General features: G+C 39.5%; 2 protein-coding genes across 3 annotated transcripts; one reads left to right on the forward strand and one right to left on the reverse strand.

Moving 5' to 3' along the window:
* Positions 1-13,087: 13,087 nt before the first annotated feature.
* Positions 13,088-72,495, reverse strand: B3GLCT (beta 3-glucosyltransferase). Its single transcript, XM_035324940.1, has 15 exons — positions 72,254-72,495; positions 64,753-64,814; positions 63,315-63,354; positions 55,379-55,488; positions 43,004-43,080; positions 39,476-39,587; positions 34,670-34,806; positions 33,262-33,325; positions 28,633-28,764; positions 27,585-27,654; positions 23,644-23,757; positions 21,359-21,458; positions 20,246-20,365; positions 17,837-17,981; positions 13,088-14,723 (listed from the first exon to the last, which is right to left on the reverse strand). The coding sequence occupies exons 1-15, from the start codon at positions 72,339-72,341 to the stop codon at positions 14,556-14,558; spliced, it is 1,539 nt and encodes a 512-aa protein (XP_035180831.1). The 5' UTR covers positions 72,342-72,495; the 3' UTR covers positions 13,088-14,555.
* Positions 72,496-90,398: 17,903 nt separating this feature from the next.
* HSPH1 (heat shock protein family H (Hsp110) member 1) lies at positions 90,399-114,817 on the forward strand. Of its 2 annotated transcripts, XM_035324954.1 has the most exons (18): positions 90,399-90,665; positions 90,897-90,954; positions 94,049-94,189; positions 95,894-96,016; positions 98,144-98,243; positions 101,450-101,583; positions 102,031-102,275; positions 103,158-103,386; positions 104,289-104,395; positions 105,770-105,903; positions 108,090-108,295; positions 109,079-109,210; positions 109,959-110,096; positions 110,520-110,645; positions 111,782-111,889; positions 111,991-112,110; positions 113,255-113,416; positions 113,954-114,817. In XM_035324954.1, exons 1-18 carry the CDS (start codon positions 90,559-90,561, stop codon positions 114,152-114,154), a joined length of 2,571 nt encoding a protein of 856 aa, XP_035180845.1. In that variant the 5' UTR covers positions 90,399-90,558; the 3' UTR covers positions 114,155-114,817. The 2 variants fall into 2 exon arrangements, with proteins under 2 accessions (XP_035180845.1, XP_035180854.1); XM_035324963.1 differs by lacking the exon at positions 109,079-109,210.
* The last annotated feature ends 6,857 nt before the right edge of the window (positions 114,818-121,674 follow it).

A 121,674-nucleotide genomic window follows, 5' to 3' on the forward strand; every position in this document is an offset into this window, starting at 1 on the left:
CCTTCACTTAGAGCAATCAGTTGCTCCATGCATATGCCAAACAGTGTTTAGTTTATCAAACTAAATAATTCAATAATTAAATGGAAAGTTTCCAGATCAATATGTTGGACTTTAGTTATTCCCATCCATTTTTTCCTTATGAAGCTAACACATTAAAACAATCTGCTTGTAGGCAATGTTTCCAAGAAGAGTTTTTTTTCTGAATGTTCTCCCCAGCCAATCCCTCATTGAAAACAAACAGAAACGGAAACGTGTGCCAGTGGTGCTGATAGCAGGGAAGTGGGGGCATTAGCAAGCTGAGGACAGTGTTCAGCACTGCTCTGGTTCAGACGGAGGACAGCATGTGGGTCCTAAACAGCTTCAGGTTCCTTTCCTCAGTGTTTCTTACAGGAGAACAGAGTTAAACTGTGTTCTGAATAACCCTGACTAACCACTTTGAGAGAGCTCCGCATCTTCAAAAGAACCTGATAAAACGCACCAGCTAACATGCATTTTTTAAGAGCAGCTGTTACCATAATGACTGTGTGCAAAGAATAACAGAGCCACAAATCCCAGGCACCACATCCTGCAACAAAACCTGTGCGGATGTAACCTTAGGACCTCATTAGCCTAATGGGACTTACTACAACTAAGAAACATGTTGACAAGGGCCAATGGCTTTAACCTCTTGCCGTCCAAAACTCAGTTTTTCCCCTTACTTCTGTCTGCTTGGTCCAGCCCTGGGAATTTTGCCACTGAGAGCTGGCTTATAATAGCTGGATCGGCTCAGTTTTCCAAGTGCTTAGGGAAACTGTTGATGCTTGCACTGAGTGCTAGGCAGTAGCCAGTGACACTTTGGGATATGTTTGGCCTGACAAGGGAAAAGCACAGTGCAAGTGAGAGCTGGTGCTAATGAAATCTGCCTCCCTGGAATCTATGCAATATTGTCCTGTGCAATTTCAATTCATTCGGGATTTCCTCCTGAGAGCACAATTTTAATGCAGAGACAGCTCATGGCGGTGTATCAGAGCCATAGACACAGCAGACAAACATCAGTAAGACAGAGAAGACAGCAAGGAAGCACCAGGCAAAGCTCCAGAAGCAGCACGTACAATGTCCTAATGAGAGCTACAAAAAAGTAGCTTTTTGGGTGCTGTTTTAAAAAGGCAAAGACTCAATCTTGTTCAGTTTTGCACAACCCAGACACTTAGGTCATTTGCATTTTGGCTAGCTGCTCACTGAAAAGCAGTAAGTAGAGACTGCATAAAAGCTTGAATGATATTCAGAGAGAAAAGGGACCCTGAAAGCACCAGGTCATACATATTCTGCTTTCCATTACTTGATAAAAGAGTTTTTACCAAATAACTCCCAGGACTTTCTGCAAAGGCAGCTCGCAGAGGTATTCACATGCATGAAGGAGGTTTCAAGAGCATTTCCTCAAGTGGATCTGATCACTGTGCTCATTTCCATCGTCTTATGACCTCCACAGAAATTTCCATTTGAGCAAAAGCTCAGTTTGCGTGGCCTTTGAGAGCTGAACAAGGTGCTACCTCTCTATTTGATCCCAAGCACAAGCCCTGGGGTGGGTCTGGGCTTAGGTATGTTTGTGTTGGAGCCCTACCCGCTGTTTCCTCCGAGCAAACCCATCCTCAGAGCCTGCTTTTAGTTTTCCATCAGCCACACGGCAGTCATCGTGCTCACTGTGGCAGACAACCTCCCATTAATCATGCAAGATAAGCAGTCAGGCTGCTCTGCCTTCCACCCAGCTGATGTTGCAGCTCCCATCCGTCTTCCTTCCTTTTCTTTGAAAGCAAACAGTTCACCTTGGCTTTAAATCTGCACATTAAATCAAGAGGAATACCTGTCTTTTTTTAGCCTTTGAAAATATTTTAATCTGTTCCTTTCCGACAGACAGATATAGCTAGAATTACCACTAATGGGTTTCAATACACAAAGTTTTATGACTTGGTGGCTGACACTGCTTATATTATGTGGGTTTTTATTTCCATAATTGTGTTTGTCTTGATTCCCCAAACTGGTATTTATTAGCACAGAAGAACTGGCAGAGCTGATATAAGGAGCAGTATTTAAAATATATTTGTCAGCCAAAATGAATCTATGATAAAATGTGCCTCTCTGTGGGTTTCATAGAAAAAAGCCTTATTGAAGAGCTTTTTTTTGCGGGAGTTGTGCAATTATCCTGCTCTTAAATACAAATATATATGTGTACCAAACCAGTACTGGGTACTCATCTATCAAGTATAACACATGAGCAGAGATAAAATTAAGTGTAACCAAAATACTTAGCTTTCCAGAGATACAGGTTGGTCCTGTAGCCAGAACACCAAGGTAAAACAAAACAGAGAGACACATTTCACTGAAGCTGGTTTAGTTTCAGGTGTTTGGCTTTAGGTATCTGTGGCTTTACAGATTCTCATGGACTTGGCTGCGCTTTAACAGCCACAAGCCTGAGGTACCAGTTGATGTCTGAAGTTATTGCTTCTCACCAGGGTCAAAGTAACTTGCCTGAGGTCACACAAGGTTTTGCAAAGACCCCAAACTTATTTTTCCTGTCCTGTCCTGCCCACTTTAACCAATACGCATCCTATACCCGTTGCCGTGCTGGTGGGCTGCTGCCGCTTCTGCAACACAGCTGCTCTGGCATCTGCTCCGAGCACCCCACTGGTGCTGCTCGCAATGGAGAAGTACCCCAGGAGCTGACAGAGGGAGGGGATTTTAACAGTCCTGCAGAGGCTTCTCACTGCAGTCTCATAGCCTGTAGTGGTCCTCGGGGGGATGATCTGTGTCCTCTCCATGTCTGTAGGTTTTTACCACCTTTGTCATGACAGCAGCACAGAGCAAAGCCCTAGCAGGAGGAGGTGAGCAATAGGTGTATGCAGGGAGAAGCGCTTGGGCCTTGAAGGTGAGCTGGGGAGGGAGTTCATGAATCACCCCAAGTGTACAAGGAGATAGGCACTGCCTGCAAACCTGCAGGTGGGGAGGAGAAGGAATTTTTATGACTGACTGCTATTAATAAACCCTGCCCAAAGGTAAACCATTTCTGAGACCTGGTTTTGAATTAATTTTTGCTTAGCATCATAACTAAATCATCCCAAAAACGGATTTCAGTAGAAAAAGCTTTGATTTAAAAAAAAAAAAAAAAAAAAAAAAAAAAAGATGCCCAAAATCTTTTAAAATTTGAGATTATTTATACCCTTTTTCTTCTTAACGTGGGGGAAGAGGCTTGCTGTGCCCAGAGGAACAAGCCCTCTCACCAGGAGCCTGAGGCTGCTCTGGTGTCACCTCCTGAACCGAAGCAGCATGGACCCAAGCGTACAGTCTGTGCTTTACCTCATTATTACTGCCCTGACAAACACTTAGATGCAGCTCCCAAGGATGCGAAGAACCAGCACCCAGAAAGCTCTCCTCACCACAAACACAGTCAGGAAGCATTTTGAAGTTGTTTAATTAATGCCTTAATATAGCACTGCCTCTTACTTACAGGTTGAGTGCCCACTGTCAAGTCCCACAAGAGTCCACTGACATGCTGAGGGCCACCTTCTGCACTTCTCAACCCCACGGGACACCTTCTGAATGCAGAACCACCAGGGGGTTGTCCAGGTCTTTTGGCACTCCTGGATTAAGACAGCTGCTCAGTGCATTTAGCTGCAGACTCTTGGTCATAGCAGAGAGCAAACCAGCCTGATTTCCTGGGAAAATTATGTTAAAAGGAATCCCACAGGCTATGGAGAATTTTCTCCCAGTTTTGCATAGAAATGATACAACAGCAGTGTTCATAGGCACTGCTGAATTTTGCTGGGTGCAGAGGAATTGATTAATGACAATTTTCTAACTGTGCTTTGGTCTTCTTTGGTCTTTTTGCTTGGCAGCAAAAATCCCCCCTTTTCATTCTTATAACACTGAGCTCTGCTTCCTCCTACAAAGCTATTCCACTTTGACTGTACTCACCAGGCATTTCTAATTCTTCTTTACAATAACACTTTGGCCAAATCCTGAACGCATTCAACAATTACATACAGGAACCTTACCACCAGGTAAGGGGCTGGCTGTTAAAGTGCAGAGAGGAGATTTACCAAGGTGCTGCGAAGTGCATAAGGCAGCTGAGTGCTGTTATGCGAGGAAATGTCAGATTTTATTTTTGCAGACTATTTCTTGCAGCAGGGACTGGAAGAGTGTTGATGCACAGTGGACCTGGGGTGCTTCATTCCTGTCAGCTGATGGCACAAATCTCTCTCCTCTGTGGGAGAAAAGCAAAGTAAATACGCTGCTATGTGAGTGCATAGAAACAAGTGCAAAATGGCAGGTGGGAGGAGGAGGAGAATAAATCTGAGGTGCTCTGGGCATTTCCTACCCATCAGATAGCCTTGGTCTGAACAAGACAGCTGTGATGATGTGAAGGGCACTCCAGATTGCTAAGGTCCCCTCAGCCTCCCTGCTAAATCTCCATGTGGATGATGGGTTCATTATGCCATAAATAAGCCTAGGTAGGAGGAAAAAGAGAGAAATATTTTGGCAGGGAAGCCAAATAATACTGCATGAAAAAGAGCCTCTAAGAGTCTGGTAAGCCATGGGATCTCTGAAGCAGTACTGGGTCTGATAGCCAAGTGGTGGGAAAGTTTGAAGGGTTTTTAGGAGGAACCTTCAGACTTACAATTATCCCTGAAGGACTGATGCAGTCTAGAGCTTTGCAGCACCCTGGGAAGAAGCCCCACCAGGTTAATCCACCTCTCTGTTTTCACAGGACGTTTCTCCCTGCCTGGCTGTCAGGTCAGATCTACACCCCCAAACAAAGAATGAGAGAAACAAAATATATATATATGCTTCTACCCTGTGAGTAAATATTTTTGTAGGTTTTTGTTTGTTTGTTTTTTAATTTCCCATATTCATAAATAAAATTACCCAAGACACCAACCCAGCAAAGATTATAATGTTTGCTGTTCAATAGCTTGCAGTTTAAAAGTCCTGCTTCCCACTGCTAGGAGTGCGGGACAGCCGTGAGGACAGACAGCCCAGTGCTGCCCAGGAAGGATGCTGTCGCTCAGGAGCAGAGGCTGCAAGGAGAGGTTGGAGGCACAAGGTTGCTCAGGAAAGGGCGGTGAGGCAGGGCATTCCAGGGAGTCCACACGTCCCGCTGTAACCATCGGTGATCTCCAATCTCTTTGAATATATCTTGAAAATACTTGAAAGTTTATAAAGGTATTTCAAGCTATTTGTCACACCCTTCATAGATTTTTAAACATTTTTGATAGTTTATCGAGGAAAAGAGCTTTTATGCCACATGGATGTATATTTCTTGAATAATTAATATTACCCTCCAGGGGATGACTCAGTCAACTCAAACATGATTTGTATTTGTGTAATGTGGACTATTTCTGCTCGTGCAATTCCATAAGGTATATATGTATGACTAAAAGTGCATTTAAAGATACATTCTAGGAAGACAGAATTAAGACAGTCTTGCGACATTACTCCCTGTGCCTGAGATGTAGAAGCCCAATATCCACTCACCTCATTATTACTCCACTCACAGTTACCACATTTCTTTCTTTACTTTGGTCTTGCAGTTGCTCTGAGGGGACGGGAATGACTCTGTGCTGCAGAGACGCTCATGTCCACAGCGATCTGGCTGTAACTTCACCCAACACTGCTCAGTAGGAAGCTGGGTAAGCTCAGCTCAGTACTCACAGGTACGCGGGTGTCTGAACAGCTTAGACAGAAATGGTTGCAGTTGTGAAGTCAAAGCCTTGAAGGGAGCGTATAAACAGGAGGGGGAACACCTGTTTAGATGTGTTGATAGTGATAGGACAAGGGGGAATGGTTTTAAACTAAGGCAATGGAGATTTAGGTTAGGTATTTGGAGGAAGTTTTTCACTCAGAGGGTGGTGAGGCCCTGGCACAGGTTGCCCAGAGAGGCTGTGGATGCCCCATCCCTGGAGGCATTCAAAGCCACGCTGGATGGGGGTCTGGGCAGCCTGCTGTAGTGATTGGCAACCCTGCCCAGAGCAGGGGGGTTGAAACTAGATGATCTTTAAGGTCCTTTTCAACCCAGGCCATTCCATGATTCTATGATTAAATGCTTGGATCCCTTTGGGAAACTTCAGCCTGTGGAATGCAGGCATGACAGGAAGGGTTTTAGCCAACAAAGGCATTAGGCACACCTGAAAAAAAAACTGCACAGAACAGGATAAGTCATTAGCTGTATGCTCACATATATTGTAACATTATTTCCCAGTTCAGATGTAAATAAAGGTGGCCACTAGGTAAAATCAGTTCCCCAGAGCTATTGAACACCGAGGTTTAACAGAAACAGGTGTCTTTGAAATGGGTCTTATGTATGTACAAATGTAGTAAAGAAACACTTCTATATATTCTCTTTGAGCACCTGCTCCATTGAGATTGCCATTGAAATGCGGGGTTTTCTTTCTTTGCAGATGGGAGACGAGAATATGGCATGGATATTTGGAAATCTGCAATTAACGACTATATTTTTCACAATTCAGGGGGACTTAATGGAGAATAGGACAGTTTTTCTGAGGGTTAGAGTCATTACAGAAAACTGTATTCATATCTTACAAGATGAAACAGCTTTAAGATTGTCTTCTCTAAGCTACGACCTGGTTATGTCCTTGAAAGCTGTCTGAAAGACAGGCATAATTACATTATATTTTTAAGTGATCTGAATGAGAAACTTTGTTCTGCACAGCCCAGCCTGCAAATGCCTGTCCCTTCAACCAGCAATCAGTAATTCCTCTGAAGGCTGACACAGGGCTGCGGAAAGCCAACACCAGAGAGCATCTCCTCAGAAGAAGGCAGCAATTCAGTGCTCCCTTGCCAGTCCTGGTGTGCCCTGCACTTAGCAGTGGGGCTGCCAATTAGCTAGTTGGCTGCTCTTGACATGCTTTGAAGATATAAATTGGTTCTTTGGTTCCATCAGGGCAATGAGTGAAGCACTGCTATTTTATTTTTTTTTTTCCACACAGGAAGCAATTGCTTGTGAATATTAAAGGAGATATATGCCTGCACCTGTCTGTATTCTGATTCCCCTTAGCTGCTTTGATGCTCAGCCTCCGCAGCAAGCACTTCTCTTTGCACCCATGCAGAGGCTGTGGTAGGGAGAAGCCTCAATCCAACCAGCGAATAACCAAAGTGTGCACTCTTACAAGCAGCCCACCTGTGTGCTGGTGTGAGCAAGGTATGTCCACACAGGATGCCACGGCAGCCACAGACTCAGCGGGGAGCTGGAGCAGGTCACCAAGCCTCCCCAGTCCCTCCGTGTCACAGCTCCACCTTCCAGGCAGCACAGTCCCTAGGCAACCTCATGACAGATACTGGTAATGAGCCCTGTAAGGGGGCAGAGTTGTAATTGAAAATAGCCTCTCCTTCATGAGCAGAAGATTTAAAACCTGCACATCACTGCAGTAATTGGCCAATTAATTTCCTGCAGGATGAAGGCAGTGGGAGGACCACAGGAAAAAGGGAGAGGGAAAAAAAAGGGAGGCAAAATCAAGGTAACAGGCGAGACGGGCTGAGTTGTGACTTGAAGTAAGAGGTACAGGCAAGCTGAGCTGCTTCCTACGGGGCCGTGAGCTGCAGATAACCCCTCCTGTGGAAAGCTCCTGGGGCATCACTGGCCAAGCAGGGGGAAGGAATGGGCACCTGGGTGGGGGACTTGCCCTGCACAGATGTGTAGGGTGTGTGGACCCAGGGTCGGGGCCCTGGAAAGATCCTGTGCTGGCACTGAAAAAAGTGGGAGTATTTTGTATAAATGTTACGTTTGAATCTCTCTGACATTTTCCCTTCAGTGCTAATTATTCCCAGCAGCTTCCCACCATGCAGCAAATGCCTGGCACTGTGACAATTGCTGAAAATGTGTAAATAGACGCTAGAGGAAAGTGCCTGGAGTCACCTTGCAAAGTTAAAGAGAACCTGTCAACTAAGTAAAAAGAAGTCAGATCTCAACCCATAATCAGAAGCTTCGAAGACCTCTCAGAGGCTCAGAGAGGATCTCATCAATGTGTATCTGATGGGAAGGTGCAGATTAGGTGGAGCCAAAGTCTTCTCAGTGGTACCCAGTGCCAGGACAGGAGGCCACAGCCGGGGGCACCCAGGAGGCTCCCTCTGAGCACCAGGCAGCACTTCTGTGCTGGGCGGGTGATGGAGCCCTGGCACAGGCTGCCCAGAGAGGCTGTGGGGTCTCCTCCTTGGGGATCTCCTGGGCAGCCTGCTCTGGGTGTCCCTGCTTGGGCAGGGCTGGCACCATGGGCCTCCAGGGGTGCCTGGACTATTCTATGATTCTGAATTTCTGTGTAAATGCTGTTCTCTGGGAAGTGACTGTGACAGGTACTCTTAGAGAGAACTAAAACATGAAGGATCTGCTCACCCAGAAACAGCTAGTACAGCATTGCCTCCAGTCCTGTCAGCAGCATGATTAATACTGACTGGAGTCAATGAAATACTCAGCAGGAGCTGAGCTCCATCTTCTTCACCTTCTCACACCAGAATAAATGGCCTGGCTCTGTTCACAGCTCCAGCATTAAAGAGACTTTGTAGGATTTAAAAAGCTAGAGTTCCTGCCATGTACAAGTGGAAATTACAGACAAAGCCAAGCAACTTCGCCGCTTGGAGCTTCAGCTTTCAGGAAGCAAGTGCCTCAGAGCAGGGTCTGGACAATGGCGGCACTGTACAGGCCCAGGGCTGTGTCTCCACACAGCTCCCTCCCTCATCTCTCTGCCAGTTTCCTGGGGTTTTAGCAATAAATTACCGTCTTTAGAGACAAATTGTGGCAGGAACTGCAATGTGTCAGAGGACACCACAAGCCCTGGGGAGAAGATCTCAGTCCTGAACTACTAGAGTTTTCTGATTGCTAGTTCTCATGTAAACTGAGGCCTGATGGGCCTGTGCAGACCTGGAGCCAGTGGCAGTACTGCTCCGTGGGTTGTCACAGTTCCCTTCATGCCTGTTTGTCAGGGCTGTGCCAAAAGAGCTGCTTGTGCAAAGGTGTTCAAGAACATTTGATCTCAACTGGGCATGTAAAATGTGCCTTGTGTCCATTCCTTTCAACCTGAGAAGCCAGAAAGTCAGGGTGTGGAAAAGCACTGGAAAGAAAAAGCAGAGAGTGGGGAGAGTGGGATGTGTCCTCTGGCTTCAGATGGCCCTCCAAACTACTCCAAATGAGGCCTGGCAGTGCCTACCAGAGTGTCAGCAACCTAAAAGGAAGCTGTGCCGTCCTTCTGGTGAAGTTCAGCACAATTTGCCAAGCCAAACCCCATTCCCGGATACTTGTGGGCTTGAGGGAGCAGCAGTTCCAAGGACATCTGGAAGGAAGCTGTGGCCTCACAGGGCTGTCAAAGTGAATGCTGGAGCACGTCCAAGAAGTTTAGACTTGTGCATCTGAAAGGACAGAGCTCTCTTGGGATCCAGGGCATGCAGCCCTTATGGTGTGATGTCAAGGGACACAAAAGAGGTCATCTGAACACCTAGTTTGAAGGGAATTGTGTTAAGCACAGGAAAATCTTCAGATACCTGAAGGTGCATCCTACTGACGAAGAAGCTTACTTCTAAGGATAATCTGTCATTTTTTTTAGTAACTTTTAATATATGTCCAGCAGAAAGAGTGGCTATTAGGAGGTTACCTTCATGAATAGCTGTGACAGTTAATAGGATGTCCAGAAATCTAACGGAAGCTACTCTGACAGATGTCAGCCCTGCAGAGGTGGGGCACCCTTCAAGAAAAACCTTAACTAGGCCCTGCCAAAATATAAGAACTGTGAGATGTAGAAACCTTTACAGTTTTTATTGGAGGGTGATCAGTGGAAATCACCCACAAAGAACTGAGTCCCTCAGCTCTAACAGAAGGCACAAAAAAACGGAAGTGTAAGTCCCTTAAAGGAGACCTGGACTTCCTTAGCACTCGGAAGAGAATGCAGAGTCTGCTAGGTAGAAGTGGGTGGCCATCAGGCCAAAAGATGAGTGTATTTCACCCAGCACCTCAGCTGTGAGGGATGACAGGGTTGGATAGCAGCTTTCCCCAGGCACTTTGTGAGCAAATGTGGCAGGAAACAGAAGGGGCCTTGGGTTTCTCTCTGCCACATTAGGAAAGCTGGTGAAGAGAGTTGTTTCATCCAGCATGAGGTTTACCGAGTTATGATGCCTTGTCTGATGAAACTGGAAGTCAGCCAAATGAGGGAGAGACATAAATTATTCCTATGAAACACAGGATTTAGAAAGAACACAGGTTCAGCCCTGCCTTGCAGCAGGCAATCTGTCATTTCTAGTTAGACTTTGGTGCAGATTGACCTTAAAGCACTTTGTATTCAAATATGATCCCTAGGAGATCAAACCATAACTCACACTTGTAATGAAAGTTTTTTTGAGACTCTCTCCCAGAGCGATCAGCCCACCTGATAAAGAAACTACTGACAGACAGATCTGATGCTGTTGATGCATCAACTCCAAAGCTTGTTCACTTCCTGGCATGAAAAGTTTCTCGGTTTCTCTGGGATCCTAAAACCATATTCAGCAAGGGGAGCTTGGCTGACTGCCCTGCAGAGCCTGGGCTCTGGGATCCTTGTCTTCAGCATGTCCCTTGGCCCATAAATTGTGGTGAATCAGCACTTAAGGTTGAATGTATGCATGGCCCATCATCCAAGCCTTGGCAACAGTTTTCTTGTCTGGGCTCCTCAGGCACTGACAGAGCAGAGGAAAGCAGGGATTTGACAGATGCTCTGTTTTGACTCTTCAGCTCAGAGGTTGCTCCGGACTTATACAACCACGGGATGCTCTGGTGCTCTGTGTACACAGGGACTGAAGCACTACCCATAACCACCAGCAGTCCAAACCAAAAACCCAAAGTCTCCACTTCAAACTAGACTGTATGCATACAAGTATCACATGGAAAGAGTCACAGTGAGGACACAGGTCTATTTAGCCCGGTGTATCTGCCCAGTTTTACGTATTAGTAGTTCAGAGCCTTAGCTTGAAGATGTTTTTTGAAACCGTTGTGTTTATTGGGCCATTTATGGACTTTTGTTCTGTGATTTTGTACAAGTCCTTTTGCAGTTTTCAGCCTCTGCCACAGCCTGTGCTGTCAGGTCCTGCAGCTTAGTTTTGTGCTGTGGGAAGAGTCCTTGCGTGTGTTGAAACTACTCCAAGTTTATTATCAGAGAGTGAAAAATCACTCCCTGCTCACCCTTTCTGTATCACTCATAATTAGGGGGACCTCTACTCCACTCGTGCCTTTTCGAATGGATAATTCTCCACTGTTTAGTCTTCCCCTGAACAAATTCCCCACGTTCTTACAGATCCCTGTCACCCTTTGCATTGTTTCTTGTTGTCTTCAAAAACAAAAATGAGCAATGGAATATGTTACTTTTTAATCCAAATGTATGATGTTTCCTACTTAAATGAGTGTTGACAAGTAAAGAGCTCAAGGGGACATAAGAATCTGACTCATCTTGTTGCATTTAAAGTTTCTGTTCAATCTCTCTTCACATCTCATACAGGCAATGACAATTCAACAAGCCTGACCATCACGTCACTTGTTGGGATCTATTCAGTCCCTCAGCTGGATGGTTCTGCAGTACAATCTCGTGTTCTTCAGTGCATCCAGTAGAGTGCTGTGGCGCTTGAATAATGCTTGCCAAGAAGAACAGTGTTTTTGTTACATTTGCCCATGGAGCTGTAAGTTGCATTAGCTGTGGTGTTTAAAATTGATTGTAACTTCTGCTATTTTGGGACCTTGCCCGTGGGCAGGTGGATGTAAAGGCAGAAGTTAACCCACCTCCACTAGGAGCCGGAGCTCTGCAGAGGCTGGAGAATGGTGCTAGATTTACACACAAGGATCCAAAGCAATGGAGGTGCAGCAGGAGGCTGACCATAATTAATATAAATCCACAATCCTTCATGCTGGCAGGGACACAAATGATAAAATTCCTCAGAAAGGCTCATGACTAACATGATCTAAAACCTCTGAGCATACATGTGCATGCACCAATGTGAAGACACAAAAGCTGCAGAGACTGTGGTACGTTTTTACAGCTTCACCTCAGTATCTCTTTCCTTTGCTCTCTGCATTTCTACAACCCCTCTGCCCTGTTCATTGCAACCCATCTGACATTCCAGGACACTCTTTCAATAAACCAGAAATATCTTAAGAATGCAGCAGCTGAATTGCTAGCAAAGGTCACGAGAACACTCATAGGCAGTGGCTATGAGGATGCTGGAAGGGCAGCAAATGTTTTATCAGATTTTGTAAGACCGTCAGGACAATTAAAGGCTTCTAAGAGGAGCATTTGTTGAAGAGTTAATTATACCACTTAGATGAACAAGTGGCAAGACATGATGGAGGGGAGCCAGCTCTTGTAAAACAAAATCGTGTCTTATTCTGATAGGACTTTTAATCTTTTTTCAGACATTCAAACTGCACTTGACAGAGTTCTTCACAAGCAGATAATAACTCGATAATTATGGGATGATTGTCCACATTTTATTGAGTTGAAAATGTATTTCAGTGTTTATTAAGTGTCAAGTAATTCCACAGCCAGTTTTTTTTAAGATCAGAAGCATTTTAGTTCTTATAATCCATTAACAGGAAAATTCCAGTATAAACAAACCATAATGGCAAGAAAAAGAACAAATGATTAACTTGGTTTGTCAGGACAAGAGTCACACCACAAACCTCTCACCAGAGCTACATGAATGGGCAGCTTTATCTGACCTATTCTGCCTCCACGAGGCCCAAGGAGATGTGAAATGTCACCAGTCTGAAGTTGGAAGTGAATGGACTATGCAATTAGACCTTTGAAGAACGTGATAGTATCATTATAGATGGAATTTTGTGATAGCATCAAGATTCCCAAACACTTCAAGAGTCCACTGCAAAAGCATTTTTCATTTGCACAAAAATAAAGACTTGAAAATTAACCTAATCTGGGGAAATATGTAAGAACAGAATATGAAATCAAACAAAAATCTTTAAACACGTTTTTAGTAGAACTGACCATTGAATATTATTCAGCTGATAGAATTATGATGCAGGTGCTGAAAGAATCCTGTACTCTCTTTGCAAAAAGAAAGAAGGCACAAAAGGTTAAATAAGAATGCTTTTATTCAGCTCTCACAGTTCTAAACAGTAAACATAATTAACGATACATCCATGGTACCAGACAGCATACTCCTGGTATCAGTAAAATGTCTACTGTTTAAGGCACTGATAGTGGGAAGGAAAAAAAATACATAACATGGATTGCTCCTATTTAATCAGTACTTGAATCTATTATGAATATGTGCTTGCTATTCAAATGCTTCTAATTCCACAAGCTACATTCACAAACAAGTGTTTATACAACTTCAGTAATTACTGAAACAGGAATCAGTGGCTCCCCTGTTTAGGCATAAGAACAAGTATTGCATCACTCTGAATGGAATCAGTTTCTAACCTACCAAAAAATAAAATAAATCCAGAAACAGACCCACAAATGAATTCAGCAGTATGGCTTTAAGACCCTGTATTTGGTTACGATATAGCAAGCGAAGTTAAATAACAGCATACAATTGCCATAGTCTGTTCTCTTGAAGTAACAGTTTTACAGTATAAAAATTAGTTCAGAACATACTAATGCTGGTTTTTGTACAAACATCTTTACAAAACTGAATTGCTCAAAGAAAAAAAATCAAGAACATTTAAATATGAATCACTTTTTACATGTTTGAAGCATAAAATTACTTATCTTTGTGATATAAATTAGAAATCCTACGAACTTTTTAAAGCTGGCATCCATATACTACTGCAATGCACACGTCAGAAATACTGAAGTGTTAGTTCGTCGAAAATCCTTAAGAGTCACATTTATACTTGCCAAATAGATACACAGCGATTTAGGTTTCTAAAGGAGCCACAGTGACCTCCCGTGGCCACTTAAGAAATCCCAGTCCTTAACCTTTTCGTGAATTTTGAACATGACATTCCTCAGAAATGCTAATCAACTTAAAGGCAAAACAGTAGTTCACGCTTGATCCACCTATCCAAGGGAACTAAAATATTTCTGTTTGAAAGGAGCATGAAGGAACATGGCCTTCACACAATCCAGCTCCTGGTCACAGAAACAAAGTCATGTCTCCTCTCTATCAGGAACCTGTTCCAGAATGGTTTAGAGAACTGTTTTCTGCAGGTCAAGCAGACACAAAGTTCAATAGATGTTTAACAGATGTTTGGTATCAGGCTCCCAAATAAAGAACTTCAGTTTTTGCAAGAACAAAGGAAGGAAATGTGAACTGATGCTGACTCAAAGTCCAAAACAGAACACAGATAAAGTTGTAGGAGACATTTTAAACGTGTGGCAAGTTCATTGGTATATAAAGCCCTAAAAGAGAAACCAAACTAACAAAAGAATCCAAATGTCAATTACATGCCTTCTTCCATCGCTCTGAAGGAATGTAACAACCAGGAACAAAACAACAACATCTATATTACAAACAGATGATCAATGTAAGAACAGCACAGAAATCACAGTAGTGTCAGCCTCTCATCTGCAGTACATTCATCAACAACCTACTGCTTATAAATCCTCCCTGATGTAACCAACTTTCTTTCCATTGAGTACCTCTTCTGCATTTGGTGCCAGCCACGTAAAATATACCTTCACTGGATCAATATTCCAATGCTTGTGAAATGATACTGGAATCTGGTGAGAAAGGTAGTCTTTTGGGTAGTCCATTGGCCGTGCCTAAGAAGGAAGAACAAACCAAAAGCGCCAGTAATCAGTTATGAAGGACAATTTTGTAATCACGAGGTATCACCACTCGATGGCCTCTGTTTCATAACAAAGCAACGTGACATTGACAAAATACACAGGGCGACAACAAAGGTTATTTTACATCATCCTGTTAAATTACAGGCGTTAGTTTAGATCTTAAACTCATGCTGCAGTCATCATGCTATGAAGTACATTGACAATAACTCTGCCCTGTTTCTTGAAATGGAATGGCCGCTATCTAGGCGTGTGCAAGCAGCAAGCAGTATTGTTTGTGTCACATCTGTTTAAACATTCAGTTTGGACTCAACAGTGAGAAAATGATTTCAGGTAACGTTCTCTTTGTTCCTCCTCTTACTGAGTGATGTCAGCACTGCCAATGGGATTGTAGGATCCTAAATGTAGCAACTGAAAGGTACCAAGTTTTGTGATGGCAAAAGATCACCAAATGCAGGTGAAATTGTGGTGCCAGGAAACTGCATCATTTTCCTTTATCACATCACATGAGACAGAATTACAGCAAATGTACATAATGCAGCTGACTTCCTAATGTGCCAAGCATGTTTTATTTATTTATTTAAGGGCAGGTAAGTGCATCATTATACAAACAAGCCCAATCTGTAGTGGTCTCTGTAAACTAACTAGTTATTTTTTTCCTGTTTTAAATAAAAACTTTGCATAGAGAAACACAAGAAAGGCATACAAAAACTTACTCAGAGAGCACTTTGTTTCAACATTTGAAGATGATTTAATCAAAGATGCATTCTTTTTTTTTAGAAGTAAAACAAAATTGAAACAATGAGTTGATGCCGAAGCTCGTAACTGATTTAATACTGTACATTTCACCTACTTATGGTTGCATTCATGAATTCTACGTGCTGCATTCTTCATGCTCTTTCATGTATACCCAGTCATAAAACCAGGCAAGGGAATTTGACATTAAGAAATCTGAGCTGTTTTTTCTTTTTCCTCTTATGTTTAAACCACGGACCACTTATTTAAAGAATTAAAATAATTCAGTGCAATCAAGAGGGAGCCCCAAAATAATTTTCTGGTTAACAGAAAATCCAATTTTGATTTTAAAAATATTTGTTTAATAATAGTGAAATTCAGAGAATAAGCACACTCCATTTTTATTCGGTATTTTCCCCCTCAGGCTTAGCTTTTGTTTAAGGTATGCAGAATTAGAATTTGTTATAAGTGACAGTAAAGATGTATCACAATTCAACTGTAATTTTCTACGTGAAAAATCTAACTGCTAGGATTTCACTTTTAAAGTGATCCAGTATCAAATGTATACTATTAAGGATTACAAAGAAGTGCTTTGTTTGGTTGTGTAAGTGCCACTCCTACAAATCTGTAAAATGAGTTCTATTCTTTCCAACACTCATTTAAAAAACCTCCACCCTCAGCCTCTACAAGCAAATTATTCAATAATTCTGTTGATAAAGATGCGTTCTTGCTTTCTTTCATACTTATACTGAAAGAAGTGATGATAAACCAGGAAAGAAAATTCTGTATTTTTTTAATATGCACAAAGAATTCAAATTCTTAATAGTGTGTTCTCAGTCATCCCATTTCCCTAAATAGTAAATGTAATCAGAAAGAAAATCTCAATACAGGAAAAGCTGATAATTTAATTAGCAAACTTCTTCCTCCCTCCCTAACAGCTGCTTTGAATTACTTGGTAATTTACTAATTTTTCAAGCAGCCTATTATCTAATTTCAGTTTATATTCAGCTACACAGATCGTCCCAGTTTTTAACCTAGATTAACATCTGAAAAACATCCAACATTTCAGTGATTTAAATGCTAGTTTTTAAAAAAGTTTTGCACTGTTTGGAAAAATCACAAGTGCTTCTTCTCTTTACTACCATGGGAGGAAGGCAAAGTGTTTATTTGGTTTACGATGCAACAAATCTCTCTGGGACTCAGTGCGTTATGTTTTCCACTATGATATCACAGTTAGATTATGAAAAATTCTGGAAAACAGAAAGAAAAAAGATTCCAATCTATTCCAATCCTCTTCTCCCAGACTGGAGAATATGCTCACAAGGAAATTATGTTTGCGACCTTTTTCCCTTGTGCTAGCACAGGCCAATTTATTGAAAGATATTTGTATGATTGATTCTTCAGAACCCACCATCAAAACGACAGTTACAGGAACACTTTAACATTATATTCATATACACTCAGTAATAAGATGTTTCAGAATACTAAATTCTGAATCGCTAGAAAAAAATGGCTAAGTAGATGTATTGGGTTTACATGGCAGGGATTACATGGTAGAGAGGAGCTGCAGGGGTGAGGAGCTGCCCCATGATAGGTAAGAGCCAGCTCCAGCTGATGGCCAGAGGCAAGCCAGGGAGCAACACTGGGTGTGCTTCTGGGAGAACAGATTGAAGGAAGAGAAAGTCAGCTGCACAACAGCAGCTGGGAGAGAGGAATGCGAACTGAGAGAGAAGCGAGAACTGAGAAAGAAGCAGCCCTGCAGCCCCCAAGGCGAGTGTAGAAGGAAGACAGGAGGTGCTCCAGGCACACAGCACAAGTTCCCCTGCAGCCTGTGGAGAGGCCCCTGGTGGAGCAGGCTGTCCCCCTGCAGCCCGTGGGTCCCCCATGGAGCAGATCTCCACGCTGCAGCCCGTGGAGGAGCCCCCGGGGGAGCAGGTGGATGTGGCCTGGAGGAGGCTGCGGCCCATGGAGAGCTCCTGCAGGAGCAGGCCCCGGGCCGGAGCTGCAGCCCGTGGAGAGGAGCCCACGCAGGAGCAGGGGGTCTGTGGGAGCTGCCGCCCATGGGGGACCCGTGCTGGAGCAGTTTGCTCCTGGGGGATGGACCCCGTGGTATGGAGCTGTGTGGGAGCAGTGCTTGGAGAGCTGCTGCCTGTGGGCAGCCCCCGCAGGCTCAGTTGGGGAAGGACGGCATCCTGTGGGAGGAGATGTTCTGGAGAGAAGTAAGCTACAGCAATAGCATCTTGGTTATAGTTATTACACATGGCTCTGTTTTGTAATATTCATGAGTCACCTTTTATGTGTATACTTAAAAGTACAAAATGTATTATAAACGCTAGTAAAAATAACTCTCTGACCTGATGGAAGAGTGGACTATGTGTTATAGGGATTCCTAAGCCACTGAAACACATCCCAAGAACCATATCATCAGGAGCATCCATGCTGTAACACCGGCATTTGCTAGCAAGTAGTTTCTGAACGGCTGTTCTGCTGAAAACCATCCTGAGTTTAAAAAAAAAAAAGTGTATTACACAATAAGTACTAGAGAAGCAAAATGACTGTAAATGATTAAATATTAATTATAATTATTAATCATACGTATTATAAAATTGAAAGACAACAAGTAGCCCTCTGGTGCAGCTTATCAGAAATTTCAGAATTTGAGAAGTCAGTGCTGACAAGTAATGCAAGAAGCAATGGCTGAAAGATAATTACTTCTCAAAGAAAATGAATTATGCTGTTATTCCAACAGTTGCTTATCAGCAGTAAAAACAGTGGCTAGCTAATTACTCTTGCATTTTGCCAGGACTTTCTCTTCTATCTTACTCAAATATACTGTCTAGTTACTTCTCATGTTACCATTAAAAGGAAAAGAACTCAATCTGAATTGTCATTCCTTGAATCCTCTGCTGTACAGAGTTCTCTTTATAAGTGAAAAATGTTCCTTGAAGCTATTTACAAGGCTTTTCTGCTCACCCTCTCTTGCTTCTCTAAATACCAACAAGAGCCCCACAGCTGTTAGATCATTATCACTAAAATAAGCCTCCAATAGACCAGAAACACGATGTCTTAAATTCAACAGCTGAGGGAATATACTCTTGTCTAGTATTCCATAGCTGTCTTTTCTGAAGTTCAATGCATGGTACTCCAGCTACTAGAAGTTACACTAATTAGATTCACACTCCAAAATTGCTACACAGCTTCATGAGTTTGTTCACAACATGACAATCCTTCGCTCGATACAGGGACACAGCAAAACTTGTAGAAATACTGAGGCTAAGGCAAAAAGCCTGGCCTGAGAATATTGTCAGACTGGAGTTGTAAAATACTTCACATTAGCATTGCAACTTTGAAGACAGATCAACTGCTTGTATCATAAAAAGACAAAAAATGGTGAGCACAACAGGAAGTCATATTTCACTATTCAGATCAGAGGAGGAAAAGTCAGCTAAAGCTTGAAAAAAAGTCAGGTCTTGTGACCAGCACATGTTGCTATGCAGGTGTGATGTAAATTGCCCACATCTGGGGAAGATGCTTGCTAGTTGATTATCTGGATTGTGACCCTACATTTATATAGATTTCTTCACTTTAGAAAAAACTCAAAATTAGGGTATGAAGCAAGACGTGTGATCTGTGCCTTCATCTGCTCAAACCCAAGAATAAAAATAATCCCCAAACTTCTACATCTAGATGACAGAACAGAATCTCAGACATAAATGCTAAAGATACAGACATACAGGACTGGTAACTAACAAACAGCAAGGTCTTTTTCTCAACTCTAGCATAAACCCTACTTGAGCAAGATCTTCTGCAACCATGCAAAACAATGAGAAGGTGAGTCAGTGGATCTTTATTTACTCGTGGCTGAATAAGAGAACTGGCAAGTTATTATAGTCATTACTTTTCACAAAGAATGACGCTAAGGCTATTTGGATGTCCACACTACTTGCTTTAGACACAAATGGTCAGATCAGAATCTTAAGGTGGTTCTCATTGTAATAAGAGCCAAACCAAAAGATCACGTACACGTTAGTTTAAACCAAATTCTATATACAATCACAGCAGCCCATCTCTCTCATGCATGAGATCAACCCACAACGTCTTCTTTCTATGAGAAACTGTTTTCCAGGACATAAATACCAAGCTCCTTGCCCTGCTACCTCTCCATAAATCATTGCATAAAGTTCAAAAACAGAAACTGAATCATCATCGTTTTCATCCATGCTTGGACGCAGAAAAATAAAAAAAGAAACAGGAAGGAATGTTTTCATTGCAGCAATTTGTATCACTACATGTGCTTCTTTAGGTTCTCCTGCAAACTCCACCACAGTTCAGTTCAGGAGTGTTTTTTGTTTTTTTTTTAAGGCAAGTATCCCAATTGTCTCTGCTACAACACTGAATCAGATTGTGAGATGGTCTGAGTGTGCAGAATTAATTCTATCAAATGAAACCGAGCTCTATGATCTGCTTCAAGAGAACATGCAGTGCTGATAACTGGTAACTGCTCACAGGAACGCTCCAGCTATAATGAACCCCCTTAAACATGCATGGTCCTCAGCACCAACTCCTTTGTTCTACAAACCTGTTCCTACTGGGCTGCACAGCTTCTTACTAGCTGCAATATTTAGGTCTTTGAGCATCGCTACATTTTAGTTGTACTGAGCAACATCACTGTTTCTGTTGCAACTGATTTGTATTGTAATTCAAAACATTTGCATTCAAACTAGGAACTGATGTAAATCTCAACAGGAATTTAAGTAAGTTACCCTCCTCCTCCAGTGATGTAACTATATCCTCCTGTTCCCAAGCCATAACCATAACGCTCTCCAAGAAATACTGGTTCATTTGGGTCATAGCAGCTGAGCAATTTTCGGAGCCTGAATATACTGTAAGAGGAAAATCAATTGAAAAGAAAAAATAAACCATACAGATATTTATTTTGAAAAAGACATTGTTAGCCTAAGTGGTATTCTAGTAAATAGCACAAAAAATGATAGGAGCAATCCAGAAATTCTACAGAAAACATAGACAGAAACTTTTTAACATAAATTTATGATGGATTATTTACTAATATATGATTGTTTGATTTGCTCAAATGATGAATCAGTTAGCCTAGGAATATTTTTCTGAAGAAGCAGGCCACGTTTCTCAGCAAAACAGACTGGTCTCAGAGAGCATACAAAATTATTTTTTCCAAACAATGGTAAGAACTTTGCAAAGGATCATATTGGCTCGGAACTGAAAGACAAAGAACTTGATTTAATTTTATGCATACTGCTTTATCTACATTTACAGCTTCTTCCAAATTCTTCTTCTGGCATAATTTGACATGAAGTATTATCTTGAACCACATATTCTCATCTTCATGACTCTGTGCTCCTGATGGTTGATTACTGTACCTTATTCTTCTTGTACTGCAGCATTGGTTTTCATGCAAATGGGGTCTGATTTTCTACAAAGGCAAGTCCCTGAATATAGTTCTGGATGGCCATGACAACTGTACATGACAACATGACAACATCATCCAGTAATCTTTCTCCTGGTCAGTTATGCGAGCAACACAAGTTAAAAAGTGTATTAGCAAATTACTAAAAACCATCAGCTCATACATGCCTACAATAAAGGATCACACCGTGCAACCTTCACATTTCAAGGCTATAGGATTACGTAGTAACACTACGTGCATAGTTATCAAGTTCAAAGACTACATTGTTTTAATATCAATGAAGGAAGAGGGGCAATTTTCTTCCTTGAAGGAATGAATACAAAGCTACATAACTAAAAATACAGTTATATCTTAAATACAGAAGAAGAGATGAATACTGCAAAAACTGCTATCAACATGAACAGTGGTGATTCCTGAACTATTTCAACTATACCTTATCAGTGTGTCATCATCCACTATGACTAACCAAGGAGTTCTGGAAGAGCTATGATTCAAAAACCTTTCCAAAATGGCAAAAGTTTTCCCACAGTGACCTAAAGGAAGAGGAATACCAGAAAATATGATTTAAATATGGTGAGATTTTGTAATAAGCAATTATTTATGAATTAAAAGAATATTTTACAGCACTATGCAAAACATTTTGGAAATGACAGGCAAAATATTCGAGATGCAAGTTTAATTTATATCCTTTGTTATGCTGAATGGTATCTGTACAAATAGTTCCAACACAATCATTGATTTCTATGCAGGAACATACTTATGAAGGATGCTGAAGTATGAAAGTTCTTTGATTATAAAGACCTAGAAAATAAACCATATTTGAGCTACCCTATTAAACTGTTGGACAATTTGGGGCAAACTACTACTCTTAATTTCTGAAAATATAAAATGAGGAGATTATGACAGAAATATCTTCTGCAAAGTACTCCAAGATATCTTCAGAGTATTTCATGATGAATCTGGTCCATTGCTTGTACATAAATATTTCACAGAATCATAGAATCGTAGAACAGTTTGGGTTGGAAGGGACCTTAAAGACCATTAAGTTCCATGCCCCCTGCCATGGGCAGGAACACCTCCCACCAGACCAGGGTTGCCCAAAGGTTTGCAAAAGCTCACCTCTTGAGCCCATCAGGGTCCCTCTGGTGTGTTGACCGCCACACAGCTTGATGTCAACAGCAAACTTGCTGAGGATGCACTTGAGCCCATGTCACTGACAGTTAAGCACTGCCGGTGCCAGTACTGAGTTCCCTGAGGAACACCACTCATTACTCATCACCACCTGGACACTGAGCCATTGACCACAACTCTCTGAGCGCAACCATCCAGCCAGTTCCTTACCCACAGAGTGATCCATCCGTCAGATCCACGTCTCTCCAATTTACAGACAAGGATATCATACAGGACAGATTCAAATGCTTTGCACAAGTCCAGGTGGATGATGTCAGTTACTCTTCCCCTATCCACCAATGCTGTAACCCCACCACAGAAGGCCACCAGATTTGTCAGGCACGATCTGCCCTTAGTGAAGCCATGTTCACTTAGGTCTGCATCTATCTACTGTACTTATCACCAGCAGCTCAAGTCCCAGCAAATTCCTCAAAGGAGAGGTCTTAACATTTAAGATCAGACTACAATGAAATTGAGACATGAAACACCCTTTACTAGGAGTTGAAAGGTGAGATACCCTACTCTAGAATGAGCAGGACAATAAAAATAAGATGATTCAGACTTCTATAGAATCTTTCTTAAATCTTCGAGAAGTCTAACTGCAAACAGTCTTTATTCATCTAGATTACAGATGACAGCATAAAGCAATTATGGCTATCAATATTATAATTACTAAACAAGAATTTAAAAATAAGGATGGAATACTGTATTTGAAGTTACACCCAGTTAGAATATTTTGAACAAATGTACTAACTCTCTGCTTAAGAAATTAAATAAGCCTTAGCTCTGCTGATTTTGTGAAACCACAAAACATAATTTATTTTAATTACTATTCTCTGTCTGCCTCTGATAAGCTATATAGAAAAAAGGACAGCTGGAAATAATCCAGAGATCAGAACAACTGAATTAGTGGGTCAGATAAAGCTAATAGGCCACAGCTTGGACACCTCTAATTGAGAAGGTAATAACCCATAGTGGAGACTGTTAGAACATTAGACCCTAAAAGGAATAAATTCATTGAAGCCATCATATCCACAGCCTTTTTTTTTTCATATTCAAAGCAAATGAGCACTTTAAAATCACATCATTTATCATAAAAAAAAAATCTCCCAATATTAACATTTAGCTTTTGAATCTAAATTGAGGCATACTAGACAAGTATACAATACTTGAATACCATATGGGAAGTAATTTCTGTTCAGAAAGCAGTTGGTGCTGTCTGAGGCCTTTGGTCATAAATCTAAAGTGAGCCCAGGTTAATTGCACCGTTTTTTGTTTCTTAGAGTATGTCAGCACACCCTCCTTTCATATTCACAGTAGGTTTCTACTCAAAAAAATACAATATTCTATCTAGATGGGTGAACTTTACTCTCCTTCCATTTTCTGTGTGACAAAAGCATTTAGTTTTAGCTGCAGGAATGTGCTAGAGAAACAATTTCTAGATGTCATCCTATGCGTATCATCCTGTGAAATACGCATTTCATCCTGAAACATACCATGTTTACACACCTACTTGTGCAAAAGTGAGAACAACAGCCACCAGCTCACCTCTTTCAGTATTAGGCACGCCTAAATCTATAGTAGGAATGGAGGTGTCTGCATAATCGCTGTAGTATTCAATAAGCGCAGCTTCTCTTTCCCAAGTCTGCTTTACAACTGGTACTGCAAAACAGTTGTTGACATTGAAACGTAAATAACTACTAGATTAAAATGCTGATGTCCTTGTTAACTGATATATTCCTTCACACTGTAAATAATATTTCCAATACACCAATTTCCAGAAAATAGTATTTCCAGTACAGCATCAAGGTTGTAAGCATTCATTTTTTTTTCCTACCATATTTAGGGGAACATTTTTACATTTTTATGTCATCTAGCCAGGACAGTTTTATTTACACCATAATGAATTTCCTTCAAGAAAATGGCTATAGCTTCATTCCTATTACATTGAAAACTGTGATGTTTACATTTGTGCAAACCCAACTACAGAATTCATTACTTTTACACTTCGCATGTTAGACTTCATAGCATACATCAGCAAGAACACTATTAGAGACCAATCATTCTTCCAGTATTGAAACTGTCACATTATAAAACACAGCATATCCAACTGTACAGCATGTAGAATATTCTGAATCATAAGCAGACCAAATGCATCTTTTGAAATATTATATATCTAACATTTGACAGCAACACCATGTTAATGCTCAGAAGCACCTATCTCTGGAGGCAGACTCACAAAAGTACATTGGTCGCCAAAGCCCTAAATCCCAAGCATTTTACCTATGTATAATTTAGGTAATTTTCTACACTAGAAAAACTACTTTCCTACTAGGAGGAAGTATTTATGTAACTTCCCTTTGCCACTATTTAACCGTGATGCTTGTGAGTAACTGATTTCGGCCCCTTGCTGGAACCATCCTTCACCTAAATGTTTGCTGCCTACCTACTTGCTTGCTTCCCTCTATTCTGATCACATAAGGATTAATTAATTGTAGGATTAATTACTGATTGACCAACAGTCAGTTTCATAACATGAAAATGAAATAGAAGGGACTGTTAAGATAAGAGTAGTGAGAACTCAATCCACTAATAGAAATGGCTATAGTATACGCAAAAAAAATGCAATTCCACTTCTGTAGCAATGTGCAATAGAAAATACTGCTTTTAAAAGTTTTAAGCACTTTAAACTGCTCACAATTTTTGCATTAAAACCTAAAGGTTCATGTAACATTATGGTGAAGTTCTGAATTGTGAAGTCAGGAATTTCACAATACATTAACTTTACCTCCTAAACAGCCGTACTAACTAGTAGTACTATTTAGTGTACTAAATAGTAATATTAGATCACATAACACGGCATAATCATGCCCTAATTGGCAGAGAATACCATGTAAACTTACTTATTTCAACTAGAATAAAAAAAAATAAGTAGAGAAAATGATTTTCTTATTTTGCGAAAGTGGTCCACTTCAAAAATGTTCCTCAGAAGAACAAAACTAGAAAGCTTTTGGAAACTAAGGCTCCAAACCAAAAATGTCTCAGATACACAAAACTCTTCCACCCTTCACCTGGTAGCAGAGGCACACCTTTAAAGGTTTTTTTTCCCCACTCTTCTCCAAAGAAGGACCTAAACCTCAGTACACTGCTTTATCATAGAAAACTATTTGCTATTAAGGACTAAGCCTCTCAGTTTCCTTGGTGGACTCCCCTTTCTTTGTATAGATGAAAAAACAGTTCCCTGAAGTGGAGACCTACATGTCACCTTAGTTAAATGTTTTAATAAGGGAGCTACCAGCTAAAGCAACTCTTTTCCTTGCTTGTTTTGATGTGTCACCATCCAGACATGATTATTATAAATTAAATCCTACAAAAAAATCCAATTTCTAACACGTTTTCCAAAGAAAAAACAGCCATTTGAAAATTTCTGACCAACCACTGATGCAAATATTTATCAGTATGTATTAATACCAGTGATCACAAGGAACTTTTAATACCACACTGCAGAGATACTTACAGAAGGTCAGTTCTAAACCCTTAATTTCATTTTTGTTGTGCAATTTCTAGAACCCTGATGTATGTTTGCAGTCTTGAAATCTTCTTATATTACTATATACAGTATGTGTATGGAGAATTATATCTGAAGTAAATACTTAAATTTAGCTACTTTTGTACATCAAACTCCAAGCCTTAGTGTTGCACTTAGTAGATTTTGGTATACAATAAAAAATGACTTACCAGGTAAAAGGAGCTCTCTGAAGCTGGCATCCATTAATCATTCAAAATCTTGAGTAAGATTATCCTCTATTGCATAACACTGGAAACTGTGAGGAAAGTTCAAGAATTTTCCTCAGTCTTCAACAGGTGTTTCTTGAAGGATATTTATTTATGCTACTTTTTTTGAAGTCATATGTTCCTTTGACTTCCTAGAAGGTTTTTGTTTGTTTGTTTTAATTTGGTTCAAGAAATTAAACATGGATCCAGAAAGGAGAACTCTTCAGTGAACTCCAGTTACAGGACAGTCAATTTTGTTTTGTCAAAAGCTATTTGCTAAAGATATCCAAATGACTATCACAAAACAGTGGAAAGAGGCATTCATCAAGTGCGGTAACAACATCAACAAAATTATTAAAACATCTTCAAAGAAAAAAAAAACACCTGGCAAATCATCTAAATTTAAAAGTGACAGAACCTACAGTTTTAGATGCATCAGTATATGGGGACTTAGTTAAGAAAAGAGCTTTTATCTTCATCCTGTCCTCTGACAACAGGTGTGGCAAACACCACACAAGATTTGGTACAAATACTAGCCCTTCATTTTTTTCCCCAATAATCATGACTTTAAGCTTATGAACAAATATGCTGACACTACTACGTGCCTGGAGTATTCAAGGGCATACAAAATTCAAATAAATCCATAAATTAATAATAAATCCTGAATTTCTTTATTAACTTTCTAAAAAGTAAAATAGAATGGACTGGTAAGTGGCATCAAGTAGGTAGAATGTCTACTGTTAATTTGGAATTTTTCCTTCCAAGTTTTGCATACACTGTATCTACCTCAATTTAGCTAAGCCTTATTGTGTATTAGCTGAAGCTGGGTGTCTCTGTGTCTGTATTTTCCTGGTGCCTGAGACAGAAGTTAATACCCACTGTACAGATTTGTTTGGGCTGCGCTATGTTGTTGTCTTTTTTTGTTTTTTTTTAAACCATAGAAATTGTGGTTCATGATCATATTTTCATGGTGACTATTATTACTTGTAGAACACCACAAATTCTAGATGAAATACTACGGTGTTGCACACTTGAGAGATTCTTGATCTGGACCATGGCTTCAACAAAGTACTACAGCTGATAGATTTCTACAAGAGGTAAAATTTCCCATTCCAAGCATTATAAACCACCTGTGCACAACCAATTGCTTAGGGTGACTGACAACAGGTAGAAGCAGTATGACAGCATAAGCCACTCTATCTTCCTTTTATCCCGCTCTCCAGTCCAATAAAAGAACAAGTGGAGAGAGCTTTCATATTACTGAAATTTCTGAAGCAGCCACCATTGAGTTGCCTAAGTGTCATTGCTAGGACAAAGAATAGAACTGAACCTACTGCCAGGGGAACGCACTGAAGGATATTAAAAATGGCAATATTCGTATCAAAAGAGCACCAAGTTACATCAATATAATTATGCATATTTGTAATACAGGTATTCAATTTTAATATTGTCAACCAATATCTAGCTATGAAATACCAAACTAATGTAACTTTGTCTTAAACATTTTGCAGCCTTCCTGAATAAATCTGAATAGAAAAAAAAAATCTACCTGAAGAATAATTCAGTAAGACTTGTGAAGCTTTCATGCTTCCCAGTGAATTTTGCAAATATTTAGACCTAAGAGCAACATGGACAGCATGTATCAGTTTATTTTTACATATTAATTTCATAAAATATATTTACAGACCTACTACCTTGACTAACCAACGACTTACTTCTGTCTCCATGAAATTTCCAACATGTTTTTACAGCAACAAAGACATCTTCCTTTTTCACTGGCTCTTTCTATTTGGACAGAACAGAAACGAATTTTGTAATTGCAGGCTCTGCCTTTAACATTTTATAGGATATGTATGGCCAACATATAATAAAACAAAAGACACCTTTTCACTGTACAGCGTATCAAGTGGAATAGTGTATTAGTAATACAGTAGAACTGTCTCTTGAAAAAAGATCATTAATGTTTTAAAATTCCTAGAATAACATTATTGAAATACTTTTTCTGTTGAGGTGGTATTCTAACACTAACTAAAACATCTATCATTAGGAAAAGAAATGAGTGGTGAACTTTGTTGCACTAAGAATGATTTGTCTGAAAAAAAAAATATTCTTTTAAACTTCTTTGAAATTAACAATCACTGTGAGAAATGCTGAACTATATGATGCTCATAAAAAGAAGCTTAAACAGTACAGATGAGAAATCTCAATTTCCTCAACTCTACAGAAGACAAAAAAAATAATAATTTAACCCCCTTTATTTTCCTTTTTGGCACCTAAAATTTTGCTCTCCTAGAATCATGGAACACTTTTATACCTCTAGCAACAGTTAATGCACAACACCATAAGTGTATTCTCCTAGAGGTAGAAGAGATTGATTGTACATTAATGTACCAAATACTGTATTACATTTTATCTTTAGCCTAAACAAGTTTTAGATTTCCATCTGTGAAAAAAAAAAAAAAAAAAAGAATATCTGTACTCCAGTATCTCACAGAAATACACAGAATTACTTTAAAGATCATGGGCTGCTAAAGCATTACGGTAAAAAGACCCATTAGAGCATATGTGATAATGGTTAGCCAGGAAATATCCCGTGCCATGGAAGGCTGAAAACAAAGATAAATGCTACAACAAACTTATTATTATTATTATTTATTGAATAATATTTTCTTATGGTTTTAGATTTTTTAAAGTAAAATGTTATGCATTTTAGTAAGAGTTTTACCTTAACTAAGCAAGTGGTATTTAAAGTTCAGGACTTACACAAAGTGGCAGAAAATTACTGAATGTTGTAGCACACTGATCAACCTTATACGAGTTCCCATCATCTGTGCAGAACTCAGGCACTGGTGTAAGATGGGGTCCATCCCCTTTCTGCCAAATATACAGGGCAATCTATGAAAACAGAAAGCATTTATATCAGTAAGAAAAACTGGATAAATATTCTCAGGGCTTACAAAGAAACCACATTATAAGTTAAGCTTAAAGAAAATGGAAAATATTAGATGTCAGAGAGGATGTCTTTATTGATTTACTAGCTAGATACTTCACTTCTTGCTTACATTTCTAGAGCCAACATCTATTTTTTTTTGCTTTAACAAATTCTATACATACTCAGGCTTTAAAGGATTAAATTTCATATATTCAAGCATGTCAAAACATCTGATCTCTAACTTTATAAGAGGTAGAATATTTGCACCTTCCTTTAAATTAAACAAAAATCCGTATTTTGTTGCTTCTTTGAAATCACTTTGATAATTTGGAATTGATAGGGCTACTTCTTCCTATGCAGAAGTCTTCAGCTTTTCAAGAGACACGTTCTCTGGTGACAATTTAAAATGCTTGAATTCAGTACTGACACTAAGAAGTTGTAAAATACACCAAAAGAAAATGTAGTAGATATTCTAAACTACAGTAGATTCTCGTCTACTTTAAATGGAACAACAACCCCAAAAAAACAGCAAAAATTTACAGAAAAAAAGAGGCAAACCAGTGATGCCTGAAGCTGACAAAGAAAATACCTTTTGAGTTTACATTATTAATTTTATTACAAATTAAATGAATACTTCAATCTGTATTTTATTAAACATCTAGAACACTCAGACTTGCCCAAAATTTGTATTGCAAACCTTTTACACTGCTTGTAACTTGAAATGCCAGACTAAGTATTCATGCAGAAAATTTCTATGCTGGGTGCCTTCCTCAGATCAGTTAAAAGATTAACTCTAGTTCACCTAAAATTGTTCAAAAATTTGCTAGAACAAAGTGAAGTTTCTCAAAATCTAAAAGGCAGAAAAGAGTATCTCATTCCGTATGTGAATTCAGAGCTTCCCAGCTGCACTGACATACATTCTCAATTCTGAATGCTTAATCTCTCTCAAGGACAGCTCAAAGATGGGAAAGCATCTTCCACTTTGTACAAGAGCTCTTTGAGCACAGACTCAAGATGTAGGAATCCCCAGGTTGCTTCTGCCTGTCAGAAATCACAGTTTCAACTTTTGAAAAGGTTGCTATGCCAACAAACCATGGATATTTTGGGAAAAGACTCTTCAGCTTCATCAATGGTAAGTAAAGGGGAAGGATCATCTCCCTTTAGCTGCTGGCAGTATTTTGCCTAATGCGGTCAAAAACACTGCTAGTCTTCTTAGTGGTAAGGGCACATTGCTGACTCATTGAAGAATCTCAGCATCCTCAATAAAATCCAACTACCTACGCACAGCCACTTCTGGAACTTAGGGGGAATAAAAGGGAAGTACCCGTTTGTTACAGGCACTGCTAGGACTGGAGGCAGCTTTGAGAACAGAACCACATTCTTGAAACTGAAGCTTAGAGATTTCAAAGTTTTTAGACAGCAAACATCTAGTGTGTAGTCACATACTAAAACAACTGACGAGTTTTTAAGAAGTTGCTGGTTTTAAGTGGGCTGTCATATACACCTGCACCCAGACCACTTCATTTGCACAGTGAAGTCTTTAGTTTAATTGCACTGAAAAGAGTTTAAATTACTGCATTTTAATTTGTACTTGATGGGATACAAACGACGGCTGTGAGCGCAAACACAGTTGCCAGCAGTGCCCTGATGGCAGTGACTAGTTAAGGCACTGTAATTAAGCTGCAGGTTCTCCACACACAGTGATGAGGAGTTCTGTAGTTTGCAAATTCTGATTTCTTTAAGCCTCACCTTTGTTAAGTGGCCTGTTTCTTTGCTGTTTTAGCAATGTTTTGGAAACACACATGATCTTAGCATTGAGTGAGTTCAACAAGGTTCTAAAGGGAAGGGCTACTCTGTATAGAAGAAAACGGAGAAGCATGAGAAGCAGTTCAGCCTAATACCATTACTTGTGGTTGGAATAGAGAAGGAATATGGAAAGGACATGGCACATATACATGCTTCTGGTAAGGAGTAGGCAAGGAACACATCCATCTCCAAAGTTTTCTCTTTGCCTTGCTGCTGTAGTCATGTTACAGTACATAAGTGGCTCTTGACCCTGTCTCATAGCTGGGCAGCTACATAACTTTGTAGTCTCCAGTACATTTTAAGGTTGGATTAGCTCAAACTTCAGCTATTCAGAATGAATATTCACCACATGAACCTAAAAAAAAAAAAAAGCAATGCCTGTGCTGCAGAAATAACATTTAAGAATTGTAAGTTAACATTAATTATTTATGAAGGTTTGTGACGTGCTGTGATTTCCCACTAAATAATGAATCTTGAATAAAAATCCTTAGACTAGTGTCTGTCTGTCTAAGGATAGTGACTGTTCTATTTCAGATGCGAAGATGGACTGCCCTTTTGGTTACAGAACAGGATGACAGACTGTTCTTAAAATAATGGAAATAGATATACAATAAAAGATGAAAGACAGCCTTAATCCTAGTTTAAATCTAATGTTAGATATACTATATATATATATAGTATATCTAACGGATATATATATATATATAGTATATCTAACGTATATATATCTATATCTATCTATCTATCTATATATATATATATATATTGTTCACTTCCAGTATAGAGCAGCAGGACATATGCTATATCATGCAATTACAAAAAGTCTAAACAACATCTAAAAATGAACAACAGCATGACCATATTTAAAGATAGGTGTTCCAGATGGGAAGGGAGATGAATGTTATGGATATAAGTGAGAACTTGGGAAAAAAAGAAGGTTAAAAAAACTGATACAGAGCACAGTAAAACACCAAGGACTAGAGGAGCGCGTTATTAGGACTCTGTTAAACTAAAACATTTCTTAAAACATTTATCATCCTTCATAAACTTAAGTATTACGTGCAATCATTAAAGACCACAGATTACATCTTTTCATGTGTTGTCAATCTTGATTCACAGAAGAAGGCTGTAGGAAGATAGAAATGATTTAAGAAGACAGTGATTTATAAAATAAATGAGGAGAAATGGATCTGTCTCCAGGGAGCTGTGAGACTGTGCAGAAAGAATAACCACAGAGCTGAAGCAGGTTATCAATGGCAATAAATTTGAATTGAAACATATGCAAAGAATTTCTAACAGAATAAGGAGATGGAAATAATTTTTCCAGACAAATGATCAATTGCTTTTCATTTATCAGCGTGTGGCACACAAAAGAAAAATCTGCTAACGATTTATTCTGATGACACTATGTTTAGAGGCTTTGTCAGTGCCGAGGTAGACTAGAATATTGTGAATATCCAAATGACTTTGAGGTAAGTTACAGAACCAAGATTAACAGCGTGTAGTGCAAGGTCTTGAATTCAGGAAAATTAACAAGTGGAAAGAAACAGCTTGTTGGCATGTTTCATGTAGCAAAATGGAGGCTGAGAGGGGGTCCAATTGCTTTGGAGAAATACATCAGTCAACGAGGGAAAACCATGTGAAAGAACAGCACTGGCACAAAATCAAACTCAATTAAATATGCTACCAATGCATACTCTATAAATACACTACAGATTTATGTTGGAAATGAGGAGCTTTCTAACCATTACAGCATAAAGATCTGGAACAGCAGCCATAGTTTTAAGATATTTTTTTTTTTCTCCTTTCCATCTGGGCCAGAACCCAAATTTATAGCTGACTTTTAGGAGAGTTTTTTTGTTTTGTTTTGTTTTGTTTTGTTTTATTTTATTTTGTTTTGTTTTTTAAATTCAACATCACTCACTATTTCAGGCCCAAATCAGCATGCTTACTCCATATTCATCCTCCCATTGCCCCATCATTCTGTTCACCTTTGGTGACAATACAAAACCCTGGGCTGCATAAACATTTTGAAGGAAGAAAAAACACAAGAACTTCAGAAAAAGGCAATGCTGATCTTCTTTCAGATCCCCACTCCTTTCTTCTCATGCTCCTTTCAGTCAACTCACCTATTCTCTGAAGACCTAGTAGCTACGCTTTAAAACTGTTGGCAGCCAGAGGCAAAGAAATTTCCAAACTGCCACACTGCAAGTTGATCACACTGACACAAAAGTTTCTATTCCTCAAGCTATTTCATCTGAAGTTCAACATATCTAGCTGTTAGAGTCCAATTTAGAAAGTAAATGAGGCTTGCCAGTGTCTGAGATACTATTCACGCCAGCGTACGTTCCATTAATTAGCAGACTCTCTCCCTCTCTATCGAGCAAGCCTCAGAAGATACCTCACTGTACACAACCATGCATATTAATATGAATATAATTTTATTTCTGAATTCTTCTGCGCTTGAAAGGCAATTTTAAAGTGTTACGTTATAACATTCTAAAGCAAGGGAAAGAAATTAAACATGCTATTGCATTCAGAATTTTTAGCAACCTCAGAAAATACATCATTTTCATTATAAATTTATCAATATTCAAATGTATTTGGGACTTGTTTTTGGCGTACTTACTTCACAGGTACAGCACACTGCTTACCTCATGTTTTAGATCTATAGTAAAGTCTGACTTGAGTGGTTCGCTTTTCAACTTGATTGCAAGCCTATACAATTAAAGATGAACAAATTTACTCACTTCAGGAAGCATATTAGAAAAATAAACATTCACTATTGTAAGCAGTAAAGTGTGGCTGGTGTTTTTGACCATCTTATAAAAAAAATCCCCACTTTTGTATTTATTGCCCCCCAAATCAACTTGTATTTCATTTTTGTATCTTTTTTTTTTTTTTTTTTTGGTCTGCACACAATACGATAATGTTAATATTAGTTTTCAGCACAAACATTTTGACATAATCTTCCTGCCCAAGAAGAAAATTCTCATCTGGAGAGGACTAGAACAATCTGGCATAACATTTTCAACAGATTTAAAGCAGCAGTGTCTTTTAGGCTCCATACATATCAGCATCTCAAACTCCAGACAATATTCTCTTTTTTGTGTATTACAAATTACAATATTTAAGCACCTTCAATTTATGGAAAGATCTTCCTACAGCAAGATGCATTCAACTTCTGAAATACATGAACTTTTAAAATCTAATTTAAAAACAAAGTATCTAAGCTGAATTAACCATCCAGGCTCTCTCTCTATCATGAGAGAAAGATTTCTAGAGGGCAGTGCAGTCAATGGAAGATCCAGGAATAAAACTACTGTCTAGAGGTGCCTACGCTTTTAAAATGACAGAGATGGTATTGAAAATTAGCTGACATGATGTTAACTTTTATATAGGCAGAATTCAGCAAAATAGATCACATGCACAGGCACAACAATGATACAGACATGTTATTTCTGTACATGTATCTATTTAAACATTCTGAAGTGTTTATTTCTAATAGCTACGCATGAATGTGTACAGTAAGGAAGAAAAGGAATTTTGTCAAAGGAGTATTTTCAGGGTAAGTTTATAGTAGGAGTAAAAATCTGTGCATGAATACCCAGAGCTAGTTGTACATTACCATGGCTAGCTGGATATCTCTTTGTACCTTAGATCCTCAAAGTAAAGTAGACTAGCAGGTATTAGAATGGATGCTGATAATAAAAGTAACAACAGCAAGAGCACAATGTAGGCTAGAAAACCAATGCATGAAATCAAATAAACATCTTGCTAGCCTGCAGTGATTGAGTATATCCCAGGCTGTCTGCCCTAGCTAAGCTGCAATCAGTATTCAAAAACAGCTCAAAATTAGAATTTGACTTTGGATATTTACATGATCTGTAGATGTTCAAGTGCACTGCAGGCACGTGTTCATCTTTTATAAAAAATATTAATCCTTATGAATTCATAGCTTGTTAAAATAATATTGATTAGCATCTAGAAAAAAATGTAGAAATTCAAAACTTAATTGCTATCAATAAACAATGAAGAAGTGATTAAAAATCCAATTCTTACTTGTTAACAAGTGGAATGCTAAGTGCCCATCCAGCAGCAAAATCTGGAAATTTAAAGACTGTTGGATTTTCAGCAAAGGCATAGTGGTGAATTATTGTAGATTCTTCATCATATAATGCTTTACCTAAAAACCACTCCTGTAAAGGAATATAGGAAACAATTTTGTTCATCTACAGCATCCTTTTAGAGAAGATGATGACTGCATTCATGCTGAATAAAGCAAACCTGAAAACAAAAACAGGGGAAGCATATTGTTCACAATAATTCAGACAAAAGACAGTAAGAAATGAAAATAAAGGCAGTTCTCTAAGTTCAGGTGCACATTGCCATTTAAAACTTCAGCATATGTCCTGGATTCCACCTGTTCAAAGAGCACTGAATCACAGAACAGTTGAGGTTGGAAGGAACCTCTGGGGGTCACCTGGTCAAGCCCCCCGCTCAAACAGGGTCAGTCAGAGCAAGTTGCCCATGACTGTTCGCAGTCATGTTTTGAATATAGCCATAGGAGACTCCACTGCCTCTCTGGGCAACCTGTTCCTGTCTTTGACCACACAGATTGAACATTGTTTAGACAGAACACTCAAAAGCACTGCACTGCATTTCAGGAACTTTTTATACATCCATTCTGAATTTTCACCCGTCTATACCCTTCTGTACTAGGGAACCTAAAAAGCAAAGACATTTTAAATACCGTCATCTTCAAAATAGTTACGTGTACATTGTCTCAAGTATGCATTTGTAAAGTAAACAAACAATTATTATTATAATTATTACAATTTTTAGAATGCATTTAAGAATTTACCACTGATTCTGCTGTATCTGAAGATATTTAAGTGACTTAAATACTACTTCTTTAACATTACTGTCAGTTATCCTAATATTTCTGTTTAGAATGGATATAAAACAAGAACACCCCCATTTTTTTCACAATAAGGACTACAACATGCATATGTTATTTTTTTATTATATATATTTAAAAATGTTTCTCATGGTTACGTATACAAACAATGAAACGGAATTCTCAATTACCCTAATGGTTGTATTAAATCACTCAAGGGTGGAGTTGTCAGCAAAATGACAGAAACTTAGACTGTCCTTTTTCTTTTTCCTACAATTTACAAGTTCGTCCCTAAAATGGATTCAAATTAGGGCATTTTTTTTCCACTAATCATAGTTCTTCTCCATACTCCCTACCGTATTTCATTTTTCTCCTCTTTTAAAGGGGCAGTTGTCAGCACCAATGAAAAATACCATGCATTAGAATAGTTCACACACTTGATAAAACGTAAATAATTTACACAAAATTGAAAAAAAAGGAAAAATATTCAAGTAAAAGTACTGTGAAAGCATCCACCTCCAAAAATGTCTGCCCCCAAGAGTATCCTCCTCAGTAGCCACCTTCCTACCTCCAAGCAGATGTAGCTATATAGATTGTGCTAAATTTTATACCTGCCCAGAGTAAATGAGGAAGAATGTGTCAGATTTGGCCAAAGCATGGCAAGTCAGCAAATAGGAGAAGCGAGCTCTGCGTGCACAGGACACACCTCCAGCAAAAACCGACTGGCTGAGCCTGGCAGGAGCATGAAAGCATGACTGCCCCACAGGACATTCAGCCTGGCAAGCACCTGGCTGCCCAGAAGGCAATAAAAGGACAGACACCAGGAGCTGCTGGTGATACTTGTTTTCCCACACACACCTGAGTCAAAGCTACGGGCTGCTGCCTGCTTTGAGGGCCTCACCTCTGTAAGGATCCTTCGGTGTGGCCAGCCCACGGCTAGGACCCACATAAGCAACTAAGGTTGAAGTGAATGGATGCCGCCCCTGCCTGGAATCCTGATCCTACAAGGGACTGATGCAGGTGTAACCGGCCTTGCATATGAATGCGTGCGTGTGAGGCGTTGAGTGCTTTCCCCCTGCATTCTGATTTTTCTCCTCTGCTTTGATCAGCTACTCTCAATAAAACTAAATCAAACGAAGCTTGTACTTGACTAGTTACTTCTTCAGGTTAACAAAGGCTGAAAAGTTGTGTGCTCCCAAAATCCCCACGTGCCTCCTGAGGCTGAGTGCTGTTCAGGAATCTGTTGAGGAAACAGCCAAAGTTACACTGACACTATCCATTACACGAAAAAGATAAGGATGAGGAATTTTTCCACCCTTTTTTTAAAATCAACTTCACAGGAGTTGCTACCAAGTACCTACTTACTCAGCCCTCAATTTATATCTTCAATCATAACAGACCCTGTTTTCTCCTTCCTTTATTGGAACAATTCAGTAGTGTTCGGTGGAACAATTTTAAAACAAACAAAATACTGGGAGATGAAAGAAAATGGATAAACACACTAATTTTTAAGCACAGAGATGACTGCCTTGAAAAAAAACTCAAAGTAATTCTTTAGAAGCATTTCTGCAAAATGTTTTTTTTAACACTTTTAGGGCCTCTGAGATATCAAAATGTTCAAAACACAAGTACTCTATTCAGTTTCAGAAACAGGTAATAAATATTAACATTTTCATATGACAGCACCATTACTATCCTAATTACCTTAATTCTGGATGCTAATTTTTACATCAAAACAATCTATTAATTACAAAACTTAAAAAAATATCTCTGTAAAATACATAAAATTAACTCCATAAATACACCGTTCTCTGGCTTTCACAGAGTATTGTTTCTGGCATTATTAAGCCACAAATCAACACTGTGAAGGCATTCCAGTTTACAGCTGATACTCTGCAAGCTGGCTTGTTCGTAACATCGCTTATTTACTGCACTGAGATGTAGGATGAGTTGTTCTGTGCAGGCTGGTTATACAAGATGAAATCAAGTTATGTACTAAGGAACTTACAAAGCACTTTGTATATAGGCATTAAGAGCTATTAAGTCATTGCTGCCCACCAGCTTGGTTTACTCATTCTGCATGTCTTTGAACTACAGTCTATTATCCTATTACGATGATGGCAAGAGGAGTGGCACATACAATTTGGTTTAACCTTGCTGTCTCTCATTATGAAAGCACAGGCTGAATCAATTGGCTATTAAATCATAGTATCACAGAGGGGCTGAGGGACACCCCGAGCAGGCTGCTCAGGACCATGTGCAGGTGGCTTTTGAAGATCTCCAAGGAGGGAGACTCCACAGCCTCTCTGGGCAGCCTGTGCCACGGCTTGGTTATCCTCACATTATAAGAAAAACAAACAAACAAACAAACAAACAAACAACAACAGTGTTTCCTTATGTTCAGACACAACTCATCATCTGAGTGCTGGCCTTGTCATTTTTATATAAATCAGATATTCCTCACTGTTTATTAGTTTTAGTGCAGTCAGTAATATCCCTGGTTAACAACACAGGTCATTCTCTTAACATTCCTCTATGCTGTCCTATAGTGCTTCAACACATCTGTTTTCACTCATATTGCATTCATATCACTCTCCACAGCTCTGTTACTAACCTCTACATATTGAGATTGAAAAGCTGCAGATTCATCAGCTATTCACATGCCCCTTGTAGACCTTTTATTATGATTAATGTATACCAGCTTTTTATTATGCAGACTGCTGACATGATAGAATGAATTTTGAATGAGCTCATTCTGGTCTAGCTCATCTTAAATTATGGAAATGATGGACTACGACTTTATATAAGGAATCGGTTATGGACTGTTACACTAACATGACTATCACTCTATAAAAGCAAAACATTTTGTTTTCTTTTTAAAACAAGTCAGAACATAATTTGTCGTCGTAATAGGATTTACACACCTGCAAAGGAGAGATTTAAAACTAGCATGTAAGCAGCATCTAGAAGAAATGTTATGTTTCTGTTCAGGAAACGTTAAGTAGAAGTCAGTGTTTCTGAAACAGAAATAATTGGATATTCCAAAGGCTTGAAAATGTGCAATGTCTAAATAAATATTGTTATCATTTTAGAAAAGAATTGTGTGAAAATGCAACAAGGCCATGTGTCTGCAACAGAAGTAAATATGCTACAGTGAGATCTGAAGCAGAGTTCAATATTCGGTCAAGGTAACAATAACAAGGCAAAGCATGTATCTCACAGGAGATTTTGGCTTCTTTTACTGAAGGCCAAAGAAGGACATCAAGCTGAGTTTTTTTCCTGAACACTGAGCTGAGTTTTCTGAACTCTAAATATTAGCAGATTTCTTATTAGTTGCACTGCCAAATTCAACTTTGTTCCTCGACAGCTGCTTTTTAATTTAGTTCCGCAGGTCTTTTGGTGTTTTCTTTCTTTTCCAGGGGCTAAAGGTTTTACTTCTCTCTTATCACCAAGACAGTTCAGAAAGAGAATGCAAATAAAATACCCTAACATATTAGATCAGAAACAGTTTGACTAGCATTATTCATTCTGTCTGATGATAATCAGAATAGAGAACAGACAAGAAAAAGGAGAGGGGAAGACACAGCAGATTACATCCATCTTTTTACTGCGGATACATCATTTTTGGGATATCCACTGAAGGACTTCTTTTCTGCTCAATTTTAACAATTATTCAACAGCTAGACCTGTTCTCATGGTAGTTAAATACCTTGCTCACTCTCAGCCTCAGCATCAAAAATCTAATCCTCTATTTTAAGCTGTTTGAAGATATCCTTTCCAATGCTTAAGCTGTAAGCCATACAAACAGTGATATAAAATTGAATTCTTGACAATAGAAACACTTCTATAACATGAAATCCTAAAGTTATGTGTTTATACTTCTGTACTTAAAATGATTCCCCCATTTAATCTAAAAACCTATTCAAGCACATTCAAAAGAAATTTAAATATCTAAATTTTTACTTCACCTTAGAAGAGTCAAATCTTCCAAGAGTTTCTAGCAGCTTTACAACTTGTATTCTCGTATCTTCTTCACAGAAGAAAATCCATGAGGAATTCCTACCATAGGCAACAGAGAAGCTAACAAAAGAAATTATTGTTTTACTACTAAACTGGCTTACAAACAGGATAGATTCAACCTCCCACTCCCCAAATATGAGTACTTGGCAATTAATTATTAATTTACACAGAAACTTTTACTATTAACTTAGAATTACATAATCAGAGCATGACAGTGAATGGATATATTGCCTCTGCTACTACCTATTTTCATAGCAATAATTAGTCCAAACAGAAAGGAACAGACAAACATGAAGAATTTCCACTCAAAAATATCCACGTCCTACAGGTCCATCTATCAATTCAGTTTATAGGTGGCAGTTACCATCCCCTCTGTACCACGACTTTCTTCCAATGAGCCTCATTATCAGGCACCTACTGTTGCAATAATCCTGGAACTGCCTAAAGAGATGTTTTATGATGGCTGTTTGACACTGATAACATCATTGTTCCCAACTTAAACACTTCATTAGCTCTTTTAATATGGTTAAACTATGCAGATTGAAGGGCCTTCCCCACCTTCCTCAAAGCTAACACTAATCTCCATGCAGATTTCCTGACTCCCTCACAAAATTGTCATCTTTAATTTCTCCATTCTTCCCAAATGATTTTTTCCACAACTTAAAGAAAAAAAGAAAACTTAAAATTCATGACATTGATTTTTTTTTTCCTAGCATTACAATCTTTAATTGTCCTTCTCATAGCTTTTATGCTGGTTTAATTAAAGAAATCATCTGAGGAGAGGGATAAGAGATTAGCTTCTGTAGCTACACAGCCTTCTTCCTCTACAGCGCTGTTTACTGACAAAATCAGCAATGAAAACAAACAGCAGAAATTTAAGTCAGCAAAAAATAAGTAAAATAGAGTGGTAGGATTATTTATATTTTAGGAAACTATATTTTCTTTAAAAAACAAAACAAATAGAAAAACAAACAAAAAACTAACCACAACAACAGACAACACTGTCTGAAAAGCATTTCTGCTAGAGCATGAGACATCTGCATCTACAGGTCTTCAAATAATGTGCTAGAAGTACCAGATGGTTGCCTGGTACTAAACTCATTTATTCTTTTTTATTCTGGGATAAGTCACATATTCCTGTAAAGCTGTGTTTCCTCTGTGCCTTGCAATGGTATTTGGTCAGTCACTGCTTTCTGCTTTTGACATTTGATTTGCTGAACTATAACAGCTAGAAGAATTCAAGCTTCATTCATCCTTTCACTTTGTAAAAGCATGTACTTGTCTTCTCAGCACTGAAACCTAGGCACTCTGTCATTCAGGCAACAAACAAAATACAATCAGCTACAAAAAACCTATTTGACATAACACTTCCTAGCTGTTCCTTCTAAAACCTGCCAAATTAGTATCTGAATGGGTACCAGTATTAGTATCTGAATGGATGTACTTCATGTTTTTAAGTACATCCAGTATTTAGTGCCCTAAGTAGGCTGAAGGCTTTCTCTTGTGTTTTAGTGAATAGCTAAAACTTTAGGAGAGAAACATCCTGGAAGCAGGTGAGTGAAGGGCAAGGAGAAAACACTAGAATAATACACACAACAAGAATTACTACAAGAAAAAACAAGATACTTCACAAGAAGTATCTCGTGAATATAGCACATAAAATTTCACTAAAAGAATGACCTGCTCCTCTACCTGCTGATGGATAAATAATGGATAAACGTGCAGAGAGTTCATACCATACAAGTTTGGAATTCAGAGTGCAAGGAACCATTGGAGAAACTCAGGGAAGATACAGTTTCAGGATAAGGGTGCTGTATGTCAACGGATGTCTTATGACTGCATCTGTAGAAAGTAAATCTTCTTCCAAGTTAACCTCTGCCCAAGAACTAAAAATTAAGATTTTTTCTGTAACTGTTTAGAAGCCTCCTTAAAAATGCTGTCAACTACGAAATTGAGGGAAGCCATTTTTGTGAAAGCAGTTTTCAGGTAAGAATGCATCTAACATCTCAATTCCTAGCATTGTCAGCTCCTGCAGAATGGGATCCCTTTAATCTTTCTCTTTTCCTCCTCTTCTTTACATTGAAAAAACCTGAAGTGCAAGCCCCACAGCATGAACTCACTTCTAAATTACTGTAAGCATTTATTCTGCCAAAAATGGTAAAAGAAACAGGCACGAGGAACTTGATATTCCAGAATTCTCTTCAAGATGGAAATCCGAAACGTGATTTTTCTTTTTTGATTCCTGAAAAAATTTCTTCTACTTTATCACATAGACAAGTATCTGTATTTTTTCATCTGAGTTTTGCCATCTTGTAAGAGCTGTATCTGTAAAGCCTTGTCATTGAGACATAAATAATTCAGAAGAGAAGCCGTTAGGTCACTGAAAGGGGAGCTAAGAAGCAAAAACAAAGACAACATAGCTGGAACATCATCTGCCAGTTTTTCAATTGACTTCAATTCTCCTTGTGCATCTTTTTCACAAACATCTTAAAAGATAACCACTACACAATCACCATTTTCATGTTTCCTCTCGTACAGAAAGCAATGGAAAGCAGAAGAGAGAATAGCATGAAAATCCTGTTCTGTAATCAGTCTGATGCAAAACCCCAAAACCAGAACAACAAGTATCTTTTTGAGTACCTCTAGTAATATTATTGTTCTTCTGATGTGCCATTAGCTTAAACTAAACCTCAAGAGGCTGCAGTGCCTCTGGCATCAATTTCAAAGACAAGTTTGAGGCGAAAGACAGCCTTCAGTACCCTAGAGCTTTAGGTCTTTCTCAAACAAGAATTGTTGCTTCCTAACAGTTTGTAACATACTACCACTTAAATGCTGCAACTCTTCCTCAGAGCAATCTGCATAAGCTAAAATGAAAATATATTTGAAATTCCCTGTGTCCTCTGACCACGGTAAGATGAAAATTGGCCATAAAAACTTCTAAAAAGGTGTCAAAACCTACACCTTTCCTCTATGGAGGAGTACTACCTCTTAGCAACACTGTGAGCAATGGAAGATAGAAACCAAATACAGCTATTATTTCTTTTTTTATTTTTCAATGATTTACCTTCTTCATTCAGCCAAGTAATCTGACAAGTCAAAGATTCTCAAATACCTCACTCTTTGCCCTGTGAGCAACTGGAAAATATACCTTTAAAAATGGTATTTCTTTTGACTAGTTTACTTTCCTAATAATTTTAAGACCCATAACTTTTTGAGGCAGGTAGTTGTTCATTTATATTATCACTTCTGTAATTGTTCTTAAATTTAGAATATCCTTCTCTGATTTAACGAAATACAACAGAAAACTGCTTTAGAAAGCTAAAAAAAAAAAAAAGACCAAGAATGTAAAAAGATAAGGTAACAACACTGATCCAAAAGTTGTTGCTTTTGTGGAAAAAAAAAGTCTGAGTAATCAATATTTATATTATTTGATAAAAATAAATAATCTGAAAATAACCAGCATTTATTACACTTACTCTCTCATTAATGGCAATATGGTCCATGCACCTTCATGCCTGTCCATCTGATGAATAAGCAGGACTATAGGTAATTCCTTTAAGAAAAATAAACACACTCTTATTAAACACAAATAATATACTTTTTTTTTTCCCTAAACAACAGCTAATCTTAAAAAAAAAATAATAATAATAATTAATCTAGAATGACTACTTGGTTCTTCGTTGCTTTTACTTGTATGTAGCCCTGCAGAATAGATGACTTAAAATGGTACGAAATAAGGTGACCTACAATTCAGAGAAAGTGCTTCTTACAACTCAGGATTTCTTAATTCTGCATTAGATATAAAGCTAATATACTTTAAGGGAAATATTTTGCATAAATTCCATGTAATCCATGAAGCAACATATCATATTCGTTTCTTTATATTACCATAAAAATCTCATACTGCAAAGAAAGACATAAATAATGTCAGGTATTTTAGAAAGGCTTCCATTGACGGTCTCATTACACAGTTTACAAGATTTTTTATACTCTTAACTTTGCTAAATTCAGCTTTAAACGATCACAGTGAGATCATGACAGAAACTCACAGGTTTAAACAAAAATCAAGATGAAGGTTTAACATTTTTTCATACAGAAAAATTGAAAAAGCATCCTACAAACCAAAATCTTCCTGTAACTTTTTTGTTCTTTTCTTACTTGAAATCTGTTTGCTGTGGCACATCAAGACGTTTAGCAGAAAAGTCTGGCAAAATTTCCCCAGAAAACATCCTTTAAAGGTCGCCCATCGATAAACCAAATAGGGTAATTTACTCAGTTGTTCATACATGTGAAAAGTGGGAAATACATAACCCATGATATCTAGGCAGTATCTTACTCCACTGATTTACTACCTGTTCATTCACAAGTACAGTTCTCTACTGCAGCACCATTAGGGTCACAACAGCTTCACAAATGACCAAAACCTTCCTGTTAGGCAATTGCATTAGTAGTAAAACAAAACTCTTCCTACCAGACATGCCTAACCTCCCAAACAGTTCACCTAAACTTTGCCAGCAGCCAAGTATATTCCATTGCAAAAAGTAACCTAACAAAGAACTGGTGGTGTTAATACATTTCAACAGAAATGCCTTACCACTTGCACATGATCCCAGCCTTCCATTACGCAAACTGTTTGGTAACGTGATCAAAGACTCGTCTCCATAAACACAAAGAAGCACAGAGGAACAGTGACAAGGGAGGAAGGAACCCTACAAACCTTACCAGAGAAAACTGAGCTGCAGCTCTGCCCAGGGCTGTCAGAGGGGAGCCAGCAGCCACACTGTCCAGGTACAGCACCCACCAGGCAGGGGAAGGTTCCCACTCGCCTTACAGCCTGATGGAGGTCCCTGCCTACAGGGGTATGCGGCGGATTTATTACAGGGTTCCGGGTAAGAGCATTATAGGATGGTACAAACGTACTATGAGATGCTTAGAGGAAGAACCAAAGGTTGTAAAGAAGATGGATGGAGTGGTTTGATGAGAAATGAATGTGGGTTAACATAGGGAAGAAGGAAAAAAAAAAAAAGGGGTTGGTTGATTGAAACAGATTGCTTGTCAGGATGCTTGTCAAGCCATGCCCTGTACTGATCATCCCCGGCCTGTCCTGTCTTCTCATTAAACTCCATTTCTAGCTATTTTTCTGGGCACAGGGTATCTGTGTGCATGAGTGGGTTTGGAGGGGAGACCACAAGTCAGAGGGGTCCACGTGTCCATGCAGGAACTGGGCAGCGAGGGGTGCATGTCAGTGCATGAGCAGCAAAAGCTGGGCTAGGGGGAGACAAGACAAGGAGGAGAGGCCTGGGAGCCAAGTACTAGAGCAGCCGTGAACTGGGGCACACACTGGTGAGACCAAGGAGCCTGACAGCAGGTTACTGGAGGGACAGGGAGATCCCAGCTACCGGAGAGCCTCCTGGGTGCAGGCGTCAGCTACTGGAAGGGCTGCAAGTCTGCACCAGCTCCTGGGAAGACCCCTGTGCAAGTGTGTGGCTGGGAGGCTGGGGAGGGTAGGGGTCAACTACTGGATAGCCCGAGCATCCAGAGCTTCTGGGAGGATCCACAAAGGATCCATAGCATGTGTGTGTACAAGAAGTTCTGTGGTTTGTGTCTGTGCATGGGGCTGACCATGACTGAGCATGGAGGTGTGCACATACCTTAGGGGAACGCACGCTCGGCCTCACTACTGGCTGCTCCTGGAGACCCGGGGCTGCAGCAGCATTGCCTTGGCCAGGCTAGCAAAGTCTGCAGCTCCCACCACAGAGGGCCTTCATCTCCCAAGGGTTTAATTCCTTTCCACTTACACCACGCGCGTGCCAGTCATTTTTGACTTGATTAATGCTTCTCATGAGTGTAAGCTGATGCCATTGGCATAAAATTCACATTTAAACACAAAAATATTTTATTCTCTAAGTAACACTGTTAAGATAAAGTTTACGCTTGTTGCTATGTCAGGTTTACATTAAAACCTTTCTAAGGGCAGTTAAACCATAGCAACTAGGCATACATAAAACCTCCAAGTTTCATACACTAAATAAAACATCTCTATCACTCTAGGGAACAATTGTGTCTTGCAGGATTGCATTAACTCTATCAAAAAATAACTACCTACTTCTTTTTTATTATTATTATGTTACCGTGAATGATACAAATTGAAAATGAACTACGCCAAAACCTTAAATTGGACCAGGATATTTAGCTGCATTTAAAACATGAGCTGTTCTGATTTGTGGCTGTTGTTCAAGCCAATCTATCAAAATGCTTCTGGCTGCAGTTTCGATTTATTGCAAAACCTCGAAGACCAGAGCTTTTAGTGGATGTGGCAAATCTTAGTAACAGTATGATCAACGCCTAGTGTTTCCCAACAATCTAAATACACTTTATGGTGAAACAATAACAATGTTCTCTTTTGGGATTGCAGATAGGAAGGTAAAAGGACAAACCTCTGTGTTTACATGCGCGTCTGTTTTTACATGCATACAAACCCTGCAGTTGTGCTACGATTTGTATATGGCCATGCATTTTATTTCACGTGCAATAGGAGTCAGACTGAGATACACACAGTTAATAACAACATATTCAGTGTCTATATTACATTAAAGGCTGAAGTTGTATTCTTTTAAGTTACATTTCCCATGCAAAAGGTATGAAATCATGTGATTTAAGAAGCTCTACCACTTACTCTGGTATCTCCACTTTAACAGAAAAAATTCTTTCCTTTATGGAGATCAAAGGTGTAATGATACACAAAAGGTACTCTTTCCTGAGCTAATCTGATACTTTTAAAAGGTGTCTTTTCTCTTTGACATTTTCATAAGCCTGCTCTCTTTCTGTCCCTACCCAACTCCCTCTAAAACATGAAAATGCACTTGTGGCATATATCACTCTTTCAACTCATCTCTAACAATGCGTCAATTCTGATTTAGTAAGTGAGATGCTTAAAAGAGCTGTACAGATAGAACAGCCTCCTCCTCTCCCCCCTCAATAAAAAAAAATAAAAACCTACTAACCAGGATGACCTTTGTCGCTTTTCCTTTCTTATTTTATGCATTTTCACTCTGAACCTATTCATTTTACTTATTCTCCTTCGGTACAAATATAGAAAAAAGGCAAAAGGTAAGTGATAGAAGCTTTGGGAAGCAAAAGGGCATATACCGACTGGCTTATAGAGGATGGCTAGATAATCAAAGTAGCGATAAGCTTACTGTAAGTTCGATATGGTTTCTGTGCATCTCAAAAACTCTCCTCCAAATTCTCAAGTCCTTACAACATCTATATCCTGTACTGTACTCATTAGTTTTCTTTATCTTGAAAGTGTTATGCTTCCACAATGACAGAGCCCATATGCCGTCACAGAGATTAACACTTAGAATTTCACTTACACCATGTGTAATTTAAATAAGATAATGTAATCGCTTTTAATGACCAAGAAACCATCCTCTCCGCTTTAACAACTGAGCTAGCTTTAAAAAGGCAAAAACCAGAAAATGGAATCTCTCGTGGCCTGAAATAAAGCGTAAACTGCTTTAGCTCCAAATGTCACCTGCTGTGTCAGCACACTGAGCGCAGCAATACCTGCTACATGCTACAGCTCTAAATTTGGCACTCAAAATAAACCCTAAGCAATGTGTGACTAAAGGAGTTTGATCCACATCTTTAAACCAATTCCAAAACATTGACACAGCCTCTTACCTTTAAAATTCTGTGTGATATAAAAATATAAATAAATGGAAAATGTATCTTTAAAATCATTTAGTGTTACTTTTACCAACTGAAGTAGAGGGATGCTAGTGACAAGCTCGGTTTCACAGTAAATCAGCAGCAGAACTGGAATCATAAACTCTGGCTCCTGAATCCAAATGTTACAAGTCATCATTGCCTCTCTGCTCTACTCTCAGATGTCTAGTTATCATTTTGAAAATGTACCAAGTTTCCTGAAAATATTATGTGCAGTTGCAAAGGGTTCAGGGAAAGGCCACAGCAGTACACTGCCTCCATAAATCAAGAGAAGGATGCCGTGTATGCAGCTGGCTGCAGCTGATCTTACATTAAAGGGAAGATGGAAGCATTTACCCAATCACACAGAGACAATACCTACAACTTAAGAAAGTGATGTGAAGTATTCATGACTATAACTTGAAGTAAGAGTCAAAAAGAAGGAATAGTTGTAATGAAGCAGAAGAATTTTAATTATTTTTCCTACTGTACATTATATTGAAATCCTCAGCACACAACTTCACAAAGTGCACGTGAATGCACACCCAAAGCACTGACTGCTGAGTGCCCACACGCTAGATCCAACAACTCAACGCCTGACAAAATAGCTGCAAGAAGTACTTGCATTTGAAAGCACATTTTAGGCAGTGAGTTTATTGCATAAGGATTGATTTTACAACTTGATTTCATCATGAAAATAAAGCTTTCTGCAACAATATATTGTCTCAAAACCCAACAATTATCATTGCTCTAACTTCTTCATGTGGGTAAGACGCTGGTAGCCATTGATTTTTTGATTTTACTAGGCTGCTCCTCAACAATAGCTGAAGTAAATTTCAGCATGCTTATTACAATGCTGTCAATTGCTAACACGCTGCCTAGAGTTCCCACAATTAGAAAATCAGTACAAAAAAATATCTGGTAAGGTTTTTGTTATCCAAAAAGAATTATTTGTTTCAATAGTCATCAGTGTTCATCTGGCTTGCATTATGTTCATGGCTCTGCAGGATTTTCCTCCAACACTGGTACAATCAGGTCTCCTGCAGCAAACTGAGAAACAGTCATTCAACTAGAAATTTTTAAGTGTGCCTGTGTTTTCCACTACCAGGAGCAGAAAATGTGTTGACATCAGCACATTTGCCTTCAATCTTGTAAGTGAAAATGTGAACAGATAATTATTCAGATGACAAGGACATGAGAAGACTCAAGAAACCACTAAACTGAAAAAAAAATCTAATTACTTTCATCAACAAATTAATCACATACCCCCCCAAAAAAGGGGGCTAAAAAAACATAAAATAGTTCTAATTCCATCTATTTTAATCTAGACTGGCTACATGTTTGAAAGACCTAAATGAAGTCTGGAGTCTTCAGTTAGTGCTTGCTAACAGGGTTGTCAACTCCTGATGTTTTGAACTGAACGACATAAAAAGCTAATTAATTTCATTCTTATAACTACTGAGATGTGAACAGCATTCAGAGGTCTTGCCCCACTTCAAAATGAGTATCATAACTGTTAATACTTACCAAAAAAAAGAGAGATATTTACTAACTGAAGTTCAAACCTAATGAGAAGATGGAGACCTAGATCAAAACTAATTCCTACTGTTTGCTAACACTGCTCTATATATATATTCAGACTAGGCTAGTGCAGCATGCATTTTCGTGCATTTTCATGCATTTTTTTCTACTCACTGCATCTTCTTGCACCACAGGGTGCACAAATTATATTCCTCTGGGATGAAACTAAACCAAAAGATGTGTTCCATCTGCAAATGGATCTCCAGTTCACAGAAACAAGTCAGAGCTAATCCGAAGTAAAACCGCTGGAAACATGGTGTAACATGGGTGCTAGCTCCTCAGCAACAACTGCACGGAGCTGTGTATTGTCCTATTGCAACACACTACTTGTTCATAGCTTAAATATGCTACTTAGCACATTTATTATAGTTTCCATTAACTGGGATTTAATAAAATAAAAAATAATTGTATGAATTTTAAGTCAGTCTAACCTGAGCTGCAGTCAGGATTCTAAAAACTAAGACAAGCATTTGAACTTGCTAATTATGAAGTGTAGCTTCAAAAGAAGAAACTTAAAGAGGAAACATATCTCAACAGTTTATTCTGCACCTCATTTTCCTCTCCCTCCCCTAGAATTATCCATCATCTTCCCTGTTCTGTTCTTCTGAGAGCTTATCATCACCAACATCCCAAAGTAAGTTTTATTTTGTATTAAGACAAAAAGGATGTGGAAAAATCCAGAAGAGACTCAAGTGTTTATTACAGTAAATGCTACCAGAGATGTATGTAATGTGACAGTAGCCTAGAATGACAATAAGTTGCACTGAAGCACCATTTGCTTGCTCATCACTTGTGTGGCTAAGTCAGACAAATAAGACAGGCACAAATACTGTCTGCACAGCTCACAGTTTGCAAGAATCCCATATAAAATTGATCATATAGAAGACAGGCACGTGATAGTACACAGCTACTATTCATGAAAGCAAGTATTAATGATAATTATTAATTATATTGCTAACTGATCTGAATAAAATTCTTAATATTAGGGTTTTTGCTTGAAAGCAAAATCTATCATCGAGAGACTTTCTAAATTATCAGCCACAATATTAAAATCCTCTCTCATCCAAAACTAATGCATGAAGGCATTGCAAACAATGAAATTAAGTTATTTCTGGGGGTTTGTTGCTAATTTTTTTTAATTAGAAAATTGACTTTTCAAAACCTATGAAGTCTATTCTAATGTCGGCTGTTTTGCAAAATCCGCATGTACATAGAAATGGGAAACAGTTCACTTCTGCTCTTCTCTGCCTTTAATGAAGTCTTTAGATCACTCTTATTCACTCTTCACTAATAAAGACATATCTTGGCAAGATTGTTTCGTTCAAATTTCATGATTTATGCAGAGATTATTGCAGAAGAGCCTGAGAGGCATCAATGCTTAAATCACTTAAACTGGCCAATTTCATGGATACATTTTGCCCTGACATGATTTAGTCACCTTTGAGGAGACAGAGATTCGAGGAAGCCACTGATGAAAGGCTGTAACTTCTTCCTCCATGCTGCTGCAGTATCTTTACTCCAATTTTTTATTCCCCTTTGAGGGACTTCAATTCTGTCAGATGCTCCAGTGCCCATCAGTATCTCTGCCCTCACCACAGAAGCTCAGGCCTTGTCGCCTCAGTGAGATACCTTCACAAAATCTATTGCCAGGCACGTGCCACATGCATCGTTCTGCTGTGGAAAGAGTGCCGCTGATCAGCCAAAGACAAGCAAGAATCAGGCCAAGCAGACTGGAATATAAGATCCTGTCATGACATCTGTGATACTAATCTTCACAATGAATTTCAGTATAGACTGCCACCTGAGTTTCGTTTTACCTCGAGGGGAAAGCAATGGAAAGCTAACATAGAAGAGCACTGAAGAGCCTTGTTTTTCATAAATGAAGTCAATAAAAACTGTCCACCACCAAGCAAGATAAACCGACATCTTAAGGGATAAACATTTAAAGAACTAAAGGTGACAGAAGCAATTTGTGAGACTGCAGATTTTATTTGGCCTGAATAAATCCTTGCAGCTGAGAAGAAAGCTGTTTGGAGGAAGGAAGCAGACCTGTACACTAACATGTTAACAAAAGTGCTATTTGATTTAGTAACACTGGGAAATAAAATCGTGATGTGTAAAACAGCTCTGTTCTAACAAAAAAAAGGGGGGGGAGGGGGTCATAAAGATGAATCATTCTACACTTGGAGATGGATGGGCAGGACGGAATGTACCTCAACATTTCATTTAAATAATTCATTAAACTTTGTTAAAACTGCAAGATTCAGAAGTGAAACATCTGACCAGTTGCAGATGGAATCAGCTTCCATGGCATGGGAAGCTGTTATCGGATGGAGAGGAAGGAACAAGGTTTTTCAGACTAGAATTTGAGAAGAAATCTGGAAGTTGAAGCCACAGATCCATTATGGATTGCGCTGCACTGATGGTATTCATTTTAAAAGGCCTCCAGCAAATTAAGCCTATGATTAGCTCTTCTAAATATACTCTTCTAAATATACAGGTTAAACAACTCAGTCGCAGTGAGCAAGAAGTCCTACTAAATTTTAAAACCAAAGCTTTATTAACATGCATGTAAGCTTGATAAAATGCAGATCAGTTCAGACCTACTCCAATACTCAGAATCATTGGGAAAATCTAGCTATAGAGTTTTTTTTGTAGAGTTTGTTGGAAATCTATGCCTGTTCATCTGTGGAACACAAAATACAGAAACTATGACTACAGCCCAAGGAAAACATAACTCTAAAAAATGCATCTATTTCCACCACAGCCTAATACAGTATTTTGAAATTCTTTCAGGTGAGATATGGATACCAGAACTCACAGTGGGAACTATGGGCGGAATAGTATCAAACAGCAACAGAAAAATGTTTAATAAAGGTTTCAGACAACAGAACTTCACCTAGAATCTTCCCGAGAATCAGAAAGCAGACGTGGAAGTTAAGCTGGGAAAAACTTTAGAAAACATTAATTCACCCAGAAAAGGAATGCATGTCCCACAGGAAAATTAAGAAACAAGGAAAATACACCCTAGAAATCCCCTGAAAGTAGTCTCTCACAGATGGTCAAAACACAAACAGGAACAGTTTGGAGATCATTTCAGACAGGAATATGGTGAATATATACATTAAAATTCAAGCGAGCTCTTTAGACTTTTTTCCTCTCAATGCTTTAACAAGGAAATCTGTCATTTTGTTGGAACAGTGCAATGCTGCTGCCAGTACTGCCTAGGTAATTAAAAGTAGCAGATTTTTAAAGCACATAATGCCACACTCATCAGCAATTGGCATATGAACAATAGATACCAAGGCCATGACTCTAATGGCGTAATAAAACAAAGCTGAGACAGGCACCAAGAGGCTATTCCAGGTTACAGAGGACACAAAACAGCAAGGACACTGAGTTATGGTCACTGCGTGTTGGAGGCAAAAAAACACAGCCTTCCATAAGCATGAACCTGTCAGATAACAGGCTGAACTTCAGTGGCACAGACCAATAGCCAGCTGGATTTCTGATCATATTTGTTCCTGCTTCACTTCTGGACATATGGATTTTGCAATTTTTTTTTTTTTTTTAAGTAAACAAGAACACAACTACAGGATGCTCCTAACATTTGTCACCTGTTTTTACTTTAGCTGAAACACTTCAAACCCCTGAATTGGAATGTAATAGATTAACAAAGAAACATTATTATGAAAATTTAATAAAAACATTAAGTGAAGCAAGCATTTACTCAAGCAGTATGGAAATTTTCTGTGTACATTTCTGTATTTGTGAATCTCCTTGTTTCATTTAAACTGAATTTAATAATCACTACAATAGTAGTCCTTGACCTCAGAAACAGCGTTTCCCTTTATATTAGGGCTATTTTAAATCTGTGAAGCTTCTTTTCTATGAGATGGTACAAACTACATAATTTTACTCAAAACTAAATAAGCCTAAAATTAAAAATACAGCAAACTAGAGCGAAAACACTTCTGCAAAACAGAGTTCATATATCACATCATCTGTTATTCATATGCAAGTATGTGATACTCATTCTTGTTTTCCAATAGTACAGGGCGTCAGTCTTAAAATCGTTCCTTTACATTCTTGTTTTTTAAACAAGAATGCAGTGAATATTACTAATTTGCTATATTTCTTCTGGTTAATATACACAGGATACCATTTGATCTCTAGGTTTTTCAGAAAAAAGTAAAAGCTTGGTGAACATAATGAATTGTTTGCGGGTGTTCAATGCAAGAATCTTCAAGGAAAGGAAAAAAGGTATTTAAACTACTATACCAGTTTTCATTAAAAAAATACAGTCCTTGGCCTTCAAAACAGGATCATGATCCCAGGCAATTAAATAGCATTAACTGCATCAAAAACAGTATTTCAGACAAAAACCATCATTTTTAATAACAGTATTTTATCTGTGTTTTAGTCTGAAATGTAATAACCAAAAAAAGTAATATTGTTGCTAATTTTTTAAAGATGGAAAGACAGTCCCAAATATTACAATTTCATAAACTAGCAGCTTGTTTCTTCTTATGTTTTTTTTTTGTTGTTTGTTTGTTTGTTTTTTCCCTTAGGAAGGTCTGGTTTACAGAGCTTCTTAGAGTAAAAATCTCTGAGAATTAAGAAAATTGGTGAAAATCTTAACAAATTTTCATCATTATGTTCTAGAATATCCAATAAATAGCAATTAATTATGCTTTAAGGAATGAAAACAATACTGACATCTACTGGTGACCAAAATTACAGATTAAATTCACCTTTTTTAAACGCACAATGAAAGAAATGGACAAATTACTTGTAAAGATGTAAAGTAAATATGAATGCGAGTGATATAATCCATTTAAAGCAATGCAGATACACTACTGCCATTAAAAAACAAATAAATCAAGCAACTTGTTTCTACTTCTCGTTTTAAAATAGTGAAAATAACTCATGAGTTCTTAGGGACTAAATATCTACCGTCTGGTACTCTGAAACAGGCAAGTGAACCTGATATAGATGATACAGCCTTTTGTTTTTATATTGCCACTGCTCTTTAAAATATAAGGATTTAGCTTCCTACATCTCCAAGTAACAATTTCATACATACTCTTATTAATGAAAGATGCAAACTTGAAATGCTGATGGGCAGGGTTCTGGCGACCTTCTGTCTTATCCTCATAATTAGTACTATTGGGTTACACCTTTCCATGGCCTACAGTGGAATTGGGAGTTTACAAAAAACAGGCAACACACCCCAAGTACATGCTGGCTATACTCATTTTTTCCTGTATATTTTCCTTTCCACTTTTCCCTGATCTCAGGTATGAAATTTTTAGTGCGATGTAATTCCATTGCTGCTGCTTTAAAATGCCATGAATGTTGTTTAACAGGTAGCACTTGTCAATGGAAAAGCATTACCATTTTAGCATCCCCACAAAAGAATATCTTTAACAAAATAAAATTTCCTAAAACCAATTCAGTTTGCTAAAGGCTGAGGTACTGACAAGTGTAACTCTTGATTGCAAAAAAGATTTTACCTCTCACATAAAACATGCCTATGTTTCTGCCTCACGGTCACTATTTACACTTATTGATCTTTTCATCGTTCATATTCTGTACTATTAATTAAGAGAATTCACCTGAAATCCTTGTTTTTAGTAACTGAAGTCATAATCCTCTCTGCACACCCCAAAGAGGACTCCGCAGAGCAAAGGCTGTTCACATGACTGATTTCATTAAGGGATTAAAAAGTACATTTAGAATGAATTTAATTGCAATAGTTTAGATAAGCTTGGAAAAACAAAGCCAAAAGCAACCAAAAACATAATTTAGGCACTTCAGCTCAGAGCCAAGACACACCAGACACAACTTAAATCAAACTTATTTTTCCTTTACACCAACGATCCTGGAGCTGAATTCTAGGTTCAATAACCTCACAGCAGGCTGTATCAGGGTATGTAACCCTCTCCTACTTTTTTTTTTTTTTTTTTTTAATTAAAGACAAAGAAAATAAAGCATCGTTTATGCTTTCTTCTTAACTTTCAATGCAAGTCTCTTAAAAAAACTCTTCTCTCCAGGATAAAGCGTTACAAGTAAAATTTCGTATTAGAGTTATGTTAAAAGCAGACCTGAACAGTGTGCTACAGTTGCACAACGAAATTCTGACAAAATATACATTACAGCATTTTCATCGACACTAATAAAATGAGGTACTGACCTAAAAATTATTCTAAGTATTATTGGAGTGATTATGTTGTTTACCTCATAAAGAAAACACTTTTTTTTTTTAATTAAAAAAAACACTCTACAGTAGCATGGGAAAACTAATCTTCAAAGTTTTTGCTTTTTATCACTTCTATATCAAATGCCATCCACAGAGTTCAAGTTAAAATAATTTGGTGATAAATTATGGTGAACAATCAGTGAATAACCATTGAAACAGTCGTCTTATACACACCCAGAAGACAATTAACAAAGGCAATACAATGGAACAGAAAAAGGGCATAATAGAAAACTATTTTTTTTTTAGTAAAATGCAGGAAAAGCATACATAAAGTACAGTCTGTATTATCTAAACATACCTTCCCAAGATCTGCAGCCTGTTTCAAAATATCTCTTTTTAGATCTTCTGCTCTCTTGGAATGAAATGAATTACTTTGACTCTGGATGATAAATACAATTTCTTTTAATTCTGCGAACCAAAAAAATAAACAGATTTAAAAGACAAGAAATTATTTTCAGTTTTATTCCCAAGCTGCTGAGAACCCAGCTGTGGATAGTCAATAGCAACCTATTTCTTTAGTTATATGAACATTTCAGGAAAATAGTAAAAAGGCGTAATTTCACACAAAAATAAATCCAAGACAATCCTTTTAAGGATTAACATACAAAAACCATGTCTTGAGAATGAGATCTGCAGCAGCAAACAAAATGATGCATATAGAAACAGTAGCCACATTCATGAAATTGCTTTATCTCTCCCAGTTACCACCGAGTTAAACATTACAGTCAGAGACCAGCATCCACCTCACTAGCCAGTGGATGAACATAAAATGGAAAAAATGCTTCCTCAATAAAGAACTTAAAACCTTAGCTGGAAACAAATATTAGATGGAGTGAGACACACATGAGAACATTGAGATGCTACTCTTTTATATGATAGGGCAGTACCAATACCTCACGTGTTCAAAGCCATCACAATTAGACTGTGAGAAATTTGAAAAAGTAATTAAGTGGCTTTGCCACTTAATGGCACTTATGGACAGAAAAAAAAGTGCTTATTGAAAAGTACAAGTAGACAATGAAGATCATACCATGGGGAAACTGTAGATAGTCAAATTTTCTTGATGATAGTAGATAGCTTTGAAAGTATGAAGTGATTATTTTGAGAAAAACAGACAAATTTGACCCAGATCAGGAGCAGAAGACAGCAGAGGATAGGAAGGTAAAAGGAAGAGAACAGGTACCCTTTCCAAAATTCTTAGCAAGTTTGACCTGTATCCACTCAAGACCATAACCAAATAGCAATCAAGATACGAGATGAAGAAACATACTGCAGTATCTGGCTGGTTGGGCAGGTAAGGTGGAACTTTGCAGATACAATGCAGAAAGTGTGCAAATAAGAGAAGACAGAGTATAATAGCTTAGAGGTCCAAGACAACAACTGACCAATGACTGGATAAGGAAAAAAATAAAAGGACAGTAACAATCTTTTTCAGAGCTCAAGTAGATAAATAGAGGAGTAGTGAGGAGGGGGAGGATTGAAAACTGCATTTAAATTCTGTCAAGGTGACAGTCAGATCAAGCATGAGAGAGAGAAGAGATTCTAGTTAATTCAAGAAGACAGCACAGAAAAGGTAACTGAATTAATTTTTACAAATAACATCACTCCAAGATGAGACAGAAGGAAAGAGATTAGTGATCAAGTCTCAAGGGATTTGTGCAGAACGTTAAAAAAATGTGGAAGAGAAACAAAGATCACACAAATATACATATATACATATATATATATATGTAATAAAGATATAGGAGTCAAACTTCACAAAAGGAAGACTTCAAGACCACTATCATTAGGAACATTACGAAAACTGGCAGGAAAAAAAAAAAAAAAAAGATAAAACCTGTAGGAGAGCTTTTTAAGAGCAGTTACTGGTATTCCACTGAAACAAAGCTTTCACTGAGGTATAGGAGATACCAAACTGAAGACAGTCCAGACGTGAAAGTTCAGTACAGAAAATCCAGAGTCACAGTTGCCTGAAAACAGCCACATTTTACTACAGGCAATGTCTGTGTGAAGACAAACTTCCCAAGGGCATAGCATTCAGAGGAGGCAGATGAAGCTTCTTGTCAGGTAGCAGAGCGTTTCTGCACTTTTAATCTGCAGCGCCACTGCGGCAGAAATTCAGATTTTACATCATGAAATATTTATTTGCAAAACGTGTATTCCTGCATTGTAGATCAAGTCAATCTAAGAAGTCCTGGTGTCACACTGAGATTTTGATCTCTAGGATAAAATGCTACCCTGGCAAATGGAGTAGAAGGAATGAACAGTGGAACAACGAGGACGGAGAGAAAAAGAAGGAGTCTCAAAGAGTGAAACTGAGCACATGAAGAAAGATCACAAGAAAACCAGTGGCAATAAAAAGAATATGAACCCCAAATAATCCTCACTAAGTTTACAAGAACATGGCAGTGTCCAACATCTGACCATTGGTTACACTCCTTTGTCCTTCTGCACAGTTACTTGCTTGTTGCTTTAGACCTATGAGAGCTCAGAGTTGTCAGTTAAATTCTTTTCTGCTTTTCTTAATATCCTTTTCCCTCAATTTATTAGCTTATTCACCAAGACAAACTCTGAAAATGTCAAATTGTGCTAAGTTTCTGGTGATAAAGATGGGGAGATGGCACAAGTATTTACATAGATCTAAGCTCCAATTGCACGTTTCTCCCAAATAACACTCCTGCCTGTTATACACCAACCCTACAAACTGCTTAAAAACACCCTGCACAATAAAATCTTACAAATAGCAACTGCTATCTAGCACAAAATTTGCTGATTTTCCTGGGCAGAAATGAAAATCAGTGCAAAATTTAAAATTACACTTCACTAATGCTAGCGGGAGTCAAAAGGCTACATCTATATGCACAACACTGAAAGTATCCCCGGAGATAAAAAGTACAAACTAGACTGCTTTATCTAATTGCTGTTTTACTATCGGTAATATACAAACATCTGAATTACAGCCAGTTTTGCTTACGGTACATTTAACAACAGCTGTGATATCCCCCAACAAAATTCTTTCGAGGAGTAATCTAACAGCCAGTTTGGTGTTACTGCTTTAATCCAGTGGAAATCATTTCCTCCAGCATAGGCACTTCAAAATAGTTCATAAAAGGAAATATTCTCTGTATTGAAATGTCAACAGAAAGCATGTGTAATTTTCAACTTTTTATTGCACACCTAAACTGTTTCTCAAGTTGAGAAATAGCCAACCAAGCAAGACAGAGAATCTTTTGGAAGATTAATACCCAGAAGAGCTACTAATACACTGATTTTATTTCTCCTGCTGTCTTCTCTTTTATTTCCCTAAGGCATTTCTGTATCTGGAAAATATCCTCAACAACCTCAAATGTGCACTGATTGGAAAGGTGCGCCAAGTTCACAACGGAAAAAAGAACTGGGAAAGAGGAAGACTGAAATTTCCTGAGTGTTAACACAACTGTCTCATTGCTAAGCAGAATGGAGAGGTAATGAACTTTTAACAAGCCATTACCAGCAGTGTGTGTTTTAGAGTATACAGTGACTATGCAAAATGTATCTCTTTTGGAATTATCACTAAATTAACTGAGAGGTGAAAGTGGGGAAATACTGCTATTTGAAAGGCTAGCATTGAAGAATGAGGACCAGCACAAGAACATGACCTGCATGATACCATTTTTTTTTTTTTTTTTTTTGGCAAAGTTTCACCACAAAAGGTTGTTTCAGACAATTCAGAACTACTGAAAACGTTAAAACAAACATTTCAGGGAGAAAAAAGAAAGAACGGAAAAAGAGAACAAAAGCTCCAAATACTGGAAGAACATATGATGATGCTATTGCTTGCTATCCTTCTTCTTCAAGCCAAAGGATAAAGCATTTAGTTAGGATGCAAGAAACCCAAATTCTCATCCATGAGGCAGTCTGGGCTTCAATCTCTGGCTTGAATGTCTTGGGGCTCGTGTTCCACTCTTAACTACGAGGCTGCAGACCTACTCTGATGTGGGTCTCCAGGAGACGACTCCTGAGCTTCCAAATTTCATACCTCTCCTTGAACAGTGGGAAGTTTTCCCGTTTCTCTAACTCACTGAATGTTAAAACACATCATTAGAAAGGTAGAATAGGCATCAGCAGAAAAGACAGAGCATTACATCATTACATGATGATTTATATACTTCCCTGGAGCATGGGTGTCATGGTCCAAATCATTTCTGGTAAAGAATCCAACAATACCTACATCTTTAAAAACAGCTAGTGTGCACTCTAAGCACTGGCGTATTAGGTAAATGGATGCTGCTGACATCTTTGCAGCTCAGTCCATCGTGCTTAAATCTAGCTCTTCTTTTCTTTGGGTTTTTCTTTCCAAAGAAATGACAGAAATAAAATCAACTTGTTTAAGTCTAAATGGAATATCTGCACAATGAAAAAAGAGTTTTTATTCCAGTGAGAAAGGACAAAATGTCTCTTAATTTTTGTCTGACTAAATAAGAAACTGCAGAAGCACTGTGGTGCTTTAACTCACAAACTGGAGACTAGGAGGTGTATCAAAAAACTCAGCTTCCAATGTCAGTATCAGAAAATTAGGCCACTTGCACATTCTGTAGGCTCCGTGGTATGCCAACTCTAAAAGCAACCTGAAACACCAAATCAAGATCTTGTACTTCAAGAATCTTATTGCAGCACAGTATAACATTAAACCCACAGTTAAACTCAAAGATAAATCTTTTCTCACACCAAGAACAATAATTTGCAAATGTGTTTAGAGGAAATTATTTGGATCTTTCTGGATTAAAAGCAGTGTATCCATATATATAGATACACGTGCACACACATACATATACAAGCAATCTCACGTGTGCTCATTTATTTATAATATATTAAATACGCATTGTAATGACTGGTGGTCTGTTTATGGCCTGCAGCATGAAAACTGGAAGTCATCCTAACTTCAAACACCAACTCTCAACAGTTTGAATATTTGTGCTACTTCTGATTTCTGATTTTATTAAACCAATTGCCTTATTAGCATCTAAAAAAAACACTTTAAAATCAGTTCCACATGTGCCATATTTTTGAGAACACTCCTTAAAATTGGAAATATAATGGTACTCAGTTATTCTTCAACAAATTGCATACGCTTTTACAGTTTTGTGATACATTATGTTGCCTACCACTTCAGAACTTGTGATTTGTGCTAACACTTTCTTAGTAAGAAAGGTCTGTCACCTCTGTATTTGCTCTGATACTAAAGAAATCTTTATTGATAAGTAACAGTTCCTACCTTACACCTTTGCAGGCAGAGAGTGATTTTCAAGATGATTTTTCCATGCGTCTCATGCTCATGATATCAAATACTTAACCAGCAGGGTTTAAACCTTGCAAGTTGTTCTCACCTTTCCACCCAGGCTTCCCACGCTAATTCTTAGAGAGACTGGATAAAATGCAGCACTCAGCCAGGCAGGATATTAAAAGGACATTACTGAGAAAAACCCCTTTGATCCTTTCAGAGTACTGCAGGTGTCTGCAGATCAGAGGAGGTACAATATCACCACATTTGCAAGAATCAAACCCAAGAAACGAAGCCTCAGTGCTACTGCACCCTTTTCACTTAACACATATGAAAACAAACAAAAAAATCCCCTCCAAAACAAATAACCTCCCTGCCCCAGAGCCAAAAGCTGGTAGGAATCCTTGTGGTGAAAGGAATAGCTTTGGACAGGAAGACTCAACCTACCTCAGATCTCAACCAACCTCTGAAAGTTGCCCTCTTTTCCACACAGGGAATCTAACATAAGCATTTCTTTGAGTTTCCAAAGAAGGTGAAATCACAGTACACTAGCTCCAATCAACACAGCGCTCATCCAGTGACGCTCTGCATCCTCTGTCTTTAGGTTTCCTAACACACTGCATTAAGCAGATGCGAAAGGATAAGCTTAATCATCACTGGCAAGAGAACGGCCAATGCTACAAACAGGATCGATGCCAATTAGTTCTTCAACACCTGTGCTGAGGCTGGACTACAGCCTACAAAGTTTGTAAACTGCAACCTTGGAAGCTGCTAAATCCTGCCTAGAGCCTCAAGCTATAAATAACTCCACTCATCTTCAGTGCCCGTGTCATCTACTTCATCGAAGCAATGATAAATATTCAATAAACTTTCTCAATTATCTACTCTGTCTGTAGTCACCCACTAAGATTTATCCTACGTTCTCAGAAAGCACAACGTAGATTAAACTCACGCAAAGTTTTCAGCACAAGTGTTACTCCCGGAACCCAACCTTCACATGTTTGAACATATGGACGATGAGTAATTGCTACACTTATCTGAAACAGCCAGTGCCTCGCTTCAAGAAGAGATTTGCTATTCAAAGATTTTAAAATCTGAAAATACTGTTGGTCAGCAATAGCCTACCTTCTGGTGACAAATGCATCCATCATTAAAGTACCTACATGCCCATCTGAAGGGCAAGACTTTTTGCCACGGTGTGGCAATGATGGCCCAACATCAGCACTGGTCTTGTGTCTGGACTGTAACATCCATGCAAAAAAAAATCAGAAAGCCACATCACATTCTGGGTGGACAAAGGGATAACGGTTTGAAAAAGATGATTGAAAAAAAAAAAAAAATCACAGGAACTAGCAACCATCAAGAATTTCACTCTGTTTCATGTCCTTGGATTCCACCCTCCTAGAAGAAATGCTTGAAAACATGCATATTAGAAAAGCTTTTTTTTTTTTTTTAAATAGGTAGGCTCTCCATCAAAAAGGCAGAGAACACAAGAAATGATGTACTGGATCCACCTAGTCCAGTTTATTGTCTTTAATAACAGCAACAAGAAAACCCTATGTAGGGACACCACGCTTCACTTAATCCAGGGCTCCTCATACTCTACCAGGATCTGCAACTAATGGCTTAGGAAATGCTAGAGAATAAATCACTGTCTATTTCTCTTCCCATACATTTATGGACTTGATCCTCTTGAAAAATGCCAGTACTGTCGGCTTCCTGCTGTAACAAGTTCCTAAATTTTGCCACCTGCTGTATAAAATACTTTCATTTGTCTGCTTTTAAGGAAAAAAAATGGCAGATGGTAGGTAGCTACATCTGTAATGCACCATTGTAACGTTCCCATATATAGCTTTCCTAAGGAATGAGATTTTATAGAAAGTTATGAAAACAGAGCATTGGCAAAAGCCAAAAGAAGTCTGTCAATGCCTCTCTGGATGGTTTATGAAGTGAGACACAACAGGTCTGCAGAGAGTGATAAAAGCAGCAACCACAACCTGGTTATGCTAAGAGATTCAACAGAAAGATGAAGGAACACAGACAAGAGGAAAATGACTTAATTTGACACCATGTAAGGAAAGGTGATCAAGAAGAGTAATAAAACTTCTATAAAAAGGTCCTGACCTTTCATTGGTAAAAAGGGAGGTAAGTGGGACAAGGGGAGAACAGTTAGCTGTACTAGGGACAGAGCTTGCAACTAGGTTCAAGAAGGTCCAACACCACAGAAAAACAACAGACCTTCTCAGTACCATTAAGAGTTCTGTTAGCAACTCCAGTAAAAGCATGATAACGTTCCTGGTGTTCAGCTTTGAAGTCAGAATGAACTCTGAACATCTGAGAAAGATGGTCAACCTCTCTCTCTTTAGAACAAGCAGATCTAGGTGCTCAGGATTTAGAAGAATGAGAAATACCTTAACAGTCCGAATTTATTTTACCACTTAGTATGCCATTAATGTTTAAGAAAGGTGTTCTCATTCCTAGTTATTACCAATAATTTATAGTAAATCCAGTCATTACAATTACCAGAGCCTGGCAGACTGGTAGCATTCAGTTTCATGTTAAATTTTTAGAGGAACTGCTACTAAGTATCATGAAATTTGATTTAAAATTCTGCGTATGACAAAAAGGAATACTTCAATTTCATAGTGCAAGTGCACATTTTCAGGGAAAAAAAAAAAAAAAGCTTAACTACAAGGATTGCAAATAAAAATGAAGATCAAGAAGCTTATGTCTGATGAGACTACATGAACAAGGAAAACAAAAAAGTATTTGGGAATCTGCAATTAATTAACAATGCTGTTGAGTACTTCGCCACTGTTCGGGAACTCGCTTTTTGAAGCATGACCATGTTTTATTTATACAAAAAAAGACAGACACAAATAAAAACAAACTAGCTGGACTCAAAAAGATCTTGGAATGCAGCAACTTCAGTTCAAGGTTAGTAAATGTTGGTACAAAACCATTTTGTACTTACCTCTGCTTCTTTTACTCACTGTTCCACTTTTTTCAGACTTCTGGAAGGGGAAAAAGGAAAATTAGGATGCAGGCAAAAACTCAAGTATTTCTATAGAGTGGTAAACAAGATGACAAAAAAACATATTTTACAATACCTTTAATAAAGAACAAAACAAATTGTTTTCATTTTTTTCCTGTTATACTCCTGCTTTAAAAAAAATCATCCTGAGGAGTTCTAGGAGTCACCTCAGACTTCATGTGAGAAACAGTTTTGAAACTGAAACAGTACAAAAGCTTTCATAAATTATATCCTGTATTAAGAATGAGAAAACTAAACATTTATGCTGGATTGAGGCATTTCTGGCATTTCACAAAGAGTAATGAAACCAGGATGACGCTATCTAGTCTGCCACATACATGACAGCATATCAGGAGTTTGCAGTTGGGATCTTTTTAATCTATGAAAACTACTGTAGATTCAGCAATCAGCATCAAGAGCAAAAACTATGTAGAAACACACATCTCTGACCATACTTCTATTGCATTTGATGTGAGATCACTAGATTTAAAAGGCTTGTTATAGATTCTAACTCTTAATTAGTTCCAGTATTTTCATTTGATTTTTCTCCATTAAATCTTCTATGTAAACACACATCTGTTATAAATGTATACATGTGCACACGTGTGTGTATATATATAAATTTGTATGTAGAGGTCTGGTAAAAGACATGCATGCACACACACATTGTGTTCTTGAACGGCAGGGCTAGCTCTGACCATTTGTTCTTCCAATCTGTTAATTTGGAATTTCATAAGCAAGCTTTACCTGAGATGTGATCTGGGTAGCAATAAAGCTAATTTGACAGGGAGGCAGCCATTTGCCTCTCAACGTACAGTACAGTTAACAAAATGGAGAAGAAAGGAAGACACATCTCTAACTAATAAGAGAGGTGCTCAAAAACTATTCTGGACAGCATGTAATAGCACTATCAACCTGTAGAAGCTATGCCAAACAGCAAGGTTTTTTTTATTATAAATTTCTAATGTACTCCTCAGGTTCTCTTGGAAAAAGAAAATAAATTTTCTCTATTACATTTTTGTTCAACATTAAAACTTAAAAAACAACAACAACAAAAAATCTCTTAATAAAAATGTCAACATAAATTAGAAAATCCAATGCAAGAAAGAATCAAAGGTGGCAAGTTTAAGTCTATTCCAGTAATTCTAAGAACCCAGGGGGTAAGTTAAGATGCTAACAATATCAGATGAGTAGTATTACATGTCCTGTGTGTCCCAGGTAACACATCTTACTTGCTTGACAGACCAGGATAACGTGACAATGAGCACCACTGAAGTCCTAACGATGTCACAGATGTTCAGACTTTTCCTCTGGTCTCTTCTAGATGATTTTATAATGGCTGTAAAATGTTTCTGCTCTGGCAATTAAGATTTATTACCTGCAGCACTGGTAGTTCAGTCGTATCTTCTGCATCTTCAAGAACTACACTTACAGCAAAAGCTGAAAGAAAAAGCAGATGTTTTTAAATATTATAGGAGCTCATTTTCACACTCGGCAAAGCTCCACAGAAAAAGAAAAAAAAAAGTGCAAATTTTCACATTACATGATACTATATTGATAATCTTCAGGAACGTAAGACAGTCCTTCCTGACAAAATCTATACTTTTCAGGCCTGACAGTTCTATTCCTGCACATCTCTAAAAATACAAAAATCACTCATGTGAAGCCAATTTACCTTGGCTTCAAGACAAGAAAACCCCATTTAAAAAAAAAAAAAAAAAAAAAAAAAAAAACATCTGTTTGGTACAGTAGTGCACCTGACAAGAGCATAATGTGGTATCACATGGGGACCTGTATTCCACTCTGCCTGTAGGTGAAGGTCTGGATTATCAAAGCTTAGAACCACAGAAATGACATCGCTGATGTAAATTTGAGTCAAACTTAAAGATGATGAATATAAATCTTGAATGCCATCTTTGAACAAGTCTAAATTGCCGATGTTTTAGAGACCTGACTAAGTGTTTTAAAAAAGAAGAGACCAAGCAGAGCAGATTTGCACAAACTTAGTATCCGAAGTCTTTTACACTAACACCTCCCAAAGCAAATCCTTTTGGTTTGCATTAGGGAAAAAAATAAATAAATAAAATAAAAACTAAGAAAGGGTTCTATAATTTTTTTGATTGCCTTCCTGTTGATGTAGTCTAATCGATGTGTCTCAGTTTGCTCATTTGTAAAACAGTAATCCTATTAGCATAAGAAAGCTTTGCTAAGATTCTTCATAACGACTCTCTTTCTTGAATGTACTGAAGAAATGCAAATTAAGCTAATTGCTATGACTTGGAAGGAACTAAAGGTACTCCTCGTCACAGTCAAGTAGATGATTTTCTTAAAAACTGAGAAAAAACAACAGATTTGAGTGGAGTGTCTCACTGCAATTTTAAATTATTTACCATTTGAAACTGATTTCAAAGTGAATTAGCAGCAACTCGCAGTTCCTTAGGCTGGAAATCTGGCATGTAGGAAAGGGAGAAGACAAGACTGCACAAAGCCTGTGATGCTCCATCTCTGATTGCCTCCAATCCTATGCTGTTTCAACTGGAGACCAAATTTGATGGAATATCCAGGAGCTGAGTTTCCCACAGACACCTTAGGTCATGTCAAATCACACCACTAGATGCAGACATCCCCAAACTTATTTTAACATGGTAGACACGTTGGCCATAACCACATCTCAGTAAGACACCACGCCAGCAAGAAGAAAACAGGGTATAAAGAGGGGTCACACCCCCTTCCACCCCAGAAGTCAGCCTCAGGACATGTTCAGCACTTCTCTTTCAAAAGGGCACAGCAGGTACCTCAATCTGACCATTATATCCCCTGCTGACAGAGTGTTCTGATCATTTTCACCCTCTTCTTCCAGCCTAACACTCCTTAGAACACCAGGTAAGGGATATCTTCCCTTAGACAACCCAGACCCACATGTTCTACTAGACGCGATCCAAATTACAAGATAAACACCAACACCCTTATTCTGAGAAACATCCTCATTGCACAGCATTAACAAGAAGAATCACCACGTAAATTTGGCTTATTTGCAGAAGTGAACGTAAGCAGAAATTTCATGGGTTTGTTTTCACTCTGCACAGGAGGAATGGCAAACAGAGACCTGAAATAGCTGTGATTGACAGGCGGCGCTGCCTCCCTCACCGTAACATTGAATAACCCGTGTCACACAGCTCCTAGGATTTATAAAATTTTAACGTGTGTGATGCTGGAAACAAAACAAACAAGACTCAGATAAACTGGAAAAAAAGACCTGCTCCATGGACCTTTGCTGGGCTCACTCCAGTACCTCCATGTCTCTCTTATACTGGGAAGCCCAAGATTGGACACTGCACCCAAGGCGTGCCTCACCAGTGCTGAGCAGATGGTAAGAACCACATCCCTTGACCTGCTGGCTGCCCTTGCCACAAGCACAGAATCATTAAGGTTGGAAAAGCCCTCCAAGATCATCTGGTCCAACCACTCCCCTACCACCACCATCACCCACTAACCCATGTCCCTAAGCACCACGTATTGAATGTCCCCAGGGATGGTGACTCCACCTCCCTGGGCAACCCGTCCCAGTGCCTGACTGCTCTTTCTAAGAAGAAATGTCTCCTCATTTCCAACCTGGACCTCCCGCAGTGCAACATGAGGCCGTTCCCTCTAGTCCCATCACTAGTTACCTGCAAGAAGAGGCCGACCCCCAGCTCCCCACACCTTCCTTTCAGGTAGCTGCAGAGAGCAATGAGGTCTCCCCTGAGCCTCCTCTTCTCCAGACTAACAACCCCAGTACCCTCAGCCGCTCCTCACAGGACTCATGCTCCAGGCCCTTCACCAGCTTCGTAGCCCTTCTCTGGACGCCTTCCAGGGCCTCGATGTCCTTCTTGTAGTGAGGGGCCCCAAGCTGAACACAGTAGGTGGCACAGCGCAGGTTCCTGGTCAGCTTTGTCCACCAGAAGCCCCGGGTCCTTGCTGCAGAGCTGCTGGCCAGACAGCAAGCCCCCATGTGCACTGCTGTGGGGGGCAATTCTTCCGCAGGGGAAGGACAGGGCATATTTCCCACTGTTGAAGTTGATGGGATTCATGTCATCCCACTTCTCCAGCCTGTTGAGGTCCCTCTGAATAGCAGCACAGGCAGATCACCCTCATTTCACAACGTACGCAGACTTGCTGGGGGTGCACTCTGTACCGCTGCCCAGGCAGGAGGACATTAGGCAGGCAGCGCTAACTGCTTGCTAAAGCTGAGATGAACAGCACCGACTGCTCTCCCCACATCCACCAGCACAGGCATTTCATTGCAGAAATCCGTGGGGTTGCTCAAGCATCATTTCCCCTTCATAAAAATGTGCTGACATTTCCTGATCAACTTCTTGTCCTTCACGTGTTTGGAAAGGGTTTCCAGGATGATTTGCTCCACCACCTTCACGGGGATTGAAGTGACATGGCACTGTGCTTTAAGCTGGCAGGCAGCTGAGCATCACCCAGCCGTTCGCTCACTGCCCCCACCGCCTGCAGTGGAATGGGGCAGAGAATCAGATAAAAGGCAGAACTTCGGGGATGGACCATTCTTGAGCTTCCAAGAAGTGAACCTTCAAAATGAGCCAGCTGTCCTGGACCATCTCCCACAGCAGTCGTTCTGTACTGTTGAGGAGGGCGCTCAACTGAATACGCCTGGCTGAAAATGATTTTGTTGCAGCTGACCTCAATAAAGGGCAAGTTCAACACTGACACGTTCCATTTATTAAAACAAACTGAACTCTGACAGCGATGAATGTTAAGCCTCTCTCTATACCTTTACCCTTCCTCCCAGAGATTTCAGACGTGCTGCCTTGCCATCTTTTCCAACAGTTAAACTTATTTAAATGACTCTGTATCTTTTACTTTAAATATTATAGGAAGGGTTTTTTTCCAGTTAATGCATTTTAAGGAGGAGACAAGAACTGATTATTATTTTTAAACTACTGGAACACTACTAACCCCCCAAAGACACTCCAAAGGAGCCCCAAGAGTCTCCACCCAACAGCAACTGAGCTTTTCACTCAGGCAGAACATACGAATTTATTTTAGCAATGGTTATGCCATGGTCCCCGGACAACATTGTTAGCAAATCCGTTATGATCACACAATCTAATTTGATACGAGTAAAGCAATCTTCAGGATTACACAGGGATGTACTTGCGGGGTAACAAGGCTTACTAACATGCGGCCAAGATGAACTGCTCTGGCTAAGCAATCTGATCTCTCAGCCTGGACACAAATATCCTCTTTTAGAGATTTATCAGAAAAAGGGTGGAGTGAGGAGACTGTGCTAAGTCCAGCTGGCGTAACACTCATCAACAAAGGGGTCACAGGGTAGATGGGAAACAGTGCCTGGAAGCCAATGGTCATCTCTAAGACGAATTCATCCACCCACAATTAATTCCCTAGAATTTTCTGAGAAGGGTATGCCCAGAAGCAGAGCACAGGCAGAAAAAAATCTAACTACAGACACAGGTCATGGCCGCTCAGTTGCGCAACACAGGTGGAAACTATAAGCTCTGTGGAAAGACTGTATTTTTGTTGTGCAAGCATTACACAAACAAAGAGAGGGATGACCTATGTCTGGGAACTTACAGATGCTACTGTTAAAAAGAGAACAAAACTACAAAATGACTTTTCATGCCCAAATACCATCACTAATTCAGAAAACTGCAGATTTCTTTCAGCACAGAATTCCCTAGGAAAGGCACCACTCTCTGGAGTTAGAGCTACCTCTGCCAAGGCCAGGATTTGCCCCTATCCCTTTAATTCTGTTGAGGTAATACAAACCTCAAGAGGGCCACTGACTTACCTAGGGACACAGAGAAAATATATTAACAAGAAGAAACTAATTACCTCATAATAGTTCAAACTCTGTAGGCACTGCCATGACCAAAAAGGTTAGGATGATAAACTGTACAATTTCTCACAAACAAAGCCATCTAAACAAAACACGCATACAAAAACCCACCAGCACTGCGTTAAGTGCAAGCTGTAATTTTGTTTTGTCACTTCATTACTTAATGCATTGTGTTCATTGACGTTTGTTAGCACACGCAGCTATTTACATGCTCTGGCACAAGCAGCCAGAAGCCGAACATGTCAATTGCCAGTCCTCACCTCCTTCTGCTAGCTGCTCGAGGACTGAGGCTAAGAAAGGAAAGCAAAGAAACTTTAGACAGATTTTAAAGCTCTTTCTTTTCATCAAGCTGATCTTTATTTCCTTTGAAAGTGGGGCCAAAATCAACTGAAATGCTAGACAACATTTCTGAATCAATTTCCACAAAATTGGAGATTTAATCAGAGAAAGGAATAAAAGCCGTTTCAATTGCTCATTATTTTTCTCAGTCATTTCATTATTTCAACCAAAATTTTGGTGAGCAAGGAGATTTGCTTATAGCACTATAAAATAAAATAAGTTAAAAACCCACAACCATTTATTTTAATCATTCAGCAGCTGAACTGCATGAATACGTACCAACAAACTGTTAGGAAAGTGGAAATAAATACTGTAGATTAAATATACTATATAATGTAATAAAACTGTATTATAAAACCAGAAGCAATCCTCTTTTTCAGTATTACCCTTTCAAGTATAAACAATGACTATGAGGATATGTCCTTTAAGTGCAAAGGATGTTGTTAACTGAGGAGGTACTTCTTTTGCCTTCATAGGCAAAACCTGTTCAAGGCAACACTTCTGGTATGCTTCTCTCTGATGGTCTGATTGAAGGCTGCCTGAACCCCTTCACCAACGCTGTGGGTTGACTTAAACGAGCTACAGAAAAGTTGTGATTCTATGACTTAAGTACAGCAAAATCACAATTAAAAGCCACTTCAAATAACAAAAGCTGTGCACAATAGACAAAATATTTAAAACAATTTCCTTATACTTCCAGTTACAACTTAATGAAAGGCCTATTTTTGCTTTGGTTGGAGGCTGCTTGTTTTTCTTCTCCCCACATTTTCAAGAACATAAGAGTCTACAGATTGACATGATTCCAGAGACGATCTGCACCTCCACTGTCAGTCAAAGAGATAGGATCTTCCATAATGAGATGGTGTGAGAGCACTAGCAGGCAAAATAAATTAGCTTTATGTATTTACATCCATGTTTTTATGACATTTCTTTATTGTTCCTACCTTATAAGCATCAAAGACCCCGATCTAACCAGGTAAGGCTGAAAAGTGGGAAGAAAGCAGAGGGAAGGGGGAAGAGGAGGTAATGCAAGCAGACTTTCAGCATCTGAAGCTTTTTATAAAATAAATGCAACTCGTTTTTTTACTGATTTATTTAAGCTGATATACGAAGAAGTCAGCTAAAATCACCACTTGTAAACCACTGAAATGTCTGAGCAAGTGTTGTATACACCAGTATCTTCATAAAAGGTAACCAAAGGAAAACCATGGAAGAAAAAGCATCATCACTATTCCTTCCAATTGTCTGAAAGCTAGACCAAACACCACCACCCGAACACATCTTCCCATTCTGCAAGTTGTCACCTGCAAGCTGGAATTTATAAAATAACTACTAACAGACGTGCTGTTTTCTCCTGTGAAATGAAATCCAAATGATTTCCAACAGCGAAGTTGATTGCTTTGCAAGCTTATTATGGCGAGCCATCTCAAAAACCTACAGTATTTACAAAAGAAAGGACTTTAAAATAAAAGGATGTTAAAAAAATGGAAAAAAGCCCTGATACTGCAAAAAGCTTTGGGTAAGCAAATTTTATAGCAATATCTACTAGGCAAGAGATAACTGCACAAGCAAGAACACATGTTTTTCCACTTCTGTCTATAGAATATATTTATATACACATACACACACAGGGAAATTGAAGCTGCTATCCTCAGAGCGTTATCATAACCCTCTTAGAAGTTACGGGTGCAATAGCATCTTGCTGAACCACTGGAGGAAAAATTCCTCATTCTTAGAGGCATGAAATACAGCTTCAGGAAGAGCAGTAGGGTATCAGGACTGCAAAGCCCAAGCTGCATGGGTAAAAGGAAAAATGTTTTATGAGGCAAAAATCAAAATATCACCCTTTCACTTTGCTAAAAACTGGATTTATTTGTATTAGGTTTCTCTGGCAGGATTTTGATCCACAAGCCACGCTAGCAGAAGGCAATCAAACCCAAAGACTCAGAATAAACTGATGAGCCTATGCTGACAGAGCCTGGATGCGTTTGGGAACACAAATAACGAGAAACTGAACAGCTGTAAACATTTATTTCTGCTTTCCGCACTTCAGGCAGCAGTTCTAACTCCAAGAGCCCGTGGCGAGCTGACTGCTGACATACCCTTCTCTCGCAATCTTCCCCTACCTGCCTAGACAGACTAAAAAGGTCTCTAGAAATCAAGACACATCAAGATATAAGATTTTATTTTTTTCTTTCGCGCTGACATTTTAACCGGGCGGCGTTTCTCCCCTCAGAAACACCCGCTCTCGGTCCGGTGCTCTTCCACACAGGGCTCGAGGGGTGGTTTCCACACGCTGTTGAGGGAAGGGTTGATGAAAGAAGGGTTGTTGAGGGCAGGGGTTGTTGAAGGAAGGGTCGTTGAGGGCAGGGTTTCTCCGAGGGCCGCCCAGGGCTGCCCCCCGCCCGCTCCTCGCCGCGGAGCCGCGGCCGCCTCCCCTCAGGCGGCCCCGGGGCGGGAAGCGGCGGCGGCACCGGCCCTCAGAGGCACCACAGCGCCGGAGCCGCTGAGGGGAGCCCGAGCGGCCGGGCCCCGCTGCCCGCCCTCCAACAAAGTTGAGGGGAAGGGTTAAGGGACGGTGTGTCGCCCCCAACCCGTCCCGTCCCAGCCCCAGGGGCTCCGTCCCGTGCCCTCCTCCCTTCACCTCGCCATGGCGTCCCGGCCCCCGGTCACTCACCGCGGGTACGGGGCAGCGGGAGGAGGACGAAGACGTGGGCGCAAGCGGCGATGAGGAGCCAGCGCTCGCAGCCGGGCTGCCGAGGCATCGCGGCGGGGGAAGGAGAGGAGCGGGGGGCACGGCGCTGCCCGCCTCTGCCGAGCGGCCTCCGGCTGGTGGCGGTGCCGCCGCCTGCCCGCCCTCCTCCCCTCCCTCCCCCGCCAGGGCCCGGCAGGACCGGGCGCCAGCGCCGGGAGGAGGAGGAGGAGGACGAGGAGGAGGAGGAAGGGAGGGAGCGAGGGAGGCGACGTGGGGCCCCGGCGCCCTCTGGCGGGCGGCAGCGGCCGCTCCTCCTCGCCGGCTCCGGCCTCTCGCCGCCGGGGCCCGCAGGAGGCCCCGCGCCCCTCTGGTGCCTGCCTGGGGGGCGGCTCTGGCCGGAGGATACGGCTTAATTTTAAAACCGTTAATGATGAAATATACTCCCATTTATAGTTGTGGACTGTATGGTTACGGACTGTAAAGTTATGGACCATACCGTTACGGACTAAGTTTGCAATATTAGAACCCTAAATCATCACGATAAGCGCAGCTCTCCATAGCCAGTATCAAACATCAAGCTGCCATTACCAAAAACAACTAAGATGTCTTTAATTCTCAATGCTCAATTACAAACTCCACAGGAGGTCCTCCAACAAGGTTTCTACATTGTCCAATTTAAACATTATTTTTTTTCTTCATTTCTCATGAGGAAACTTAAATATTGTCAAATGATATCCATCACTCTTACAGGAACACAGTCCAACTTAGCAAGTGGCCTAGTACATCTCTAAATACCTCACAAAGCATTGCCCCAGAGTATGCTGAACCTCCAGGCAGCCACCTCATAACTGCCTGTGTAACCCCGTAGCCCTTGTGCTGCCATGAACAGGCTGCCAGCTTTGTACTGAACTTGAGCTGCAGTCTGAACTTCGTTGACCTGCCTGCACCTTTATTTCAGTTTGTTTAGCTGTGACAGCCTGTTCTCTCATCAACCAGGTGTCCAAGACTACATGTACAACTGTCTCTTTCTTGAGGTCAGTGAAGAAAGATAACAAATATGAAAGCTTGTTCACAAACCAAAAGAATGACCCCACATGTATTCTGGAGTGAGTATGAAGCAACCATCAACATGGACATCATATTCTTCCCAGTGAAAGACTCCTCAGGCTGACAACTTGCTGTGATGTCCCCAGCACCAGAATGAAACTGCCAACTTTAGACCCAGAGCAGCAGCAGAACGGTGAGCGTAAAACCAGGAAAAGGAGTAAAAACCAACCAGTGTACGTGCAGTATTAACTGCATTGTCATTTTCTCTCCTTCTGTAGCAAATAGATCTGCATTAATAATGATGAAATTCTTTACATTTTATTTAACGAAAAATTCTTGGTTTTACTTGCATGTAAGGTGTGTTTCCTCTGTGTCCTTAAACACCATTTAGAGCGTGACACCTGGCATCCCGAGGTAACAATTGCTTACACACTGGGTAATCATAGCCATGAATTCCATACAGATCTGTATGCACACATTTTCCCATCAAATACAGATTTCCAGCACAGACACTCCCCTTCTACCAACCCAATCACGCAGTACACCCTGATCTCACTGGACACATCTGGTTCAGCCTCCAGGAAAACCATAAACTTCCTATGTTTTTAATTCAGTAAGGCCAACAGCATAGTACCTGACCTAGACCTTTCATAAATACTCTGCAGCTTTTAGATCTACTGCCTTCTTTTCCTGACAGATCAAGCATTCAGTAGGGTACCTTAAGTATGCCAGAGAGGTGATTTTGAAGATGAATGGAAATCTTTTCATAGTGATAAATGTTCACTCTCATTGCAAGTTCAGGCAAGCACATCTATATCACTGTAACTTGGTAGCACACTTCACACTTCCCTGTAAAACTACCTCAATAGAAATATATTAGCCAGACTTCCTTAGGGAATTAGACTTGCTAAATCTATTTGCGTAGACCCATCTTATATTACTGGGGGTTGAAGAGAAAGGGAAAATTGAACACGAGTGAGCAACCACAGTTTGTTATTTCCCTTACAGAACAATCTCTTGTTGCTGACATTCTGATTCACTAAATAAGTTACTGGCCTCAAGAACAAATATTCTTACACAAAAGAAGTAGAAACTTTCATACTATGTTTCTCTAATTCCAATTCTTGAAATTCTGATTTAGAGAATTCTCTAAATTGTCTAATTCTAATTCTTTAAAAGTTGTGAATCCTTCTGCATATCATGTATATCTGCATTTGATTGTAGGTTTCAGACTCGTTTCCTGCCCTTTCTCCTACTTCCCTGTTCTCTGCTGGTTTCTGTAAGTATGAATGTCTCAAAGATTGTGCCCTCAGCAGTTGGGATAAACACGATACTTCTCACTTTCAAGATAGTTAAGAAACACCGATATTCAAATGTTTCCCTACTCAGAAATCAATAATAATAATAATAATAAAAAAAAAAAAAAAAAAAGAGAGAGAGAGATGTAGTAAATGTTTTGGTTTCTCTCAAGCATAACAGAAATTTCACTGTAACAACCTTACTCAAAATATGGAACTCTTACATGTATCATTATGTTCTCCAACTGTTAAGAAAAATACCGCTTAAATGTTTTATATTCAGGGCTGGGAAGGGGAAGAAATAAATCCTTTTCTTTGATTCTACTGTACATACAAACTCGGATTACGTTTGTCTGTTGTTCTAACTACCCCACTGGGAATTTCCATTTCAGGAGGGATGAAAATAAGGAACTTTCTGGTAAGGAATACAGAAGTTCAGAGCAACACTAAACTTCCTTTCCTGGTAATACTACATATATCATACATTAATAACTAATTCAAATGTAGCACTGATGCTGTTCCATGTTTTTGATTAATTAGGGGGACTACAAATCCCAAAGAAATACTGCAAAATATATATGCATAGAGTTATGCATATCAAATTTATTTTGTCCTTGTAGGATGTCTTTTCCAGATATTAAATACAAATTCAGAATTTCAGAGAATTTATTCTTCACAAATGACATTTTTAGAAGAAGACAAAGCAAGAAAAAAAAAAAAAAAAAAAAAAAAAAAAAGGCATGTTTTCCAGAACTAAAAGTAAATCAGGACCTTCTGGAAAAAGAGCAATTAAAAAAGTAAATGACTGTGTCTTCTGAAAACTTGCAATAGCATGTGTGTTACAGAAATCTTACATCCAATTTAGTCTATTTTAGTCAATAAAATTTAGTATTGTAGTGTAAACTGTGTGATTACAAGGCCTGTAGAATTTCTGAGGTTTTTTACTTACCAATCTGTGGAAGATTTGCTGCTTTACTTCAGCTTAACATTTTGATCCAAAAGACAGAGCAATATTTCACCAATTAAAAATTGTCCATGATTTGAATGGGGACAACTTTTCACCTATTACGTTGGTCAACAGGACCCCACACATGGTAAATTTAAGTCTTTACACCTTTTAATAGATTCAGTGTTACTATTTTCATCTTTTGCATATATTAAGTGGCTGCAAGAAGCTAGAGAATCCAGAGTCCCGATGGAGAAAGAAGCTTGTAGTAGTTATGGCAAGTGTTTATTATTATACAAAACATAAGGATAAACTTTCACAATATATACTTGTATTCCAACTGTGCCATTTGGGCTAATGTTTTATTCAGTTCTTCCTTTCCATAAACCAAAGAACAGGTAAAGTTTCTAGCCCAGAACAAAATGCTCAGATAGCCATGTCAGAAAAAGAGGCAACGCTGGGAGAAGTTCCAAGGTAGAAGATGACAACCTGGTCCGCTTATTTATTATGCATACTTGGGATGGAAGAAGGGGACATGACAATACAGGTATTTCAGCATCTTTGAATCACAAAGACTAAGCCATGGGTGAGAATCAGGAGTTCTGTCAATTCATGGAACATGACACAGATCCCCAGCATCTTGAGAAAGCCGCTTTAGGCATCAGTGCTTCCATCTCCTTTTTAGTCCCCACCTTGAAATTTCTGATTGGATCATTCTAGTAAGCATCACTGAACATCTTTTGCCTCTGGACTGCCAGATTCCAGATGTGGCTTACCTTCTGAAATGCATAATCTCAGAGAAACAAATGGTGATGCTTATTATTCAGGTGGTGTAAAGAATATAACCTCTAGCTGCAGTTTGTCAAGTTTAATGTTTCCTAAATTTGTGGTTTAAAATGTGCAATAGCAGTAAAACAACAGGTCTGTGTAGGAGAGATGCAACCTTGGAAATTGCAATACTTTGGAAGGTAAAGCTAGAAACTAAATTTCCTCCTTCTCCCCAGGCCCCCGAAGCCTTTATTCCCTCATTCCCACAGGATCATAGCTTAGTTGCAGAATCCGATCCTTTATTGTTCTTGCCATATTGTTTCAGCTCTTAAATTTCACTGACTGTATTTCAAAACATCCTCAGATGTGCAAAGTCACCATGTTGGCCTTAGTCATTCTGCACACCTAAATTTCTACCTCCTTCTTTGGCTTTGTTCTAAAACTACTACAGTATTTCAAATCTATCATATATATATATATATATATATATATATATAAAAAAAACTGTCAGTGTCCTGGGGAAAGTACATAAAGCACATTATCCCTAAGCTAGTGTTAACATTTTGTAACATTCAACAATGTACAATTAGCTTTTTTATTTATTTTCTACTTTTGGAAACTCAGTGTTGTCTCCAGTTTTATTGGATAAGATTACTTTTAAAAGTAAATAATTTGATTAGAAATGTATCTTTAAGTGATTTAATCCCATGTGATATTGATAGGATGATTCAGTTATAAATTATTTTAGTCCAAGATTTTTGAAAAACTCTTTCAGAATCAGTATCTGCAGACAAATAGCTAAAATTATGGGGGGAAAGCATTATTTTGATTTCTTGAGACTCTTGGGTGATGAGAAGAAGATGATACTTGCATCTGTCTTTGTATTGCACACAGTCAAGGAGAAACAAGGGTAATGCTTCTAGAGGCAAATGTAGAGGAATGAAGCTTTTCAGCCTTGATTATAAACCATGGGCATATTGCCGACTCTGTTGGTCAAATGAACAGCCTGCCTAAAAGAACTGTCAGACTTCATACTCTTTCCTGTTTTGTCTCCTGCTGCTTCCATCTGACACAAAATTGCCTCTACCAAGCATATCCGAGCTCTTTGTATTTTCCCTGCTGAAGTGCAGCTATTTGAAAATAGCAAACATTAGTCCTAAAGTACTTGATAGTCTCTTTTTATCAATGTATGAAAATACCACCTTTTCAATGGAGAGAGTCACAGTGTAGTTGAACAGCAAGGGCTCTAAGTGAGAGAAATGACATAGGAACCAAATGTTTCCATATATTACAAAGAGCTTAGTGGACATATTGACTATTTTCCCCTTCTTCTGTTCCTACAGGAAAATAAACAGTGATATAGAAAATTGCCTTCCCTTCTGCACCGTGTGCTAAGTCATAGTGGCAGGGAGAAAAACAAGGTGAACTGCTCAAGGAACACTGCAGTGGACAGGCAAATAGTGTTCTCAGATTTTGTCTCAGCAACTTTTCTGCTGTTTTGATGTGCTCTCTCAAGGGTTCCATCAGCTGCTGAGTTTACTGCCTCAACATTACAATTCTCACAAGTGGCTTCCACATGTTTTATACTTTTATTACATCTGCACTGTAAACTATGACAGTTCGGGGACCATGTCAGGAGTTGTTATGCCATCCCAACATGGCAGCAAAAAAATAATAATAAAAACAAAACCTCCCTAGGAGCAGGACAGACAAGTAGGCATTCAGAGATGTCCAAAGAGTGTGCAACATCCAAAGTAGATTTCAAACCAAGGAAAAATCCATCCTGCAAGATGGTGATACCAAAGACTTTGAAGTATGTCTGTCTTACAACTTTTAATGCCAATAATGCCAAGAAAATTCATCAGAACACTGTAAGCAATGGCTGGAATATAAGAGCTAGATTCTTTAGCTGAAGTTGCTCTCCTGTGATCCAGCTTGGGTGTGCACAATAACCACGTCCCAGAATGACTAAGGTTGGAAAATCGTCACTAGCTGGTAAGTCTCCACATTTTATTTCAATATAACTAAATTAGGCATAGTTTTCTCATTTAGAGAAAACTTAGCTTTTAGTGTTTCATAGCTTCGTAGCTACATCGTTTCATCTTATCTTAATGACACTTGAGAGAAATCTCACCTCTAGTTGAGTAGCTAATGCCAATGCTTTATCTATAGGACCAGGCTTCAAACCAGGACACATGGATACTGTCACAGCATCCCAGCACATAGGGTTTTAAAAATGTTAGTGAGTTGCACAGACTAACAGAGGACTAGCATGTATAAGAGCCCTCTTTTCACAGAATCGTGATCATTATAAGCCAGGAACGCTTTCTGGTGTAGAGCAAGATAACAAGAGGGAGTCCACACATAGATCCCCCAAAAAAACCTTTGACAATGACATCAAAGTGCTAGGCTGTGTCCTGATACCTGAAGCTGCTTAACACAGAGTGATAAACCACAGCAGCTGCCTTCACACTGACAAGGCTGGTCTATACAGGCAGCTGCTGGCCTTATTTAATCACTGTCCCAAACAGCTCCTGAGGGGTTGCACCTTCAGCATGCTTGCAGATGACTCCAGGCTGGGGAAACAGTCAAAATCCTGGAGGGAAAGGCAGCCACTCAAAAGGCCTCAGAGGGGAAGCTAGAGATTTTTCTCAAAAAAGCGCACAAGAAGAGTAAGTGGTCACAGGTTGCAGTGAGGGAAATTCTAAGGGGATGTAATGAAAAAAGTCACAGTGAGACAGGTTTGCCCAAAGAGGTTGAGAAGTCTCCATTCTTGGAGACATTCAGAACTTACTGGACAAGAGCCTGAGCAATCTTGTCTAGGTTCAGAGGTAGCCCTGCTTTGAGTGTGAGGTGGGACCAGATGACCTCCTGAGGTCCTTCTCAACCTAAATTATTATTTCACGATAGAAGGGAGAAGAACAGAAAATGACATGACACCTTTAAGGCACATACCTACAGACATAATCAATCTATAATTTGGGGATTGTAAACCATCTCATAGCACAGAAGTTGGTATTTTCTGCCTGAGGCCCCCACTTTGGCAAAACAGTGGTTTAAAATGATTATTTGGCAGAAGCGTCACTCATTATTAAAGGTAAAGTGGTTCAACTCTGAGCTTGCCAGCCATTCTTGCCCATGAGTAGTCACCTAATGACTATCCCTTGACATGAACAAAATCATCCTCTTTGCTATGAAAATGGTTTTAATTATGCCTGCATCTTGATCTTCTTTGCTTAAAGGTGGGCATCTGTATCACCCTGCTGAGTGGGGTTACAGGGGAAACAAGGGCTGAGAGAGTTAATCAGGTGAGGACCTTATTGAGCAAAACTGACAGTGGCAACCAGAGCACTCCTCGTTCCAGAAATTTTCAGTTATGAAATGGGCCTGAGGAGCCACTACAGTCTGGTGTCACTTCAGAGCAACTGCACTTACCAATACTGCCTGTATTAGCCTCAAAGCTGTTTTAGATGATGTCTGCCAGCAACTGCTCCCTTAGGACTACTTCATTCTGCTTTTGATACAGAAATTCAGATGGAATTGAATGACAAAAAAACACAGAATGTCAGTGTGGTACAGAGCCACATACATACAACAGCATCAAATGAACATGATGCATGAAAAAAAAAAAAAAGTCAAAGATGTTTAGGACATTGATGTCAAAGCCATAATGAAAAAAATCACAGAAGCAAAATATACAGTTCTAAATCAAACATGCTGTTAAGACTCTTTGGAAAAAAAAAAAAAAGTATTGTGTACATGCCCAGTCCAGCATGTCCAGTAACACGCAGTAACAACAGTAACAAAACTATATGTAACTCTACCAAAACACCACTAACCCTGAGAAAATGCCTAAGAGATGCACAGTAAGCCCCAATAACTGGAGCCTTGTGTAAACAGTGTGGAAAACAACTGAAGTGTTGAATTTTACATAAAAGCTGTACAGACTTGGTGTGCTGGGTCTGGCCAGGATGGAGTTAACTTCCTTCACAGCCGCCCTGAGGCTGCTGTCCTTCCACCCCATCCCTTCCATTGAGCAAGAAGCTGGGAGGGGACACAGCTGGAAACACAGACCTGAACTGGCCAAAGGGATACTTCACACCATGTAACCCCATGCTCAGCAAGAAAAACTGGGTTAGAGGAAGAAGGGGGAGTTGAACTCCAGTACGGCTGTTGCTTGGAGACTGGCTAACATTGCACTGCTTGGAAGAGGTGATGACTTACTGCCTTTGCATCACTTCATGTTTTTTCTTCCTTCCCCTCCTTATTAAACTGTCTTTTTCTCAACCCACAAGTTTTCTTGCATTTGCTCTTCCTTTCTCCCCTGTTCTGCTGGACAAAGGTGAGAGCAAGTGAGCAGCTGTGTGGGTGTTTACCTGCTGGCCAGGGTCAACCTCCAACACTCAGCAATGATGTTCCCTAAATCAGTAACAGTTTTGTCTTTTCATCACTGTTATTTGGCAGAGAATGTACTTGGAAGGACCTTGATCTGATAAGTAGGCTTGAAAGACAAATTATTGTTTCCAACAGATTCTACTACAGAATGTACAATATTAAAATTATGTGGTGGGGAGGGATGGGACAGGACTTATGAATTAGATGACCTCTTGAGGTTTATTCTGTGTGCTTACAGCTACAGGACACATGCTGCCTGTCAAAGCATGGAGACACCACAAATCAAAACCATTTTCCAGTTATGCAAGACTCCCATGCCCTGGCTGACACCGAGCACCAAATTCTGGGATCCAAATGAACCCCTATGAGAGGAAAAATACAATCCAGGACATCACTTCTTCAGCCACTGTCCATAGTCCTCTCCTGCCCCTTTCCCAGTTCTAGTCAGAAGGCACAATGAATTGGGTCTAAACCATTTTGACAGTTTGAAACACCCATCAACAGAAGCTGCTATGCAAAAATAAGCCAGTGATCTACCTCAGTATTTGCCTCTACTCATGTTTAGAATAAGTATTTATTTATCTTTCCCTCTGATGTCAGACTTAAATCTTACCTGTTTCAGTTTTAGGACTTTACTTCTTGTTTTATCCTTTATGGGCCTAGGGAAAAAAAATAAATAAATCCTTACATAGTTTTTCAGTAACAGGACCAGAATTCAGAAATAGTATCAAGCTTCTTCTCCATTTCTTTTTCCACTGAAGAATAGAGGAGTGGGATTCTTCTTATGTTGAGCCACTGATCCTCACTGGTTCTCTCACTGTGTATTTAAAGCTTCTGTCCAATTTTCAGGTCTGAAACTGGATTGTCTGTTACTCCAAGCTTACTTGTGAGCCTTTAAATATTTGAAGAAGGAAAGATCTTGAACTTGCAAAACTGCACTGCAATCAGTTTTGGAGCAGTATAAACAGGTATAGCTGGTCAGATAATGCATTACAAATGGAAAATCCAGTAAATTTATTTTAATAATCTGTTTGTGAGTTTTGTATTTGTGTCAGATTCTACCGAACACATTCCTTACAAGGCTTGAACTAACACTGCAGACTTCTACAGGTTCATAAACAGTTTGGAGCAGGTACTACGGATGTTTGATTTGTTATTGTTTCTGATATCTCATTTGATGGCAACATTTTCAAAAAATAAGCAATCTTTTTATGCTGATTCCTATTTAACCCAAAATTTAGGATCAACAGCCAACAATCATTCAGTTAGCCTTTATCCAAAACCTGTTGTTTTGCTTCAAAGACAGCCAAAACTAAAGATTAATCCAAATACTGTATTCCTTTTTACATGTCTGTCCCGCAGTAGTGAGCACTGTATAACTGGTCAGTCCGTTTTCAAAATGAAGCCTCTGTCAGTTGACTTAATGTAATGGTAAAATGTTTTTAGTTATCTGCTATTTGAATATTTTGTTCCTGTACATTTAATTAACCTCGGGAAAAACAAACAAACAAACAAACAAAAACGCAAACATATATATATATAAAAATACACACACAAACCAGTAGCTAAAAGAACATATTTGTCATGTGCTTTATACCACTAATAGATTAAATTTGAAAGTGGCATACATCTAAGTGTCTCCTGATCTAAAACAAACTTCGTACCTGCCAGTGAGAAGATTAAGATCCAATTAAAAAGACCTAAATACATTGCAAAAGTAAGCTGCTTAGAGGAGATGTGGCATTTGCAGAAGCATATAACAATATCCGGTATGTCAGCTCTGTCACCAATACAAAGCAGCTTTTAATTCAGAGATCATTTTAAACAGAAGGAGATGAGAATAAACCACACAAGAGCAATTACTGCACAGCTCCACTGCAGGTTGGCTGGGGCACACACGCACGAAAGCAGATGGGATGAAAAGCACATCTTTCTGTTTTCAGCAAAAAGCTTCACAGATGATCTGTAGATCAGGACTTGAAACAAGAGTTCCTTAAATTAAGCAACATCAGTTCTTAGTCAGAAATCCTTTACCATTTAGAGCAAGATGATTACTTAAAAACAAGCTAAAAAGAAAAAAAAATAGGCAGTTATTAGTTCTGCTTTTTGACTTGCCTTATATAGTTAAGCTAGAAGAAAAAAAGAAGCTGAGCCAACACAGTACAATTTAAGATCGAAGGTTTACGTGAGGCTATAGTGCCCCCCAATGTCCACATCTTATAGATAAGCTTGTTTTTCTTCACTGAGCAAACAAGGAAAACAAAACAAAACAAAACAAAAAGCAACAACTATTAAATGCTTATTAATAATCATTCCTATATGCCAAAGCTTGGCTTAGAAATAAGATTAAAGAGTGTAGTAAGTTTCAAAACGTAAATATTTCTTTTGCTTTGGCTTGAATTCCCTGTAAAATGGATATTAGCACCGGTAAATTCAGAAAAGCTGTCAAAGTTCCTGACTTCCTCGTTATTTTAGTTTCCCAAACTTTTGGGCCCATCTGTTTAGAGTCTCTCATAGGGCTTAGTCTTCAGCATGTTCCAAATAGTGCTGTGACACCATGAAAATCAAATCTCTTGCATGACAATCCAGCTGTATCCATTGAGCCTTGAATCTAGCCCATGTTCAAAGGTCAATTTTTTTTTTTTTTTTATTTTTTTTTAGGAAGAAAGTCTACCAGGAGATCATTAATGACAGTCATTAATGATAAATGTGTACATCTCATTTTTATTTGGAATTTTGCTCTCATCCTTATAAGAGAGGAACATTTGATGACTATGTCTAAAATTAAAAAATAAAAAAAAAAATCCTCCGGTAAAAACACTTCTGTGGTGCAAGTGAATTGAAGTCTCCATATCTAAGTAATGGATTACTTATACCACTTTACAGAGTATGCTATTCATACTGCACACAATAAATCATACTTATATTTACACAAGTGTCCAGATCACATGAAGTAGTCTTGTGCTAAGAGTTGTATCTCTGTAGTGGAATGTTCTGCTGAAGTTCTTCTGATAGTACTTCCTTCGCGCTTACTAGTCTTTTCTACAGCTAAGGATTTATGTTACTTTATTTTCACCACAAACCTTATGTCCACCTAAAAAATTAACAAGCTCCCCTCATAATCCCTCAATATCCAGAATACACTTGATGTTTCTTAGTTAAGCATATCCCATTTTTTTCTTTTAAAGAATCATTTTTATAAGCCTTGGCTGTACCACCCTTCAGACATTTCTGATGGAGAAGAAAGCAATCAGACCTTTTAGAGTACTTGCTTGGCATGTTGATTTTTAACTTTCAATATCTGATATTGTATTCAATGTTTGTTTGTAGCTTTCATACGAAGACAATGTGAAGTTTTAAATTCTCAAAATATATTTTATTAAGTTTTCTGTGACAGCATGCTTAAGATGGTCGTGTATTTATAATAGCTGATTTACTCTAAGTATAGCCATGCACATGCTATAAATGCTAAAAGAAAACCCCCTTGCAGTACTCCATTTGTTTGTGGCAATTGTTTACTTCGTGACAATGCAAGCAGGCAAATAACAAACCTAGCAGCCTATTCTTAGAAAACAATATATTAAAATGTTGGACTTCTTGTAAGCACAGACACACACCATACTACGCGTAGACACTTTAAAAGATTATTACAAAAAGATTAACTACAGATGTAATAAAGGCTGGCTCTTTCAAAGCATGCTTTCAGTAAAGTGCAATGTAGCTATTTATCTACCTTTTCATACTGTTCAGGCCTAAGTGCTTAGTCAGTATAAGTTCCACAAGCTGTTGAAAAAGAAAAATTAATTTCTTAGTACACAGGATACTGATATTTGAGCGTTGTTGGGCTTTTTTTAGTTCACATAAAAATCAAAGTTTGGATGGTCTTTGAAGTGCTTGGGATATTTTCTAATGAAAAAAAAAAAAAAAAGTTTGGATTGCTGTCAGAAATTCATAGCAAGTACATGTCATATTAATATTGCAAGTGTTATTTTTAAAACATTCTACCGATGTTGAAAGCACAAGAAGTCTGCATAATCCCTGCACATCTCATTAGCACTGAGTCATACGAAGGATACATAATGATTTGGCAGCATATTGCCAGATGGTTTGCTATCAGATCAAGGAGTAATAACTCAGCTTCTTTTTCTCCATTACACTCCCCACTCCCCCCAGTTTTCATTTATATCCATTTTCATTTTCTCTATTTAAAAATAAGTTTCAGTTTCTTTGATTTGATATACACAAACCAGTCAAAAGCACATTTTTTTAATCCACACTGCCTCTTTGCAATCTTTTTACATTTACAAATGTATTTATTTTATTAATTGCACTTAGGCACCAGACAGTTTATGCAATCAAATTCTGTATTTGTTTAAAAACTGTTCAACCCTTCTCTTCTTCCAGTTAGTGATGTGCAGCTGGTCACCTACATGAAATTTGTTTTGCTCCTTAATCAGATTGTCTTTTCTCTTGCTCAAAACACTTCTTGTGTCCAAGCAACAGGAAAAAAAAAAAAAAAAAAAAAAAAAGTTATGAGGGAATTGCAAACAGATAATCACTCATGTTAAAGTATTTCAGATTCATGAATACTTAAGGCTTAGTATTATTTAGTTCTCCTGAACACCTTGTAACATTAATTTTGTAATTTAAGTCATTCATGGTACACTTACCATACTGTAGGAAGTTTATTAAGTACAAAGTAAATAGTTTTAGTGTGGCTTTTCTTCATATTTTCCAGTGGGACAATCCAGCTGATTAGGTGAAAGCATTAAAACATCTGGAAAGGTAAGTGATTAAGACTGCAATGTATACAATAACCTCAGCACTATAATCTTTAACTGAACTTCTCCAGCATTGCATTATGTATTTCAGTGTTTGTTTTGAAATCCAAAGAATGCTTAACCAACATGAGACAGTAATGGTAGTTTCCAAGCAGTCAAAGCAAACATTTACAATACTTAATTTCTGAGTAATTCATGCTAACCTCAAAAGCAACACCTGCTCCATTTTAATTCATGTTTTATAAGCACACTGCTTAGATCTGTTATTCAGTGTGAAAATTGAGTGTGGAAAAAAAGAAAAGAGATCACAGAAAAAAAGGACACCCTTGTACTCAGATTAAAAAGGATTCTTGTGTTAAGAATCTTATTCAGAGTGTCAGGAAGATAAAGCATCACGCCCTTGCTTACAATGGGATTTAGATCCATGCTGTGTTGGGTGCTAAAGTATTCTGATGCATGGACAGAGCCATGAAGAGTCACGTTAGAGTTTGCAAACTGCTGAGATTTACCAAGAGGCATGCAAAATCTATGAAGTGAAGAATGCTTACCTTACACCCAAGAGCCTGCACTATTTTTTTATTTTTTACAGTGGATTTTCCCCACACTAGGGATGCTCTTAACAAGGCAGCTCAGATGTCAGCCTTGGGAAAGTAGTGCCCACTGGTTGCTGTGCTTTAAACTGCTTACACTACCACCTTGGCACATATCCCCTTCATTCTTCCTTTCCTTCTCCAGGTTAAGTATGTGGATCAAAGTGTTAACAAGGATAATGCAGTAAACCCTTATCCTTAAAGCTTTCTATACAGAAAAGACAAAAGGCCAAATGAAAGCACTTAGTTATTTACAAGCATAATGTGACTTATTGCTTCGTATAGTTGAACAAACGTTTGGCATTTCATATTATATGTGGATGTAGAAATGTATATGCCTGCAAATCCCCATGGCATTTTACTTACTGCTGTCATCTGTTTCACTCAAGCTGCGAAGTGTTTATGTATATGAAAATAAATATCATACAGTGTTAACACAGTGACATGAAAATCAGTGTAAAAAAAAAAAATAACCGTAGTGCAGCACTGTATAGCAAGGAACTACTGGAGCTATGCTGTGAACTTATGCATAGTTCTGGAGAACCATGACTTGATAGGAACATCAGTCTGTCCTTGGGATAAGCAGTTATCTTTAATACCCTTTACCCTTTGAAACTTAGCTTCCTATCCAAGACCAAAAGAACCCTAATCTCCTCAGATTTGCATTAAAGGCCTTCTCAAATGAGGAGAGACAGAAATGATGTGGAACCTCAGACTGACCAGCACATCCATCGGTACTATCATAGGAGCCAACTGCTTACAGTTATGGAATGCCAGCTGCAGTAAGGCTGGGACAGGCAGCCTCCAGATAGATCAGAATGATACAGCATGGGCTGGAATGCAAGCTCAGTCCACAAATGGAAAGTGAGTCCACACATGAAACCCCCAAATAAATGATAGAGGTCTATTTACTTTTAATGCAATGTATAATTGTTGCCTGCCTGTGCTGGGGTGGGCCTTCTTGTTTTCTGTTTTAAATAAAACATGAAGATTATGTACAGGAGGTCTGCTGGAACAGTAGAGGCAGCATTCTTTGTCCATCTCAATATCTGGGCCCCTGAAACTCAGCAGAAATCCTCAGAACCCAGTAGATTCCTGTGTTATGTTCTGTGATACTTTGGCCTTCCATCGGGTCATAAGCTAGTCTTCTATAGTTCATGTTTTACAATGGTAATATTCACTGTGTATACACTAACGTCATTCTAACTCTACCCCACAAGACAGTTTACAAACATTAGGTTTGGTGTTAAGAGATGAGATCACCCTTGTCCCAGTTTCAAATTCAGTTTCTCAACACACATTAATGCCTCTAGTTCTGGTAGAGGCCACAACATAGAACATCCAGTACCAAATAAAATTAATTCCTTAAAGGCCTGATCAACTACTATTTTAAAGCATTGCTTGGGCTGATGAAGACCAGATTGCTCTTTTTTCCAAGTCAGAGCGTGTACATAATTAAAGAAGCCTTTAACCGTCACAGACAGCAGGAGCACCTACATAGCTCCACATGCTGACGAACAAAGGAAAATTCACAATATATACCATGGTCACTGAACCATCTCCTTATTTACCACAAGCTAAGCACCAAGTAGATGAGTGTTGTTCAGTCTACCCAAACATTCTAACTGTGCAAGCCCCCTTTAAAAAGTTGAAAAACACTGGTCAAACATTATATATCCTGATAATGAGCTGCAGTGGGACAAATGAAGGGAAGGGCATCACATCAGTTATTCTCTAAACTCACAAGCATTGCAACAAAAGTAATCCCCAGAGGAAGTTAGTTACAGTGTTCTCCTTCAACCCAGGACACTTAAGCTGTCCTTATGTGACCTATAGTATCTCTAGTTCAGAAGCGAGAGACACACAATATCCACATCATCGGAAGAATGTTTCAGGACTTTTGAGGTTGGTTTTTGTTGTTTGTTTGTTTGTTTATTTGTTTATTTGTTTATTTGTTTTTCCTCAGATTTTATAAAAGGTGTATTACCTTGTCTCTAAAACCTTTGCTAACTCACAGTTGTAATGATTCCAGCGCTGCTGGCTATATATACAGTGTCACAGACTAGCCAGACAGACACAAGTCTCACCATCATGTCTAACCAGTGTGTCATCCTTAGCAAATCGATGTCGTATCATTTCTTGATAGCTCTTTGATCTGGTATTTGTTGGCTTCCGCCAGCAATGAAAACCACAGGGTTGTTATTCATGACACAACAGTCAAATGACTTCTTCAACAGAGCTCTCTCCTGGCAGTACATGTGCTGCATTCATCACCACAGCTCTGCAGGCTACGGAGTGCAGACCCTACAGGGCAGCTTGGGCTGCTGCCCACTCACATTGACCCTCACCACTGCCTTGGTTGCCCAGGCCCATCCTTAGGGAGCATCCTGAGCAGGCACCTTACACTAGTGCTTCCCTCCCCTCCACACCAGTCCGTAGCGGCGATTCGCCTCACAGACAGCAAGTCACTGTCAGTACGGGCTTCAGCTCCAGGCCAAGAAAAACTCTGCTCCTCTGCTGGGATCCCAGGACCGTGAAGCTGCAGCCTAGCGACTACACGGCACAACACCGTACTAAACCATCAGATAGATGGTGCCAGCAGAGTGACTTCCAAATTCAGTGTTTGAGCTTAACATTTTTCTCCCTTTAGAGACCAGCTGCAAATCTGGGCAAACAGTCAAGTTTTCCCTATTTCTATTCAGGGATAAACAATTTACAGCAAAGGATGAAAAAGCAAGAGGAATGTTTGGTATCTACTTTTATCATCTATGGTGACACTTAAAGTAGCAGTTACACTATGTTTATCACATACACAACAGGATTTTCTAAAGAACCACGGAAAATACGAGGCATGCAGCTTCTTGTTAGATAGGGCTAGGGGTGACGTACAGATGAGCTGGTAATAAAGAGACTGGGTTTTCACCTTCATGCTCTATAGAAGTACGATCCAGGATTCAAGGCTAGTACTGATTCAAGGAATTAATGCATTTATAAAGAAGACGGAAGTGTTTTGAGCATCTCTGCATCACCCAAGAAAAATTGGGATATTTAAGCACCTTAAATAATTTGTAGAAATCGATCTCCTCGTTGAAAATTGGAAGTGCAGTATTAGGAACATTCACTGTGTCAAGCAGGGATGGAAAACCTCATCAACAGGCACACAGGCCGTAATGTTTGGGTATTTAAGTTATAAATTACATCCTCAGTTACAGTCACAGAACAGCCTCAGTGGATTTTCAGCTATCTGCCTCTTCTAAAATAAGCAAGCATTATTTTAGGGCGCCGATTCCTTCCCATATATACTCAAGGGTGAAGATCTGACAGAGAACTGAATGTTAATCTGTTGTGAAGTGAAGCTTTAGAGGTAGGTTTGTACAGAATAGTGTCTAGAAAAGGGGTAAGGGCAAAATACTGGTATTTGTATAACTCTCTACAGCTACCCGAAAGGAAGGTGTGGGGAGCTGGGGGTCAGCCTCTTCTCACAGGTAACTAGTGATAGGACTAGAGGGAATGGCCTCAAGTTGCCCCAGGGGAGGTTCAGGTTGGAAATGAGGAGACATTTCTTCTCAGAAAGAGCAGTCAGGCATTGGGACGGGTTGCCCAGGGAGGTGGTGGAGTCACTGTCCCTGGGGGTGTTCAAGGAAAGGTTGGACGTGGTGCTTGGGGACATGGTTTAGTGGGTGACAGTGGTGGTAGGGGATGGTTGGACCAGGTGATTTTGGAGCTCTTGTCCAACCTTACCGATTCTGTGATTCCACACAGGGACACACAGGAACCTGAATGCAACCATCTCTCCCCGCCCTTCGGAGCAGGCAGGACCAGAAGGCAGCAGATGATGGATGTACAACAGAAACGAAATCCGTGTGCCTACTGTGCTTCCACAGGGAACACGGGGGCTGCGACCTGCTTCTGACAGGGGGTGGGGTCCTGAACGAACAGCCACGGGACATTTACACAACAGTGGGCTGTGACACTGGACACAGAGAGGCAAAGTCCTCTTACAGAGGACCAGCGGTTAGGGAACGATTTTATTTAACCTCCCTGGTTAACGCAGCCCCTCCCTGAGAGGGAGCGGGCAGACCTGCTCCCCCCTCCCCCCTCGGGACGGCCGTTAACGGCCCGCCCCGCGCGTGCTTCCCGCCCCGCAACCTCTCCCCCCAACCCCTCCCTTTCCCGACTGACCCCGCCCCCTCTCCTCAGCGCCGGCGGCGTCCGAGGTCTCCATGGCAACACCTGACGTCACGGATCCCCCTACGGCGCTGATTGGCGGCAATCGTTCGAGAAGGCGGCCGAAGGCGGAAGCGGAAGCCGCACGTGGAGCCGGCGAGCGGCCGCCGCAGCTTCTGGAAACTTCGCCCCGTTGTCGTATTTAAAGCGGCGCCGCCGCCCGCCCGCCCCCCTCCGCACCCGCGCAGCGCCGACACCGCCACTGCGGCCCTCACCCCGCCGCGGCGCCTTGGCCATGGCCGTGGTGGGCTTCGATCTGGGCTTCCAGAGCTGCTACATCGCTGTGGCGCGGGCCGGCGGCATCGAGACGGTGGCCAACGAGTTCAGCGACCGCTGCACGCCGTGAGTAGAGGGTGGGGGGCGCGGGGAGGGGGCGCAGCGTGGGGCCCCCCTCACGGCTGGAAGATGCTGGAAGCTTCCAGGGGGTGCCGTGAGCAGCCTGTGTTTCGAGCGGGGCAGCTCCCCCCCGCTTTCCCTCCCCTGGTTTAATAAATGCTCACCGAAATCCTGGTAATTTAAAAGCCACCCCAGCAGGTCCGGGTGCCGAGTTAAGTAGCTTCTTGTTCTTTGCAGCTCCGTGGTTTCCTTCGGGTCCAAAAACAGAGCTATCGGCGTCTCGGCTAAAAACCAGGTAGGTCCTTTCCAGGCATTCGTAACTATAAAACAGCCGCGGCAAGCTGCTCAAGTAGTACTGGGTGTAAAAAGAGTCCCTGCCTGGTAGTTAAATTCAAGTAACTTAATTTTCAATGTCAAATCCTGTGCTCTGTGCTGTGCTTCCTTCAGAGAAATGCAGGATGGCTCTGCTAAAACTTTACTGTCTTCTCTTTCATTAATAGTATATTTTCCAATTGAACACACTCTTTTCTGACGACTTAAGTGTCATGTTTCTGTTCTTAATGCCTGTATGTACTGTTTTCCTGGCATTTAGGGTAGAACTTTTGAATTGTTGCATAGAGCTTCTTAAAATTATATGAAACAAAGTATTGCCTAAGGTCCCAAATGCCTTACCTTTCACTGAAAGGTAAATGCTTGTGTGTTTTTTTGAAAGTATAAAACATTAAGTTTTATTGGTTAAGCTTCTCCGAATAGGATTTGAAAAAAAATACCGAATGTTTTCTTCATTAAATTAATATTTTACTGTTAAAGGGAGTGCTGAATTCCATTGCGACTTAGAATAATTAAATGTAGTGGTTAAATAAATCCTCAGGTATTGTCAAGCACTGTATTGGAGGCTTGTTGCATAACTACTGCTGGTAGAGACTGAGCTTGCAGCCTCTGCTGGCCTGTGCAAATCTCTCCTGTAGTGGGACTGCAGTGGGTTTCCATGGAGAGACCACTAAAGGAGACTTTTTTTCCAGTGTAATATCTCACTTCCTAATTTTGAATGGCTAGTGAAATGTGGATGGCTTACATGTTCACATGTATGCAAGCCCTTTTAGTTACACGTTAATGTTCGGAATAATACAGTGAATATGTAAGTATGTTTTTTTCTTAAGAGAAACTTAATTTTAGCATTACCTTTGCATATTTGACTGTGACTCTACTGATTCAGATTAGAAATTAACAATTCACCTACATATAAAAACAAGTTGTTATTCAAAACAGCAAGTGATGTATATCTTACGTAGATGCTCTTGAGAGTGTTTCACTGTTCTGTTAAGTGCAGCTGAAGACTTGAAGTAGGCTAACAGCTGAAAGTGAAGTAGATTCTCTAAAACTGCATTTAAAGGAATGTACTCCCAGTGATGAATGCCTGTAAGTTCAGTTGACTTCAGACTAACCTTTAGTGTATATTCATGTATTGTTTTTGTGCTTGGTGAACATCTATTTTTCTTGCTGTAAGTGTTCAGTCTGTCAGGTATATTGTTTTTTCTGTAAATGTGGGAATTCCTTCACATGAGCAGCTGAGGGTTATGTCCTAGAGTGTATTAGCTACGTAAATCAAGGAATAAGATGGTCCCTTTTGTTTTGTTGTTTCCTATTGTAAATAAAAATCTTAAAACTTCTTTACTAGTGACTTCAACAATATGACTACATGAGAGAGCTTATAACACTCAGAGGTGATCTCTTTAATGCTTGAGGAGCTGCTGTTGGTTTGTATTTTCTGAGAACTGTTTTTGTCCTAAATAAGCCTGATAGCACTGCAGATGAGAGCAGTATCTTAGTTAACAGACCATAATTCTCTTAATTGTGACTAAGCAGGAAGATACTGAAACATGCTACAGATCTAATGGCATACAATTACTCTAAAAATATCTTAAGATTGTTCGCTTGGAAAAGGCTGTGAGCGTAATTCTAAATTAGGCTGTAAAAGCCATCAGAGTGCTTGTGCTTCTCTGCCCACTACATAACAATTATTTTTGCTTCCATGTTCTTCAACAATACAGCTATGAATTACGTAGCATTCAAGTACGCTGAAGTTATGGCTATACAAATAAATGAAGCCATGCCAGGAAATGGTCTTGGACACAGGAACTTAAATGTTCTATTGCATTACAGTAGTGGGATAGTTTCTGGCATGATTTCAGCCTGTACTAACAGTGTTCTTCCTAACTGTTGAGTACTGTTGGGTGATTAGAATAAAGCAGGGACAATCTGCAGTAGGAAACTTGGGTGTGACATCTTTCTCCCCACCCACAGCTTTTTGAAGGTTGGTCTTTAATAGTACAGATGAGGCTGGATTCTGTGTCAGGGAGCTGCTCTGTTGGAGAATTGTCATAGTTTTATAGCTCTCTAGTATAAGATACAGCTTGAATTCTTTGATTCCATGATGGATATATTTTTTTAATTGGTACTTTTCTTTGAGGATAGTGAAAGCTAGAGGTCTTCCTTGGGTTGTTCATCATTTGACTTATTACTATGCAGTCTGTTTGTGCCTGCCTAAGGCTATTCTAGAGAAGAACATGCTTTTAGTTTCACTCCAAAAGAACAGGATTCATTCTACTTCAAGATATGTGCTGTATCTCTTAGGACAGTCTAGCTGTCTGCTTTCTGTTCTGCATTGTATTCCTGATAAAGACTTTCTCTTGGTCAGTTGGTTCTGTGGGCAGCTCATGCTGTAGTTCAGTGTGTACTTTAAACTGACATTGGTACCAAAACAGTGTCTCATGCTTCTGTGTCTCTGAACCGTGTCCTTTTATGGTCTGGTGCAAGAATTTAAGGGACTGCTAGGTGAATGTGAACAGTGAGCTCACCTGGTATAAGAACAGCTGAAGGAAAAAAGAAAGTAGCAAAATGACTGAGACTGATTGGCTTGAAGTGAATAATGGAACAAACAGTTGTGTGTGCTTAATATAGCGGCAATTCAAGTGAGTAGCTGGAGGTGAGGTGGCTGGGATTGGAGTACCAGTTCACAGACATGGCACATACTTGGGAAACTTGCTCTCTTCATTTACTTAAACTGCATCTAAAGCAGATGACTGAAGAATAGGCACTATAAAATCATGCTATTGGTTGCCTGATTGCTTTGAGGTTTTAAAGATACTTTTATAATACTTATAGTACATTATATGTCATGGTCTGTAAGTGTGTAGCCCTCTGGGGCATTTTTTTGTAGTAATGAGCTAGTATGAAGTACGAGATGGTAATTACAGGTGCTATAGAAACTGATGTGGTAAGTAAAGGTTTCTTAAAACATGACTGATGCTGGGGGGCATATAGAGCAGCATTGAATGTCGCAGGTTGGTGAAGAATAAGATTTCTAAATGTCCTATATTTCCTTGCAGCAAATCACTCATGCCCATAACACAGTATCGAACTTCAAGAGGTTCCATGGCCGTGCATTTAATGATTCTTTTGTTCAAAAGGAAAAAGAAAAGTTGAGTTATGATTTAGTTCCTATGAAGAATGGTGGAGTTGGAGTAAAGGTATGCTTGCTGTATAATTCTTCTTGGTTTTATATCTACATGGAAAAATTTGTATTTTGCTGACTAGGTGTTGAAATGTAAGCTTCCTTTCATTACCTTAAAGGTTTTCTTTAACCTTTCTCTTGAAGAGAAGCTCTTGTATGAATAGCCAGCTTCATCTTTAAGTAGTGCATGTTAAGTATCAAATTAAGATTCATTTGCAAGTAATTGCTGAAATACGAGCTTCCCTGTTGGCAAATTGTACATCCAGCTCAAACATTACAGCAGAGGTACTGCTAAGATAATTACAAGGTTGTATGGCTTTACTTTCAAGTATTAACCTTTCTGTCACTCCTGTGTGGAATGCATTGTTACAGTCTAATTACATGGTTACATATTATAAAGTAGTGTGAAACTTGATTTAGAATAGTTAAAAGTGAGTGATTGCCTTTAGAGGACTATCTGGTATCCTGTAAGTTACTTGAATTGTAACTGGCCAGCTTGTACAACTCAGTCTGGGTCTGAGTCTTGCTTATACTACAAGTTCACTGATAGAATGTCAGCTTTTCCTAGGGTAGGTGCCATCAACATCGGATTCATTTACAGAAGTGTACAAAAATACTCATAACAAAGCCTTGTAACTTCACATATAATGCTGCTTCACTAATGAAGACCCTAGCTTACTTCATGCTATGTGTTTTATTTGCTGCTTTTCTCCATACCTTGAACTAATGCCTCAAAACTTCAGCATAGATCAGGCCTTGGTAATGGATAGATTGCATAAGAGATTATGCTTTAGAAAAAACTGTCTGGGAGGATTGTGTTGCTTCTCAAAAAGGGAAGGTAACTTTTCTTATACTGATGGTGAATTGTGATGTTAACATGGATTGCAGACAAATTAATGTTTTCCTTTAATTGCATGTAGGAGTCTTTTATGTAAGTGAAAGTTTAGTGTAGTAAGGGAACAGTGCTGCTTGGTATTTCTTTTCTCAGTCTTTGCAGAACAAATCAGTAGTTTTTTTTTTTCAATTTTTGTGGGCTTCATTCTAATGGTACAAAAATAAGATTTAAGAATTGATTCAGTATGTCATACTTGGTTAGATGGGGGAAGCTGAGATGTTTCTTTGCTAGAAGTGAAATGCTTTTTTTCCCCCTTAGAATGATATGGATGAAAGGCAAGTACTGCTTTCAAGAATCAATTGTAACATGTTCCCTCACTTGATCATTGGCATTATTACCCAGAAGACTGATTCAAGAATATTTTTGTACTGTTCCCTTACTTTGCTGAGCTTCATGTTAAATTTTTAGTTGGTTTATGTGAACTGTTGAGCAGCTCTTTTAGAGGTTCCACAAGTCTTGAGCAGACAAATGTCAGGAGGAAAGAGCAGGTAGTCTGGGACTTCTGTAGTTGGCAGCAGTTAAAAAATTAATTTTTTTTACTGTTTGGCATAACATGTGACCTAGTCTTATTTGTGCTCTAGACTCAATCACTTCTAAAATCACTATAACCTCCTAGTCATTTCATCTATAACATTGATACTGTTTTCAGTGCTTTAAATCCAAAAATTGAATTGTCTTCTGCAGACACTTAACTGGTAAATTGTAAATTACAGTTCTACAATGAACTAATTAAGCATGTCAAGGTTAAAATTATTAGTCTAGCAAAGAAGTAATTTTTCTTCCTATTGAAACTATGGTATTACTTTCCCTATTTCTTCTATTCAGGTCATGTACATGGATGAGGAGCATATCTTCAGTGTGGAGCAGATTTCAGCTATGTTGCTGACTAAATTAAAGGAGACTGCAGAGAGTAACCTGAAAAAGCCAGTAACAGACTGTGTTATTTCTGTAAGTAATTGTAGTGCACAGGAACATTACGTCTTTTCAACTTCAGCTACTGAGGACACTTTGTTTCTATTCATGTATACTGAAAGAGAACTCCAGATAAGCACTTCCAAAAGGCTTAATCCTAACTAGCTTTAGGGCTTCTGACTTAGAGAAGTCCCAGGGCTACTTCCATATTCCAGTCCCTGAGCCAGTTCATGAACTCATTCCTTTGGTGGATGTGTGAATTTTGGGACAAAGAATGCCCCTGATCCAGGTGTTTACCCTTTTGCAACTTCATTCTATGACTAAGCATACTCAGTAAAGATACCGTTGTTTATCAAAGTTTAGCCTCTGGCAGCTGAAATTAATTAACTTCATTTTTTCTGTTTATGACTGTACAAGAAAACTATCTCAGACCAAGAACAGTCATTCCATTCTGAAGTATAAAATGCCATCTGCTTGTGTTCACTGACTGAACAAGTCTGTCTCCTGTTGCATCTACAAGTACTTGAGTCTGTTGAGAGGAGTTCGTCTACTTGATACCTGAGAAGTTAATGTCCTCTAATGATAGTTTCAGTCTCTGAGGACATCACAGGTCACTGTCAAACGCTGATGAGAGAGATCTGTAGCAAATGATCAATGTTCTCCTTCAGAATCTTACCACTTGTCCAAAGTCATTTTGGCCAAAGCAGTTTCTTTGTATCACTTCTTGACATCTGTCATGCTGTACTGCATTTTCTTCTGCTTTCTTGGTGTGGTGGTTTTACTCGGGTGGGCAGCCAAGCTCCACTACAGCTGCTCTCTTGCTCCCCCTCCTCAAAGAGGTGCAGGGAGAAAATATGATGAAAAGGGCTCAAGGGTTGAGAAAAGGATGAGGAGATTGCACAGTAATTATCATGACGGGCAAAACAGACTCAGCATAGGGAGACAGTAAGATTTATTGCTTATTACTAACAAGCTAGAGAAGTGAGAAAGGAAAGAAACCAAAAGCACCTTCCACCCCATCCACCCTCTTCCACCCTCTCCCCCTGAGTGGTGCGGGGCAATGGGCGTTATGGTCAGTCTATAGTGCTTCTTCTCTGCCACTCCTATTTGGTCACTCTTATCCCCTGTGCTGTGGGGTCCCTCCCACAGGATGCAGTCCTTGCTGAACTGATCTGGTGTGGGCTTCCCACAGGCAGCAGCTCTTCAAGAACTGCTCCAGATATGGGTCCGTACCATGGGGTCCATCACTCAGGAGCAAACTGCTCCAGCCTGGATCCCCCACAGGCAGCAGCTCCTGCCAGGTTACCTGCTCCTGCCTGGTCTCCTCTCCACGGGCTGCAGGTCCGGCCCGGAAATCTGCTCTGGCAGGGGTCTTCCACAGGCCGCAGTCTCCATCGGTGCAGGTCCACCTGCTCCACCGTGGTCTCCTCCATGGGCTGCAGCGTGGAATCCTGCTCCACCGTGGTACTCCATGGGCTGCAGGGGGACATCCTGCTTCACCATGGTCCTCACCACAGGCCGCAGGGGACTTCTGCTCCGGCGCCTGGAGCACCTCTCCCCCTCCTTCACTGACCTTGGCGCCTGCAAGGCTATTCCTCACTCCTCTCACTCTCCCAGCTGCTGTGTGGCGCAGTGTTTTTTTTCCCTGTCTTAAATCTGCTCTCACAGAGGCGCAAACAACATCACTTATTGGCTCAGCTCTGGTCAGCAGTGGGGCCCTTAGCAAACATGGGGCAGCTTCTAGATCCTTCTCACAGAAGCCACCCGTATAGCTCCCTGCTGCCAAAACCTTTCCACGTAAACCCACTACACTTGGACAGCAATACATTTAATTCTGGCAAGTTTTTCTGTCTCTATCTCCATAACACCTTGTTTTATATTTTGCACCAGTGCTTAAAGTCCCTAGTATTTGTATATGAATAATTCAATTGCTTCTTGCTAATGTATGCTCATGTAAAATATCGGATGCTTATTTCATTTCATCTCAGCTTGACTGAGTAGAGTACTTAAAGTCTTGGTTCAGCAAACTAGTTACATTTAAAAATTTGCAGTGAGCCCCATTCTTGAAGATGAAGAGTAGATACGATTTTTATGAATACTTTCAAATAAAGTGTCTCATTTTTTGGTATTACGAACTTCTCTTTTCTCACCTGCTTTCTTCAGGTTCCATCATTCTTCACAGATGCTGAAAGGAGGTCTGTTCTGGATGCAGCCCAGATTGTTGGATTAAACTGTCTTAGACTAATGAATGACATGACAGCTGGTAAGTATGGTAAAACAGTGGTTTCTTCAAATTGTACCTATGGTAGCAGGTGAATATAGTTACTCTAGGAAACAGGGCTGGCTTTAAAAATCAGACATAAAACAAACATTCTAAACACTTGTTTCTCTGCATTTTTGCATCTTCCATCTTAATGTTTGTGTGAAGGAGTAAAAGAGATGAAGCTTTAGCGATGTCCCTGAGTATATACTTAGGAATTGCTGCATGTGCCTGGGCTACTTGTCAATTTAGTGTCTGCATTTTCTGGAAAAAAAACTACAATACATAGTTGTGGGTTCTAGGCACTCTTAAAATAAATTCATTGATGGTTAACATTTTAACTTCCAAAGTATTTGTCAGTATAATTGTGGTTTTAAAACAAAAATTAGCAATTGATTTCCTCTTGCTAATGTGTTCAGGACTCTACAAAACACACTGGCACAACCAAGAGCTTGTTTGGTCTCTTCTTAAAACAAGTGTTCTTATCCAAAGTTTTCCTGCATTTCCTGTTTGCATTTGGGGACAGAGCGCTGCTCCATGTTTTTAAATGTTATAATAAGCACTTGTTTCCTTCAGCCCCTTGATTAGCCTCATGGTGCTCCTCTGGACTTGCTCTAACAGCTCTGCATTCTTCTTGTGCTGAGGACTCCAGAGCTGAATGCAGAGCTCCAGGTGGGGTCTCAGAAGAGCAGAGGGGAAGAATCACCTCCCTCATCCTGCTGGCCATACTTATTTTGATGCAGCTCAAGATACAGGTGGCTTTCTGGGCTGCAGGCGCACAGTAACAGCTTATGTTGAGCTTTTCTACAACCAACACCCCCAGGTCCTTCTCAGGGCTGCTCTCAATCCATTCTCCCTGTAGCCTATATTTTTGCTTGGGATTGCCCTGGCCCAAATGTAGGACCTTGGCACCTGGCCTTGTTGAACTTCATGAGGTATGCACAGGCCTGCCTCCTGGGTCTGTCAGAGTCCCTCTGGATGACATCCCTTCCCTTCAGTGTGTTGATCACACCACACAGCTTGGTGTCATCAGCAAACTCGCTGAGGGTGCACTCGATCCCCCTGCCCATGTCACTGACAAAGATGTAAAACAGTGCTGGTCCCAGTACTGACCCCCTGAGGAACACCACTTGTCACTGTTCTCTACCTGGACATTGAACCATTGACCACAACTCTTTGAATGCAACCATCCAGCCAATTCCTTAATTGCTGTGTGGTCCACCCATCAAATTCATGTCTCCCACTTAGAGACAAAGATTTCACTGTCAAATGCTTTGCACAGGTCTGGGTAGATGTCAGTTGCTCTTCCCCTAAGGAAGATAATTCTAAGGGTTTAAGCAGTAACTTTAACATAAGTTGGAGTGGTATTTTAAAGTTTTTCTATAATTTTCAAATGAATATCTGGTAAAACATAAGATTCCTAATAAACTCAAGTGCTTGGTCAGTATGATTTTTACATTGAATGCTATGTATTTGCACCTAATGAAGAGCGAATCTGACAGTATCATTACAGAAGCCATGTGTGTCTGTTCCTGTCATCTAGTTTTAGCTTAATTCTTTGTTTATATAGCAAAGATGCTCTAGAAAATGTGGTAATATGGATTTTTGAGTTGGGTAAGTGGGGAGCCCACATCAGGTATACTTTGTAGTAAGGATCCTTAGAAGCTTTGGCATTGGAATGAACAATTCACAAAAATTTAGATCTTTCATCTTAATACCAGTAGCTTTCCTTTGTTGTGTAACACATAGCACTTCTCAATTTCTTTTCCTTACCTTGTAAGGCTACTGAATACTGTCCCAACACTTTTTAACTTTAAGTGTTATGGTCTTTGATAATATGCGGGGTGGGGTCCTTAGAGCAGAAAATAAAAAGTTTTGTGTATTTTTTCTAAAGAGGCAATTTCTGCTGTGATTTTTTTTTATAAAATTTGATTTGGGAACAAAGGTAACTTGTTCAGCATGCTCAAAAAATACAAACATTGTATGTTGGTCTGTTCATTCACACTTCAATCAAATCTAGATCTCAAGGATATATCACTTCAATGTATTCCATGCAATATAGCTTGGGTTTAGTTAAACAGTTGTTCATGACCTGGCTGTGGGAGGGATTGATGGGGGGGTAGGATTTATAGACCCCCACAGAATCCGCACAGATGAGGATGAGTGTACCAAGTGCAGGGGAACTTTATACTAGACACCAGAATCTGTAAGTCTCAAGCCACTGATCAATGGGAGATGAGGCTGAACTTGTTCCAGGTAGTCACATCAAAACCAGTAGCTCCAGACTAAGGGAGCTGGTGTCCTGGCTCCCTTAGCATCCCACCTCCTTATGTGAGAAGGTGTCAATGTGATAATAAAACATTGTTCTTCAGAGCATGTGTTCTCTGCCTACCTTAACACATTCCCTGGTGTTTTAATTCTCTTGCCTGATAATCTGGCTAGGAGCCTGACCTATTATCTTCAATTTGGGGTTTCTTCATCCTAGAAAATGTGAGGATGTGCACTTCTATATCTCATGCCAAAATCTGAGCCTTTCCTACATAACTGTGTAGGTGAAACTCTCTCGGATTTTGTTTTTCTTTAATTACTGCATCAGTCTCCTGCCTCGCTGTGACACTGCTATATATCCAAAATGCTGCAGCAGAACTGTTCTGTTCTTTGATTACAGTGCCCTGTTTTATATGCCATGCTGGCTTCTCTTCCACATGTTTGCAGCACTTCACAAATTGTGCCTTCCTGATACTCTGCGTAGACTGAGATTATTCCCTTTTGCAGCCTCTCCTGACCATTCATAGCATTCTTAGACATGACCTTTGTGCCTGTGAGATTTTTTTGGAATCAAAATTGGGATTTTCTTCTTAAAACGCTCTGCGTCTTTGATTACTATGAGACACTAAAAACTGAGCTGTTTGTAAACATCTCGAAGGAGATTAACCCTTCAACCAGGGTCATTGATTCTTAGTTTTGCATGCTTAAATGTTCAGGGATAGAGCATGCACGTGCCTGAGGAAGGACCTGCTGCTTGGGTCCTACAATATCCATGTTAATCGAATAAAGCTTTCATGTAGGAAAGACCTTGCATAGGTGGATGTCTTTTTTTTTGTTTCTGGCTGGTCTTTATTCTGTAGGTTAATGTTCGCAAGGATGTGATGGCATTCAATTGGAGATTAACCAGAGGTTATATTGACAATATCTGACGTTTTTTGCAGTGGCTCTGAATTACGGAATTTATAAACAAGACCTTCCAGCACCTGAAGAGAAGTCACGAATAGTTGTGTTTGTTGATATGGGACATTCTGCATTTCAAGTATCAGCCTGTGCATTCAACAAGAGTAAACTAAAGGTAGTAAGATTAAATGAAGATAAAAGGCTTTAAGACACTAGAATCAGCTGTATAAAGCTGTTTTTAAAATTCTGAAATAATTTAGACGTGTAAGGTGCAAAGAGAAGATATTATCAGTATTCTTCATTAGGATGACTTTAAATGGAGGCTGTAAATTGCTCTTCAATACACCCATGTGAGAGATACACAGTGTAACTGCTACCACTTAAACTAAGTGGATGGATTAAAATTGTGAATACTTAGGATTGTCACCTACTGAGGTTTACTTCCCCTGTAAAATTGAAAAGCATTTTTTACAGATATGGTTGATATAAATGCTTAAGCCTGAACATGGGCTGACTTGCCCCTCACCTTTTAGGAAACAAATGCTTTCTGGTATTGGAAGACTGCTGTTCTCTTTGATTTCTGTTGAGTGTTAGCCTAAATAATTGTGTTATTCCAAACCAGGTACTTGGCACAGCGTTTGACCCTTTCCTAGGTGGAAGGAACTTTGATGGAAAGTTGGTAGATTACTTTTGTGCAGAAATAAAAGCAAAGTACAAACTGGATCCCAAATCAAAAGTTCGAGCTCTTCTTCGTCTATATCAGGAGTGTGAGAAGCTGAAGAAACTGATGAGTTCTAATAGCACAGACATTCCCCTGAACATTGAGTGCTTCATGAATGATACTGATGTATCTGGAAAAATGAACAGGTGAGCTCTATAGGAGATGGCTAGGTTGTTGCTTTGGTGGCCACATTTCTTGAGTGTTTATTTCCATATCTGAAAGGAACTTACTGTGCTAAAATAAAGTGCAAGTGTTGAATGGCTGTGGAGTTCTTAAGTGTTAGAATAACTAAGCTCTGATAACTGAGCACAACACTTCAGCCTGTGTTTTCAGTGTAATAATATGTGCGTAAGAAGCTTGTTCTTTCTGTAAAATGGCACACTTAAAACCATGGGTGATGCATGCAAACCAGGGCGGGGGGGTTGGCTATGTATTTAGGTCTGCAGTATATTTTAGGTAACTTAATTCCCATACTGCTCTTAAGATTGAAACAATTCAAGCTTTCCTTTTTTTCTGCTCTTACTGAACTGTGGATATTGGGAGAGAAATGGAGGACAGAAATGGTACTTCTGGGGGTGACTTGATTATGCCCAGAGTGTAAATAGTCTTTCCCTGTGCATCTCTCCTGCATGCACTCACAGGCACAACTTCATTTGCAGTCTCTGCTAGTCTTTTAACTGCTGTCAAGTGAGTGTTTTTCTCCAGTATTTAGGAAGCAGATTTTCTTTGTAAAGGAAATATGAGTTTTCTGTATTCTTATCTGTAACCTCTGCTTAGAGGCAAACATACGGTGTCTGCCCAAACAATACCTTTATCTTACTGTGTTAGCTACATTGATAGCAGCATAGGAAAATCTGTAAGCAGCTGTTCATGTACTGCCTTGTTGCTGGCTGTCACTTCAGCCTGCTCACAGGGGCTTAGCTTTTTGTGTCTTTTTGCAGTGTAGTTAATAAACCTGATCAGAAATCAAATACCAGAAAGTCGTAGGAAGGGGACAGGCATGGTGTGGTTGACATTTCTTTCCTTAGGTCTCAGTTTGAAGAATTGTGTGCTGACCTGCTGCAAAGGATAGAGATACCTCTGCTTTCGTTAATGGAACAAACACAACTGAAAGTGGAAGATGTGACTGCTGTAGAGATTGTGGGAGGAGCAACGCGCATTCCTGCTGTCAAAGAGAGGATTGCTAAATTCTTTGGCAAAGATGTCAGTACAACGCTGAATGCGGATGAAGCCATAGCTAGAGGCTGTGCTCTGCAGGTACGGTACTGGCAGCACTTGAGAAACTGATGAAATTTCCTGAGAGCACTACCTGGAGAGGTGGCCAAGCAGTTGTGAGAAACGGTTAAGTGTGCATACATTGCTCACTGAGTCTTTTAATGGGACTATGCTGTTCAAGAATTCAGAGTACTCTTCTGTGGTACAGTAGTTTATTTAAAGTACTGATGTAGGGTGTATTCTGTAAGCAGCCTGCTCTTCTCTTCAGATGAATGGGCCTAGGAATCTTTAATGAGTGGAATTTAAAAGTCACTGTCAAGCTGAGAGATATTTTTATCAATAAAGTGTACAAGATTTATCTAAGTAGAACCTAAAACATTGCAGCTCTGTATTTTCTGATATCAAGCTTTCCATCAGTGCAGAACTGACTTATATTCTATTTTCCCTGTCACCTCCAAATTATTTTTATAGATTCTAATCAATGAACTATATTTTACAGGCAAACTACTCATTGTCTTCCTCTTATTTTGCTTCTTTTTCTGATTTGTTTCTTTACCCCATCTAAGTGATTGCTTTCCATCACTAGCAATCAGTTGTCTGTGGGGAAAGAAGTAGAACCTGTAAAATACACTCCTATTTTTTTAAAATTTTAGACATAAGTAATGCAGCACTTCTGTTCTTGACAGTCCTGCCGTTCCTTTAGACTGCTACCCTTTTCACAAGGTGCAGTAAGAATAAAGTAGAAAGTATTGCTAACTCAAAAATATGAACATACCTGTATATCTGTGTTCTCTTATCAGACTATTGAAATGAAGCAACTCACCTAGCTCTGTTGTAGTGAAGTCACCACAGTTCTTTTTGTCTTGTTTAAAGATGTTAAGATGTTGGGGGCGGATCTAGAGCAGTTAACCAACCATAATATAATGCATATCTTTTTTTGTTAGTGTGCGATTCTTTCTCCAGCTTTTAAAGTGAGAGAATTCTCTGTGACAGATGCTACACCATTCCCAATATCTCTGTTGTGGAACACAGAAGCAGAGGACACTGAAGGGTAGGTATCTCAAACTATAGTTCTGTGAAGCTTTTGGCCTTCACAGTTAAAGGATAATGTTCTCGATTGCATTTAAACTAGGTTCTTGGCATTCTGATGCAGAAAGCCTTGTTGTGTTATATATCACAGGTCGTTGATGGTGGAGATACTGTTGTAAAGGCACAAGTTAAAGTTTTAGCCATAGCTATCCTCATACATTAAAGATTAAAAAAAATAATAATAACTTGAATGAACTGATAAGCATTCTCTCTCGCGTTACCCATATCTGTTTGTCAGGTTTTGAAATATAAAACAAACTACGAAAAACTGTTGTATACTGATACCATTTTCATGGCTTTTTTTATCCAAGGTGTTCCTAATACCTATCAAGATTCTGGTTTCTGTAGTAACTTTATGCACTATATGAACATTGTGAACTTAAGTAGATACTATTTGTCTGGCTAGAAACAGAAGCAAAAATTTAACTCGTGGTTTCATAAGACCAATTTCTTGCAATTGCATTGTCTGAAACTCTGACCTGTGTTATTAACTGTGCTATGCCTGTGGGAAATTGTTCTTGCTGTCTAAGATATTGAAAGTTCTGAGGTTAACTTTTGGGGAGAATAAAGTGCTAGAGTAGCTGTTCATATTCTTTTTTGCTTTTTTTTCCTTCTTTTTTCCTTCAAGTTCTCTGTAACTCAGCTTTCTCTTTTGTATTTCTTGTGGAGACACAGAACTTAGCGCTTCTTCTGTCACAGGCTTCTGAGAGTAAACTCTGGATTCACATCCTAGGTGGAGCTCTTGTTTTCTCACACTTAAGTTGTTAGATGAGATCCTTTTATAGTTAGGAGATTTAAATGTTTGGAAATCAGAATTCAGGAAGGCATAATGGCAGACAACCTAGAAGAAGAACATAAAATAAAGATGGTTGTCTTTCTGTCATATCAGGGAATGAATAATAATGTGGTGTCAGTGTTATCAAATGAGCCATAGAAGCTGCGTGAGTAAGGAATTAATGGGACTATAATTAGCCTTTTGAGACTTAAGTGAGGAACAGTGCAAATTATGGTTTAAGTTATGCTATTCCAAACTCAGAATGTCTTTGGAGGAAACTAATTTTGTAGGACTGCTGCTAAACAGCCACCTACATCTAAAACATCTAAACTTACTTGCTTCTGAGACTCAAAATTAGTAGAACAGGATACTTTCTGATTACAGTACACAATGGTATTTTTGTATTTTCCTTGCAGTACAGTAGCGGAGTATCTTGGTGTTGTTCAATAAGGGTAAATGTGTCAAAGCATAGTGGTGTTTTTACAAAGAGTTCTGATGCTTAATCGAAGTCTGTCAGCTCAAAGATCATGCTAAAAGTGTTTTTTTTTCTCCTAATCATAGGGTTCATGAAGTGTTCAGCAGAAATCATGCAGCACCTTTCTCCAAAGTTCTTACCTTCTACAGGAAAGGTCCATTTGAGCTAGAAGCATTTTATTCTGATCCTAATGGAGTCCCATATCCAGAGACAAAAATTGGTAAGTAACTGTCTTGGAACTGTTGCTGTCTTACATTGTTTGATATCAATGTTGGTCTTAAATCAGCTCTGTAATAGCAGTGTGTTGTGTTGCAGTAAAGCTGTATGATGTATATAGTTAGGTTTTGGTCTCTTGAGGACTCAGTTGACTGTCCTGTTCCATGGGTAACCAAATCTGGATTTTGTCTGGCTTCAAAAGTTGCCTCCTTCCTATGATGAAATGAAGGGGAAGTATAAAAGAATGTCCGTGGCTAGAATGAGAGAGAATTGCAAGACAACTTTGTGGTGTTTATCTTTTCTGCCAAAGCAATCTAGGAACACTTGAAAAATATCTCCTATACATTGAGAACTTAAGCCGTGTGTTACACAGGAGCAGTGGAACTACAGAATATATCTTGTTACTGGATGCTGTATTCTTTCTGTTCTTTCTGGGTGTGGCATAAGTCTGCTTTGCTTAAAACTTACTGAGTGCTAAACAGTAGGAACTGCAAGTCTAAGTTGATTTGAATTGTATTGGTAACGTGAGCAGTCTTTGATCCTTTTTGACAAATTACAACGTTGATGGGTATGAGGAGTTTATAATGCAGTTAGAAAAATATTGCTTTGGTAAAGATAGGCCAATTAAATGCTTGCTCTAGAGTTTTTTAAGCATGCAATTGGATGTTGCATTTTTGCATGTTAAAAATAAGGTAGAAGTTTTTAATTGTTGAGTAATTGCTTGGTTTTGTTAGAAAGTTCAGTGGTTACTTTTCTTAGACTTCAGTATTTCAGGCTGGTAGAAACAATGACAAAACTCAAGAAAATAATTTTTTGTCTTATTTACCCCTGAGCTATTGATTGGTTAGGTATTTCATAACGTATCTGTTAAGTTTGTTAACAATAGACTTACAGATTCACCAGAATCTTAGTGCTAAAGATAAACTTCATAAATCTTGATGTAGTTGGGAGAATGCACCGGGCAGAAACATCAGTCTGATTTACCAATACTTCACTTACTACCTAATGCACTACAAAGTCACCTATAACTTTCCCAGCAGGAAAAATCAGTTACTTTCCCTACACGGAACCAAATGCTCTGGTTGCTTGACTGAGAGTCACAAAGTTCAAACACCATGTCTTAGGAGCTAGTTCAATATTTTGTAGTTACAGAAATGACAGACTTCCTTTCATGTTAGCTATTCCCTGTGAAGACCAACGGTGGGATTTCAACTTATATGGATTTAACAAATGAGATTTTTAACTGCTGTATTGTAACTGAGCATGGATTTTGAAAATCAGATTGGTTTCATCTTATTCACCAATTAATTTTGCTCAGAACAGAGTTAGTAGCCCTAATGGGGGAGTCAGTAGCTCTGATGAGACTACCAAAAGAGGACAGGTCACAACTGCAGCATTAATGGATTTACAAGAGAGGGGATTACATTCTTTGGTCTGTAAAGTAAGCTGATAAAAGCTCATATGCGTAAGGATCAGATCTGCTGATGAGGAAATGGTGCATGTGTGTGTCCAGCCAGTGAGGACAGCAGTACAACATCATCTCCAGGTCACTGTTTTTGTGGTGTACGTGTAATAGGCAGGAAAAAGAAGTGTTCTTTTGAGTATCAGTTCTTGATTTTTGTATATTATTAAGCTAGCTGCCTGCTTCTTAGTTCAAAATTTCAAATGATGCAGGAGCTACAAAACAATTTCACATTTTCCCTAAAGTAAAAGATAATGACAGACCTATACGGATGAAAAGCTAAAAGTGCTTTTTTAATTTTTATTATACTTCTAGAAATACTGTTGTTATGTTGACCTACAAAAGACATATCACTACATTGGCATTAGATTAAATCCTTATAGCTCTTGTTCATCCCGTTATAGCATCGCAGATAACGCAGGCAAGGGGAGCAAGCTTTTACTTTTTGTATTCCATATTTCTATATAACTAGTGACAGGAGAACCTACCCTAAGTGATGAAAATAAATGTTATGCCTCTTTATTTGTAAGGTAAAACTGATGGAACAATAATGTGCTTTTTGTATTTCATAGAACTCATTTCATTTGAGGACCATGCGATTAGCACAGGTATTAGTGTTGTGGTCAAATATTTAAAGTCTCTTGGGTGAAAGAAGGAAGTATTTTTCTAGCTCTGTAATGTTGCCTATTTTGTTCCACTGTGTGAATTCTGATTCTTTTGATTTCTAGGTAGGTATGTGATCCAGAATGTGGCAGCCCAGAAAGATGGAGAGAAGTCTAAAGTCAAAGTGAAAGTCCGCGTCAATACTCATGGCATTTTCAGTGTGTCCACTGCATCCATGGTAGAACCAGTTAAAAGTGAAGATAGTGAAGATGTTGGTGTTGAGACTGAAGTGGAAACCCAGGACCAGAGGCCTGCTGAAAATTCAAATGATGTGAGTTGACCCTTTCTTGTGTGTGAATGTCCTTAAGTGATGGAAGTGTGTTCTGCTGGTACACACTTGGGAAGAGAAAAAAACATCGAAGGATGCAAAATGAGGCTAATTTTGAGATGTGCATAGCTGTTAGAAAAAATGTATTTATAAGAAAAGGAGAAAATTACTGCCATCTTGAAAACTATGTGGATTTTAAATTCACTTTTCAGGGAAAATGCCAAATGGAAGGAAGCAGGGTTGCTTGAGGGTGGGGTGCTTACAGCTGACATAGTTATCGGAGTGTTCCAGATAGGAAAACTTGGTTTGGGTTGTTAGTCATCCATGCTCTCTGTGTCAAAAGGATTTGTGTGTAATCCTCCGTATTAGTGAAGTTTTAGAACTTCTTGTGGAAGGGAAAATTGGACCATTTCCTACAGCATTCAAGGGAAGGGGAACAGTGGGGAATAATGTGGTGGACTTGATGTTTTAATATTTTTCTGAGGGGGGAAAAAACCTTAAGCTATGACTCAATAAATTAAAAGCCACTTTTTTTAAAAGAAAGTGGTAGAATGCACACACGCAAGTATTGTACTGCCAGACTGGCTCTGGTAGGTAGCATTTTCACCAGGTCCTTCTGATCTTATACGTAGTCTGTATCTCAGTTAAAGCGTGTGTCTGCGTGTGCACAGAATGTTTTGTAGGGCACTTGGTATAGTATGTGCATCAGAAGTGGTGCCCTATAACTTTTATTAAATTCAAGTGCACATGCCTTCTACATCCTTTGTGCCTGGGCTTTCATTTCAGAAAAATAGCCAGCAAGAGAACAGTGAGGCTGGAACACAGTCCCAGGTACAAACTGATGGTCAGCAAACGTCACAGTCTCCCCCTTCATCAGAACCTCCCTCTGAAGAAAACAAAATCCCAGATGTCAAGAAAGTGAGTGACCCTTTAACTCTGTTAAAAATGTTATACTGTATAATGGTGGCATTTAAAATTGTAATATTCCAGGAAAAAAAGTAAGGAACTTGGTACTCAAAACCTTTTTTCACTTTTAAACCTTTTATTAACTATGAAAAATAATCTGTATATCTTGTGATGATTTTTCGTAAAGAGTTTGCAAAAGAAATCCTGCAAGAAGTAAGTCCCTCTCTACCACTTCCCTGTCTTTATGCAGTGTTCTATAGCTAATTTGAGGTGCAGACACTTCAATTTAACAGCTGTTAAGAGGCCAACTTACTAGGTCTGCTGAGAGAAGCTGGAATTAGGAACTCATAAACCAAAGGGGAGATAATCGATGTGAAAAACATGTGCCTGCATGATATTGCTAGTGGTTTCCTTTCATCTGTGTAAGATGAAAAACGTTTTGGATTAAAATCTTGCCACTGTCAGCACCAGTAGCGAAGTGCTAAGCTATATAGGGGTACTGCTGGAAAACCTGCAATTAGATGATAGATCTGGGAAATGTCCTTGCTGTTGTTCAGTACTTGCTGTGAAATAGACTGGAAACAGGCTAGGATGAGAGGTGGGCTGCCTGAAGGGAAAGTGCCTTGCAAATGTATTTTGAAGGTTCTAAAAGAAAACAGAAAATCTCTGCATGTTCTTCCCTGTGAATGTTTCTATCATCGTGTTAATTCATCAGAAGGAAGTCAGGAATATTATCTTATTTTTCTTCTCTCCAACTCAGACAAATGAAAAGAAAGGTGATCAGCCTCCAGAAGCTAAAAAGCCCAAGATAAAGGTGAAGAATGTGGAACTGCCTATTGAAGCTAACTTGGTTTGGCAGTTAGGAAAAGATCTCCTCAATATGTATATTGAAACAGAGGTGAGTTAGTGTGGCTTAGACTGCTTTCTTGTTTGCAGCTCTTAACCATTTGTCTGCTCTTCAAGGCAACATCTGATCTTTTACTGCAACTGTGGAGTGTAAATTCAGCTAATTTACAGTGAGCTAATAACTGTCCAACTTTAACACAACTGAGAAATCTTAAAATATTGGAGTGTTGTTTATAACAATAGTATCAGAGCACTGGTACATGGAATGAAATCACAGTTTGGTTCAAGCTATTGTAACCTAGAAAAGGACATTCAATTTCTTCAGGTGAGTCTACTTTGTAGTTATGAGAATTCCAGGAGTTAATGTGAGCTAAGGTCTGCGCAGATTTTGGTGTTTTACGCCAGACATGCTTGTTAGAAAGGTGTTGGAATATAGGTATTTTTTAATTCCTTTTTTTTTTCTGTGATTACACAGGGTAAGATGATTATGCAAGACAAGCTGGAAAAAGAAAGAAATGATGCAAAGAATGCAGTGGAGGAATATGTGTATGAGTTCAGGGACAAATTGTCTGGACCATATGAGAAGTTTGTTTGTGAAAAGGTAAGTTATAGTTTCAGCAGCTTCTCTGTAAATATTTACAGTAAATATCTATTTTGTATTCCTTTGTCAAGCTTTCTCATCTACCTATCATGGAAATAGCTGGAAATATTAATTCCATTGAATAATGGCTGGGGCTGATACAAAATTAAGGCCAGGCTTAGCAAATAGCGCATATCATAGAATCATAGAATATTCCGAGTTGGAAGGGACCCATAAGGATCATCAAGTCCAACTCCTTGCACCACGCAGGTCTACCCAAAAGTTTAGACCATGTGACTTAGTGCACAGTCCAAACGTTTCTTAAATTCAGACAGGCTTGGTGCAGTGACTACTTCACTGGGGAGCCTGTTCCAGTGCACAACCACCCTCTCAGTGAAAAATCTCCTCCTGATACCTAGTCTGAACTTCCCCTGCCTCAGCTTCACCCCGTTCCCGCAGGTCCTATCACTGGTGTTTATGGAGAACAGGTCACCCGCCTCCACTCCCCCTCGCAAGGAAGTTGTAGACGGCGATGAGGTCCCCCATCAGCTTCCTTCTCTAGGCTGAACAGGCTCAGTGACCTCAGCCGCTCTTCATACATCATCCCCTCCAGGCCCTTCACCATCTTTGTCACCCTCCTCTGGACACTCTCCAACAGTTGAATGTCCTTTTTGTACTGTGGTGCCCAGAACTGCACACAGTACTCGAGGTGAGGCTGCACTAGCGCAGAGTAGAGCAGGACGATCACTTCACCTGCCCTACTAGTGATGCCGTGCTTGATGCACCCCAGGATATGGTTGGCGTATATATCCCTGACAACTCCACTCCCTTTGCAACAAAACTTATTTTGCTTCCAAGTAAAGTTGTTGACTAGAAAGGGAAGCTGTGTTGTATTCATAGCCAAAACCATGAATTAAAACCACAGCCCAGGCATTGGCCTAGCCCAACGAAAGTGGCTGTAGATGCTGCAGGTGTGTGTTTCTCAGTTCAGAAGCTGGTGTGGTTTATTGGACTTAATTAGACAAAAGAAATGCAATGTTCATGTAGGAGGCCAGTAATTAATGGTTACGTTTACCAATGTCCTGTCACTACAAGACAAGCATAGTCAATTGGTGCATATTTTGGTGTTTGATGTGTTGATTTTTATTGACACATAGGATCTTCAAGGCTTCTCTGCGCTCCTAACAGAGACAGAAGGCTGGCTGTATGAAGAGGGCGAGGATGAAGCTAAGCAGGTGTATGTAGACAAACTAGAGGATTTAAAGGTAGGTCTGTTACTATGCCCAAAGCAAAAGGCAAAGTTTCCAAAATGTCACAGGAAACAATGTTAATGAAATATGTAATGCATGGGAATTGCTTTTTCTAGAAATTAGGTACTCCAATTGAAATGCGCTATCAAGAAGCAGAAGAACGACCGAAGGTGTTAGAAGAACTGGGACACAGGCTCCAGTATTATGCCACAATAGCTGGGGAATTCAGGAATAAGGTATGTGGCCTCAAAGTACTTTTCTTTTACCACGTTGGGTTTCATTGAGGCCCACCAGCTGGCAGAAGTTTCAAATTCTCTCAGATTAGCCGCAGTCTATGGTTATGTAGGTCACAAATTTAACACCACAAATGTTTCCTAGTGCTCAACAAAACCTCATACGGTGCGTCATTTTCAGTTGCTTGATACTTCTGGATGTTTTCGGGCCAAAAAGTACATTCCTTAAAAGAGGAAGGGGGATTAGACTGTGTTCTGACTTTGACCTTTTAAAGGCTAATTTGACTACTTTAGAGTTGTGGTCTTCTTTACATTGTTTTGGAAACAATAATGGGTATGGCACTGTGCTGAGAAGCATTAATCTAAAAGCTGCGTAGGAGAAACTAAAACACCTAGCATGTTTATGTACTTACTACTTTTGCCACTGCTATATGAAGATTTCTTTTGCCACTGCCTTTGAAAGTTTCGTCCTTGGGTTTTAATGGGGCAGTCCACAACACCCAAAGTAACTGAGATTTGCAACAAATAATTCTGTATTCACAGCTATAATTGCAAATTTAGCATTTAGTGAAATGATTCAGTAGTTTTACAGTCTTGAAATTAATATTACCGAATATAGTACATTTAAGTACATCAAATCCATTTAAGTACATCAAATCCATCAAATTCCCAGCCAAAATCGTGGGTGATGATGCAGAATAGGTCTTTCTCCTGATATCAGTTAATTGTGTGACTGTTTCTGGGGCTCAAAGTTGAGCAACTCTGATTGTAACCATTTCTACATACAGCCGAATGGCATGTTCTTAACTGCTGGGGGCCTGTGTAAGATTCTCAAGAGGGAGAGGAGGGTGTACTTAGCAAGAAGTGTTAAGAACATGTTATTTTATTGTGTGACTTCTTTGGAAGTATGTATTCCCTCTGTGAACTAACTTTCCTTTGTCTAATACTCAAACGAGAAACTTTATTTTTGTCTGTATTTCTTCTCTCTTGCTGTAACATATCTAACTTGTTGCTAATTATTGTTTTTGTTTTTGGGGGGTAATGAAAATCAATGAAGATAATGATCTGTAAATAACTGGGATATTCTTATAACTTGATGCCACTAAACTTGACATTATTAACTAATACAAAATGTGTATCTGTGCAGGATGAAAAATACATCCATATTGATGAAATGGAAATGATGAAAGTAGAGAAGTGTGTTAGCGAAGTGGTAGAGTGGATGAACAATGCTGTGAGTGCACAGGCTAAGAAGAGCTTAGATCAGGATCCAGCTGTGCGTTCAAGTGAAATTAAGGCAAAGCTACAAGTAAGTACCATAAGAAACTAACTTTAGAGGCTGTTACTAAAGATAGGATAGCATAAAAAGCTAGACTGATTCTTGCCTCTTCCCTCCACCCCTTCCTTTCTTATTTCACCTTACTGCTCCAGTATTCTTAAAGGGTGGTTAGAAGTATGGACAAAACGAGATTCAGTAGAAAGCAGAGGAACTGTGCTATACTGTTAATTCTGTGGAGGTATTGACATTTTACGTGTCTTTCAGTCATCTTAAATCTCAAATTGTTTTTCAGAACGGTTGAAAGGTACAAAATCTTCTCTTAAAAAAAGGCAAAACCAAGAAAGAAAATCACGTGACATTGAAAATGTTAAGTGAAGAACTTTGCCCACGGAACTTTGAAAAGCAAATCTGATATTTCAGGGTACAATATGTACTTGTCAGTTTGGACTTGGAAACAAATAAGCAAGCTTAAAATAGCATTTTAGGCACAAGATTCTTCACACTAGTGAAGCTGATGTGTCCTTAATGCATATTTTGACCACCTTTTTTTTCCCCTCACTCTTTCAGGAGTTGAACAATGTCTGTGAGCCTATTGTGACCCAACCAAAACCAAAAGTTGACTCTCCTAAGGAGGAGAACCCATTAAATGAACGGAGCGATTATAAAACTGAAGACATGGGAGAAGACGACAAAAATTCAGAAATGCCTCAACAAAATGGCGAATGTCATCCAAGTGATCAAAGCACTGTTAGCATGGACTTGGACTAAACCACAGCACTTGCAGCAAGTTATTTCATCCCATGACAGAGGATATTTTTGCTGTCGTATGTGATTGGGGGGGTGGGAATGCATTGTTTTGGGAACTATTTATATTTTTTCTTAACTTGTCTGGAATATGTTGTGTTATGGGAGGAAAGAATAGTAATAGTGTTGGTCATGACTATCCTAAAAGGAAAATTGCCTTGGTAACTTTCAGATTCCTGTGGAATTGTGAGTTCATACTAAGCTTCTGTGCAGTATTTAACCATTTGCATCACTAAAGATGAAAAGAAGCCCTTGCTCTGAAATATACTGCTCCTTCAAAAGGTTGTAATCGAAACCTTCGTAGGCATTTGTAGATGCCAAGGTAGTTTTCTTTCATCTGGACATCTGATTGGGTAAGTCAATAAAAAGCCAGTGTCTGTCCCGTTCATAAGGACTTTCCAGAATAAATTCTTCTGTTCTAAGGCTTTTGGTTATTGCAGTCCAAAGCATTTATCAGACAATAAGATGGTGAAATGTGTTAGTAGCATGCAGAAACGCTTACGTTTCGTCTCTTGCTAAACAATACATTTTTCATGTGGGGTATATAAAATGAAGGAAATGCTAATTCTGTTAGTGTTATTGTGAAGCCTTTTAATGAGCTTTAAAATAAAGTTCATTTTACTGGTATATCCTGTCTTGTTTATTTCTGGTTTTGGTCCTTCTGATGTAAGTATTGACCTTCCCACTGTTGGCAACAGATAAACAAGGCTGTTTTGTTCTTCCACAAGAGTCAAAAAAAAAAAAAACCTCAACATTTAGTATAGAAGATAGAAGGGACATAGTTTAGTCATGGGACTCAGGAGGTCAGCTTGACTGTGGGGCTTGATGATCTTTGAAAGTCTTTCCAACCTAAATGATTGTGATTCTTAGAGTTGTGCAGTGAGTTGAAAGCATTAAGTTATGAGTGTACAGAATCCTGTACCTTAGAGACAAGAATCTGCAGTTCAGAATAAGATGCTAAAAATGGCTAAATACTTAAACTAGGCTCTACTGCATTTTGTTGCAGGCTAAACTGAAAAATTAAAATCATTTCATCCCATTCTGAGTAAATGGCTCTGGTTAGACCTTGGTAGCAATTATAAAAATAAATAATTCCTCTAAAATCTGTCTGAAGGAGCTTAGTTTTTAGGTATGTGTAGCAGAGGATGCTGAAAAAGATCATTTGTGTTCTGAGAGAGCCATCAAACTACGGTATAGCGTTAGGCACCTGAAGTCAGGAGGGAAGGATTCTTTTTCTTGGAAGCATATTCCAGAAGGTGTTCATAGAATATCCTGAGTTGGAAGGGACCCGTAAGGATCATCAAGTCCAAAGTGTTCTCTCTGCTGATGCATTGGAGCATAGAGTCCATGTGTAATTATGTGACACTGGATGCCGGAAGCTACAAGAAGTCTCATCAGACTTCAGAATCCTGTTTGGAGTGAAGAAGGTGGGGTACTTTGACACCAGTATAATGGTAGCATCAAGGGCTAACAGACGACTGCTTGCTAGTTTATTACTTGCTGAAATGGAAAGTATTGCTCTGGCAGTGTAACAGACACTAGAACTTACATTGCAAAATCAGTAGGATGCCGTAGTGGGAAACAGCCTGCTGAGAGAAAGGCTTTGTGGGGACATTTTATTTTAAGTAGGATTTTGCCAGAACATCTAGTCCTGGATCTACAGAAAGAAGCCTTGCTGGCCCCGGTGCGATGAATTATGTCTTCAGTTACCTTGAGAGAAGGTACTGCTCTATTTTTCCTCTAATGAACTTTCATAAAAGAAGTCTGTACTGAGAACAGACGAGTCTGTTTTCACAGGTTTCTGGAACACTTACACAGCAGCTAATAGTGTGGTAAATGGTTGGTCCCTAATGATTAAGTGGCTTATTTAAATACTTAGAGTGCTTAGGCTTTAGTCTGAGGTGAAAAAATGAAGGCAGAAACCAGTGATTCAATTTTTCCTCTTCTCCCCTCCCCCTAATTCAATGAATTTCTTGCTTTCTAATTTATCTTTTACCAGACACATGAAAGCCACTTGTTTGTTTCCTTTTTCATCTCAGCATCAGTAACAGGGAGGTGAGGATGTTCAGGGTGGCAGTTTTCTTCCTTTGTGCTGCAGTATTCTGAAGCAATGCTCTGCAGTGCAAGGAATAGATAGCTGGTCAGGTTAATCTTATTGGCATGGTGATTTACTGGCCTCTTACCCTGCTGCTGATTAATTACTGCACAAAGGTCTGAGCCTTTTTTTTTTTTCTTCTAAAGGAAGAAAACTTAATTGCTCTACAAAAAGGTTTTGAAAGCCGTTTGATGGAGTATCCTGGATAGTGTGAGCTAAGTCATTTACTTCCAAAGCTCGTCTCCTAAATTCCCTACAAAATCTGCAACTCTTTTTTGCTCTTGCAGCATTAGTAATAAGGAGAACATCCATCAGTATTCAATGTATTAGTGGTTTTCTCAAGCTGTGTTCTGGATTCTTTGGACTTCTTTCAAAGATCATAGAAAAGTGTAAGAAATACAGTCACCTTTTTTTTTCTATAAGTGTGTGTGATGTATGCAAGGAGGTCAAATCTCCTCTAAAAATCTTAAAGGACATAAATGGAAAACAGAGCACTTACTGCCTAACGGGGTCATTATTAACCCTAGTTCAGAGTATAAATATGCCTCAATTTCCATTATCTTGTCAACATAAGACTTGTGAATTAACTCTGTCTTTACAATGAAGCTTATAAGCTCATACCACATGAATTGCCTGAAATTGGATCTTCCTGTAATTCTGGATTTCATGTGATTCAAAGTTATGCAAAATACATGAGATTTACCAGATATGCTATATTTTGCTTTTCCATTGTTTTTTCAAAAACTCGATGGAACAAAAATTTTGAAATGATGCATGGATTAAGTATTCTATGCCACTAAGAACTTAGATGCACAGAAGGTTAAGGACAAAAAATCTTATTCTTTTTATTTACTGTATATCCACTCAAACTTCTGCTTGATCTAGCACATCTTTATGGACTAACAGCGTATAGATTATTATTAAAGTATGGCCGATGCATTTAACACTGGATTGTCTTGTCCCTCAGTGAAATGTCCCTTTTATTTGCTGCTTCTCACATTTGTGCAATAGATCTTGCTTTTGTTGTGGATGTACATGATCCAAATGATGGAGCCGTAGTTAGATAAACTCTCTGGACTGTGAAGTACACCTCCTGCAAACATAAGGAAGTTTTGGTTAACCATAGGGTAGTCTACTTAGTGCATCTCGGGTTGAATTTCATTCTTTTTGCTGAACTCAATGGCATGCACTGCTGCCTGTGCACAAACCTTACACACAGGTTTCCCCAAATCTGTGGACTCCTATCTGAGTCCGTAGCTCACTTGTAACTTGTAGAACCAAAATGCTCCTAGCACCAGGTGAATGGGTAGGCTTTGGGGCTCTGTCAGCACTTCAGAGGCTGGAATAGTTCAGCCTGGCTGGCTAAAGCTTCCCGGTGGGGGGAGGGAAAAAAGAATGACCAGGGTCTATGCTCTGGTAGAGATGTGTTTGGGGCCTTTGTATATATCTGGGGATTTTGTGTTTTGTCTCCTAGTCGTTAAGCCACAGTACACCTCTATGAAAAATGTTCCAAAAATAAATATTCATGTTTATGCAATACCCCATCAGGTGCTACTTATTCTATGAACCCTGATCAATCCCCCAAACTGGTGTTGATTTCAGAGGATGGTAATTGTACTGGTTTTGGCTGGTAGAGAGTATGTTTTCTTCATAGGGACTTGTATGATGCTGTGTTTTGGGTTTTTGATGAAAACAGTGTTGATAACATGCTGATGTTTTAGTTACTGCAGAGCAGTGTTCACACAGAGCCAAGGACTTCAGCTTCTGGTGCTCTGCCAGGGGGAAGGCTGCAGTTGCACGAGGCACTGGGAGGGATTTTTTTGCTTGCTAAAAAAAAAAAAAAAAAAAAAAAAGCTAATAAAACCTTCCAACATCTGCATTTTTAGTATTTGAACTACCTTAATTTTGGGTCTAGCCTTTCTGCATGAAGGAAGTCAATTTCAAATGTGGATAGACCATATTCTGGCTTCTCAGAAAATAGGATACATAGGGGAAAGTAGGGAAAAAAAATCCCTGTGGAACTGACAAAACCCGTCCTGGAGGACAAGAGGGTACTTCACGTACCACCCCCTCATCTACTGAAACAGGGGCAGAGCAGCATGCAGGTGTGCAGGCTCCAGGGGCTGTCCCATGGGTGGCTTTACAGGCAGACCTCAACATATGATGCTCATCCCTCTTGGGATCACCCTGCAAGGAATGGGCTGGAGAGGGATGCTCCAAAGAGAGGTTTAGAAGGAGAACCTGCTCCCTCTCGGACTGTGGAGCGGCCGGGGGCTCTGTGCTGGGGCTGTAACCCACAGCATGTTTCCAGCAGCTGCATCTCCAGATCAGATGTACCTGAATGACTCTAAAGTAAAACCAGCACCACAAATGTCACTTTGTGTGGTTTGGGAAGCAATCACCAGCAGCGACCTCTGGACGATGGCAGAGAACGGAGCTGAGGTCTCCCGCGGTGCTGCTGCGGTGATAATGAAGTGACCCAATTGTGTCGCCATTGCCAAGCAGCTGTTTGTAACAGGCCTGTGCGCTTGGTGGATATTCACACAGCCCTTATACAACTGGTTTTGTGTGTGCTAGCCGGTGATTCGTATCTGCAGTAGAATGAAGGATAAATCTATAATATTTCATCTGACTTGCAGTAGCACGTAAATGCACGCCAATATTAACATTTCAGTGAATGGCATTGCGAAGGGGCAATGTTTTGTGCCGGGCCAAACACAAAGCTCAGCAAATAAAATCCAAGTAATATCCCTGCCTTGGGAATGTTTTCATACAACAAAGCATGAAAACAGTTTTCAGGCAGTAAATAGCTTCCACTAGACCACAAGGATTGGCGTGACACAGGGTGATATGCCAAAGTCCTCACCGAGATTTCACTCAGTCCTTACCTCCTGCTGAATTCCGAGTAGGTTTGTCAGCGTTTAGCCGATGGGCCATTAAATTGTTTGACTTGAAATGCTGCACGGGGACAAACGTAGCTGTGCCAACAACAAGCCACCGCATAACCAAGGGCGGATTTATGAGAACGTGCAAGAGGAGAAAAGAGATTAATGTGGGGGAGGAGGTTTTGATTTTTTCAGTTTTCATACGTAGCCACGAATCTTAGGAAGGTCTTTGCTCATTTAAATCCTCACTTTCCCTTATCGTGTTTGCTCAGATGCACGCACATACGTACACACAGCACCTCGAGCAGTGTGGGTGGGAAGCCAGCCACGGCTCATGGGTGGTGGTGGGCTCCCAAGGGCGCAGCCCTCGGTGCTGTAGGCACGCACACAACCTCTGCCACCAGCACCGAGATCCGGACTGCTGGGAGGGACAGCGTGCTGCTCAGCTGCCGCTTCGCCCTGGCCTGAGCCAGACAGCCGTGTCATTTGTACAACTACCTGGTAATTTAAGGTCTGAGGTAATGCAGCACGGGGTGCTTTAATGGACATAAATTGTATCATACGGGTGTCTGTAACAAATCTGAAGTGGGGATGCACATCTACAGCTGCTCATCAGAGAGAACACGCTTTTCCTCCCTCCTCATTTGAGTGCCACCGATGTGTACTACCTCTGTGTGCCACAAATGTGTGCCGCCAACATGTGCCACCGGCATGTGCCAGTGCCAGCAGGCAGACTGACTGGTAGGGCTCCGCCACATAGGCTCCAGAAGCAGTCAGAACCCACCAAAAGACAAACTGTGACACCAAAATATTTCTTGGTAACAGTGGGAGGAGTCCACAGCTGATGAAATCAGGGTTAATCGGAGGAAATCAGACTTTACCAACTCGCATCAGGGCCAAAGGTCCAGGGGATGTGAGCACACAAGAGAGGCGTGTTGCACCATCACCAATTTAAGGTAAATGTTCTAAAATGATGAAAATCAATAAAATCTTCAGTATACATCCTTTTGGATTAAAAGTAGAGGGAGAAGAAAGATTAGTTATGACTGCAAGCTGAAAAGCAACTAATTCACAGCATTCTAAAAAAAAAACATAAGCACAATCCTTTTATTTTTTTTTGGAAAACCTTATCACAGACCATTTTAAAGAAATACCCTGTATAGCACAGAGCTGAGATGTTCTGGGATGTACACCATGTCTTGGGGTTAACTCCTGCCCTGAGCCCCACTGGAAATGAGAGCTGCTGCTTCAGATCCGAGCCCAGCCATGCGAGTCCATAGAGATACCACTTGGGTAACGCCTGTCTGCAGCTTGCAAAGCAAAAGGAAGAAATAAATCCGTACCTTCACTGTAAGCCTGCTTAAATATGGAAGAGTTGAGAATTGCTTTCCTGTTAAGAATGATGCTCAGTGAATAAAATGCATCGTGTTGACACAGCAAGGTGTTCCCCCTTTTGCTGTACTGAAATTACAGTGAAGAAGCCCCCTGCCCTTGCTGTTTTTCTAAGCAATGCATTGCTTCATTGGAGCTGTCCCTTCAAAGCCTCGCAAGACCTCTACTGATGTCAGATATTAGCCCTGGCAGCTTTCATCAGGGCTGGTCAAGAAATGATGAAAACACCATAAAACCTGAGTCTATTGAAATGGAAGGCAATCTGCCTAACCAGGGCTTTTAGCACCATTTCACTTTGGGGTTAATAGAAGGAAAAGCCTGACTGTCTCTAAAAGAGGCAGTTTTAGCACGTTTAGCGTAAGAATGATTTTATTTTCCTTTAAAAAACACTTCAAATGAGGTTTTCAATCTGTTCAATAAATATATGACAGGAGTAACCTCATAAAAGTCAAAGCCAACCACTTCAATCTATCTTAAATACATTGCTGATGTTCCTTTCATGAAGATTTTGGAAAGCTGGGCTGTGTTCCTTGTAGGCACGTTCCTCCTCCGCCAGCACAACCCATGGGAAGCAGATAAAGCTGGAGCATGTCTACCAAGCCAGGCTGCAGGTGGATCCTCCTGCCAAGAGGGCTGAGGCTTCAGAACATGATGAAGCTCACCTGCCCTGGACCAAAGAGGCAGACAAGGTGGGGATGGTGTGGCCACAGCCACAGGAGGTTTGTCCTCCCTGGCCCCAGGCACGCGTCCCCTGCTCAGGGGAGGGAGGGTCAGTGCTATGCAGGCTACATGGCCCTGCCAGCAAAAAGGGCTGGCCAGAAAGTCAGAAATACACTTCACAGACAGTAAAGAGGCTTCTGATTTTTTTCCCCCCATTTTGGATAAAATAAACTAATTTTCTTTTTATTTTAAAGAGAAAGCAAGCAGGAAAAATGTCCCATTGCAAGCGTTTTCTTTCCTATTCATTCCCTTTTTTAACATTGTCCAGTTTGTTGAAGCCAACACGTTTGTTTCCAACAAATTAACTTTTTACGACTAAAACCCCCCACTGTGAAAAGATGCCTGTGCCTCCTGGACTTCGAAGGGAAACCTGGGGAAAAAAAAAAAAAAAA

The sequence above is a fragment of the Oxyura jamaicensis genome, chromosome 1 (genome assembly GCF_011077185.1).
Source record: "Oxyura jamaicensis isolate SHBP4307 breed ruddy duck chromosome 1, BPBGC_Ojam_1.0, whole genome shotgun sequence".
NCBI lineage: Eukaryota > Metazoa > Chordata > Aves > Anseriformes > Anatidae > Oxyura > Oxyura jamaicensis.

Coding starts and splice junctions, on each gene's coding strand:
- B3GLCT (XM_035324940.1), bottom strand. CDS start 72,341: ATGCCTCGGCAGCCCGGCTGCGAGCGCTGGCTCCTCATCGCCGCTTGC. Junction 63,355..64,752: donor CTGAACTACCAGTGCTGCAG/GTAATAAATCTT, acceptor TTCCCCTTCCAG/AAGTCTGAAAAAAGTGGAAC. Junction 55,489..63,314: donor AGTGAGTAAAAGAAGCAGAG/GTAAGTACAAAA, acceptor TTTGGTTCGCAG/AATTAAAAGAAATTGTATTT.
- HSPH1 (XM_035324954.1), top strand. CDS start 90,559: ATGGCCGTGGTGGGCTTCGATCTGGGCTTCCAGAGCTGCTACATCGCT. Junction 90,666..90,896: donor TTCAGCGACCGCTGCACGCC/GTGAGTAGAGGG, acceptor TGTTCTTTGCAG/CTCCGTGGTTTCCTTCGGGT. Junction 96,017..98,143: donor TAACAGACTGTGTTATTTCT/GTAAGTAATTGT, acceptor TGCTTTCTTCAG/GTTCCATCATTCTTCACAGA.